Source organism: Caenorhabditis remanei, chromosome X (assembly GCF_010183535.1).
Source record: "Caenorhabditis remanei strain PX506 chromosome X, whole genome shotgun sequence".
In the NCBI taxonomy this organism is placed as follows: domain Eukaryota; kingdom Metazoa; phylum Nematoda; class Chromadorea; order Rhabditida; family Rhabditidae; genus Caenorhabditis; species Caenorhabditis remanei.
The window spans coordinates 20172029-20313111 of NC_071333.1; the positions used below are offsets into that span (position 1 = coordinate 20172029).

General features: G+C 37.5%; 29 protein-coding genes across 29 annotated transcripts; 19 read left to right on the top strand and 10 right to left on the bottom strand.

The window, feature by feature from the left end:
• Positions 1 to 5528: 5528 nt before the first annotated feature.
• Positions 5529 to 6130, top strand: GCK72_026037 (uncharacterized protein; the record flags this gene model as incomplete). The annotated part of the gene is made up of 3 exons (XM_053736622.1): positions 5529 to 5700; positions 5753 to 5913; positions 5957 to 6130. 3 exons carry the CDS (start codon positions 5529 to 5531, stop codon positions 6128 to 6130), a joined length of 507 nt encoding a protein of 168 aa, XP_053580188.1.
• A 2593-nt stretch (positions 6131 to 8723) lies between these two features.
• Positions 8724 to 11173, top strand: GCK72_026038 (uncharacterized protein; the record flags this gene model as incomplete). The annotated part of the gene is made up of 7 exons (XM_003101981.2): positions 8724 to 8865; positions 8920 to 9231; positions 9321 to 9506; positions 9561 to 9857; positions 9912 to 10334; positions 10383 to 11022; positions 11071 to 11173. 7 exons carry the CDS (start codon positions 8724 to 8726, stop codon positions 11171 to 11173), a joined length of 2103 nt encoding a protein of 700 aa, XP_003102029.2.
• Positions 11174 to 12024: 851 nt separating this feature from the next.
• On the bottom strand, positions 12025 to 12778 carry GCK72_026039 (uncharacterized protein; the record flags this gene model as incomplete). Its single annotated transcript, XM_053736623.1, has 3 exons — positions 12025 to 12090; positions 12178 to 12695; positions 12742 to 12778. 3 exons carry the CDS (start codon positions 12776 to 12778, stop codon positions 12025 to 12027), a joined length of 621 nt encoding a protein of 206 aa, XP_053580189.1.
• Positions 12779 to 15072: 2294 nt separating this feature from the next.
• Positions 15073 to 17967, top strand: GCK72_026040 (uncharacterized protein; the record flags this gene model as incomplete). Its single annotated transcript, XM_053736624.1, has 7 exons — positions 15073 to 15394; positions 15473 to 15667; positions 15955 to 16248; positions 16334 to 16507; positions 16562 to 16858; positions 16913 to 17816; positions 17865 to 17967. The coding sequence occupies 7 exons, from the start codon at positions 15073 to 15075 to the stop codon at positions 17965 to 17967; spliced, it is 2289 nt and encodes a 762-aa protein (XP_053580190.1).
• Positions 17968 to 19138: 1171 nt separating this feature from the next.
• On the bottom strand, positions 19139 to 21531 carry GCK72_026041 (uncharacterized protein; the record flags this gene model as incomplete). The annotated part of the gene is made up of 3 exons (XM_053736625.1): positions 19139 to 19926; positions 19970 to 20108; positions 21523 to 21531. 3 exons carry the CDS (start codon positions 21529 to 21531, stop codon positions 19139 to 19141), a joined length of 936 nt encoding a protein of 311 aa, XP_053580191.1.
• A 5761-nt stretch (positions 21532 to 27292) lies between these two features.
• Positions 27293 to 27610, top strand: GCK72_026042 (uncharacterized protein; the record flags this gene model as incomplete). Its single annotated transcript, XM_003101947.2, has 2 exons — positions 27293 to 27334; positions 27377 to 27610. The coding sequence occupies 2 exons, from the start codon at positions 27293 to 27295 to the stop codon at positions 27608 to 27610; spliced, it is 276 nt and encodes a 91-aa protein (XP_003101995.2).
• Positions 27611 to 28640: 1030 nt separating this feature from the next.
• On the top strand, positions 28641 to 29688 carry GCK72_026043 (uncharacterized protein; the record flags this gene model as incomplete). The annotated part of the gene is made up of 5 exons (XM_053736626.1): positions 28641 to 28676; positions 28719 to 28809; positions 28855 to 28933; positions 28990 to 29209; positions 29428 to 29688. The coding sequence occupies 5 exons, from the start codon at positions 28641 to 28643 to the stop codon at positions 29686 to 29688; spliced, it is 687 nt and encodes a 228-aa protein (XP_053580192.1).
• A 2569-nt stretch (positions 29689 to 32257) lies between these two features.
• On the top strand, positions 32258 to 32557 carry GCK72_026044 (uncharacterized protein; the record flags this gene model as incomplete). Its single annotated transcript, XM_053736627.1, has 1 exon — positions 32258 to 32557. One exon carries the CDS (start codon positions 32258 to 32260, stop codon positions 32555 to 32557), a length of 300 nt encoding a protein of 99 aa, XP_053580193.1.
• Positions 32419 to 32811, bottom strand: GCK72_026045 (uncharacterized protein; the record flags this gene model as incomplete). The annotated part of the gene is made up of 2 exons (XM_053736628.1): positions 32419 to 32582; positions 32640 to 32811. The coding sequence occupies 2 exons, from the start codon at positions 32809 to 32811 to the stop codon at positions 32419 to 32421; spliced, it is 336 nt and encodes a 111-aa protein (XP_053580194.1).
• A 1284-nt stretch (positions 32812 to 34095) lies between these two features.
• On the top strand, positions 34096 to 34965 carry GCK72_026046 (uncharacterized protein; the record flags this gene model as incomplete). The annotated part of the gene is made up of 3 exons (XM_053736629.1): positions 34096 to 34303; positions 34349 to 34696; positions 34754 to 34965. The coding sequence occupies 3 exons, from the start codon at positions 34096 to 34098 to the stop codon at positions 34963 to 34965; spliced, it is 768 nt and encodes a 255-aa protein (XP_053580195.1).
• A 132-nt stretch (positions 34966 to 35097) lies between these two features.
• GCK72_026047 (uncharacterized protein) lies at positions 35098 to 36602 on the bottom strand (the record flags this gene model as incomplete). The annotated part of the gene is made up of 5 exons (XM_003101954.2): positions 35098 to 35395; positions 35696 to 35894; positions 35943 to 36118; positions 36167 to 36359; positions 36413 to 36602. The coding sequence occupies 5 exons, from the start codon at positions 36600 to 36602 to the stop codon at positions 35098 to 35100; spliced, it is 1056 nt and encodes a 351-aa protein (XP_003102002.2).
• A 723-nt stretch (positions 36603 to 37325) lies between these two features.
• On the bottom strand, positions 37326 to 37604 carry GCK72_026048 (uncharacterized protein; the record flags this gene model as incomplete). Its single annotated transcript, XM_053736630.1, has 1 exon — positions 37326 to 37604. One exon carries the CDS (start codon positions 37602 to 37604, stop codon positions 37326 to 37328), a length of 279 nt encoding a protein of 92 aa, XP_053580196.1.
• A 342-nt stretch (positions 37605 to 37946) lies between these two features.
• GCK72_026049 (uncharacterized protein) lies at positions 37947 to 39234 on the bottom strand (the record flags this gene model as incomplete). Its single annotated transcript, XM_053736631.1, has 4 exons — positions 37947 to 38136; positions 38347 to 38574; positions 38628 to 38767; positions 38950 to 39234. 4 exons carry the CDS (start codon positions 39232 to 39234, stop codon positions 37947 to 37949), a joined length of 843 nt encoding a protein of 280 aa, XP_053580197.1.
• A 34-nt stretch (positions 39235 to 39268) lies between these two features.
• On the bottom strand, positions 39269 to 39696 carry GCK72_026050 (uncharacterized protein; the record flags this gene model as incomplete). Its single annotated transcript, XM_053736632.1, has 3 exons — positions 39269 to 39398; positions 39449 to 39582; positions 39637 to 39696. The coding sequence occupies 3 exons, from the start codon at positions 39694 to 39696 to the stop codon at positions 39269 to 39271; spliced, it is 324 nt and encodes a 107-aa protein (XP_053580198.1).
• Positions 39697 to 43289: 3593 nt separating this feature from the next.
• Positions 43290 to 46048, top strand: GCK72_026051 (uncharacterized protein; the record flags this gene model as incomplete). The annotated part of the gene is made up of 8 exons (XM_003102008.2): positions 43290 to 43436; positions 43482 to 43615; positions 43661 to 43739; positions 43787 to 43884; positions 44896 to 45550; positions 45601 to 45761; positions 45815 to 45899; positions 45947 to 46048. The coding sequence occupies 8 exons, from the start codon at positions 43290 to 43292 to the stop codon at positions 46046 to 46048; spliced, it is 1461 nt and encodes a 486-aa protein (XP_003102056.2).
• A 2137-nt stretch (positions 46049 to 48185) lies between these two features.
• Positions 48186 to 49568, top strand: GCK72_026052 (uncharacterized protein; the record flags this gene model as incomplete). Its single annotated transcript, XM_053736633.1, has 3 exons — positions 48186 to 48295; positions 48823 to 49150; positions 49281 to 49568. The coding sequence occupies 3 exons, from the start codon at positions 48186 to 48188 to the stop codon at positions 49566 to 49568; spliced, it is 726 nt and encodes a 241-aa protein (XP_053580199.1).
• A 9028-nt stretch (positions 49569 to 58596) lies between these two features.
• GCK72_026053 (uncharacterized protein) lies at positions 58597 to 60078 on the top strand (the record flags this gene model as incomplete). Its single annotated transcript, XM_053736634.1, has 4 exons — positions 58597 to 58691; positions 58767 to 59421; positions 59478 to 59758; positions 60015 to 60078. 4 exons carry the CDS (start codon positions 58597 to 58599, stop codon positions 60076 to 60078), a joined length of 1095 nt encoding a protein of 364 aa, XP_053580200.1.
• Positions 60079 to 61110: 1032 nt separating this feature from the next.
• Positions 61111 to 61535, top strand: GCK72_026054 (uncharacterized protein; the record flags this gene model as incomplete). The annotated part of the gene is made up of 2 exons (XM_003102027.2): positions 61111 to 61197; positions 61254 to 61535. 2 exons carry the CDS (start codon positions 61111 to 61113, stop codon positions 61533 to 61535), a joined length of 369 nt encoding a protein of 122 aa, XP_003102075.1.
• A 1183-nt stretch (positions 61536 to 62718) lies between these two features.
• On the top strand, positions 62719 to 63327 carry GCK72_026055 (uncharacterized protein; the record flags this gene model as incomplete). Its single annotated transcript, XM_003102047.2, has 1 exon — positions 62719 to 63327. One exon carries the CDS (start codon positions 62719 to 62721, stop codon positions 63325 to 63327), a length of 609 nt encoding a protein of 202 aa, XP_003102095.2.
• A 527-nt stretch (positions 63328 to 63854) lies between these two features.
• Positions 63855 to 64276, top strand: GCK72_026056 (uncharacterized protein; the record flags this gene model as incomplete). The annotated part of the gene is made up of 2 exons (XM_003101994.2): positions 63855 to 63938; positions 63992 to 64276. 2 exons carry the CDS (start codon positions 63855 to 63857, stop codon positions 64274 to 64276), a joined length of 369 nt encoding a protein of 122 aa, XP_003102042.2.
• A 1360-nt stretch (positions 64277 to 65636) lies between these two features.
• GCK72_026057 (uncharacterized protein) lies at positions 65637 to 66890 on the bottom strand (the record flags this gene model as incomplete). Its single annotated transcript, XM_003101975.2, has 5 exons — positions 65637 to 65789; positions 66069 to 66239; positions 66297 to 66490; positions 66539 to 66620; positions 66771 to 66890. 5 exons carry the CDS (start codon positions 66888 to 66890, stop codon positions 65637 to 65639), a joined length of 720 nt encoding a protein of 239 aa, XP_003102023.2.
• Positions 66891 to 68715: 1825 nt separating this feature from the next.
• GCK72_026058 (uncharacterized protein) lies at positions 68716 to 69510 on the top strand (the record flags this gene model as incomplete). The annotated part of the gene is made up of 2 exons (XM_003101993.2): positions 68716 to 68795; positions 68847 to 69510. 2 exons carry the CDS (start codon positions 68716 to 68718, stop codon positions 69508 to 69510), a joined length of 744 nt encoding a protein of 247 aa, XP_003102041.2.
• Positions 69511 to 70299: 789 nt separating this feature from the next.
• On the bottom strand, positions 70300 to 72311 carry GCK72_026059 (uncharacterized protein; the record flags this gene model as incomplete). The annotated part of the gene is made up of 3 exons (XM_053736635.1): positions 70300 to 70420; positions 70478 to 71509; positions 72250 to 72311. 3 exons carry the CDS (start codon positions 72309 to 72311, stop codon positions 70300 to 70302), a joined length of 1215 nt encoding a protein of 404 aa, XP_053580201.1.
• An 8752-nt stretch (positions 72312 to 81063) lies between these two features.
• Positions 81064 to 89542, top strand: GCK72_026060 (uncharacterized protein; the record flags this gene model as incomplete). The annotated part of the gene is made up of 12 exons (XM_053736636.1): positions 81064 to 81972; positions 82016 to 82333; positions 82376 to 82852; positions 82901 to 83404; positions 83456 to 83650; positions 83702 to 83902; positions 83953 to 84411; positions 84463 to 84975; positions 85250 to 86582; positions 86860 to 87482; positions 87999 to 88763; positions 89339 to 89542. 12 exons carry the CDS (start codon positions 81064 to 81066, stop codon positions 89540 to 89542), a joined length of 6501 nt encoding a protein of 2166 aa, XP_053580202.1.
• Positions 89543 to 91784: 2242 nt separating this feature from the next.
• Positions 91785 to 94131, bottom strand: GCK72_026061 (uncharacterized protein; the record flags this gene model as incomplete). Its single annotated transcript, XM_003102007.2, has 7 exons — positions 91785 to 91986; positions 92040 to 92235; positions 93124 to 93215; positions 93262 to 93458; positions 93511 to 93737; positions 93785 to 93923; positions 93973 to 94131. The coding sequence occupies 7 exons, from the start codon at positions 94129 to 94131 to the stop codon at positions 91785 to 91787; spliced, it is 1212 nt and encodes a 403-aa protein (XP_003102055.2).
• A 10620-nt stretch (positions 94132 to 104751) lies between these two features.
• On the top strand, positions 104752 to 105822 carry GCK72_026062 (uncharacterized protein; the record flags this gene model as incomplete). The annotated part of the gene is made up of 7 exons (XM_003101999.2): positions 104752 to 104815; positions 104863 to 104932; positions 104998 to 105131; positions 105190 to 105296; positions 105344 to 105433; positions 105477 to 105617; positions 105706 to 105822. 7 exons carry the CDS (start codon positions 104752 to 104754, stop codon positions 105820 to 105822), a joined length of 723 nt encoding a protein of 240 aa, XP_003102047.2.
• Positions 105823 to 109569: 3747 nt separating this feature from the next.
• On the top strand, positions 109570 to 112819 carry GCK72_026063 (uncharacterized protein; the record flags this gene model as incomplete). The annotated part of the gene is made up of 15 exons (XM_053736637.1): positions 109570 to 109601; positions 109662 to 109903; positions 109960 to 110087; positions 110141 to 110284; positions 110339 to 110447; positions 110493 to 110636; positions 110740 to 110918; positions 110969 to 111121; positions 111179 to 111261; positions 111597 to 111666; positions 111723 to 111856; positions 111916 to 112016; positions 112403 to 112580; positions 112626 to 112692; positions 112748 to 112819. 15 exons carry the CDS (start codon positions 109570 to 109572, stop codon positions 112817 to 112819), a joined length of 1836 nt encoding a protein of 611 aa, XP_053580203.1.
• Positions 112820 to 126290: 13471 nt separating this feature from the next.
• GCK72_026064 (uncharacterized protein) lies at positions 126291 to 129527 on the top strand (the record flags this gene model as incomplete). Its single annotated transcript, XM_053736638.1, has 10 exons — positions 126291 to 126351; positions 126810 to 126933; positions 127228 to 127360; positions 127409 to 127461; positions 128524 to 128689; positions 128740 to 128892; positions 128947 to 129096; positions 129154 to 129263; positions 129323 to 129400; positions 129446 to 129527. The coding sequence occupies 10 exons, from the start codon at positions 126291 to 126293 to the stop codon at positions 129525 to 129527; spliced, it is 1110 nt and encodes a 369-aa protein (XP_053580204.1).
• A 9985-nt stretch (positions 129528 to 139512) lies between these two features.
• On the top strand, positions 139513 to 140215 carry GCK72_026065 (uncharacterized protein; the record flags this gene model as incomplete). The annotated part of the gene is made up of 4 exons (XM_003101979.2): positions 139513 to 139706; positions 139798 to 139888; positions 139934 to 140046; positions 140095 to 140215. 4 exons carry the CDS (start codon positions 139513 to 139515, stop codon positions 140213 to 140215), a joined length of 519 nt encoding a protein of 172 aa, XP_003102027.2.
• Between the last annotated feature and the right edge of the window lie 868 nt (positions 140216 to 141083).

The window sequence follows — 141083 nt, forward strand, 5'->3', positions numbered from 1 at the left end:
CACTTGCAATGTTATGGACATAAAATGAAAATAGGCAGTTCAGTAGAGAAGAAACAGAATATTTTCAAGATATTATAACTTCAGCGTTATATATTTCAGAACATAACTGAATGTTTATAAATTACCCGATTCTTCTTGAAGCTAGACGTATAGTTTGTAACCAATTGCAATGTTATGGACATAAAATGAAAATAGGCAGTTCAGTAGAGAAGAAACAGAATATTTTCAAGATATTATAACTTCAGCGTTATATATTTCAGAACATAACTGAATGTTTATAAATTACCCGATTCTTCTTGAAGCTAGACGTATAGTTTGTAACCAATTGCAATGTTATGGACATAAAATGAAAATAGGCAGTTCAGTAGAGAAGAAACAGAATATTTTCAAGATATTATAACCTCAGCGTTATATATTTCAGAACATAACTGAATGTTTATAAATTACCCGATTCTTCTTGAAGCTAGACGTATAGTTTGTAACCACTTGCAATGTTATGGACATAAAATGAAAATAGGCAGTTCAGTAGAGAAGAAACAGAATATTTTCAAGATATTATAACCTCAGCGTTATATATTTTAATACATAACTAAATGTTTATGAATTACCCGATTCTTCTTGAAGCTAGACGTATAGTTTGTAACCACTTGCAATGTTATGAATGTAAAATGAAAATAGGCAGTTCAGTAGAGAAGAAACAGAATATTTTTAAGATATTATAACCTCAGCGTTTTATATTTCAATACATAACTGAATGTTTATGAATTACCCGATTCTTCTAGAAGCTAGACGTATAGTTTGTAACCACTTGCAATGTTATGAACATAAAATGAAAATAGGCAGTTCAGTAGAGAAGAAACAGAATATTTTTAAGATATTATAACCTCAGCGTTATATATTTCAATACATAAATAAATGTTTATGAATTACCCGATTCTTCTAGAAGCTAGACGTATAGTTTGTAACCACTTGCATTGTTATGAACATAAAATGAAAATAGGCAGTTCAGTAGAGAAGAAACAGAATATTTTTAAGATATTATAACCTCAGCGTTATATATTTCAATACATAAATAAATGTTTATGAATTACCCGATTCTTCTAGAAGCTAGACGTATAGTTTGTAACCACTTGCATTGTTATGAACATAAAATGAAAATAGGCAGTTCAGTAGAGAAGAAACAGAATATTTTTAAGATATTATAACCTCAGCGTTATATATTTCAATACATAAATAAATGTTTATGAATTACCCGATTCTTCTAGAAGCTAGACGTATAGTTTGTAACCACTTGCATTGTTATGAACATAAAATGAAAATAGGCAGTTCAGTAGAGAAGAAACAGAATATTTTTAAGATATTATAACCTCAGCGTTATATATTTCAATACATAAATAAATGTTTATGAATTACCCGATTCTTCTAGAAGCTAGACGTATAGTTTGTAACCACTTGCATTGTTATGAACATAAAATGAAAATAGGCAGTTCAGTAGAGAAGAAACAGAATATTTTTAAGATATTATAACCTCAGCGTTATATATTTCAATACATAAATAAATGTTTACGAATTACCCGATTCTTCTAGAAGCTAGACGTATAGTTTGTAACCACTTGCATTGTTATGAACATAAAATGAAAATAGGCAGTTCAGTAGAGAAGAAACAGAATATTTTTAAGATATTATAACCTCAGCGTTATATAACGCGTTCTCTGTAAGACTCGAGCAACGTGTGCCCTAGGGACAGATTTTTATACAAGCATGTATTATGGGCCTCTAGTAACCCATATTCACAATATTGGCTCCCGGCTCGCAGGTACGGTAGTACGGTAGGTGCTCAAAGGTGCAAAAATGAAATTTTTGCTGTTATGTCGTAGAAAGCTGAAATTTTTACCATGTTTCATAGGTGTAAAATGAAGTATTTCCACAAAGTTTCGAAACATGGTTCGAAAAATTTCTCGAGTTGTAAGATAAAATCATCAATTTTTAAAGTATTTTTGGATTAAATTGAAAAAAAAGTGCCATTTTTGAAATAACATGTCTGAGGATTTTTTTGTTTTAAATGAACCACTCAAAGTTCTTTTTAAAAAACAAGACATCGCCCTATATCATCGATTCCCAACAGTCGAAAAGTGACAAAGTTGAAAACTAAAAAAATCGAATTTTTGAATTTTTCATTTTTCTCGTCAGAAATAAATAGTCCATGTTTTTTTGAGTATTTTTTGTATTGACACTTTTTATTTTTCTTCACAATATCATACTAAAAAATTACAATTTTTGAAAAAAAATTTTTTTTTGATGATTTTTTATGTGAAAATTTTTTTTTCAAAAAAGTATGAAACTGATAATTTATTGCAAAATTCTTGTTTTAAATACCAGAAACTATTGTTTTAACACCGTTTAGGTGTTTTTATAACAACTACGGATAAGAGCAACTCGAATCACAACAAGACCGAATCAGAACTGCTCTGTGCGATTGAGAGTTCGAATATTAAAAGTGTTTCTTTATTATTTTTCTTATTCACGATGTTTCATTCTTTTCCTTATTTATCTTTGACTTTTGTTCACTTTCTTTTTTGACGGAAGACTCGGTGCACCGATCGGTAGAGATGGAAAAAACTCGTTGACTCGGAAGAGGTCTATGATGAGAACAGCGGAGAAAATAGTGATTTCCAAAACCCTATTAATTAAACTAAACAAGACAACCAACGATATTTTTGAATTTTAAAAGCTGTCTTCAAATTTGGTTCTTTTTTTCAAATAAACGAATCAACAAATTCCAAAATTTTTTGGTGATTCGGTGTCGTTGTGATTCGAGTTGCTCTTATCCGTAGTTGTTATAAAAACACCTAAACGGTGTTAAAACAATAGTTTCTGGTATTTAAAACAAGAATTTTGCAATAAATTATCAGTTTTATACTTTTTTGAAAAAAAAATTTTCACATAAAAAATCATCAAAAAAAATTTTTTTTTTCAAAAATTGTAATTTTTTAGTATGATATTGTGAAGAAAAATAAAAAGTGTCAATACAAAAAATACTCAAAAAACATGGACTATTTATTTCTGACGAGAAAAATGAAAAATTCAAAAATTCGATTTTTTTAGTTTTCAACTTTGTCACTTTTCGACTGTTGGGAATCGATGATATAGGGCGATGTCTTGTTTTTTAAAAAGAACTTTGAGTGGTTCATTTAAAACAAAAAAATCCTCAGACATGTTATTTCAAAAATGGCACTTTTTTTTCAATTTAATCCAAAAATACTTTAAAAATTGATGATTTTATCTTACAACTCGAGAAATTTTTTGAACCATGTTTCGAAACTTTGTGGAAATACTTCATTTTACACCTATGAAACATGGTAAAAATTTCAGCTTTCTACGACATAACAGCAAAAATTTCATTTTTGCACCTTTGAGCACCTACCGTACTACCGTACCTGCGAGCCGGGAGCCAATATTGTGAATATGGGTTACTAGAGGCCCATAATACATGTTTGTATAAAAATGCAAGCCCTAACTTCTTTACAGACTCTAGGCCCCTATGTACTATGGCGATGCTCGAGTCTTACAGAGAACACGTTATATATTTCAATACATAACTGAATGTTTATGAATTACCCGATTCTTCTAGAAGCTAGACGTATAGTTTGTAACCACTTGCATTGTTATGAACATAAAATGAAAATAGGCAGTTCAGTAGAGAAGAAACAGAATATTTTTAAGATATTATAACCTCAGCGTTATATATTTCAATACATAACTGAATGTTTATGAATTACCCGATTCTTCTAGAAGCTAGACGTATAGTTTGTAACCACTTGCAATGTTATGGACATAAAATGAAAATACGCAGTTTAGTAGAGAAGAAACAGAATATTTTCAAGATATTATAACCTCAGCGTTTTATATTTTAATACATAACTGAATGTTTTTGATGGAGACAATTCCAACCTCTGGTCACAGGGCCATGCACTCACATCGAAGTTAACGAAATCGGTACGTTGTCTCAGTTGATATAATTTGAACAGTTCCTGAATATATAAAAGCATATGGTGTCTTCTTATCAGGACCAAACTTTCTGGGAATTTTTTTTTTCATCAATTCATCAGAGATTTTATTGAATTATCAACGTTACCCCAATTTAAAAAACGTTTAATGACGATCATTATATTTATTATATTAACACTCACTTTTTTTCAAGGAGTTTGACGATATCAGGAGTTCACGGAGACCCAAGCGGTGGAACTACGAAAACAACATCAATTAATCGGTTTACATCTTTATCAGGTATTTTAATACAAGTGACTTGATGAACAATTGATATTCAGGTCACTTTGTGGTGCTTGCAAAAGAACAAAATATTGAGCACTAAAAACTGCGGAAATTTGAATGTAAGTTGAATCCTGTGAAAATTACCGGAAATTATTCTTTCAGGGAATGATCAAAACGGAACCACGCTATGAATTTGGAAGTTTCGTCTATGAGTAGCCGCAAAATGGATTTTCGCCAGCTTTGTTGTTTTTATTCTTGGATTATACATAAACTTTTTCCATTTTGTTTTCCTGAGCCTTTTTACATGATGCACAATCTTCAAATAATCATTTTTGTCTGTTTTTATTAATTTCTTTGACATGCGCCTTTATACTAAGCACAAAAGTGAAGTTTCTATCAATATTAAAAGTATGATAGAATAAGATAGATGATGATTCAGCCGGATGGTGAATCATAAAAAAGCAATAAGATGAAAAGGGGCACGAAACTTGGAGAATGTACACTGTACAATCGAGTATACCTTGTGACTCGTCGACCGGAGTTCTTTTCTCGTCCCAGTTATTGCCGAGTCGGATCAAACCGAAGTAGATCGGAAAATTATTTCGGAAGTCAATGAGCAATTCTTCTAACAGTGAAATGAACAGAAGTTTGGTCTGTTCTGGTGATATTTTGATCGCTGAAAAACGGTTGACCAGGGAATGGGTCATCAGGTGTAAACAAAAAAGTGTAAAAAAGAGACCAGTCGTCTCGTTGCTTTCTATTTCAATAGAAAGGAATTTAATATATATAAGAAAAGAGAGAAGACTCTCTGGAGGCAATGTGTAGAGGTAAGAAAGTGCAGAGTTTCCGATTTTTCTCCAGCCCCGCCCATCACAAAAGAAGCAGGCAAGAAAGCATCATTCATTACATGTAACCCCTCTTTGAGCGGCCGATTGCTGTTCTATTCCTGTTATAAAGTTTTCCTTATGAAAACTCATTATTTTTATTGAAATCTAGTATTATATTATGCTCTCTCGCCCATCTAAATGAGAAAGTAATATTTTTTTCATAGTTCTTTGAAAATCTTCTGGAAAAAATCATCAGCTTATTCGTTGTATCAGAATGGCTCCACCAACGCTCACAAAACTCTCGACGTTCCACAATCCGGACACTTCCTGCTAAGAGCGACAGAGAATTTTATTGTAGAAATAGGATCGAGAAGATTTGGTGGCCGCGACAATGACCATGAGATGGTGCAACTACGCGCAAACAAAACAATGGATCATTTAAATCATGCTCAACTTCAACAAGGATGTAGCAGCTTTATAGAAGATGAGTGCGCAGAATCGAATGATGATGACAAAAAAGAAGAAGACGATGATGATGATGATCACGAAAGCGACGAAACGTCTACAAAACGAAAATCAACAAATGTCATGAGAAATAATGGTAAGTGTTTTAATTTTGTGAGAGTTCACTTATTTTTATTTCTCAGTTTCAGAAAATTGCCTGCCTTATGCTCTGAATCAGTGTTTGATGTACAAGCAATACACACTATGTCGAGACTTGAAGAATAGAAAACAGTACAATGATTCTTTAATGAAGAACGACAATGAGAGATTATACAAAACAGTTCATGATGGAGTGAAAAGACTGGAAGAGGTAAAAAGCTCTTTTGTCAACTTTGTAATGTTCATTTTTTCAGCTAGCGGGCATGAAGAAGACTACAAATTTCAACTGTTCGGCAGTACCAAGTTATGGTTTTCATGGAGAGCTCCTACACTGTCGACGAAGTCATCAACGACGTCGATACAGAAGGAGGATGCTTGTACCGATGACACATCATCAATTTTCTTACTTCTTGTTAGTTTTTTGTTAGTTATGTTTATATTGCTTTTCGTATATATGCAAATGTTTATATTAAAATGACATTTATGTTTTTAATTGAGTAGTATAAAAGGGAGCACGCTTTTTCTTATGTTTTCTGATTTTATTCTATTGTTTTACTCCTGATAATAAATCTATTGTGTTGGAACAAATCTTCGATATTTCGACATACACTGGCTTAACATTTAATCATAATTTTTGTGCTGAAACACCATCGCACTTTGATGAGCTCCCACATTTTTTCATTTATCAAAACATATATTGTATCTTTTTAGATTTAATTGAATTATTTTCTCCCCCTCCCACATCGCCCCCGCCGCCGCATCCGGTCGAGCCTCCTTACAGTTTCCTGATTTTCATGTGGGAATTTTATTATCGAAATAAAAAAGTTCCGACATTTTTTACCGACGCGTGTTTGCGGCCTTAGTGCTAAATTTAATAATTTTCCACTAAGTCCGCAAACACGCGTCGGTAAAAAATGTCGGAACTTTTTTATTTCGATAATATGTCTTATTTATGATTTTCTTATTTTATTATATGGTTATCTTATAATTCTTATTATCTTATTCTTTAAATAAATATGTTTAATTACCCAAGTTTGAGGTGTCCTGAATCTAAAGAAGTAAAGAGCAACGTCCTACCACTGACTACTACTGTGCGCAATTTCGTGGTTTTTAAGGGCACTAAAGAGAGCCGTATCTTTTCCACACCAATAAAATCATTTTTTTACAAATAACTCTTAGTTTAGCCATTCATTTCAGCGTTCTCAAAAATACGAAACAGGCCCAAAATCAGCCCTTTGACTTCAAAATTCACTAAAACTTAATCGATTCTTCCCATTTCTTCTAATTTCAAGCTCTCTTTGTCACATCGTCGTTGTTCCTCCAAGCAAAAACCTTGGACGCATCGCTTCCTTCACTTTTCTTTCGTTTTGGGTTCCCTCTTCCGTAGTTTCCCCATTTTCCTTTATATCTCTACCGATAGTGGTATTATGGCGCATCTCACCTTTTTTTACCAACCTTTACACTACTGATCCCGTCGAACAACAACGTACTCCGCAAATTCCAGCGCAAATTGTTTAATTTCAACTAAAAAATCATTTTTTATCGGAAAAACGCTTCGAATAGCTTCCTTTCGCCAAAAACAGTGCGAATTTAACTATTACAAGCAAAAGCGAAATCATTTCAAAAAGAAATACCATCATTCTAACCAAAAGATGACTAAAATAGGATGACCCTGTCATTTTTTATTCATCTGCTCCATTTTTTGGTTTAAATACAAACTTGAATGGCGAAAACGCACCACAGGCGTTTTAGACTTGATTGACTTAGTAAAGGATGAAAAAACTCTGGCTAGATATACTTTTTTACTAAAACTGATTGAAAAATTATTCATCAATTGATTTTAATTAACTTTTTCGAATATTTCTCAAATATAACATCCAGTTGGAACCCTGACACTTGGAAAAAAAGGGAAAAAACAATTTCTGTTCATTAGTGCTTCTTTTCTTTCGCGTGTTCAGTTTTTCTGTATAATTGTAGCATGTTTTTTGTGATTTTATGTGTAAATTATGACTAAGAAAAAATTATTTTCTCAGTAGAAACAAAAGTAGCTACAGATCTGCCGTTAGTTGTGAGAAAATTACATTATCTTAATTGTTTGTCAGTTGGTTTTTTCTCATAATACACTTTCCCTACTGAAAATCATATTCGTTAACTTCTTTGTTGTCGTAAAAAGGCTGGGTGGCCTAATAGACCAACAATGTATGCTGTGTTTGCACTTCTTCTGCAGACACCGCAACGCGCAATTGCGGACTACGCCCACGCACTGCCATTTGCCATCGATGTTCCAGGTCTCATTCATTCCTTTTTTTCTTCTTTTGCCCCCGTTTTCCTTCTTCCGGTCCCCCAAAATATTGCATCACGAATTTTTTGAGCACAATGCGTTGATAACATCTATTTCAATGCGCTATGATTGCGATTTCGTCCCAATCACTGAATAGCCGGCTGTTGAAAAAATCGGCTATTTAGATTTCCAAATTGAATCAATTTTTGAAACGTTGTGGTAGTTTTCTCGTGCGTGTGTTGTGTGGGAACAGTAGTACGTCGCGTGAGGTCCCCAACGAGCAGGTTTGAGTCTTCCGAGTCGCGGTGCGTGCGCCTCGCTGTTTATACTGATTCCGCCTTGAAAATGCACAAAAGATTGTCAAAATTTTGGGCAAATTCAAATTTGGCGCTCAGTCAAATTCAAGTCAAGTGACCAGTGACAAAACAAAGAACTGTGGAAGTGAGTTAATTCAAAATTACAAAAAAGCGGGTTCATTCGCCCCTGTCTCGTCATAATTTGAAACTATTTTGTTTCCCGATCCATTTCTGGGATACTCGTTAAACCCAAACTTCTTGTGTCCGTCTCATCTTTCTCCCAGGTGTCTTTTTATTTTTTGAATTCCGTGCGTTGCTTCACTTTCAATTGATTTTTCGATAGAATTTCCGTCACTGTTCTCTTGTTTATCACGTTCTTTTGATGTATATATCAGTCCTCATTCACTTTTTCGTTTTTCAGGTAGATCAACTTAACATTCTGAGATGTCATCGTCTAAAGACACTCGCCCTAATAGGGATTTCATCCCACTAAAGCATCGTCCGGCGGGACTCGTCTCTCAGGAAAACGATAGTTATCGTTCCCGATCAAACCCAAGATCCGGCAACAAGCCGTTCTATAAGCATGGTGAGTGTAAACTGCCCAATAAGAATTTCACCAAAACTGTATCTGACTTTTCAGAGAATATTCATGCTAATGGAGTTGACAATTCTCCTCTTGGGCAAGTCTCGGATTTCAAGTTGAAGTCTTCGGATAGATGCGTCACATCTATTAATGAGCGGAAAAGTGCATTCAGCTATTGTTCTACCGACAACAGCAATAACCAGAATTTCCCGGCCAACTACTCTATCATCTCCATGGGTTATTATCAGGAGGACAAACGATTGAACGGAAATGGAAGCGGTCACAAAGGACGGGACAACCAGCGCGGGAACCGCAATTCTAGCTCTCGGTCTGCTGTTGGAGTTGGAAACAAGACATTCAATGGCTATGGTGAGTAAAGATTTCAGGCAAAATGACTCATCCAACACATCAAACTCCCTTAAATCTCCAACTATGACGCCTAAAATAATCATTTCCAGACAATCACCATGACAAATCGCTCCTGAATTATCATGATAGTGATGAAGTGTTTGTCGACAACGTCACGTTGGATGCCAGTGTTGTGAAGAACAAATCTTCAGAAGGACCCAATTCCGAGGCACGCACCAAACGTGCCCGTTCCTGCTCTCGTCGTAGTTGCACCAACAAGTCTTTCACAGCGTTGGGTGAGTTTATTTATCCGAATTTTACAAACAATTTCAACATATTCCCATTTTCAGATGGCTGCTACAACAAGGACTACATTCCTGTCACGCATCGTCCAGCCAGAAAGGCTGACGACACCTTTTGCACTCGCCCACCACTGCCACGTGTCAGCGTGAGAGTCGCCTTGAACCAAACATCAACTGGAACTGAAGACGGAAGCTCTCAAGCAAATATCTTCACCAAAAGAGGTACTCGTAATGGGGATTTCATCCCAGTAAAACACCGTCCGGCGGGACTCGTCTCTCAAGAAAACGATAGTTATCGTTCCCGATCGAACCCAAGATTCGGCAACAAGCCGTTCTATAAGCATGGTGAGTGTAAACTGCCGAATAAGAATTCCCCCAACATTAAATCTGACTTTTCAGAGAATAATCATGCTAATGGAGTTGACGATTCACCTCTTGGGCAAGTCTCGGATTTCAAGTTGAAGTCTTCGGACAGATGCGTCACATCTACTAATGAGCTGAAAAGTGCATCCTGTTTCGTTCCAATGCAACTCAACTTGTTTATGAAGAAAGATGCTGTCGGAAGTCAAAAGTCTGGGCACTATAAACAAGAGATATCTGGAGATGGTCTAGTGACGAGTATTGTGAATAGCAAGAAGGTCACGAATGACGGAACGGTCGAATGTGTAAATTCTCGAGTTAAGAAATTGATCACTGAAAGTATCCAAGCACAAAGTCAAGACGACGCCAAAGTAAACAATCCAACTGCTCACAAGCACATTCAAATTTTGCCTGGAACTGAACCTTGGTTTTGGGAACTTTCCGAAACCAAAAAATTCCAACGTAAGTTAATTCAAATAACCGAAAACCTATTATAAATATTTATTTCAGAACCATCAAACAACATTGTTCCATATTCCGACAACGGATCGGGATCGGAGGCTGTGACTGATGGTGTCAAAACAACTGACCGTGACTTTGTTGTGAGAAAGTGCCAGGAAGAATCTTTGCCCAAACTCCAAGGCCAGTGGAATCTTGTGAAGATGCCGGCAAATATTCCAGCGTACCGCGAAACCAACGGCGATCTCAACAAAACGTTCTCTGGTTTTGATGCAACTCGTGTTGAAGATTTGTATTTGGAGAACGAGTTGAATGAGACTATCAGAAACGACGAGGAGGATGATACATTGGAAATTGCTAACGGCAACACTGTCAATATCGTTTGGTCGGACCAATGGACACATTTCATGAAAATGAAAGAGTTTGCATCTGACGTTTTCCCAAGCGGTGGGATTGCCGGCGTTTACACTTGCTGGGCTGGAGGAGTTTTAGAAATGCCATATATCGTAGTCGCAAAAGATTTCATCATGTTTTACGACAAGACTGAGGCGCCACAGAGGATGCCTCCGCACTTTCAGTTTGAGCTCCTCCCATTGGTCAAATCATCCGATGATCGGATTGTGCCCGGAGTGTATCACTACGTTTCTGTTGATCACGAGATTTGGCCATCGTTGATGTCGCTTGGGGACCAGTAAGATATTGTGATTGCTTAATTTTTATTAAATGTTATTTTTTTCAGTTTGAACAATGCTTGTCACTCAGCAGACCTCATCTACTACAAAGATGATAATCTCAACAAGGTGTCGACATCTTCCGTTTTTGACTCCAACAAGAATCAATAAGGATTCTCTCATAATTGCTCTAACAAAAGTGTTTACTTGTATATTGTACTAGATTGTGCATTTAATTTTCTTTTGCTTTTCGAATGTTGCCTTGCTCTCGGTATTGAGCAAATCTCTCTTTTTTTTCTCTCAATTTTTTGATTAACCAACTCTTACATAATTGTGGCAATCCCGAAAATAAACTGTAAATAAGCATTGATTGTTTAAGCAGTTGGTATTGTTATTTTGGTCTTTTAGTTCGTATGAAAAAAACTCAACTAAATATACTGGTTTTCAGAGATTCCGCTATACAGCAAACGGTTTTGACTAACAACCATTGAAAAGATGTCGCCTAAATCCAATAACGTATGATTATGAAGAATTCTGCGAATGACGACCTTATGGCTGTTTCGGAGTGAGAATACTTCCGGTCATTTTTTCCTCTTTTGTTGTTCCGTTATTTCAAAAATTCAGTAGTCATTGATACTTCTTTCAGAAAACCGTAGTCCTAAGCAATAAACAACACAAAGCAAACAATGCCAGCTTTCAAGTCACAACAAAACTCGAGGAATCCAAATGGAAGACAATGGATTCTTGATATGTTTTGTAATTTGAAACTATTCGACTACTTTGACTAATTATTAGATTAAATACATATACGTTTCGGAATTCTCTCGGAAAAACAATATGCAATCACAAAATTTTTGTTTTTTCCTTTTTCTCATGAGAACTGATCAAGGAGTTGGATATTTTGGACAAATTGCTGATTTTTGTTGATTTTTCCCTCGATTATGCATGATTTATTAACATTTCAGAAAAGTTTGACACAAAATTCGCAAGAATTCGATAGATGAAATATGTTTTCTCACTCATCACAGCTCTATCAGGATTCCATCTTCTCGTTTCTTACTCATAGGTCCGCGATCAAGATTTTGCTTCTGTAAAATAGAATTGTTAAGCTTGCAGACTGTTTTTCACGTTCTCTGTCAGATATAGAACATTAAAAACTATTTTAAAAAACTTACTTTTACAATAATTCCCAAATTTTCCAATCCCATAGCGTTAATGATATCAACTGCAGCTTCTGCGAGAATCGGAAGAGCACAACGTGGAATAACTTTGTCGTCAGAGTAGATCACTTTGAAAGGGAGTTCCCTTGTAGATTTTCTCTTCTCCGCTGGCTGTTCTGCTTCCACGTTCTTTTTATAGTTGACAGAAGGAAATGCTGTCAAAATTGGATCCCGATAACGGATAGTTTTTGCGATGGGTGTTGCGTGCTTCATCTTTGCCTTATTCCGAACTTCTTTGCAATGGTTATCAAAAATGGATTTTCTTGCAAACGTAGCGTCACAGCAATCGCAAGTGATAGTACCAGGGAGCTTGTGGACAGTGGTCATGTGGATTTGTAGCGGTTTATGCTCGTTCGGCAAGCGATCATCGCACAAAAAGCAGTAATGCGTTGGTGGATGGTTTCCGTAGACGTGTTCACGAAGATTTCTTTCGTACTTGAAGATTTTATGGCAGTGACGACATGGGAAATGACCTGGAATTGAATATTGAGAATTTAAGTGTTAAAATAAAGAGCTCACCGGCATTTTTGAGCTTGCGAAGGACGTCTCCTGACATCTGATTGGAATCACCACGACTATTTGTGGATAGCCAAGTCAGAATCACTGACAAAATTGTTTCAAAGAATATTCTAGAATAAAAGAAAAAATGAGAAAGAGGGAGAGGCGATCGGTAGTTTTTCTCGATTCGCTCGTTCCTCCTATTTCAAAATAAACAAATGAAAAAGATCGTTCACGGATGATTCATAGTTTGATGGGGTTGGGGTGTGCAAGAATAAGTGTTTATGCAAAATAATGGGATTGATGTGTGACTAAATTGATATATTTCTGTTTCTTTTCTCATGTTTTGTGAAGAAGAAAGGTCATTATTGCATGGGTACGGTATTATAGAAGGTGATAATTCAAAAATGAAATCACTAAATCAGTAAAAAAATTTGGGAAATGGATATTGAAACTGAAATTGGTGGAAATCAAATCGTTCCGCTAAAAAGGCTGGAAACTTTGGCTGCTGTGAATGGAAAATGATGAATCTTTGATAATGTGTCACTGAGTTAATGGCTCTCTTATAATTTCAATTTCTATAGGAATTGTAGATGATTAAACCTAGAGCTCGATTTTTGTAGTTGAGAACTTTTTTGTTCCGAAACTCCCTGAAAAGTTATAAGTGATCAAAGTGGAAAACTCAAAAATTCAAAATCTGTAGCTAAATTGGTTGATTTGAGGAAGAAGTTGCTTTGATCACCTGTAACTTTTCAGTGTGTGCCCCTCCCCTTTAAAAAAATTTTAACTGCAAAATGAAGCTCTCAATTAAGACATAAGGATAACATACAAGACCCAATCATTTTCCATTGACAGTATCCAAAGTTTCCTGTCTTCTGAGCGAGATTTTGCATATCAGGTTTAGCGCAACCATAAGAATCACGCTTTTTTAAAAATATTATTCACCATAACTGACCGACGGTTCATTTTTGTTAGTTTTTATGGAACGTGTGGTTTTTATGCAACACGTTTAGAGCAAAGTACCTGACAATGAATTGAACCTAACATTCCCAGGTTTGCCGACAGTCGTGAGAAAAGCACATTGTCTTAATTGTTTTTCAGTTTATTTTTTCTTATAAACCACTTTCCGTACAGAAAAACATATCCGTTATTAATTTCTTTGTTTTCGTAAGAAGGCTGGGTGGCCTAATAGACCAACAGTGTGTGCTGTGTTTGCACCTGTTCTGCAGACACCGCAACGCGCAATTGCGGACTACGCCCACGCACAGCCATTTGCCCTCAACGGTCCCAACCTCACTCATTCCTCTTTTTCTTCTCTTGCCCTTTTTTTTCTCCTTCCGGTCTGCGAAATGACTGAGCCATACATTTTTAGTGCAAGATGTCTTGATAACCACTATTTCATTGCATTATCATTATGATTCCGTCCCAATCACTAAATGGTCGGCTGCTTAAAAACTCGGCCACGACTCGTTTCATATACACGGAATTTTGCTTTTTTTTCTCGAAAACAAGTTTTTCACATTGAAAATGAAAAACTGGTATACCGTAACAAAAAAAACGCGGCCACATCTCTCATAATACATGTTCAGTATTAGAAATCATATCCGTCAACTTCTTTGTTTTCGTAAGAAGGCTGGGTGGCCTAATAGACCAACAGTGTGTGCTGTGTTTGCACCTGTTCTGCAGACACCGCAACGCGCAATTGCGGACTACGCCCACGCACTGCCATTTGCCCTCAATGGTCCCGACCTCATTCATTCCTCTTTTTCTTCTCTTGCCCTTTTTTCCTTGTTCCGGTCCGCCAAATGACTGAGCCATACATTTTTGCGCACAATGCGTTGATAACCACTACTTCATTGCGCTGTACTTCTACTCTATGTTGTGCACTCCTTGGATTTCGCGACTTTCGCCATCCCAATCCGTTCTTCCCAGCGATTTTTGTTCACATCTTTCACAGTTCTTTTGCAGTTCTTTTGCAGTTTTCTTTTGCTGAGTCTCATGAATTCGGTAACACTGTCAATAAAATCTCATGTTTTTCGGTCTGCTTGGATTCTCTCTCCTCTCTCAACCTCTGCTGTCTTGTGGGTTCATTCGCCGTTGTTGTCATGATTTGAAAATACTTTCTCGATCCATTTTTGGCACATTCATAGAACTCAAACGTTCGTGTACCATCTCATCCAACGCCTAGGGTTTTTTTCTGTTTTTGATTTCCGTGTTGCTTCATTTTCATTTGGTTTTCGATAGCTTTTCAGTCACTGTTCTCTCGTTTATCACGTTCTTTTAATGTCTATATCAGTCCTCCTTCACTTTTTCGTTTTCAGGTAAATTGAAACACATCAAAACTCGCCTACAATGTCTGCCAACAATGACAAGAAGATTCGCCCATTTGGAACAGGCTGGAAGGAACAAGGGAAAAAGCAAGCCGGCGCCTACGGAAACTCTGCCCTCCAACGCAATGAGTCTAACCGTTCTTTGGAATGGGAAAACGTGTTCTATGATGCAACTGGCGGTCGTCGCAACTCTAATCGATCGGTACAGAATTCTTCAACGTCGAATGGAAATAAATCGAGGAGCCAACACGATGCGGCCAACCGCACCTTCGGCCACGAGCAAGAATATTACGATGCTCCGATAAAGTTCAGTCATCCGTCAAACAGATCCTTCTGTGCTAACGGTGAGTATAACTATTAGATATTGACATCGTTTTACCATACTTGTTAGTTTTGTGACATTCAATCATTTTCATTTGCAGAAGCGCCGTATTTCCATCCGACTGGCAATGGTTACAACAAAGTGCAACGTGCGCGTGTCACAAGTAATACAAGCACCAATAGTGGGACGTGTCGTGATGAACTGAGTGGAAGTCTTGGTGGTGGTCGAACAACGAAAAGTTCCAGGATCAACTCTGCAACGTCGAATGGGAACTTGATGTTCCACGGCTATTCAGGTTAGTGATGTTCCACGGTTATTCAGGTTAGTGGGATATATGTATATATTCTGTTTTTGACATATTTTTGCTGTTTTTCATAATAATTTACAAACAACTTTTGAATAGCAAAAATATGTCAAACACTGTGAAATTCTGAGTTGGCGCGAGAAATGATTCTGCGTCTCGCCGATACTTTTTCGTTTGCGGTGGAGCGCAGTTGTAAGAAAGGGTTAGCTGCTAATAAGTGAATCAAATGACTTTGAAAAATTTCAAGTAACTTGTAACAATAAAATATCAAATTTCAGGCGACCAACATGAATACTCGAAGGCCAGCGGAGAGCCAATCCATTCGACATATGTCAATCGAAATGGTGGAAATCGTACGAAAAGTGACTCCAGCAGCTATCCAGCTCCCGATGTCAACTACATTAAGAATTTCGTTTCCCAAAACGCAGTCAAATCCATCGGTTCCTATCAAAAACAGAAAGCAGTGAATGAAAGTGCGGGCGAGCACCGAGGACGTGACAACCAGCGCAGAAGCCGCAACGCCAGCGCTCGGTCTGCTGTTGGAGCTGGTAACAAGACTTTTAATGGATATGGTGAGTGAAGGTTTCAGACAAAATAGTTCATCTAACAGACCTTCATTAAATCTCCGACTACGACTCTTAAAATTTCAATTTCCAGAGCTCCAGCTCGACAAATCCTTCTTGGAGACGGATTCTATGATGTGTGATGAGGTGTTTGACGACAACACCACGTTGGACACCACTGGAAGACAAGATCGTCTGAATTACTGCACTCGTTCAAGTCATGACCGCTCCAGTTCTTGCCGCACCAACAAGTCTTTCCTATCGTTGGGTGAGTTTATTTATCCGAATTTTACAAAGAACTTCAATACATTCCCATTTTCAGACGGCTCACACAAGAAGGACTACATTCTTCTCACGCATCGCCCAGCCAGAAAATCGGATGATTTGCACTGCGCCCGTCCACCACTCCCACGCGGTGACGAGAAAGTCGATTCGAATAAAACATTCTCTGCAATTCGATATGGAAGCTCTCAAGCCAATGTCACCATCAAAGGAGGTACCCGTAAAGAGGACATCATCCCATTAAAATTCCGTCCGGGTGGAGTTATCCCTCAGAAGAACGAAGGTCGTCAGTCCCAACTGAAACCAAGATTTGGACACAAGTCGTTTGATAAGCATAGTGAGTGTAAACTGAAGAATAAGTATTTCAGTGACATTAAAACTGACTTTTCAGAGAACTATCATGTCAACGGACTCGACACGGCTCGTTGCGCACAAGTTTTGGTTTCCAAGTTCAATATTTCTGGCGGGTGCTCCACTTCAAATGATGAACTGAAAAGTACATCCGTCACAAAGCAAATCAACTCCGTTGCTATGCAAACAGCAGACGGAAATCAGATAAGTGGACACCAACAAGAAGGATCTGGAGATCCAGGGGATGTGATCGGTTATGAGAATACTGCAAATGCCACTGGTGACGGAAAGGTCAAGCGTACCGCTTCTCGAGTCGAACAAGTGATTAGTGGATACATTCAAACTCAAGACGACAGTCAAGACAACGCCAGTCGCCTCTACAATCCAACTGCTCTCAAGCTGAACCAAACATTTGGTGGTTTTGACTCCTCGTTTTCGGTTTTTACAAAAACGAAAGAGCAAGATCTTGATATTAGCCACGACAAAGAAAATTCTCTGACTGAAGTCAAAGGAGATTATGATTTGGAAAAAGATCTGCAGAGGACTGTCAACGCCGAGTTGACCGGTGGATGTGTTATGGAAGCTCCGACGAATCGCACCCTAGAAATTGGCAATAAGAACACTGCCATTGTCGTTTCGTCAAATCCATGGACGCATTTCCGAAAAATGAAAGTTTTTGCTTGTGACGTTTTCCCAATTGATGGAACTGCTGGAATTTATATTTGCACTGGTGGATCAGTTCTGGAAATGCCCCCTTATGTGGTCGTGGCGGAAAACTATATTATGTTTTACGGAAAGGATGAGGAGCAACAGAAGATGCCTCCAAAGTTCGAGTTCGAACTCGTTCCTCTTGTCGAACCTCACGATAATCGGATTGTAGCGGGTGTATACAATTTCCTTCCTGCAGATCACTACGTCTATCCATCAGTGATGGAACTCATTGAGTAAGATATTGTAATCGTGAAATTTTTATTAATTTATCTTTTTTTCAGGCTGGGAAGCTCTTACAGCTCGAGAGATCTTATGGACTACGAAGCTGATCGTCTCAACAAGGCCTCAACTTCTACGGCTTCTGATCCAACCAATAATGAATAGATGTATGATTGTCCTTTTGCTCTGATTATTGTGCTTATTTTTGAATGTATTGTGTTTTTTCCAACTATTTATTGTGTTTCATCTAACGCAATGTGTTTATCTCGTTCATTTGCAAACACTTCTTTATTTTTGAGAACGTTTTAAATAAACTGTGAATGTGTACTGTAGTTGGAATTGTTATTCAGGTCTTTCTGGTCGGATGAAAAAAAAGCTCGATCTACTAAAAAAAAGGTCTTTAAAAAATCAGACTTTGTTCTTTATTATATTTTTCTTTTTTTATAATTCCACTGAACACACTGATAGTCACCTCCTAGCTGATGTTTGCGCTTCAGGCCGTTTAATTACACTATTCACTTTAGCAAGTCATCAACTCTCTTATCATTAGAAAAAAAAACAATTGGCTCATTTGTTTCATTGATCAAAAACAAGAATCTTTTACTGGCACGACCTTACACCAGTTCTCCGTTCTGCACACCCTTATCTCACTTTTCATGGCCTGGCCTCGATGCGATGGGACACCAACTGACTTCTAGAGCGAGAGAATTGAGGAGAGATTGATTCCATTTTTCTTTCGAAAAAAGTGAACGAGAGTGCTCGAGAACTGGCAAGGGAAACTTTGCCTTACTTTTTCCTAATCAGTTTTTTCGCAATGATTCTAAAGCGCTATCTTCATCAGGCCGGACATTCAGGCCTTCGAATACGTCCAGCATGTGTGTTCTATTTTCAGCTGGCACATTTTTCATTCAAATCATTTTCATAAATATAAGTAGACAGTATGAGGTGTAGGAAAAAAAGGTGAGATACATTTAAGCAGGAATGTTGGAAGATGAGTTAGGAAGAGATAGAAGTTGTCAAAGGAGACTTTTTTTAGAAAACAGTTGGAAATGGGGTATAATGAGAGTAAAGTAAATACTAACAAGGGAAGTACAAGATTGACCGAGTTGAACTTTTTAAATAAATATGGGCAGAGGTAGTTTTTACCCTGAAGATTCCAAATCTGCAAAAAAAATTGCAAAACTCTCACGCGGGCAAAAATATAAGCTATCAAACTATCTATTGTTAAGCTATTACTGCGGGACATGCGGTCAAACAGACGAAGAAAAGTTTGACGCCTCATAACTCGGTCCGTGTGCTTCCCTTGTGAGAAAATAATATGGTAAACGATGAAACATCAAAACAAAGCATCAATTTGTTTGTTGATGTCTTCTTTTTCTTTTTCAGTCAAACTTTCAGATTCCAATCTTTGTTCCAACTTGAATTTCTGCACAGCTGGTTCCCAGGCAGGTTGTCCGGATAGAACATGACTGTTATCCGACATCTTTTGTGTCCAATCAACTGGTGGTGGTGGTCCGTTTGCAATTTCGATCCGTTTATGTGGCCGTATATACCCTTCTGGTATTTCAACAACTCTTTCTGTCCAGAATGGATCCTCACAGTATTCCACCATTTGATACGAGAAGCTGGGAGGGTAGAAAATTGCTTTTGGATGTTTTTTTGCAGGTCCACCAGGTAGTTTACTAACTTTTTCGAGTATTTCTTGCAAGATGGGCGGATCATACTTCACATTTCGTTCGACACACCGACGGAACACCGTGTTATCGACTGCAGTATTGCTTGCTTCCACTCTTGTCAGATAAAAGTTTCTGTTGAAATCTTCGACAGGATTGTTCCCGGTTTTGATTCCAATTTCCGGCAAAAGTGAAACCGCAAAGTTCATATAGCTTCGAACATCTTCATCCATTCCGTTTTGTACCTCACAGATCTCAAATACAGGATCTAGTTTGTAGTCTGCTGTCACTCCTTTTTTGTAGAATAATTGGTATCTATAGCACTTTTTAGTTGGTTTTTGATCGGAACTTTCCGTTGTTTCTTTCTTCTTTGCTGGGTCAACGTTTGTTTGGGTATTCAAGCTCGAAAGCTTCTCAATTCCATATTTTAATTCTTGGTTGGTTTTGCATCCTGAATGAAAACTTTATTTATGAATTCTAGTCCCTGAACCTACCTTTTTCATGTTGACGATTTTCTGATAACACAATTCGGTTGAGAGAATTACACAAATCTTTGTCTGGGACCACGTCATTAGGTGATGAATTGAGTTCTGGTTTAATAGGTTCCGCAGGTATGTCACGGATATTTGTTTTCTGGAAAATAAGTAATAAAATCCACAATATTGCGACCAGGTTGAAGATTGATTACACATATCAGTAAACTTCCAAAATGTTTCATTTAGACCTTCCTTATAGTTAGCTACAAATCTCCAATTGTTATGATTAGACTGTTAATTGAAAGAGGGCTTTTGTAAAAAACTTCGCTCTGGCTTACTGTTGCTTTGCCAAAAAAAGAAAAACGAGTTGAGGATGCAACAGTAACTCAGGGAAGTCGTTCAAAAAACATTGCTGATTACCAGATCAGCCTATCTTGGGACTGTCTACACATGTTTTGAGGAATAGGATCAGCTTTGGGATTGCTGTGTCTATATAACCTGAAAGCTCTGACTCTCAAGGCTTAGGAAGCTGGCCACTTGGACATCCTAAAAAAAAGTTGTCAACTACAAAAATGAAGAATAATGCATGAAGGCTGCTCACAAAAAGTTTCTGAGCCTTCAGATCAATTTTGATGATAATGTGACCAGAGTTGTTGGGAAGTAAACTCGGAAGTTAGACGGAAGTGAGTTTTATTTCGACAATATGAAACGAACTTCAAAATATGAAGTTAATATGTTGTATTGATGGTATTCCTACCTTTCGAGCAAAAAAAAATCCGAAATTTCTCTTATCCCCTACCAGTAGACCTGAAAAAGCAGCCGAATTTGAAACCCGGAAGTCGGAAGTCGGAAGTGAAAACTTTTTCAGGTCTACTGGTAGGGGATAAGAAACATTTCGGATGTTTTATGCTCGAAAGGTAGTAATACCATCAATACAACATATTAACTTCATATTTTGAAGTTCGTTTCATATTGTCGAAATAAAACTCACTTCCGTCTAACTTCCGAGTTTACTTCCGTACAACTCTGAATGTGACGTTCGAACAAAAAACTCTGATTTTGAGGTTCCTCACGGCCTTGGTGATAAAAAAGTTTTCCGAAAAGACATCCCACCACAGAAAAGTTGTCAATTACAAAAATATAGCTTAATGTTGAACTAGCTACTGTTGCAGTTCACTCACTACAAGCCGGCTCCCTTGGATACTGTAGCACCCCGAGCTGAAATATCTCATAATCTGCCTTCCAGAAGCTTTGACATGCAACAGTAACCCTAAAAGTAAAATTTCAAAAAAGGCGTTAATAGTTATGGTTGTAATTTCTGCTTTTCATTCTATATAAAAACAGGTTTTGTTTGATTAAAAAAAAATCAATTCTTTCCCAAGCAGGAGAAGTGAGCACGTGAAAAATTGCTTATTCACGTGCGCGAGAGAGAGAGGGAGAGAGACGACATGGAAATTAATCAAAAAACTGAACGATAAAGAGCACTTGGAAAATTTTTACCTTTTTTTAAACACATTTTCAGTATAAACCCCAAAACGTTTGGTTCGTTAGCTCGAATTCGATTCACTTACCTCATTCATTCTGCTTGAGCGGTTACAACTAACTTCTGACAACGTATTTTCCGTTATGAAAGCTCTGAAAATGTTACGATTGTAATTAATTTGATGAGGTATAGAAAAAACTAAAGAAATGACAACAAATGCTTTTAAAAGATATTCTACAAGAACAAGTGTAAACAATGATCTCTCACAAGCAGACAGCTTTCTCACAAGCAGACAAAATTTATTCAAACTAAGGCAAGGCCGGCACACTGCCCAGTCATAAGATTTTGTTAAAGGTAGATGCAGACATAAACTTTTTTTGAAGGTTGAATGATCATTGATTTGTTATGCTAAGAGTTGTGTACTTCTATGATCTCTAATAGTGAACAAAAAGTAGAAAAACGGAAAAAAAGTAATTTGTACGTTGTGCTAAAAGATGGGATAAAAGTAGAAAAAGCGCTAAATTTTAAAAAAGGAAAATGCTTGAAAATGGTTAGGAAATGGAAGTTCAGAATGATGAAAAACGCCGTAGAAATTGGACCATGACAAGAAAATGTGAATACATAAAAGTAATAGGATTCTGTTAAATTCTGTGGAAAAATGTAACCGTTGAGTTTGAAATAAAGTAATTTTTTTAATAAAAAACTTCAGAAACTACCGAGTGCGATAGCTGTGTTGAATAAAAAAATTTAAATATCAACTCTCAAAAAAAAAAGTTTTCAGAAGTTTGACTAGATTCAGTACCGCTCAAAAGGTTATCAACTTTGACTGTTTTCAGTGAAAAATGATCAAGGTTGATAACGTATGTCATCTGATTCTCCGACGAATTTTATTTTGTATGAATTGGACACAGCGAAAATAGCACATAATTTTTGAAGTCAATAACTTTAGTTTTTGTTAGTACAAACACTTTTTAACAAGTTACATGTAATCAAAGGCATTTCTCTCTGAACTCGTCTGAATATAGGGCATATTAGCGGAATTTTGGAGATTTTCACTTTGACCACATCTAACTTTCAAGATAGTGTCCCTACAAAAAAATAGTCAACTACAAAAATGATGTGCTATTTTTGTGCTGCCCAACCTATACACAATTGAGTTTATCAGACAATCGGGTGACACCAAAATACACTCTCAAAAATGGTCATTTTCCACTGAAAACAGACAATGTTGAAAACCTTTCGAGCGGTGGTGTAGATGTCTTCTCTTGTATTTAAAAAAGTGTCAAAGATCAACTCTCGAAAAAAAAATTATCGTAAGTATGACTAGACAAGTTATACCGCTACAGTATTCTATATATCATTTTACACAAATGGCGTAGAGCACTCACCACTTTCAGTATCGATGACTCACTAAATTTCAAGAAACTCTCTCCAAAAACTCCTTGAGGCTCTTGGAGGACGACTGGCGCCGCGACCGCCCAACGAGCACTCCTCCTCTCCCTCGCCTCCTGTGACCGCTTTAATTCTCTCTCGTCTTCTCCCCCTCTTGCAGTTTCTAGTTCTTTTTGCCACCCGGTTCTTTTCTATCACCAGCACTCTCTGCAAACGATGCAGTGTACGCGAAGAATTCGGGACCTCACACGAAGGCTCTCCTCTCTTCAGAATGATGAAGAGAGACGTGTGTCGCCACGCCACAACGTGTGTTGCAATGCGCTGCTCGGCAGGGAAAAGGAATAACATATGTAGGGGAAATCAAAATGAGAAAGGGGAAATGAAGATTGTGAAATGGAAAAAAGGAAACTGGAAACTTCCGGTGCCAATGTTTGGGGACAGTAGAACTTTTAAACGTTGAAAACGAGGCACATGAAATGACGTCATCAAAATAATCCTGTGTTAAAATGAATAGCATTGAAATCGAAACTTTTTCATCTGAAATTATTTGTTTCCCGATGGCTATGATTTTGACATTTAATACCTGCAGATTTACTTCAGACACAATAGTAGAGTCAACATGTGCAATTTCAATCTTTTACTAATTAATCAAAATGACATACGCGCGGTCTAAACTGTGTTTGTTCTAATCCTTTTTATCGATGTCTACAGAGTTGTTAAACACAATTATTATGGCAATTTACTGCCTTCAATTTATTATCATGGTGTTTATCCACTTTTTGAATGAGAATGCACAAATACGGGTTGATTTCTTTCACCTTCTTTATTGTAAATACTAAAAATGAGCATTTTGGAACGTATGAAATTTTTCTCTGAACTATAACAACCCAAATTTTGGTGCGCAGTTTTTATTCTTAGTTCCGTTTCAAACTATTGTTTATTTTTGCTATTTTTTCTCCTCAAGAAGTAGTTTTTCACCGAAAAACGTCGAATGTGCTGGAAAAATTACATTTAGCCCGAAATTGACGCTTATCTGATTTCTCTGTTATGAAATCCTTATTACTTTTTGTATTTATTCAAAACTGCCGTATTTTCTTTTCCAAATCATATAAAATCGATTTTACTCTCATTTCTCTCGGCTTTGTCTCCCAATGCATGACTAGGACGTCTTATAACACAAAGCGACCGCACTTTGATCTGGCTTGAATGCAGGAGTAGTTTTTTGTGTTTTTTCTAATCGAAATTTATCTGAAAACTCACTACTGTGTCAAATATTCATTAAAGCTTCAGACTTTTCTTATAAATGTGTGTCATTCAACCGGAATCAGCTTTTTTATTGTAGACAATTGTCGAAAATATCAGTTTCTCTTTGTTTGAGATTGTCACCACATCAAACTGCTGATAATCCTCTGACATCTGATATTTTAATTAAAATTTTCCGATTTTTCTTTTTACTCGAATTTTTCGACAAGAAACAGCTAAATGTTGTAAACAATCAAAGAAAATAATCGTTTTTTATTTATTTCATAATTCATAACGATCTGAAATTTGTTTTTTCTAGTTGTAACCCGGAACTAATTGTATTGAATCAATTTTCCATTTCGAAATGTATCGAATCATTTCTATTCTAAGTCAGCAGCTGTAGTACTTTTTATGTTCAAGTGAGGTGCAATTTTCAACGTATATTTGATGTTCTTCTTATTTTTGTGCACTTCTGGCAATTTACGAGGTTATTTTTTCCATATTCGTGTGTTTCGAGTGTCACCCAGCAGGAAACACTCAGTTTTTTCTCTGTGGGGAATCCAAGATGTCCAAAACACAGGCAAATCTGGAGAAAGAAAAATATTCTGCAACCAAATAATGTTCGTAAATCGTACCTAATCGCTCGTAAATCGACATTACCAGCTAAACAGCACGCGCGCTCACGGAGTGTCGTTTGTGTCGTAATGACGTATACACAAATGCGTGTATAACATTGGAGGCGTTCGAAGGAGGCCACGGGTCAGCTGCTCTCCTCTAACGCACTCATGGTTCCCGAGGTGCGATCGATAGTGTGTGTGTGTGGTCTGTTCAATGCTGGCAAGGTGTTTCTCTAGCTACACTCGCTTGGCCTCACTGTTTTTCTTCGTATTTTTCGCAATCCGCTTACATTTAGTTATTGATAATCGTTTTCCAATTTCAGCGCTCAAACGTCCACCACGTAAATAAGGAATGGGTTCCAGCTCAAAAATTGTCCAGTTGTTGCGTTCAAACCGGGTCAATGTTCTGATAGGTAAGATATATATTGTTATCGGTCCGCGAACACTTTGTTTGAAATGGTCTTGAAGCGAAAAAGATGGTTTTTGGTTCTATTCAGACCTGCAAAGCTCAAAAAGACGACATTTTGCTTCGAAACTCCAGGCACGAGTTCGAAAATCGATAATATTAAATAATAACAGTCACACACATAAAAAAATGCAATTATTATTTTCAGTACTCAAAAGATGGCGAGAAGAACATATAGCTTGCTTGGTAGAGAGTGCCAGATTATCAAACAAGACGAGAATAAACGATGGAATTCTGCAGACGCTTCCTTTTTAGTGGAACATCAAGACTGGAATCATTGGCAGTTCCTGAGAAACAATAATAAACAAAAAGAATGGACATATGAGCTTGGGAGGATTACCGGCTTGATTCGATGAACATTATAAAGTAAGATTTTGACTTGCGTCTCACTTTTTTGAAACATTTCACATACTTTTTTATATAGATATTCATCATCACGTTTTTCAGTGTCTATCATCGGCTTTATTCGGAAAGAAAAGAAGAATTACAACAGTATCCAGATCGTCAACAGTTACCAATAGATTATGAGACGAACATCGCTCAAATCATCGTTCCCAGTTAGCTGCCCTGTTGATACCACATTTCCGTCACCAACAATTTTGAAGTTTTGATCTAAACAAATACGGAGCCTATTCGACACACATTGAAAGAAACAAATCGGTCTTGTCTGCGGTCTAAAAATTTTGGTTCGTGTCTTGCTTCATTAGAGCATTTCACGTATTGCAAAAACTAGTAGTAAAATTTTCAGGTATTAATCATTGGCGTGCTTGATAGAGGAAGGGAGACAACCACCACATCTGTTGTCGCATTGACAGGAGCAAAGTTACGGTGGAAATGTGAACGAATCAATACGAGTCAGGAGACGTCGACCAAGACAAGTTTGTCAAGGGCAAGTCATCCGAACCTTCTGTTCCTGACACTCCAAAGAAGAATCGAGGAATGATTCAATCGGATAACGTTGTTAATGTGATTTCTGGAGATACAGCTCTACCAAATGACTGATATTAAAGAAAAGAGTCAAATCAGCAGTTGGATTCAAATATTGGTCTTGGATTTGAAGTAACTAACAATCCGTGCGGAAGGAGTAAGCAGCCGACACCGAAATTGTGAATTAATGGGTCTGATTGAAGGTTTAGACTGACTCATAGAAAATAAGATCACCTACTCATAACTCAGAATTAGATGTAGAGTAGATCAGAAAAGAAAGCTAAAGTTTAGCGGCTTTTGGATTTCGTCACGAACGACTACAGTAACCTGAAATACTTTACTAGCATAGAACTTTGGCATTTTTAGAATTATTTAGGCATCATTTTACTTGTTGATAACGTCTCATTGTACTGACTAGTGTATCTTAAAATGTTGTCATCATTAGCTCCATTGCTGAATCAAAAAAATATAGTAGTTTTAGTAAAGAAGAAGTTGTTGAATTTTGAAAAACTGTAATTTCTTACTTGACGACCCATTTTTTGGGATTTTGTGTTCAAAGTAAGCGAAGTTTCAAATAGTTTCCATTGTGAATCGCAAACCTGTTGATCTGCCAAAACAACTCATTTTTCAGATTTTGTTCCGTTCTTCTCAAGGAGCCGACGAGCTCAAAAAGCCAGTTGTAGAGCATTTGGATGAAAACGTTATGGTGCTTGGCGTCCAGATGATTCAGATGACGACTGTGATACTGGAGATGTCAAGAGTTTGAGTATTGCAGATTTGGTTGATTTTAAAGAAAATTGAAAGACGACAGTGAGTACGGAACTGAAAGAATTAATGGATAAGTTAATTCGAACGGAGAGAAAACAAGCGGGAGATATTCCAGCTGATTGAGTTAAACGGTCATGGTGCCACTAACTGGAAATACCAATTGTGTAATGAATCCATCGGATGTTTTGGATTAAAAACAATGAAAAAAAATGAAAAAGAGTGCACCTGTAAAGACAATACAAGCAAAATGAGTGAAGAGGATTGCGAGATTATCAAAAAACAGTGTTTCGATCCAATTGAAGAACCTGGGAAACCGCGAAAGCTTATTAGAAAAAAATGGAAGATGTGGAGCATCTCAGAGGAAGATTGTGGAGATCAGTTAGGAAGAATATGAATTATTTGTGAAGGAATGTTATGAGGAACCAAAGAGTATTGTGATGAAAAAGATGTTGATTGTCAATGATCGACCGGAATTCAGCAAAGTGGAGGTGAGCTTTAACTAACTTCTAATATCTTTCTATTAATTTTAGGTATTGATCATTGCCGTGATTGGGCGAGGTTGGGATAGAACCAGCACAACATCTTCATTTCGCCAACGCTTTCGTAACGACATCCTCTCACATCACCGTTCGCAGTGGGCAATCCTGCCGATGGAGCATCCGAGTGAAACGTTTGACCGCCAACGCGATATTTGGCCGAAATTTATGAGAGATTTTCTTGAAAAGTATTTGGATAGAGCTGATATGCTGGCAACACCATTCTGACAAGCAGTACTGAAACGTCGTGGAACTTGTTTGGAACATCCACATGAAATACAGCGAATTCAATACCTCACTGGTGTTTCTTGTCTTTTCCAACAGTTTCCAAACACTCGTCAGTTACATCACCAGCCTCTGGCTGAACTGTTCTCCTTATGCACTTATTGCTTCACTTTTTCTATTCTTTATACTACTATTCCAATACTCACTATTATGAGTTGGAGATCTCCAAAACTCTGATTACGCCGGTAAGTTACTCCTGAGGACTGTTAGCTAGGTGGTCTGTCAAATCGTGGTGTACAGTAGTTACACCGATTGACAGATCTCTCAGTTTGAAGTCTGCAGAATTTTCATGGTTTTCTGATCCATTTTGCAGATTTCTTTAAATTTCTTTATTCAACATTATCACACAAATACGAGATTAATAACGAAACTGCTGATTTTTTTCAAAAAACCTATCAGATCTGAAACTGTCACCCACGTATTTCCTCCTTTTCCTACGTGCGAGATCACATAATCGTTCAATTTTGAACTTTTCAATTTACCGTGTTGCCAGATTTCAATATCGTCTTTTCTCTTTTTTTTTAAATTTAAAGCAACTGTTTTACTTCACTGGGGGAACCGTAGCTTCTCATTCTGTTCCGCCTCCTCAAATCACGTTTTTTCTCATTATCAATTTTCGTTCTGATTGGGAGAAGAATTATATTGTTTTCTTCATATCACTTGTGTTTTCTACAGAATGGTGTTTATAAAACTTCTAATTTCCGGTTCATCTGAAAGTTATTAGCTCCTCCTAGTCTGTTTCGTATAGTTTCATTACAAAATCATTGGCATTTTCGAACGAATACAACTCTGTGTTATGATGTCTTCTTCTGAAAACTATCTTTTCTGGATAACCGTCACTCATTTTGTCCCGGAAATCGGATTTGTCTCTTCCATTTTCTTCGGACTAATTCTGTTAATTTTAAATTACCTCGGAGCTCAAAAAATGTTTGGTTCATACAGGTTTTTAATTAGTGCATTTACAACGCTGGGAATGATATTCGCTACCGTCGAAATCATTGTCTATCCGGTACTACACAGGTTAGAAACTCAAAACTTCAAATTTTTTCAGAATGTTCACAACTACAAAGCCGGCGTCCTTTTCTTTAGTTTTACCGAATCATTTGGATTGAGCGGTTCAAAAACTAAAAATATTCCTATTGGTAGGTAACCGCTAATTTTTGAAATCGAATAAATCATCTTTTTAGCTAGTTACACGTTCTTTCATTCTGCAACAATGTCATTATTATCAGTCCAATTTATTTATAGATACTGGGCAGTTTTTAAGTGAGTTCTGAGGGGAAATTGAATGAATAATTTGCTGTCTTGAAAATAAATTGTAGTGTTGATAAGCTACGATGCTTTAAAGGACGACAAGCCGTCGTCTGGTTTATTTACTGTTCATTTTTTGGTTTTCAATATGCCATTGGAACCTTCGTATTCTGGGCGCTCGATGAAGTGTCATCTGATTACTTTCGAGAAGAAGTACTACTTCGTTATAATGCGAATATCTCTAGCTTCCCTGCAATGTCTATTGTTGCATACGATCCAGTTGATGGATCAGTTCGTTGGTGGAATGTTATGGGGATTTTGAACATATTTTCAATTGTGAACATTCAATATGGGGTAATGATCTATTGTGGATGGTCCATGCATACAAAAATGGCAGATAAAATTAAAAACTTCTCACCGACTCTGAGAAAACATCATGAACAACTTTTCCGGACCTTGATTCTTCAGGTAAATATGTGAAGAAGCACAATTTATTTCAGATATTCCAGATCACTGCCCCCACATTGATTCTGTTTATTCCAATCACTTTTATAATAGTACTTCCAATGTTCAACTTGGACATTAGCCTTCCATCTGGAGTATTGTTGTGTTCCTTCACCCTGTACCCAGCTATGGATTCTATAATTGTGATGTGTGTTGTGTCGGAATACAGAATAACTGCAAAGAAGATCTTTAAAGTCATTCGAAAAATTATTATTGAGATCCATAAATCGAGAAATGAGCCAACAGCAACATCGAGTGCTCCATGATTAGCTCATTTCTTTTCTGAAATACTTTCTGATTTTCATAAGTGTTGCAAATATTTCGAAATGTTTTTGTCATGCTGTCGCAAAAATAAAGTAAATATTTTTATAGTATGAAATAGTATGAATGTATTTTCCGAAAATCACTCACATGGAATGTACTCCGAGTGACCCCCCACAACTTGCGAGTTTATTGGCTTATTTGATAGATTCTACAGAAAAAATGACAAATCTAATAGATTTTCCGGTGACTGGACCTAATTTTCGAGATTTTTAGATTTTTAGAAAATCATTTTTTTTCAATTTTTTTTCAAAATTTTTTTTTCATCATTTTTTTTCTCAATGTTCTTCCATTTGGCAAAAAAAGCGGAAACATGTAAAAAGTAGAAAATTTCATAGGCTTTTCGATAGGCTATGAAAATTTTTTTGGTCATGTTCCTACTTTTGCCAGAACCCCGAAAACTGAAGGTCAACAAAAAAATTTTTTCTGTGAAGTCGTTGGGCTGTTTTAAAATGCTTTAAAAAATAGAAAAACTCATGCAAACAAATTTTTCAAAAAAAAATTTGGGGGTACCCGCGATGAAAAACGAAATAATTTTTTTTGAAAATTTCAGTTTTTCAAGATTTTGATGGGTATAGAAAATATGTTATTTTTTCTGTTTAAACTACGAAGGCATTGATTAAACAGAACAAATTGACAACCGCAAACTTTTAGAACCTGTTTTAAAAAGTTTGAATGTTTCCTGATCAGTTTCCAATTCGCAGCATAGGTTCATAAAATACATTATTTTGAAGTGGTGAAAATTTCAAAAGCTTGCCATGTGCTTCAAACTTTAAATGAACAATTTTCCTTTTGAAAACGAACTTAAAACAGATGAATTAACAAGTTTGATCACTTTAAACCAAAATTTAAATTTTTCATTTTTTTGAAAATTTCAGAAGGGGGGGGGCCACATGAAATTTCCGTGAAAAAATAAAATTTTTAATTTTTGTTTTAAGTGATCAAACTTGTTAATTTATCTGTTTTAAACTTGTATTCAGAAGGAAAATTGTTCATTAGATGTTTGAAGCACATGGCAAGGATTTGAAATTTTCACCACCTCAAAATAATGTATTTTATGAACCTATGCTGCGAATTGGAAACTGATCAGGAAACATTCAAACTTTTTAAAACAGGTTCTAAAAGTTTGCGGTTGTCAATTTGTTCTGTTTAATCAACGCCTTCGTAGTTTAAACAGAAAAAATAACATATTTTCTATACCCATCAAAATCTTGAAAAACTGAAATTTTCAAAAAAAATTATTTCGTTTTTCATCGCGGGTACCCCCAAATTTTTTTTAAAAAAATTTGTTTGCATGAGTTTTTCTATTTTTTTAAGCATTTTAAAACAGCCCAACGACTTCACAGAAAAAAATTTTTTTTTGACCTTCAGTTTTCGGGGTTCTGGCAAAAGTAGGAACATGACCAAAAAAATTTTCATAGCCTATCGAAAAGCCTATGAAATTTTCTACTTTTTACATGTTTCCGCTTTTTTTGCCAAATGGAAGAACATTGAGAAAAAAAATGATGAAAAAAAAATTTTGAAAAAAAATTGAAAAAAAAAGATTTTCTAAAAATCTAAAAATCTCGAAAATTAGGTTCAGTCACCGGAAAATCTATTAGATTTGTCATTTTTTCTGTAGAATCTATCAAATAAGCCAATAAACTCGCAAGTTGTGGGGGGTCACTCGGAGTACATTCCATGTCAAATATAAAAATATATTTCATGTGATCACTAAATTTTGGTCCCTTGAAAGTGGAATTCCTAGATACGGGGATGACCAAAAATCTTCTCTGAATTTATTGCCTATAAATGATTTTTGGCGGAAGTTGCGTGATGTCCGGGTATGGGCCACGCAAAACCCTTTATTTCCAACCGCTAATAACTATCACTTTCCTTTTTCCTTAATGACGTCACTCTTTCTATCTGCTACTATTCCCGCCGACAATTTACTGGATGCTTATGGCGCAGCTTCTCCTGTTCCCGGTGAAACCACCTCCACCTGGAACGCTGTCCCACGGGTTCGTCATCGTCCGACTGTCGGGTCAAGTGGTCTAAATCTGATGAATAGAGAAAAAGAAATAGATAAGGGTTTGTTTCATCGATCAGAATTAGATGGGAGAATGAAGCTCGGAGGAATTGATGGGGTAGAGGACAACCCACAGAGATCGGCAAAGAGAAACGACAAGAAGAAGACGTCCGGTAATGCTATCTGGACCAGACTTGCAACGGGCCGGGTTGGGCTGATTTGAGAATTTTCACAGTACAAATCGAATGTTCCACTGTTTACACACTTTTCATGTTAACTTTTATATTGTACTCATTTTTCTCCTGGTAGGATTAGTTGATGGAAAACTAAAGATTTGGCCCATTTTTTTCATGTTTTAATCGGAAATGATATCACTGCTCCACATCTTTTCAGGAACACGCCAGAAATGTTTTTGTACTTTTTCATTTTTCTGTGAGATTTTTGAGAGAAACATTTTTTAATAAAAAACCATTTTTATTAGTGAACAAATATGTACAATAATTATTATGAATGCTGAAAGAACTTTAACACAAAATGGGGAAAACAAACGAGTGGAGAAATCATTTGACAATCACAATATGAGCGAAAATTTGAAGAAAAAATCACCGGGAAAATTGAAGAAAACAATTGAAGGCGCTGTGAAAAAGACGTCATTTGGAGAAGACGTTCAGAAGGCAAAGAAGTCGAAGAAGCGTCCGAGAAGACTTCTGGAGGTACATCCACTTTTAGAGTATGACATCATTTTGGCATCGAAGTCATCGCACATTGCAGCCAACTTGGTGCCGATTTCCTGGCTTATCTCGTGAATGTAGTGGCGGGTTTCGGAAGAATCTGGAAGAAATCTAGAATTAGGAATGAAGAAAACAAACTAGAAAATGTAGAACTTACCAAAAAATCCAAAATCGTCAGCAAATTCAGAAGACCTTGTGGTATGAACAGAAGATGTCAGGAAGTCGGGGAACATCATGTTCTTGAAGTTTTGGAAGTAGAAGGGTTTCAAGAAGTCACAGTGTGATGAAGGCATCGAAATAAGAAGGTTCGAAGAGGATGATGTAAGCATCTAAAAGACGTTGGACTATATATAGGGGGATTCAGAAGACAGAAGACGTAAGGAAAACAACAAAAACAAAACAGACAAATATTCCTAGGAAGAAAAACAAATTGAAAATAAAACCGTTTTTCTCTCTGTTTCATCCTCGAAATTTTTCGAGAGGAAGGACAGAGACGCAGGGAAATCTGTTTTGTTTCGAAACATGTTCCGGGTGAGTTGAGGATTTTATTTTTTTGGTAGATCATTAACTTACAGTCGTTCATTCATGGTACATGGGGTCTGAGTGTGAGTGCTAAAGTCAAGCGCGCTCCGCTGATATCAGCAAACGTTTTAGCGCAAAATTCAAAGTATAAACCTGCTCGAAAGGTGTTCAATAAAGCTGTGTATCAAAATGCCACGCTTAAAGTCGAATCGAAAATATTTTAAATTTGAATTTGCCGTCAATGTCTAGTGGAGCAGGTTCGATTTCAGTACTCACCCTCAGAAATTGCTGCGAAACCGACGTAAACGGTGCCAAAAAGTCACACATGAGTCAAAGGTTTCAAAATTCCTAGTTTTACTACATATTTAATGATTTTTATGAAAATTTTGAAAAAGTTTCCGAATTTTCCGGAATTTCCGAAAAAAATAATTCGGAAATATCCGAAAATTTTTGTTCTATACATCCCTGCTCCCAACCACCAGAAGTTTTATTTTCAAAAGTTGTTCCTTTTTAGTTTAATATTCCCCTTTATCCCACTATAACTCTATTTTCCGCCAGTTTTGTGTTTGCCTGGTTTTCTTGTCTTTTGCTTTTATTGTTTTTTGAGTTCTCACTTTTTTGAGGTTTCTACTCTGTTTATTGTGTTTCTGCTTTTAGTAAACATACATTAAATTTTCAACCCCCCGTTTGGAGGTCATCGGTAGGTAAACAATACATTTTCTTTCATCACGGGGAAAACAATTTTTTTTATGACGTGGCATCTACATACCTCTAGTGAACAAAAATATGTCATTTTTGACTGAAATGTTGATATTCCATCTTGATTTGATGAAATTTTTACTGTACTCTGGTACTACGTTGCACAAGTTTAGAAAAACACCCATACCGTAACCCCCGGGAAAGCGATCCTGATGTTTGATCGAATGATCTTTTTCAAGATCTTTTATAGCCCATCATAAAAATGGTCATCGTTGAGCATTTTTCTGTTTTTTCTCACCGCCTCCTCCTCCTCCTCAACGACCTAATTCGATTAGCATAACACTATAAATATTCCTCGCTCCTTTTCAGTTTCAAGCAGAGAGTATTTCTCAATGGTTTCCCTATTTTCCGTCTTTCTTTTCTCTATTCTTCTCGTCGGGTTGACCTACGGATCGGCCAGTAAGAACGCAACGGACTTCGCCGTCCAAAAATTCTTGGATCGTATGGAGAAAGCTATCCGGTCTGAAAATAAGGATGATGTCGCTCGCCTATTCTCTCCAAGTTTCATACTTTATGAGTGTGACAAGACCACTGATAAAAGTGAGTTGCTCTGCGGTAAATCCGAACTTTATTTCTTATTTTCAGAAGCCATCGTAGACCGTCTTGCCAATCTCTCTGCTTCAAGTCTCTATAAATTCTACGAAATGTCCTCACTCGACAATGATGATACCATCAGATTCGAAGCTTTTGTTCAAGACCACGGAAAGACAATTATGGATGCTGAACTTGTACTCAATAAAAAAGAGCAACGCCTTGACAGTGGAAGACAATTGCGGTGCCAGAAGCAACAATCGGATTCAGGCGCTTCTTATGAGGCAGCAAAGTATTTTGAAAGATTTATCAAGTTGGTTCAACACAAGGAGCTGGAAAAACTCAATGAAGCTTTCGTCCCTGACTTTGTTCTGACTGGATGTGGCAGGACCTTGAGCAGAGGTGGGCCCCCGTTTCGTGAAAACAAAAAAAAAACACCAAAAATCCCTATCTTTTCAGAAGACATTGTGGAATATTTGCTGAACCTTCCAACTGGTCCCTCCGGTGCCATGTATTTCCCCGTTAGATTTGCTGAGGCTGATGGAAACTTACTGCGAATGAATGTCGCAGTTGAAGTCGGGCCACATCTCATCAATGCCGATTTCATTCTCCTCCGTGACGGCCAAATGTTGGAGAACGGAATCGCTCACGAGTGCAAGCTTCGTTTCTAATTCATTTCATTGAGAAATCATACAAATGAAACGTTTATCATATGAAAAGTTGTATTTTGTTTGCTAGGATAAGGAAATCAAAACCAAAAATGGAAACATGGATGGAATAGCTCAAAAAAGGAAAAAAAAAACTTAAAACTGAAGATTATCTTCGAAATTTCTGTCCACGACCTCACGATATTCTCGAAGTTCCTGTGAAGTGTCGAATGGTGCGGGCAAGCGCCGGACAACTTTGACGTAGTGCTTTCTGAGCTTGTACCTCAACCATTTCCGACGCGCAACCCATGTCGCAAACGCGGCGACAATGAAGAGGCTGAGGACCGCACAGGTTACGGTGAGCAGAAGTTGTCCGTTGATTGAGGATGTCCGCTGAAGATCGAATTGGACGATGGCACCGGGATGATGATCCGAAGCGATTGACAAGTCCACACTGAAATTTATACGTTTCAACCAGAGTTGCAAAATCTTGGCCCGGCCCATCCATTTACTATTTTTTCACAACATTTTTCAAAAATTTTGCAATTTTTATCAAAAATAGTCAAAAATCCTATGTACGCTTGCGTTTTATCGATATTTAAGAACATAGTCAAAGATTCGACTTCTAGCAAAAAAAATAAATAAATGTTCGAAAAAATTCAAATTTTCAGATTTTGGTACGGAGAGGCGGGTTTTCCTGTTGCAACTCTGGTTTTTACTGCCATCTTCATTTTTTTTGCTTCGAATAACTTACAGATTTTCATCTGGATTCGATTTGCAGACCATATGATTGAACCGGTGCAGACTTGAAAGACGCTGCTGGTCGAGGACCAAAGTTCCCTCCTTCTCCATATTTATCTTCAATCCAATCAATCCACATTTTCCAAATTGAAGCTCCAGTGGAACTGGGGAGTCCGTGACGATGTGGAGTTTTGGATACGGAGAGTTGAGAGCTGGAAAACAAATAATATAAGTGAAATTACGAAATTTGTGACACCAACCAGCAGTGATAGCTCCTTCGATTCCAAGTTCTTTGTTTTCTGAGCTTCCAGATTCACCCCACCGGACAATGGTGTTGTCGAAACCCATATCGTGTTTGGTAGTGTGGAAAGCCTCAACGATTTCAAAAACCATTGACCCAGTAGCCTCGATGTCAGACATAATGACCATGGTCAGACTGAATATTCCAATGTTAAGGAGTTTGACCTTTTTGACTGCTTCTTACTCATAATTTTGTTCCGGGTGTCGAGTTTTTATAATACTTGCGAAGAAATCGAGCCACGGTCCCTTCAAAATCACATCATCTATCCGTTCAATGGTTTTTCGCTTGATGATTGTCTCTCCAAAGTCTTGCACAGTAAAATTGATCGGCTGATCCGAAATCATGGAGAATTTAACATCCATACTGTGCTCCATAGCTGAAAAATTCGTGATCGGAACTATATGATAAACATAAAAAGCGTTAACTCACCAGTAGATGCTAATTCAGAGATATTGAAGGCAAATGGGATTGTTCCAGTCAGATTGGAGAATTTGATGATACTACGAGAGAACAGCACTTGCGAGGGGATGACTTCTGAGTTGTTGTCATCCGTACTTGCATGGATGGAAATGAGAAGAAGGAGTGAAATAAGTAGAAGTGATATCTTGAAAGATTTCATCACTGATACCTAGGCGAAATCTGAAAATTGAACAGCCGTTCAATCGAAAATCAAAAAATCTACGAAAGATTACATTTTTTGTGATATCTCATACAACTACTGTAGTCGAAGGCTACCTATGACAAAAACCTAATTAATACAGTGTCATTTACCCATTTCAGATACTAATTATAATTTCAAACTGTTAAAAGGCTTCAAAAATGAGAAAAAGCTCTCAGAAATCACTGGAAAACTGACTGTTCCGGACTAGGAGGCCAAATGACTCATATTCATGATTTTTTTGCTTCTTTGTTTTTTTTTTCTATTTTCATCGTTTTCACTATCTATTAGCGGCACCAGATTTCAACATTTTCGTGAAATGTTTGTTATTTAAATGTCAATTCTAGAATGATCTCGGGATTTTTCTACTGAATGATTCAAATTTAAAATTTGTATCGGGCGCTGATGGATCAGATACTCACCTTGTACAAAAATGAGACCAATATCCGGAGTGTTCATCATCCCTTTGATTTGGATCAAGAAGAAGTAACATTTGAAGTAGTCGATTTTTCTGGAATGTATTAACTGATTACGGAGGGTATTTATAAAATAAAAAACGATGATAGAGGAAAAAATGACCTGAAAACGTATCCAGCAAGTTTTGATCAGTCTTAAAATCTTCAAAGGAACGTAATGCAGTAGATCTTTCTGCATTATCTTTCTACGCCGCTTGAAGTACTATTTTTATGGTATAAAAACCGAAAACAGTTGCATTTTGGCTGGCTGCTGGCTCTTCTTGACGTTGTTGTCTATATTCCTATGGTCCAAGGTAGCACAATTGATGAAGACTATTTGTCCTGGATTGGTATTTCCTCCCGATCCTTGGTTTTGGTTGTTGTTGGCTCCTCTACCACTACCTCCGGAAGCATACTGTTCATGGGCATATCCAGAAGATGATACGTTTGATCCCATATAGCCGAAGCTGTTTCCGGCAGCGCTCATGAAAGTCGACTTGTCCGCCATTGTTGTCTTAGGTTTGAGGTTGTTCAGAGAAATTTGCTCCGAATACTGCGGCTAGAGAGCATACACCTGTAAAGTTTAGTTATTAGTAATGGAAAAATAGGTAAACTTACAAAAAGTACTCTTTAGTGTCAATGTCGTCTTCACAAACTTGCATTCATCTTTTTTCCAATAGCAAATAGCAGATCCCAGTTTACCATGAAATTGTTCTAATTCCTTCTGGTGAGCCAATCTTGTGTTAGTAAACATAGTGATACCAGTTAGAATACTGTCGATTCGTTGCAAAATGATCACCAGTTAGTCTCGAAGCTTGGTCCCTTCTTCACATTCCAGACGTTTTCTGTCTTAGGATTGAGCATCAATTCTCATGTTCCTTCCTTTTTGATCTTGACATGTTGACTTATAAATCGTCAAGCCACCGTCGAATATCATCTGGGACGCTGTCGTATTTCTGGCTACTGAATCCTCCAAAATCCACGCTGACTTATATCTAAACGTTCCGTTCGGCACTCGTCTGATCTCCTTTTCAGCATCACTGAAATTATATTATTCAGAATATTTCAAGAATCTAAACTTTTCGTGGCAAAAATTCGCATTTTGAGACTCTTTTCAATTTTTAATTAATTACCTCAACTACTCCTCAGTCGGTCACGCCTGCTCCCCGTTTATCGCATCCGGCACGATCTCCGTCGCCAATCCCTGTCGCTTCTCATCAGCCATCGCCAAGAACTGTGGCTCCTAAAACTTCATCGACGCCTTCAGCGGATCCACCACCAATTCCATATGTGAAATCTGAAAATCGCCGAAACCTGGGAGATGCACGAGGTTATTGGCACTCCACATGAGTCCGCGGAAGTATCCTTGAGCTTTTAGAATGCAAAAGCCTTCTGAATCGACGCCGGCGGTCTTCAAATTCTTCAGAGCGTATACGAATGAAGTGCCTGGACGGCTTTTTTTCGTATCATTCAGTGTTCTCAACAATTGAAGGTTGAGAGCCAGCTGACTTGACTCCAACACTCTTCATACTCGATTTCGACACAGGAAGCAGAGAACATCGGAGCGTCAAGCACCGCGTCGACGTTCTCCTTATCTGGTCCCAGGAAGCGAGGAATCGCGAAATCGATGGTTGACGGATAGTGCGTTTGGAGGATCGTATCCTCACATGTCTTCAATTTTTGAGGAATTCTATTGGGCGGGCACCGACTCCGAAAGAGATTACTGTCTGGAAGATGGAGAATATTTAAAATTATTTCTCACAGTGTTAGGCCTCAAAAATGCAGTTGAAAATCGCATTTGTGAGCTAATTTCCTTGATTTCGCTCTGATGTATCCTCTAACTGCACTTCTACCTCCTCCTGTTGTTGCTCTTCGGTGTTGTTCGTCCAGATGTTCTTTTTCGCATTCTTTGCTCTGTTCCCAGCAGCCAACAGAGCATTATAGTGTCCGGAATGCTCAGCGGTGAAGTGAAGGGAAACAAGTTCAGCCTCAACGAGAGCCTCCCTCATGTTGATTGCTCTGGAGATGTTTCCATCTGGAGACACAAACAGGTAACCAACAAAGTTTCCGTTTTTATCGGTGCTCTCCACCTCCAATTGGACTTTATGCTGGAGCCCAAGTTGCGGGTGAATCCTCATCAGCGAATGGCACGGCGGCTCCAAGGGTGGCACATCATGGTACGACACGAGCTCCCTTTGGGCAATCGATACCTCCGAGGAAAAGGGAGATGAAGACAGTCTCCTTTTGGATGCAGATACGGAGACGGGATCCATCAAAGAGGAACTCCACGACTCCTGCGGCTCTGAAAGATGAATTTTTATTTAATTTTAAACTTGAATTTATCGCTTTTACCTTCCTCCCTTCTGGAAATATGGCAAGAACTGCTCAGCCTTGGCGAGGTCTCCAGTAATCTCCTGGATTCTCAACGTGTTCTTCTTCTCGGCAGTCTTGTCACCGAAAAATCTCTTCTTTCCCTTGTCGACAGCCTAAAAAATGTCGTAGTCGCACGCTCAGTTTTCATCATCAGCACGATGACGGACGACCTTGCTCAAACCGCTGCTCACAAGTCCTTCGGCAATATTGAGACCTTCTATCTTCATAGTGGCGCACGTCTGGGAAGGTGTCGGGCTTTGGTTGAACGTAGTCAAATTGCACTTGAACTTTCTTGGAGGAATTCACAAGTTTGGAAATTGAATGAAATGAGGTAGAGTAGACGGAATTGACGGGCTTCCGGAGGTTGCTTATCGTCTCTGGTTTCTCTTAGAAGTCTGATTGAGGAAATGTAAAGTTTCAACTCGCCTCCGTTTTCCTTTTGCGCTACAACTGCGTGAGAGAGGATAACTGATCGACTGATTGACTGATCGACCCGAAATCCCTGAAAAACCAACATTTCTGTGAGAATTTCAGATTTTGCTCGTGAAATCCAAAATTTTTTCATTAACTAATAAGTTTTCTTGCAAAATAACACTCACATTAAATTCTTCTTCGATTTTTCTGCGTCGACAGCTTTAACTCAGGCATAATCCAGCGGAATTGAAACGGATATCGGTTCTCCAGGGACATTCTTCTTTTTCAACTTTTTAGTGGAGTTTCAACTGAAATATCACGAAAATTGAAAAAAGTTAATTAATTTAATCACTTACATCGAATATTCACCGTAATTACAGCATTATCCAGCGTGGTTGCAGTCGAAATCTGTTTTTTTCCATCGCAATCTATAAAAATCGAGTACACAGTGTAGGGGGTAAAAAGAAGAGAGACCACAAACACCGTGACGACAATCTGCAGACTGAACAAATGAAAGGAACACTATGAGCTGGTTGTTGCAAACGGATATTGGCCTAAAATGAACGTCAGAAGACGAATTTGACGGTCAAAATTCAGATTATTTCAAGAAAAGTTTATGAAAATATAAGACAGTTGGAAAAAATAAAGAAAACAGAAATAAATGTTGGAACACCCTAAAAATGATGGAAATTATCCAAAATGAATAAAAATTGCTTGAAAAAAATGTGGAAAACTTTCTAAAAATTTCAATATTGTTTGAGTTTGTTACGTCCGATATTATATATGGTTGAAAACTCTTTAAAAATAAGAAAAGAGTAAAATAAGAAAGAAACAGATGGACAAATATCAAAATTTCTTTGAAAACTGTGGAAAAATAAGAAATTTTGTGTTTTCTCAACATTGATTGCAGGAAAAGTCTGTGATTTGGATTTGTATGAAAGTTTTCAGGATGATTCAATTAAAGCTGCAAGAAATAGACAGATGACGTCAATAAAACAGTTCCAGATAAGGTAATTAGAATGGAATTCCTTTTTTTTTACTTTAGTTTCTTGAACTGCACCACAAAAAGCGACAAGACATCGGAACAATCAAAATATGCTTTTCCGTGAAGTAAGAAAACATAAATGACGAGACAATAAAAGAATACTAAAACTCCGTAGCCAGGTTTGAAATGTTGAGTGTGGTATTCTAACTTGTTCCAACGTGTTTTAATCCACTATCGAAAAATACTCACTAGGAAAAGCCTCCGAGTGACCGTGGACCTATCAAACTTTGACCTCGCTTTTTTCGAATACCAGAATTCAAGGCAAAAACTGAATATATATATATTTGAAATCGGCGTTTTCTCAGCTTTCCGATGATTCAAGTTACGCCCTATAACTCCACGGTCACTGGGATGCCTTCCCTATTCAGTACGGTCTAATATGTGGCACTAGTGTCTTCTGGTCGGAAACTAGGAACTGTGAGATTGTGCTCTTCTGTTACAGATTATTTGAATGCTGATGAATTTTGCATATGATAGCAAGCGCTTCATTTTTGTAGTTGTTGACCGTTTTTATATTGACACTACCTAGATACTCAGAGCTCTGCAAGACTGTTGCTCCCACATAGCAGCGCCATTCTATGCAAATTAATCAATTAACCGTAAATTTTTATTAGACACCTATTTAGAAATGTTGCCATTTACCAAAGTGATACCTAGTTTCCCACATACTATGCTCATTAATCGTTAATGTTATGGGGCTATCGACGGAATGTATGTAGGTGCACATTCATAGTTCTCCATTAGACCACTATGGTATACTTTCGAAAATTTTTGTCGCTGATTCATATGAAATTGTAATTTTTCGACAATCCTCTTTTTTAAAATATTGAACTCTCGAACACCAAAGTGAGATGCTTGTAAGTAACACATGTCCACTCATTTTGGAGGTCAGTCATGTTTGCCAGGCTCCCCCCATAAGCATTTCCATGTTTCCTTTCTCTGTTCTCTGTTCAATTCCTGCGGAAAACTTTCTAAATCAAACATCTTTTTTTGTACCTCGCTGTTAGATTTTATGTGGTTTCCCACGTTATGTCATTCATAAGCAATGAGACAGACTGTCTACACATATCGCTCATGAATAATACGCCACGAGTATTTTATTGTTATAGCAATCGGTGTAAATAGATTTGAAACTGATAAAGGTGATTGAAGTCTGGTTTCTTTACCGTTTTTGTCCCGTTTTTGTGGTAAAACTACTTTCGAAATAAAACTATGGTAAAACAATGCTCGGAGTATGACTGTATTGCTTTTCGGCGTTGTCCATCATTTTTGGCAGCGATACATTACTTAAACTTGAATCTAGAACTCCATATAGTTTTCCACCCAGTCACTCATGTTATTCATATAATTTGAACAATAGCTCTATGACGTTCGGTAATTTTCGAAACTATTATTTTTGAAACTTGTCTCCCTCCTAACAGTAAACAACCACCGATGTTTTGATTGCCATTTCAATTCCAAAACATTTTTCTTGTCGGCTTTTCTGCATTTCGTTTTTTTTTTCCATCACAAATAGAGTGGCCTTCTCAGGTCGGATTGCACATGAGTCATGATTTCATACTTGTTTTTTGTAAATCGTTAAGTTTCATCATTTCTTTTCGGTTTTCTCTTTTTTGTTCGTACTTTTCTTGTTTTGATGTTCTTCTTGCTTGCTTGATACCATTCATATATAATCTTACGCTCTGAATTCGAAATTAAAAGTTAGTAGTTTAACGTGAAACCTCTAATAGAGGCGCACCTGCTAGCGATAAATTGGAGCATCCTAGTTCGGCTGTCTTTAAAGATATGACAATTGTTTCAACTGGAAAAGCATTTTATGAATATTAAGCTATATTTTAACAGTTAGCAGCTTTTTTATATTACCTTTGTGAACCGAGATATACCGCTGCGAACAGGCACCGCTACTTTTCGCATGATCAATTTTCATTTTCGCCCTGAGCACTCCTTACTCTGATTACAACTGTCTAACTCAGGCTTTTAGAAAAAAGTTCTCAACTACAAAAATAGAGATCCAGCTGTGTATGTCACGTTTTGAAAAATTTCTTTGGATTTTACAAATCATTAGCTTATGAGTCATCTTTAAAGTTATTGATCTCATTGTCAGCCAATAAATATGATTTCTCTTTTTGTCTCCCATCATACCTTGTCTGCTAACCTGAAAAATGTTTTATTTTCAAAAACTTTGCAAAAAAATTGTACTCTCGATAATTGAATTTCTCCTTCATAGAAATTTAGATTGTACGTCCTAGAAATCAAAACCGTTCCTTTTCATTTTTTCAGTCTTATTTTTGAAAAAGTTCATATTTTCTTCACTCATAACCTATTTGCATAGTTGATCAAATCTAACAGTATCTTTTCAGAATGTCGTCATCCTCGGAAGTTGATGAGAGCAAGAAGTGGCCACCTATGTGGCTATCTTTCTTGTCCCTCATTCTAGCATGGGGAAGCACATTTAATTTTGGCTTCACCATGCTCATCACAAACCCGGCCCAGGAGGCATTTGTTAATGTGAGTTTCCACTTGAAATGTGATTTGGTATGCTCTTTTTTTCAGTTTGTGCGGGCATCCAATGAGCAAAATGAAGGATATGGATTTGGTCTGGCTGTAGATACCCAATGGTTCTTCATCCTGGCCATTTTGTTTATTGGGCACATAATTGGAAGTCTGCTCCTCCCGATAATCGCTCGGTATGATTCTGTCTTTATAAAAACTAATAAAATTGCAATTTTCAGCCATGGAAGAAAAAACTCATTCATGTTTGCTGTGGTCATGGAAGTGCTTGCATTGATAGCCACCATCGCAAGCTTTTGGGTATCATAATGATTTTTTTTGTTATGAAAATATATTTTCTATTGCAGCTGGTCAACCACCTTCTGTTCACCATCGCAAGGATTCTGCTGGGCATGGGAACGGCGATGGCTATGGGACTCTCAGGGATCACGGTTTTGGAGTCGAGGTAAGAACAACTCTAGATGTTTTAATGTAAAGCAATTGATTGTGTTTTTTTTTTTTTTTTTTTTTTTTTTTTTTTTTCTAATTACAACTTTTTTCACGCGCATTTTCCGCCGGGTTGTGATCCTTAAAGATAGTAATAGAGTCGGACCAATCAGGAAAAGACTGAAGCATCATATCTCAGCTAACTTCAAAGTTATGAATGAATGTTCAACTGATAAAATATTTTTTTGAGTACGAAGCTAGATATTGTTTATGAGAAAAGTTGGATAACTCAATTGGAAACCAAGATATGCCGCATTCAACTGAACAGCTTTTCAGCCTGATCTCAATTTGTTAGGGAGAGCTCATGAGGAAAAGTTGTCAACTACAAAAATGAAGTTGTTGGTTTTTTTTATTCTATCCGTAATACTGGGAATCCTTGTAAATTGGGAAATACGAAATCTGCAATTTTCATGATGTAGTACCGGTCAAAAGGTTATGGAGTTTGGCCGTTTTAAGTTAAAAATGTTTGATTTTGAGGGTGTGTCATGATAATACTGATTGTCCCATCAAGTAATTTTTTAATGGACGATACAGATCAAGAGCAGAGCTCCATTTTTGTAGTTGTCAACGTTTTTGTACGGTCATTCCCTAGAGAGTTATGGTGATTTCAAAACGACAGCTAAAAAACCGCACTATTCTGCACTGAAATCGGACGATTTGAGGGAAGAATTATTTTGACGATACATACATAAGTTACTAGGAAGCGCCATTATAAAAAAGTTGTCAAACACAAAAACGGAGCTTTTTTTTCGATTTGCATGATTCATTAAAAACTAACTGGGTGTGATAATCAGAATTACCATGACACACTCTCAAAGTTGAACAACTTCAACTGAAAACTACTAAAGTTCATAATCTTTTGATCGGCATTGTAAGGTACTGTAGTTTTTATTTAGATTGTGATCTATTATAATGTTAATACACTGCACTACACATTTTGTGCTTAAAACTACAACTCTTTATTTTCCAGCCCAACCTATTGCCGTGGAGTGGCTTCAATGGTTAATGGGATATTCCTCCAGTTCGCCCTTGTCGTTGGAGCAGTTCTCGCCATGCCAATCGTGCTGGGAAACGATGCCAATTTGGTGTACCTCTTCGTCTTCCAACTCTGTTGCAATCTGATCGTTCTCTGCATCATCCCATTCCTCCACGACTCCCCTCAATTTCTGGCGCATTCGAAGGAAGGAGACCGTGAGAAGACAGAAAGAAAGGTCATCGCCTCCATCATGTTCTATCATGGAATCACGGAGGAGCAAGCAGTGCCTCTGGCCAAGAGTTTGATGGAAACCAAGCAAGGAGCGAAAGCCGGTATCTTCACCGTTTTTAATGATCCATTCAATCGTAGAGGAGTTGGTCTTGGAGTCCTAACCACATGGGGAATGGCTATGTCCGGCATCACGGTCATCAATGCGTTCACCCTCGAAATTCTGATGACCATGGGATTAGACCAAGGTACCGCTGCCATCGCCAACTCTGGAACTTGCCTGTTCTCCTTGGCCGGCATCATCACCTCAACCTTTATCGTGGATCGATGGGACAGAAGATCATTGATTTTGCGCACGTTTAGCGCTCTGATTGTGATCAACATCGCCATCGTCATCCTTCTGAGTTTCGCTGGTTACAAGGTAAGCTTTTTCGATCAGAAAACTGAAAACCGTATATCTCAAATTTTCAGAATATCTACGTATCGGGGTGTTTGATTGTCGCGATTTGTCTCTTCAATTTTGTCTTCTCAATGGGTCCGGGCCCTTTGTCAATGTTCATAGGAGGAGAGATTGTGACGCCAGATAGTCGTTCAGCTGCTGCAGTCTATTCCAACGCCACAATGGCAACTTCGTGAGTGACAATAGTTTTCATCACTTGTTTTTTTCAACTTTCAAATTTTCCAGAAGATTCGTCACCCTTCTCACTTATCATTCGGTCGCAAAATGGTGCTCGCCAGCCGCGTATGGAATCTATTTTATTCCATCAATGGTTGTTCTTGAAAGTTTGTACTTCGCTGGTAATTAAAACATTTTAAGGTGATCACTGTGTACCTCCTTCACAAGCACCTCCCAGAGAGCAGAGGGAGGAATGTAACCGACTTGAAAGCAGAGTTCGAAATGGAAAAGTTAATTGAGTAATTTATTTTTCTTGTAGCTTTCCCAGTTTCTATTCACTTTTTCTCATTCAATATTTTCTCTCTGTTTAATGTCTTTCTCCTCTTTTCGTTTATCCAATCCGACACTGCCCCCCGTCGACACTGGCTGTTCTACTTTTAACGCAACGTTGCGGTCCGTTGGTGACAGATTTTGTCTCTTCATTTTACCTCACTTTTCACTATTATCTTGTTTTTTCCCATTATTTCTCCCTCAAGCCCAGATCCGTTTTTGTCTTTAGACCAGGCGGATTCCTCTGCTCAATAGCGCGCACCTTCTGTTCCCACCCTCCTCCCCCGCCATCCTCATTATGCTACCTAATCTCTTCTCAATACTTCCTTATTTTGTTCTACACGCACTCATAATATCAGCATGCATACAGCCTCCCTTTCATCGTCGTTTTTTTTCTTCTTGTCCTCCTCATTCCCCTCCCTCCTTCCCAAATAAAATCAATTCATTTTCCAAATGTTTTTGATAATTTGATAATAAATCTATATGTTAAAAAACGCAATGTTCAATTGGCAATCTACTAATAACTACTAATATACTACTAATAACAAAAAATTGACTATGTTTGCATCCAGCACTGCGACATACAAACATATCATTGCATTTCTCTTTCTACTGTAAAACCACTGATAGAAATGCCTCCAGCAAAGTTTATTCAACACGGTATATCATTTTTTTTCAGAGGAGATATCAAAAAATTTCTTACAGACAAAATCTAGCCAAATACTTTTAAAATGTATCTTCAATTGGAAAACATTTTATTGTTCTCAAGGCAGTTGAGATACATACCTCAAACTCTTGCCTCTTGCTACCGGGGGCACTTCTATTAGAGTTTTTACGGGAGTCATCTCTGTATATCAGAGTGAAACATTGCGTTTGCTTAGGGTATAATTTGTAATCAACATTTTCAAAATTTCAGTATCTCTATCTCTCTTTTTATTTTTCTTTTATTTTACAGTGCTGAATATTTTTTGCTGGATGCAATCATATTCAATTATTGTTGTTAGTGATATTTTAGGTAGTTAATTGAATATTGCATTCTAACTACATGCATATTTTGTATCTTATCTAATCTATGTACATATGAGTTCGATAGATACAATTTCATCTTGGAAATACACTAATTAGTAAGGTTATTATCGCCGGACCTGTACCTGTCTGCTTGCTCAGGTAGAGATGACCACAATAAGTGGTTTCTGTTCGCAGCTGTCACTTTTCCCTGAACTACGTTTTACCTTGTCATCGGAGTATTTTCACCAATAAATCCTGCCATATCCTATTTGTTGTTGACCAGTATTTGTTTCCATTATTGATTGTTCTTTCGCTTTTTCCCTTTTAAATCTAGAACCTCTCTTTTGTGGTTGGCATTTTATAAGCATGGTTATCTGAGAAATAACCAATTTTGTCCATCTGAGATGACCGTATGAAAAAAGTAGTCACCTACAAGAATTAACCTCGCATTTTGCAAATTTTTATTTTACCAACTGGAACCTGTTACAGAATTGTGCACGGCGCCCATTTATCCACATCGAATTTAGTTTTTTTTCTAAAACATAAAGATTTTAATGTCAATCTTAATTAGTATGTATCCATTCCATAATGTGCATCCATCTGGTTTTCAAGGTTAGAGACTACTAATAACACGACTAATAGAGCATATTTTTATCTTCTCCACCTACTGGATGCAATCATATTCAATTATTGTTGTTAGTGATATTTTAGGTAGTTAATTGAATATTGCATTCTAAATATATGCATATTTTGTATCTTATCTATTCTATGTACATATGAGTTCGATAGATACAATTTCATCTTGGAAATACACTAATTAGTAAGGTTATTATCGCCGGACCTGTACCTGTCTGCTTGCTCAGGTAGAGATGACCACAATAAGTGATTTTTGTTCGCAGCTGTTAGTTTTCCCAAAGCTACTTTTTTCCTCGTCATAGACTATTTCCTCCCATTCTGGCGGAGTACTAATAAGACGTCAAAGAGAGTATCTGTCCATTTTCTCTATCTACCTACTAGTCCATATTTTTTCCTCCCCTTAAGCCATCTTTCTTCTTATTCCTCTCTAATATCAGTAAACATATATATTTTAGTCAAATTCATCATGTCGCAAGACCAATCAACTTTTCCAACGAACCAATATTTCCCATATTGGAAGAAACTGCCGTATTTGGTACAAAGGGAAGTGGGCTTGATGCTTAGTTTTTTCGAACGGTGAGAAATTTATTGAATACTGAGTTTCCAATTCAAGTGTTTCAAAATTCTTTACACTTCTTGATCACTTTTCGGAGCCGCCAGAGTTCTACGGTGCCGGAATCGCCCAACTACCAAAACGCTGGCTGGCAAGATGAAATCAGTACTCATGACCAATAGATAACATATTAGAACTTTCTTCTCATTAATAAAAATTTAATAAAGAACTGATTGAAAACGTGCAGAGACTTTTGAAACATCCTAATATTTTGTTATGGAAAAATTTTTTTCAGCAAAACACTAGCGACCTGCAGCATAGCAACTGGAATATTTGTGTCCGGCTTACCGATTTATCGTTTCCAAAGTCTGAAGTTTTGTTTTAAATATGGCGTGTTCAGTGTTGAATTGAAAGATTCCCGTGGAACTACAGAATGCACTTTCTCTATTTTCTACGAGAATTACAAAAACTCGAGTTGTTTTTTTGAGAAAGTGGAGTTTCCAAAAGGCTGGGAACAAAACCATGTTTTAGTACACCTATTCAGCTATAGGAGAATCCCATTTCGATGTAATACGTTTGTCTGGCACGTTGACGGCCTTGGAACACTTCCGGATATGTTGGATTGGATTGATAAGGAAACTATCAAAACAATATTCCTGCACGATACATTTTGTCCAAGAACCCACACGGAGATCAAGAACAATATGACATGGAAACAGGCGGAACATTTGTATATTGAATTTTCCAACGAAAACCCAGGAACACAGGAAATTGCTCTTCAGAATACAAACATCGACTGGATCGATTTGTCAAGATTCAAAAATTTGGAGCTCAATATCACTGGAATTTCAGCGAAGGACGCTTGGAAGCTTATCAAAGTAAGAATTTGTGAAATTATTTGATAGGGACAGCAAGGGCAATTCTACTTATAAGTAGAACTGTCCCTTTTGTATATGTATACGAAAATTAAAGTTATTTTTTAAAATTTTAAAATTTAATGATTTTCAGGCATACAAAACATGTGAACACCCGAGGGGAAGTTGCATCATCGTTAAGAGCCGCAGTGCAATTCATTCTAAAAGACTTATGGCTCTTTTCGATGTGGAGGTAAATAACCAGCCTATTTCGAATATTCCGGCGGTGCACACTCAACAATTCTCAAAGTCTGATCAACGATTGGTCCTGGTTGTGATGATTCATCCAAAACATTTCGAAGGGATAGTTTGTGGTGTGGACACTATCAAGGAAGATGTTCAATCAGCTACGGGAGGTGTTTTTTCGAAGAAATCGAACTGAAATGTTTCACTGATTCTCAACTTCTCCTCGCTTCACTTGTCCAATCTCTCGCTTCTTTTATTTTTCGTCACGCTCCAATTTGTTTTCATTTCTGCCTAATGATGTCTCAAATTTTTTTTCTATATTTCTAATGTTCACTTATTACTATTTTTTTTGAAATTTAAATATGCCATCCTTACAAATGACATTGTTGTAATTCATCTTTTTCAAGTTTTACTTATTCTGACTTTCACGGTTTTACTTTTTTTGTCAATAAATAAATATATGCAAATTGTGTTGCTGTTTTCTAATAATCCATTTTAAAAGTTGTCCTTTTCGTCCTTTTCAGAATATCTTAAGTAGCTATAATAATTGTTTGTCATTACAACAAGTTTTATTAAAAATTGATGTTGTCAATTTAACGGCCATCGATGCCAATTGCCAACTTTCCGGCTCGATAATTCCGGGACTAATTTGGTTTTCCCCCTCAAAAACCCCCAAAATTGAGAGCTGAACTCTTATACAGTTAATACTCTTTTTTTAGATCTCTTTTTCGGAATTTATTTCATCAAAATCGGTAAGCTCTATGTCCCTTGGTGACAGATTTGGTCTCTTCATTTTACCTCACTTTTCACTCTTATCTTGTTTTTTCCCATTATTTCTCCCTCAAGCACAGGTCCGTTTTTGTCTTCAGACCAGGTGGTGTCCTCTTCTCAATAGCACGCACCTTCTGTTTCCACCCCTTCTCTCCCGCCCTCCTCATTACGTCTCTTTTCAATACTCCCTTATTTTGTTCTACGCGCACACATTCTAACACACACACGGACAATTCCAGGCCCACGTCTCCCCCTTTCTCTTTCTTTCCTCTTCATTCTCCTCCGTCCTTCCCAAGAGCCTGATATTGCATAACACACATTTTTCCTCTCTTCTCTGAACGACATCTCTTTTTGACTGGTATCAGTGAGGTGCGTCGTACCCTACGATTAAAAATCCATCGAAAATTGGAAAGGTTTTCTCTTCGGATTATGAATTTTTGGTGTGCTTTGGTTCCAGTTGTGTTTCATTTACTTTGTGCCAGTCTAAATGTCGATTTTCTTGAAATCTCTTCATTTTTTATTCACAAAAACTTTATTTTTCATATTTTAAGTATGAATTTATCAAACATTAAATAAGAAGCAGCTGTAAATAGGATAATATTCCTATTCTCCTCTTTTGTTTATTGCATGTGCTCATATTGCCCTCTTTTTTCTCCCACTACTTCTTCTCAATTTCACTTACTCTCTCTTCCTTCTCTCCTTCCTCTAATTTGTTTTTCATAAGAAAAAGGGATTACCAGCCTTCTAAGTCTCCCCACTCTATCTCTTTCATAATTCTCATTTGTTTATTTTTCTCAAATGTCCTAATTGCAGACAAACTCAAAGAAATCAAACAATAAAGAGTTTCAAGGATCTGCAGCTACAAGTTCAGTGAATTTCCAAGAAAAACTTGGTACCCGACCATACAGAAGGTAAGAAATTCGCCACATTTAACTGATATAATACAAATTTTGGTTTAAGTAATAGCTAAGGATCATCTCAAAATGTCACAACAAAACGCCGGAGATCAGGAACACGAGCCAATGGAGATGTAAGAGAGTGTTTTCCAGTTGTACTTCTGTTTAATTGTCTGCTCCTAATTCTACTTACTAATATAGGTAACGTATTGTCTGTAAGACTCGAGCATAGTCATAGCAGGAGGGGGTTCAGAGCCCGTGATTTAGATTGAGTTAGGACCGTCAAGTGAGTTTTTTTTTTCGAAAATGACACTTTTTTCAAATACACCTTTAAAATTTTGATAAAAGTGCCGTTTTTCACTTTAACTCGCCAAGTTTTTGTTCTTATTTCTCAAAAGTAAATGAAAAGTTGAATATTCACACCTTCGAGCGCCTACCGTACCACCGTATTTGCAAAGTTGGAACTAATATTGTGCATAGAGGCTGCACAAAACTCACAGTACATGTACATATTAAAATCTAAGCCTAGTGCACACGTTATTCAAGTTCTACAGTGAACGCGTTATATATCAATCTGTGATAATGAGTTCACCAGTCTAATTTCAGAGAAATTTGGTTTTTAGCATTTAGGAAGGGCGAGGATTGATTTTTTAAGACAATAATGTAGAATCCTTCTCGTACGCGCAGGTCATTAACAGTTTGAAAGCCACTCTTGTTTTACCGTGAGTTTGACAAAGGAACTTGTAAAGTCGGAATGTGATAGAATTAAAATCGATGATCGAGATTACCACAATAGAACACTCACAAAATTTTGGAATCTGCCCGACACTCTGCACCGAGTTACAGGCTCTCAAAGTTTGGCTCAGATGTTACAAATTTTCTTATTTCTTAACACTTTGAAAGCCCTTAACTCGGAGCAAAGTGTTGGGTGAATTCCGTAATTTTCTGGGAGCGCTGTTGAAGTGGTCCAGAACATCCCACCAGAGTTTTATCAAATTCCAAGTTTACATGTGTTACAAAGCTATAATTCTAGAACCTTCGAATCAAAATTTCACTAGAACAAAAATGATGTTTTGTTAAAAAATATGGCAGAAAAATCATTGGAATCGTAGTTTTATTTTTATGCTTATCCAATATAAAATTTTTGATATTTTAAATAACAGCGGCTTTGCTCAAGATACCGTGCTTCGTTCTTGTACACTACTAATGTTCATATGACAGTTTTTTCAGAGAATTGGAAGATGCTCGGGAATCTGATGTTGAATTTGATGAATCTGAAGAATCTGATGAAATGGAAGAATCTGATGAATCTGCAGAATCTGAAGAATCTGATGAATCTGATGAAATGGAAGAATCTGATCAATCTGAAGAACCTGATGTATCTGATGTTCCAGATAATAGAAAAATGAATAGCCCGGAACCAGAATATCGAAAGTGGTGAGATAGTTTTTACAGATATTTGCAGCCATTCTATTCGTTACAGGAGCTATTTCAAGTGCAAAGAGGAACTCGTCCAAGCTGCTCGTGACACCGCTGACAAGTTTTCGCAGTGGAAAAAATTGCCGTCTCTCCCACAAAGACATATTATGAAAATGATGAACTTCTTGGAACAGTAAGAATTTTTCAGTTTAAACAAATTCAGCATATCATTTTTTCAGAGAATCTATGGGTCAGTTGAGCCTAAAAACTCGAACTCTGGTGACCGGAAGATACCATTTCAAAAAAATCAAATTCGAAACACTGGATGAGGATTGGAATAAAGTGCCGAATGAAAGCTCTGAACATCTTTCTGACGAGCAACGATATTATTCTTACCCAGATGTAAAAGTCATCACTGAAGACGAAATCGGAAAAACCGAAACATTTGTGTGGGATTTCGTCGATTCGTACAAAAAATCGAATTATACATTTGATAAAATTGAACTAAAAACGATTGGAGAAGACGATGTAGCCTTGGAGGCTTTGATCGACTATTTCAAAGGATACAAACCTTTCAAGGCTGGCGAACTTGTTCTGAAAATGGATGACATGGAGCTTCGTTGTGAGGGATGGTTGAATAAATTGGTGGATGAAGAAGCAGTTCACACGTTAACTATTCCACACCTCTCCCGTGACTTGTACTCCGAATTGCGTCTATACAATTTTTGGGATACTGCAAAACATCTCAAGGTGCGTCGGTGCTTCGGGAACACTGGAGAACCACCACAAATGCATGAGAGTGTGAATCTTCAACAACTCGTAGCATACAATCGAGATATGGACTTCCAGGATTTGTCTCATTTTGCAAATCTAAATTTCAATGTGGAGACTATCACAGCCAATGATGCTTGGGAGTACATTAAAGTAAGTTTTTATGAGTGTATAGTTAGCTGATTAAACCGTTTTCATATATTAAAGTAATTAAGGTATTTGAAGCTGTCTAAGATAGGCTCATGCCAAAATGATAAACTATAATACCCTAAATACTGTATTAAATCGTCATCTGTCATAGAACGGCGCTTGTATTATAGCGGAACCCCATTTATATTCAGATTCATGAATATGATTATTCCGGTGTTTTTTCTAGGTTCTGATCATAAAGAGCGTGATTAGTAATTTCTTGATCAACACATGAAACCTCAAAAAAAAGATTTTTTGTTCGATTTTAATGAGTTTTGTTATAATATACATAGTATTCTCGGTAATTTCATAAATTAATTTTAGGGATACCGAGGCCGGAACCATCCAGAAGGATCCACATTCTTTATTGGCTATCCTGGAAACATCAACTGTGAGCTACTGGGACTATTCGATGTTCCAGTTAGAAATCAGCCAATTCCCAGACTTCCTGCTCCTCACACTCAAATTTTCTTACAATCAGACCCTTCTTTGCATTTCATCGTGATGTTTGGTGATGACTACTTTAGAGGATTTGTTTGGAGATGCAACAGAAGCAACTAGGACTTCAAGCCGGTGGAATTTCAATAATATATAATCCTCGTATACACTTTCATGAAATTTATGAAAAGAGCTCATCCCCTCACCCAAATTTTTTCAATTCCTCCAATCTCACACTTCTTCTGCACATTCGATCTTCCAAACTTCCCAAATCATTTCAATTTGTCCCTGATCATAATCCATGAAATCATCTCTCAGTTCCTCCAATTTGATGTTTTCCACTTTTTCATTCGCTCGATTTGTCATTTTCATCAAGTTACTGACATTCCCTCCTCTCTCCAACTACTGATACAAAAAATTGTTGGTATTCAAAAGTCCCCATCCCTTTTTATTATACACCCGATATCTTTATTCTCAAAAAATATCCTGAGAATTAACTGCGATCTCCTTGAATTGGTTTTCTTCCATTTGACTATCGTTAAATTTGTCAAAACTAAATCTTTATTATTCAATAAACTGTAATTATTTCCAGCAAAAGCAGGACTTCCAAATGAACTGGCTACAATTATTGATAATCACGAGATTCAAAAATCTTTTTGAACGCAATTTGGCAGTGATTCCAATCAGAATTTCATTATAATGAAGACCAAGCAAATTCTCATTGTACTAGAAACGCAATTTGGGAAACTTTCGGCAATGACTAGATTTTTTCTGGATTTGTAATCATGTCATGAACCAAACTTTTCTCTCTTCATTTCTTAGCCTCTTTACCTATGCACCGCCTGCCGTTCAGAATACACCCCCCCCCTGACACTACTTCCAAAAAAAAGCATCAAAGTTTCTAAAAATATTCAAAAAATGTTCCAAAACGGGCCGAGAATATTATTGACGTCGGTCCGGCCCGGCAGGGCCCGTGACAAATCTGAAACTAATGAATTCACAATTTTGTCTCATTTGAACATTAAAAGCCGTATCGCATCCTAAATACACCTTTCTTCCCCTTTTCTCCTAACACCAGCTGCCACAGGATTATATAAATGTGGTCCGTTCGTTTCTGGACACTCGACACTCACCCTTTCTCCATACCCCCTCCCCCTTTTCTTCTTTTTCTTCTTTTTCTCCTTTTTCTCCTTTTTCCCTTTTGGCCGTTATTTATTACCTCTTCTCTCCACACCCCCTTATTTGGAAACTGCAGTTGTGGTTGAAAGGTTCTAGTGCTTTTCCTCGTTTAACTATCAAGTTTTTGTCTAACATTATGTGTTTATACATGTCTTTTTATACATTTCATAGAACGGGACGTGAATGACAAGTTTTTTGTTCGATTATTGGTCAAAAAGTTCATAGCAAATTTCTGATCACGATGTGTTTTTCTTTCCTTCAAAATGTATTCATTTTCACTCAAAAAACTGTTGAACATTGGCTTTGAAAAACTTCTGCTTTCAAAGTTTTGAAGGTTTTGAATGAACGAATTTGTTTTTTCTTCTGCCTGCTCTGTTCTTGCCTCCACAGCTGCCCACTCCTCTCTTCTGAGACTCTTTTCTCGTCGTCAGTCTTCTTCTGCCTTTAACGGAAAGATCTATTTTCGTTTTCACGGTTTCAAACACTTGGTTTTTATAGATTTTATTTTGACCTGTAGATTTTGTTTCTCTTTTATTTTATTTTTTATTTTTCATTCGATCACATGTATTTTTCAGATAGTTTTTTACTCAGCGTCTCCGCAGCTGTCCAGTGCACTCTCTTCTTGAGGCTCTCTTTTGGTTTATTAGTTTTTTCATTACAATGAGCAAATTTTATTGCATTTTCACTTGTTTTTCACAGTTTTTTCATTGAATTTCTGCATTTTTGAAATTGTTTCTTTGTGTCTACTCTTTTATTATATTTTTCATTTTTACTCCGAGATCTTGTCTTTGTCTTCGTCGTCGCACCTATTATCTCACTCTGCGTCTTCATAACTGTCCACTCCCCTCTTTCTGAAGTTCTCTTCTGCTTTATCAGCTGATTCCATCTCAATGAGCAGACGTTATCAAATTTCCACTGGTTTCCATGAGTTTTCTCATCCAAAGTTCGCATTTTTCCGATAATTTCTTCTATTCTATTTCATTTTCAACACATGTTTCATTTTCAGTTGAGACACACGTAGTTTCCCAATACATCTTTAAGATCTTGTCCTCTTTTTCCTTGTGGCACCTTGTATCTCACTCTACGTCTCCGCAGTTGTCCACTCCTCTCTTCCTGCTGTTTTTTCTGAACTATTGGCTGATTCTCTTTTTAATGAGCAGATTTCATCAAATTTTCACTCGTTTTTAATAGATTTCTTACACAAATTTCGATATTATTCTGATAGTTTCTTTTGTTCTATTTCATTTTCAACATATTTCTCCATTTTAGTTGAAACACTCGTAGTTTCCCAATACAACTTCCATATCATATCGTTTCTCTTTTCGTGGCATCTTGTATCTCACTCTGCGTCTCTGCAGTTGTCCACTACTCTCCTTCTGAGATTCTTTTCTGCTAAATCAGCTGATTCCGTTTTAATGAACATATTATATCAAGTTTTCACTCGTTTTCAATAGCTTTCTCACCCTAACTTCGATTTTATTCTAATAGTTTCTTCCCTTCTCTTTAATTTTAATCACAGTTTTCATTTTAAGTTAAAACACACGTTGTTTCCCCCTACAACTTCAAAATCATATGTTCTTTTCTTTCGTTGTATCTAGTATCACACTTTGCGTCTCCGCAGCTACCCACTTCTCTCTTCTTGTCCATTGGGTTGTTTTCCATTAGAATGAGCAAACTTTTTCGGACTTTCACTTGCTTCTAACAGTTTTTTTATTTGAATTTCTATATTTTCTGATAATCTCTCTCTTCTCTTCCCGTTCAATACCTAATCCTAATTCTTAGTCTCTTTCATTTTCATCACATATTTTTCATTTCCGATTGGATCAAGCGTAAATACCCAGAACAACTTTGAGGGGCTTGTCCTTTCTCTCTCTTCGTGGCACCTAGTATCACACTCTGTGTTTCCGCAGCTGTCCACTACTCTCTTTCTCAGGCTCTCTTCTGCTCTATTGACTTATTTCATTTTATTATTGTTATCCAAATTTCGATTTTTCTAGTTGTTTCTTAGTTTCTCTTTCATTTTCATCACAATTTTTATTTCCAGTTAGTTCACACGCTGTTTTTCAGTAAAACTTCAGCATCTTGTTATCGTTTTATTTTTGGCACTTGTGTCAAATTCTGCGTCTCCGCAGTTTTCCGCTACTCTCTTTCGGAGACACTCTTCTGTTCTAGACTCATTTCATTTTCACTCGTTTTCAATATTTTTCTTACCAAAATGTTTAAATTCTTCTGATGGTTTCTTTGTTTCTCCTATATTTCCCATCTGCATTTTCAAAGATGCCCACTCCTTTTTTTCTAAGGCTTTATTTTTGTCTTTAGATTTCTTTCATTTTAATGAACAAATCTTATCGCGTTTTTACCCGTTTAACAGTTTATTACTCGAGTTTCTATGTTTTTAAAGTTACTTTTCTTCTTCAATTATGTTTTCGGTTCTCTGGTGGGTGACCGCTCGCGTAGTTTCCCAGTAAAACTTCGAGCGCTTGTCCTTTTCTTCTTTGTGGCACCTAGTCTCTCATTCTGCGTCTTCGCAAATGTCCGCTACTCTCTTCTCGAGTTTTTCTTCTTGTCCTTCGGCTTTTTTCATTACAATGAGCAAATGTTATTGCATTTTCAATCTTTAAATAGGATTCTTACTTGAATTTCTATACATTTGAAATAGTTTATTCGTGTCTTTTCCATTTTTATCACATTTTTCATTTTCAGGTAGTCATCTTGTCCTCTTACTTTTTGTGGCATTTTATATCTCACTCTGCGTCTCGCGCAGCTGCCCACTACTCTCTTCTTGAGGTTCATTTCTAGTCTATCAGCTGATTCCATTCCGATGAACATATCTTATTAAATTTTCTCTTGTTTTGACAGTTTTCTTTGGCAAATTTCTATATTTTGAATATTTCTTGCTCAGTTCAATTCTATTTGTTCATTCTCAGTTGGAAAAGCATGTTTTTCTATTCCATCTACCTAGTCGCTCACCCTGCGTCTCCGCAGCTGTCCACTACTCTCTTACTGATGTTCTCTTCTTCAGTTCCTTTTTTCCTGTTTTCTCGTCTCTATAATACCCTAATTACTAATGATAATCAATTTCTCCCTCTAATTTTTATTCCATTTACAACTAAAAGAAACGATTTTTACACGAGCTACTTAGAAAAGTTACTCGTCCTTCTTTTATTTTAGGTACCTAAAACAAACGAATAAACTTTCTCACCCTGCAAAACAACAAATAAACTTTTTCACACTGCGTTTCCATGGTTTTTGCCGTTTTTCAGTTACTAAGCGCTGGGCATCTAATGTTTTTATGATTACATAAATCCCGCTTAACTTTTAAATTTGTTCTATAGCTTTAATCAAAGTTTTTTCTCATTTTTATAATTTTTTTTCGTTTTTCTTCATCTCACCTTTATTTTGCTCATATTTTTCTATTTTTCACATAGTATATTATATTAGTGTTCCGCACCATTTTTTTACTTGCTTCCATGTTGTGGGTATCCTGACCCTCCCTGCTGTTTATTTATTTTAGTATTTTGTATGTACGTGTAATATTTCAGAAATCAACTTACATACATAATGGTGCAAACCCGAGCCCAGAAAAAATTCAAATTCACGAAGACGCCTTTCCTTGTGAAAAAAGAAGTCATCAATGTCATGGAGTTCACGACCAAGTGAGATATATTCTTCTTGATGTAGCGCATCAAATGTATTTAAATTTTTTTACAGGAAACAATGACCAAATGTAGCAAGAACAGTCGGAAATTGGTGGGCTATGCTCCACGCCATCACTTCTACTACATGAAGTTTGCAAATTCTTGTCGTAAAACAAAATCGATCAATGTTGTCACGGAGGATCTCACTGGAATAAATGAATGGAGCTTTGATGAATTCTATGAGGCTTACAAAAGCGTAGAATGTAAATTCGATACAATTGAATTCCCACCCCACGATGAAAACGTCAAGAATATTATGAAGTTTTTGGAATTGAAAAAACAATGGTTTTTTCTTAATGCTGAGGAACTCAAGAGAGACATAGAAAAGCATCCGAATGAACCACAATGGAAAAGGGAGCTTTTCAAGCCGTTTGTTTGCAAAGAAGTTCTCCTTAATCTCCATGATGAAACTGAAAAGTACCTCCCATTTTTTCTGAGGCTTATCGATGGGAGTAAAGTGCTGAAACTGACTATGAAAGGAAAGCTCAACTACGGCTCATACCGCTCAATTAGAAAAGAGGCTCTTTGGAAAAATGCCGAGACTTTTTATTGTGAGTTTTGTTTTGGAAACCACGGATACGAGCGGATGATTGCACAACACGTAAATTACCGAGAGTTGGCTCATTTCCAATATTTGGACTATGGTGCGGAGGATATAACGCCATATAAAGTTCGGACATTTATTAACGTGAGTTGTAACAATATCACTAGACAGCAATACTTATTTTTTTCTTTGTTTTTCAGAGTTTCCGCGACCAAAACCATCCGAGAGGAAGCAATTTCTTTATTTATTGTGATGAGAGTATTCCGTACAAATCAATCTTGAAGTTGTACGATGTCAAACCCGAAAATCAACCGATTCCCAATGTGGACGCTTGGCACACACAGGTTTTCACATTGGAGAATACCCAGGAGTTGGTCTTGGTAGTGGTACTTCATCAGGACTATGTGATGGGAAAAATTTGCCATGTCAACACAATCGAGAAGGATTTCAAGAGAAGGATTTCAAGTGACGAACCTCAGCAGTAAGTTTTCCTGACCCTTAACAGTGATGTACCGTCTCAGAACAGCCCTTTTCCGAAATTGTCCTCTATTAGATCTGTTTCTCACTCAGTAGTCAGTAAAACTCATTTACACGTGAGGAAGTGTGCAATTCAGAATCTGTCAGATTCTCTTATGTACATTTAGGGAAGGGACAAGAGTTAGAACATGGAAAGTTCTAGAAAAGCGCCTCATCGCATTTTCTACATTTTCATTTTTCACCGGACCTAATCTTTCAAGTATCCACGTGTACCGTCACTACGATCCTCATCATCATCAATTTTCGTTATACACGAATCACTAAAACTTGTCTTCCCACTCTAGATCTTTACTCTCAAATCTTGTATTTCATTATTTCCTCCGACTTTCTGTCTTGTGAGTTTATTCAAAGATGATAAAACTGTTTTCCATGAGCTTGTTTCACCAACTTCCTAGTTTCGCTATCCATCCTGTTTCCAATATTCCCTCATCAAATAGGGTTTTTTGTAAAATAGATGGCATAACAGCTCGCACTTTAAAAAAACATTCCACGTTTTTTCCATCTAGAAAGTTTCGATAATTCATGCGTCCTGTTACAAAAATCCTCTTTATTGCAAATTAAAATTTTTAACCATTACTTGTTACAAAACCATGCATAATTTCTTGCGTGCTTCTACATTTCTATGTTTACCTCATTCAGAAAGTTCTGTTTTTTTTAAATAAAATTCGTTACCAAAATAAATTCACCATAATGACATTTGTTTATCATCCATTGGTGCCCTCCACTCAACAAAACTATACTCATCCCACTCCTTCCTGTATCTCAACTTTCACATCACGGGGTTTTTTCTTGATATTATCGTTTTTTTGTTTATTTACAATGCATCTAATTTTCTTGTAAGAAACATGATACTAATATCTCTGTGCATGTTGAAAATTAGGTTGATACTACCAAAATCTGGAAGATTTTACAAAATTACATTTGCTTCCTGGTTGCTTTTCTCTTCATGAATGATTGTCCAGGATTCCGAATATCAGGAGTCCTCAAACCCTCATGACTTCACAAAATCTGGATGCAAATCTTCACGATTTAATTGGACGCCCCGTGTTAGGTTCTGGCACCCTATGATTATGAAGATACACATCTCATTGTATTGTGGGTGTGCTCCAATTATGTCGTTGGAAATCGGAACCAAATCAAATGTGAAATCTCATAATCCTGGGCTGCAAGTCTTTGGACACGCCCACTGGATCCTAGGTTTCTGACCACGCCCACTGAGGTTCCTGGACCAATTGAGGGTCTAGAAGCCCTCAGTTTCACAAACCGACTGCATTTCCATTCCCCAGACCCAAGGAAATGAAGCTACTCTTTTTTATCGTTCTTGCTGCGATTCTCGGAATCTCATCGGTCAGTACAATGGACGAAGTAATGGATCCCGTCATGGTAAGTAGTTCACTTCAATTTCAAATAGGTCCGATTACCATGTATTCAAATTCAAGGAGAAGCGATTCTGGTTCCCACCTAGCTGGTACGGAGGCAAATTGCCTCGAACCCGTCATGTGGGATCGGACATCAACCGTGGGGATGAGCTCTTCAGAAGCGAATTGGTTGACACTATCAGAGACGGCACTGTGGGGGGATACGAAGACAAAGCATCCGATGACATCATCATGGGCAAACGACTCTATATCGAACGTGGTGGATTCCGTCCAGAGAAACGTGTGGGTCGATTCCACCCACAGAAAAGCATCTATGCCCAACTCCGCCTCCGTGGAAAATGAGATGCTGCCAAACTTCTTCTTCCTATAAATACCGATTCTTCTGACTATTTTATTCCCTGTTTACATTTTGACCAAAACTGAGAGAACACCTCCATTTTATTTCTGCATACAATTTCTCACTATTCTGATTCTCTCTTTTCTCCTTTCCCAGTAAATGTACTTCCTCTTTATATATTTTTTTGAATAAAATAGTACTTTCAAAAATGCAGTGGTTCGTTAATAAAGCTGACGTCTCTGAAGTCCCTAATTTGAAGCTAAATAAAAACAGAAACCTGGCGCTGTCCAGTGAGCGTGAGGAACCCAGATTCAATGCAAATCGCATTTTGAAACTTCACATTTTCTTTGGGTTTGATTTTCAACGACATAATTGGAGCACTTCCACGATTATGTGTGATTCGTATAATTATAGAGTAGTAGATTTGCAATGGTGGTCCAACACCAATCAAATCGTAAAAATTGAGTTTTAAGAGAATATGAAGTCTCATGTTTGGAGATTTCTGGTTTCTAGATTCCTGATTGCCTACACATCGATGAATTTTGAAAGGGAACCAGGAAACATTAGAAGTTCTTGTACTGTAGGCTCCCAGGGTAAACAAAATGAAAACTATCAGGTTAGCATTTGCAGCGCAACAATAAAACAAAAGTTGTGAAAAGTGACCACATATGTACACTATCGCTCAGACGGCTATCCACTGTGGCTGTTTTTAGTGAAAAATGGCCGATTTTGAAAGAGTTTTTCGGTGTCACTTGAATGTCCGATAAACTCTATTTTGTATGGGCTTAAAAGAGCAAGCATAGCTTATCATTTTTGTAGTTGACCATTTTCCAATAGTGACACTATCATAAAAGTTACAGGTAATCAAAGCCATTTCTCCTTGAAACCGACTAATTTCAGTGCATATCTTGAAGGTTTTCACTTTTCTTCAAACTCCTTGTGCATAATTCTTATTCTAATCCCATAATTTGAGATTACATATCACATCTTCACTCCTCTAGTTGACCAAACGTTTTTAAGCTTTTCTTCAAAATTGCATCTATCACTTCCTCTCCGGATCTTTTCTCTCTTTATTTCCCATTCACATTCTCTCTTTCTCTTCATCTGCTCTAAAATTCTCTTGATTTTTGCTCTTCCCTTGCTCATCAACTAATTTATTTTTATTACAGAACTTGCAATTCACCGTTCATGGCTGTTGAACAAGCCCCAGTTGACGTTGTCGCCGCCGCCGCTGCTCCAAACAATGCTGCTCCAGCCGAGCCGGCCGTCTACTTCACTCTGGAGTCATCTGACAATCAGGAAGTGAAGATCTCCTCGTTGGCCCTTCAGCAATCGAAGACTCTTGCTGATCTGGTCGCCAATCTTCAATACCAGAATGGAACTACGGAGACAATTCCAATGGATAACATCTCCAAGGCCACGCTGGACAAAGTTGTCGAATGGTGCGAGCACCACAAGGGAGAGCCGATTCCAGTGGACAATGAGAGTTCTCCGAAGATCGTCGTCATCCCAGATTGGGATGACAACTTCCTGAAGATGGATAACGACCAGCTGTTCTACTTGATCCTTGCTGTCAACTACCTCGACGTCAAACAACTCATGAACTACGCTTGTCGGAAAGTCGCTCTCATGGCCAAGGGAAGGACCCCAGAGGAGCTCAGTGTGATCTTTGGAATCCCAACTGATGAGGAGGATGAGGCTGCTGAGAGACGTGCTGCTGAGAGAAAGGAAGCTGCACAAGCTGCTGCTGCTGGAAAAGCTGGATCGTCTACTGGAGGAGCCGAAGATTCTGCCTAATACAATTCCAAACTATTTTATTATTTTTTATGTTTGAAATTATTTCTTTCTGTTATTTATTTTTATCAATACACAACTTCAAACATATATCGGTTCAATGTTTTCTTAATTTTTTCATGCAGGTGTTGATGAGATCCAACATAACAAGGAAGAATTTGCTATGTTCCTGGTGATTCCGGATTCATTTTTTGCAATCAATTATTGTGTGGGCGCGCTGGAGCCTACATGATATCCACGAAGCTTCAAAACATATGACTTCCCTTTTTTATAAGACGCGACTTCAACGACTTGATTGGAGTTGGGCCACCTTTGCAAATCCGAACCCCTATAATTATAAATATACGAATCACATATAATTGTGGGTGTGCTCCAATTATGTTGTTGAGATACAAAACCAGATAAGATGTGAAGCCACAAGACCCTGGTTTCCTTGTATCCGGGTACCGAGACACGCCCACTAGTCGCCAGGTTCCTGGTTCAGCATGATCTGCCAAGCCACTGCATTTTCATTTTCTTGTCACAAGAAAATGAAGCTCGTCTTCTCCCTGGTTTTCATTGCTATACTTGGGCTGTCTTCTCTGGAAGCCCAAAGAAACTCGAAACTAAACGTGGTAAGTGAAACTAAACGTGCTGTAACTGTTGAAAACCACGTGATCCATTCCAGGAAAAACGTTTCTGGCTCCCAGCCGACTGGTACAGCGGCAATTTGCCAGGACCAGCATCAGTCAAAACGTTTGATGCGGAATTGGATATCAACCAGGAAGACATGCTTCGCGAAATCGAGGAGCAAGCTGTGAAGGAGGATTCTTCTGAAAACATGAACATCGCAAAACGACTCTACATCGAACGCGGTGGGTTCCATCCAGAGAAACGTGCATCGGTCTACGGCAAAGGAAGAGTCCACCCACACAAGAGCATCTATGCCCAACTTCGTCTTCGTGGAAAGTGATACGCCTCAGACTGATTTCCTCACAAATTTAATTTAATTTGACTGTCTTCACCATAAATTCTATAATTTTTCCTTGCTTTTTTAATCTTCTTTGGAAATCTTTCTCAATCTTCCGTTTCCGCCGAAAAAGTGTGTTGAATAAAGAAGTCTTCTTGTTGGTCAGTCTTTTTTAGTCCAGCTGAGATCAAATTGTTTCTACAAAGAACAAACTGGTAAATTGATCTCTTTGGATAAAAATAAAACATTCCTCATGGAGTCAATGTCTTCTCTGAATGTCCAAAATTACTTTTTTTGGGATATATGGCCAGATCTCTGGTTTCAAACCGGTAGTCATAATATAACCCACTACGACGACATCAGATTTTATCAGTTTCTGAATCAAATACTTCCAGGTGTCTTCCAGAGATTTTTGATCAACTCAGAATTAGTTTTCATCTGCTCGTACTCTCGGATGACTCCTTCTAGTTGAGCCTGCTCAGTTTCGATATCTGAAGTTCTTCTGTCCGGAATATCCTCCATTTTTTTCAATTTCTTTTCAGCTGCCACATTCTCATTTGCTTTCTCTTTGTTTGGCGCTCCATCCTTGGCACAATTTGCTCTGGTGCCTAACATCAAACTAGATTCCCCCCTGATAAAATTTTAAAAAAACTTTCTAACCACCTTATAATCATTCGGAAACTGTTTTTATCAGAGATTAGCAAAAACAAAAAACAAAAAGAACCATCCGCTGCGAGCAGGATTTGAACCTACGCGGGCAATGCCCATTGGATTTCAAGTCCAACTCCTTAACCACTCGGACATCGCAGCACACCTCTCCTCTCCTCTCGTTGTGTAGACAAACAGTACACACCACTTTCGACTGTTCTTCTCTGTGTGTGTATGGGAGGGCGAGAGCAGTGGAAGACACAACAGACGCAGACATATAACCATATGATGAAATCTAAGAACTGCGCTAAAGAGATAAGTAATTAATAGAATTCGTTAGTTTTCTTCCATTTCATCGTTTTCAGGACAAAACGTGGATGGTTTTTTGCCCTCAGCTGCAAAATTCGAGGTTGTTTTCGAATTTTCATGAAACCGCGACGCGACCGCAACGCATGTGACGATGACTCATCTTCAGAAGTTGTTTCCAAAAAAACCCTCATTTGTTTTATTAAAATTACACGGGGGCGAGTAAAAATTAACACTTTTTCGGAATGAGAGCTGTGGAATGAAACGATGGAAAAAAGCACAGGGACTTACATGTGGCGGCAAGACATTTTTACCGGAAAATGAGAAGGATACTGACAAAAAGGAAGGGGGATATGGGAAAACCGGGAATCAGTGAATTTACAGAAAACAGTTAAATGAATGTAGAAGTCTACTGGAAATTCTGCACCAACTTTTGGAATTTGGCCTTCTTGGCCTTTTTCTCTTCCTCCAGCTTCTGCTGCTTTTCCAACTCGGCCAAACGCTCAGCCTCGACATTCGCAGGAATGCCCTTAGTGACTTTCGACCCGGCAGCCTCCTCAGCCTAAAAACCTTTATAATTAGAGTTTGGATGCCTATTTGTTTTTATCATACTTGTCAAGGCCCGGTACGGCTTGGTAAAGCCCGTCTTGAAAAAGTGAACTAATTTTTTTGAATTTTTTACCGAAAATGTGAATATTTCATATGATTTTTCAGAATTTCTACTAACTCTGAATGAAAGTCGAAAATTTGACTTTTTCGCAAAAAAAATTCAAAAAAAGTTTGTAATTCGAACTTTGGCGCCAGGTACCCAGGCCTTGACCAATATGAGTTTTATATTTACCTTTGCCTCGAAGAAACGCGCGGCCGCCTTGACACCGACCTCCTGGACGTTGATGCTGTCGGCCAGCTTTTTGAAAACATAAAGGCAGGACACAGCATCGGTCTTGGTGGCCAGACGGAACAGCATGATGAATTCCTCCAAGTTGAACTTTCCATTCTTGTCCTTCTTCAGCTGAAATTCAGATTTATTAATTTATTTCAATTTTTTTATGTATTTCGGTCGAATTACCTGCTTGAGAAGGTCGATGGTGGCAAGATGGGTTTGCGCCTCTCCCAATGACTCCATGAATCTCTTGATCTCCATGAAGTTGAGGTAGCAGTCCTGATCCTTGTCGAACTTGTAGAAACTATCGACAAACACCTTGATCTGCTCTCTCGAAAATTCCGGGAACTTCTCGAAGAGATATGGTGGCGGAGATGGGTCTGAAGAGAAAGTTTTCAGTTATTTCTAGTAAGACTGGAGGTACTTACACTCCCGACGAATCGATGAGCGAGACGAAGTACTGAAGGAGCGAAGGCTCATGGAAGAAGAGCGAGTGGAGGACTCGGATTTCTGAAATATGTAGGTACAACTGGAATTGATCAACGTACTATTATTCCCAAAAACAGGCGCATACCCAACTGCGCCATATCTCTCACATTAACGGGAGGGAAGGGGTAAGAGGTAACTAAACACGGCGTTTGCAGCTTAGAAAAAAGTTACCTGGAGTCCGCCGAACTTCTCCAGGTTGTCCGTGGTAAGCGCCGTCTTATCGTCCTCCACGCCGAGGCCCTTAAACTCCTCGGTAACGCCGTCGTTGAGCGATTCGGTAGAGTGGTTCATCCTGGCAAAGAAAACATATTTTAGTTGTTTGATACTCAAAGAAAATTGGATTTGATGAGATATTTAGCCGAAGAGGAGAAAATAAAAAGAATTGTATGAAAAAATAACAGAATGAGAACAATGGAACAAGCATGAGTCAGAATATCGGTCTTTGTTTATCTCAAAATCACATGCGTTGCGGTCGCGTCGCGGTTTTCCAGAATATTCGTCAGAATCACCGAAATTCTGAATCAGAATTTCTGGCTAAATCGTGAAAACTCCTTTCTCAGAATGAGATTTGAAATATGTTTCGATAAAAAAGGAATTAAGAAACAAAAAGAGATGGGAAGAGGAGAGAAACAATATTCGACCATGAGTCCCCGCCGGTTTTGACCTCCTCTGAATTTAGGCGTTGCGATTGCGTCGCGGATCATTTGAATTCAGAAAATGAGTTGAAAGCTGAGTGGATCTCGGGTGGAGCAGCTGGAAGGTAATAAAAGGAAGAGAAATAGTATGGGAGAAACATACAGTGCGTGCAAAATGTGAACCGAGCGAAATGAAAAGAAAACAAAAACGCAACCGTCCACTTGTCGACCCCAACACTGAAAGGGGGACAATGATGACAATTTCAAAATTTGATTTTTATCGTTAGAGCGTATTTGCTGGATCTCATGAGATATGTATCTGTCTGTGTGTCGGTTTGAATTGGACACAAGAAGTGGGGATTGGGAGAGAAAAACATACTGTATTGTTTACGTACCGAAAAAAAGTGGAGACGTGCTGCGATGTCGGAATGGTTAGGGAGTTGGACTTGAAATCCAATGGGCATTGCCCGCGTAGGTTCAAATCCTGCTCGCAGCGGATCGTTTTTTTGGTTTCGGTTTTTGTTAATATGTGAATAAATCGGTTTCTGAATGATTTTAAGTTTTTTAAACCGATTTTTAATAATTTCTTTAAGGATATTAGATACATTCAGTGATGAGAAGGAATAAAAATTAAAAATTAGATAAAACAATCTTCATTTTTGTACATAGTTGACAATGTTAGGTCATCTCCTTGGACAGATGCTGAATGATTGATAAAATACGGTTCTATCCTCTCGAGAAGCCTACCACTTCATTTTTGATTATCACTTAAACTCCAGTTAAAACCTTTATATTTTTTATTTTTCTATCGTTTTATGTAGTTTATAAAAATTATTCTTACTCGACAGTTCTGCCGTCTTCAAAACAGTTCAGGTTCTTCTTTTTTTGAAGACACCTTTTTCAAGCGCGGTTGATTGGTCAATTCCTCTTCTTCTTACGCGATGAAGAACGGTAGCAAACTAATACAATATGCCTCAATTATTCGCCCACTACAGAAAACCTGCCCTCCAATGTTTGGCCAACACCGCCCTATGGCGAGTGATCGACGGCGAAAGAAAATTTTATGACGTGGCCGCCGTTAGAGCAAAAATAATACCCTCCTCAGATGTTTATTTGGCGCCGCTCACCCGTGACGAGACTATAAGAAGGTTAGAGTGTGTAGTCGGTTTGAGTTATCCACTGAACAAAATTTGCCCGTTTTGTGGGTCACTTGTGGGTCACTCATCCCAAAGAAAGCAGTTTTCTGATCGAAGTAGATAAAAAATTGGAGAAAAACTCTAAATTGGGCTATTATGTTAATTTTGCTAATTGAAAAATACTTAAGTTGTCAATTTTTCTATCACATCTGGTGCTTGTTGTATGCCAGCTTGTCAATTATCGACTTGTTTCCCAGAACACAACTTATCGTAGGTATTTGTATGTCAATGAATTGCACGTTAGGTTCTTGTCATCCTTATTCAGTTGTCCGTTGCTCTCCAAATATGACTACGCCGTTCCGTCTTTTGTCTTTGCCCTGTGCTCCCTTGAAACGAGTTATTCAATGCTTTGATTTGCGCGAATTGTAAGTTTAAATCGAAAATCAAGTTAGTTCGTCCATGTATAACGTTTTCAGAGTTGCATGTTCCGTCCTCTCAAAAAGAATGAATGTGGCATCTCGGGGTGCAGGTTTTCGTTATGATTTTTTTGTGGAACTCAATGGAAATTTTCTTCGTGTGTACCGTTATATGGACAATACTTTCTTTTTCAACTTGGATGATAGAATCAATTATTTAGTTGTTCAGAATCCAAGACACAGAGAACAAGCTCGATGGTCAAACCTTGGATTGTCAACAGGAGAATGGCTTTCTAGAATCCTTCATGTCACCAACTATCAACAATTCCAACTATATATTGGTGATGCTCCAACAATTGATATGAATTGCCGTTTACTTTTCTCGGCTCTATCAGAAATCAAGAGCGTATCTGTCATAACTCTACAGAATGAAACGAACACATTTGTTCAGAAAGTTATAGATGTCATTTTGCCAAAAACCTCAACTTTTTTTATTCAAACTCATCACATGTCAAAGAAGGAGCTTCAGAAAATGTTAATACAAAATCTGGTTTCTCTTGAAATATATTGTGATGGATTGCGTTTTCAGTTGGACGATCTTCTTATGACTAATGCTACGCAAATCGGAGTCAATCCTGCACATTTGTCCGGTAAAGATCTCAATAGATATTTCAAACACTGGATGGCTCTGAATAGCAATTCTCGAATGGAACATTTCTCATAAATTATGAGTAGAGATTACAACAGAGAAGATATTTTGAAGGGACTGATGGCTTTCGAACTCCCGGAAGATCAAATTGGTGTTTTTGAGCCCTTGATAAATGCTAACTTTAATGCTGGTAGATTTCACGTAGCAGGTAGATTTCAAATCACTCGAATTGATGGCACCAATGGGGCAATTGTGTTTATGGATACTGCCTTGGACGAAAGACTTCGCATTGATTTTTTCGTTTCTTCTTAACTCGGCATCTCAAAAACTTTTTCATTCTGTTCTAATGCTTTTTCCACATTATTTTGTCAACTGAATAAACATTTGTTTGATCCAACACTGTGAAAAATCTTTCTTTTTTGAAATCTCATTGAAATCCGATACCTGCTGTACGAAATCGGGAAAAAAACTGTGGAGTGGCTTATTATGTTAATTTTCCTGATTGAAGAAGATATAAGTTGTCAGTTTTTTCTGTCACATTTGGTCTTTGCTGTAGGTCAGCTAGGCAAATATCGAAACGTTTCCCAGAACACAACCAATCGTAGGTATTCGTAGGCCGATAAATTGCACGATAGGTTCTTCTCACCCTTAGTCAGCGGTCCCTTGTGTTCTCCAAATATGGTTATGCCTTTCCCTCTTTTGTTTCTACTCTTTACACTTTTAACTCCAACTCCAATCCAAAACGTTTATTTGATGTCATACTGGCACATGAATAAAAATAAATATAAAAGTAAAAACTTTGTGAATTTCACAAGCCTTCCAAAGATTGTATATCAAAAACATAAAGAGAATAATTATGTGTAATTACTGGCATTTTAGGTCGATTATGTATTTCATCGTATCACTGACATTCCGACGGTAAACTGATCCGCAGACATCAATTGTTCCATGAAGTGGAAAATCGAAGTTGATTGGATACTGATCTCTGAAAAATAATTATATACTTCTTGTCTGAGTCGATTTTCAAGGAAAAACAACTAACCTTTCGTATCCTTTAAGAATTTCCGTCTCGGGAAGTCTTCTATCAATCTTGCAGTACTCAATCAAATCGTGGACGCAGTTTTTGTTGGCGGTCTCGAATAAATAGTGTTTCAATGTATCTTTTTTCAGAAGTCCAAAGATTAGTTTAAAAGGGATCGACTTGAATTGATAGTCTTTGAAGTGAACATGCGGACATTTCAATTTGAGAATCAATTCCTGGCTGGGGGCTTCCGAAATAATAAACTTTCTTGCAAGATGATCGCCAAGATAAACGTTGCTTTGACGAGGCACTGTTTCCATTGATCGAAGAGGGAAAGTGTGCTCCGACGATAAAACATCTCTCATAGACTGGATATCTCTTGATGTCCAGAATTTCTTTGCCGCTCGCAAATTAACCACTCTCAAAGATTGACCAAATGGCCAAATCTCTGGTTCCGAGCCAGAACTCATAATGTAGTTCACAACAACCACATTAGGCTTTACCAGACGTCGAATCAGGTATTTCCAAGTGTTCTCTAATGATTTCTGATACTTGACGTATTCTACTGAATATAGGCCGTCTCTCGAAGTGACTGTCAGTTTGACAAACTCTTCATATTCCAATTGAGAGTGAATTTTTCTCGTCTCATAGTCGTGAATGAGTTTTTCAAGTTCTTCTCTCTCAGCTTTGGCCTCCACAGTGATTCTCCCCGGATTCTGCTCCATTTCTTTGCACAAATCCTCCAGTTTCTGCTCTGCTTCCATCTTTTCGGCTGTTTCCTCTTCTGTCGGTGCTCGGTCCAGCTCCATTCTTGGCACGATATGTGCTTGCGCCAGTCCTCTGAACTGTCCGACGTCGAATTGAACTCCTCCTTTCTCATTTTCCTCCCGGACCCAATCAGGTGTGTACCCTCCAGGGTAATAACGTACAATTCCTATTTCAAATTTTAAGGAGTCGATTTGCATGAGACCCTGAGGAAGCTGAAGGGTTTCAATTTTAGCAGATCGAGACTTGTCGATTCTCTTGATTCGTGGGTACTGTTGCAAGATGATTCTGAAAATGTTATGAGTTGAGTATGGTAAGGAAGTAATACATCTGGTTTTTTTACAACAGTCACTTTGATGTTGAGCTTCGCTCACTAGGGAATGATCTGAGGTGACAGTAGGCGTCTGGCTAATGTAGTACATTGTTTGACAACTGATATCATATCATATAGACACTTTGTCTTAGGCTCTGAGCACCCGAAAGTAAAGGCGTCACATCTCTCATAGTAGGTCTGATGTAGGGTGGGCCATTGCTAGGCTTCCCCACTAATATGATTTCCAAAAAGTTGTCTTACCTTCCTCTAATAAAATCGCTCGTTCTCTAACTCGTAACTATCTCACTAACTAATTGGTCTGATACAAAACTTCTAAATATCTTCGCCACCTCACTTTCTATCATTATTACTTTTTATCTTATCTTTACTCTCTATCTTATCTTCGTTTACTTTTCTATTTTGCATGTTTTCACAAACTTGTCAGCTTTCTAATTGTGAAGGAGACATGCAAAAACTACTGTCACCTCAGGTTATCCTTTAGTCAGACTTGTGTGGAAGGTTGGGTAAGGTTATTGCGCATTTACAATTTTGTGCAAACTGTGTCAAGTAGCGATTACTGACTTCCTATTAATTAGAGAAGAGACAGTATGGCATAAAGTACTACTGTGTAGAGCTTGCAAAGTCAATGAAAGCTAAGGCAGCATTGGTCTCTATCACTACCAATTTGTTATCTAATGATCCTTTTTGAACTAACCTTTGTCCCGCGTCCATATACGGCAAAATGCATTTGATGGAAAGGTGAGTCATGCCGATCATTGTTGATTAAGGAGAGTGTTTCACTGAAAAATGAGTATTTTGAAAAATAACTAATTTGAGATTTAAAAAAAGACGAGAAAAAAGAAAGAAATCAATACAGGAGAAGAAAACGTATCGAATGAAAGGGAGGTTTTGCTCAGAATGAATGTAGCCGTCCATCCTTCTCAGACCGGACCTCGTACACTCACCGCCCCCACCCCCCCCCCCCCCCCTCTACCCAAATCTCAATTTTTGCTCCGCCCGCGAGCCAAATATTGGTCTGCAGTGTACAGGGAGATAAAAATAAAAGGAAATTGAATTACAGTGAAAATTTAAAGCTGACTAGTGAGTAAATCGATATACTGTAACTGTTCAGTATAAACTTGTATGAAAAAGTTGTCAACTAAAGAAATGAAGGTCTAGGTATGATCTACATATTCTGCGAAAAATAACACTATGGGACAAGAAATAGAACTGTGGCGCGATCTAAAAGTTGCTTATTTTTCACTGAAAACAACTGGAGTCAACAATTTTCTATGAGGAAAACTATGAATTTGAATTTTCTAAATTTTGTAGTATGCCATTTTTTTGAGCTAGTTTATAAAAAGATTTCAATGCATATTTCGGAGTTCCGTTGACGTATACACGGACAACAGTAACCATGTCGCACACCTTTTTTTTACCACCCACCAAGTTTCTGACTCAGTTTCCTTGATTTGAATAGCCACAAGACAGCAAAAGTTTTTAATCTTTTTAGTGTTACTGTATATGTACATATTCCTAATGAAACCCCCTTATTCAAATTGGTTTTTCACCATTACAATACTCTCAAAATGCAATTCACATAACATAATCTATTGTATCGTTTCGGTCGATTCACCTCGAGAACACCTGCACTTGTCGGCAGTATGACGTGGTAATTGCGTTCTTCTAGGTTCATTGCCAAGAGTTCATATTAATTGTTGATTTTCTCAAAAGGAACTGTCCGATTAACAGATGAGTGTTAGACGGTCGAGACGGGAATGAGTGAATGTCGCTGACACTTCAGTATGAGGAGACAATTCACATGGCAGTTTATAAATAACAAATTTCGGCTCTATTCCAGTTTAGATGTCCTTTGAAAACTCAAACGTCCTTTCAAACTGTAATTTTTTTAAACGTCCTTTCAAAAGTTTAGACGTCCCAAAAAACATTTAGACGTCCCAAAAAACATTTAGACGTCCCAAAAAACATTTAGACGTCCCAAAAAACATTTAAACGTCCAAAAAATATTTAGACGTCCCTTAAACATTTTCAGTGGCTTTTAGTGTTGAAGGGACGTCTAAACATTTTTTGGGACGGTTAAACATTTTTTGGGACGTTTAAACGTTTTTAGGGACGTCTAAATGTTTTTGGGACGTCTAAATGTTTTTTGGGACGTCTAATTATTTACAACCAAATTTTCGGATTTCAAGGGACGTCTCAATATTTAATGGGACGTCTAAACATTTTTTGGGACGTCACAGTCTCCCAGACTCCGAGTAAGAACTGCAAGGAAATTTTTGATCTACCATCATGAAACGAAAAATTTGAGAAATTAGCAGGTCTAAAACTTTACTACGTTAATTTTTAGCGTAAAGCTTAAGGTCGGAAGTAAGAAAATTTCAGTTTCAGAATTATTCTGAGAGCATTATCCACCCATTCAATCCAAAAAATCCTGGTTTCAGATATTATTTCAGGCCGAAAAGGCAATTTTTCATTTTGATTTCGGAAAAATCTACGGGATTTGTTCATTTCTCAACATTATCCAATGAATAATAGCTCAAAACGTGCTCCGGAGATTTGTACACATTTCTGTAGGACGGTTTTTCAATTTGCTCATTAGTTTTCGAGAAATCGATCAAATTCTGAATTTTTTTCAATTTTTTGTTATTTTCTCGAAAACTAATGAACAAATTAAAAAACCGTCCTACAGAAATGTGTACAAATCTCCGGGGGCACGTTTTGAGCTATTATTCATTGGATAATGTTGAGAAATGAACAAATCCCGTAGATTTTTCCGAAATCAAAATGAAAAATTGCCTTTTCGACCTGAAATAATATCTGAAACCAGGATTTTTGGGTTTGAATGGGTGGATAATGCTCTCAGAATAATTCTGAAACTGAAATTTTCTTACTTCTGACCTTGAGCTTTACGCTAAAAATTAACGTAATAAAGTTTTAGACCTGCTAATTTCTCAAATTTTTCGTTTCGTGAGGGTAGATCAAAAATTTCCTTGCAGTTCTTACTCGGAGTCTGGGAGACTGTGGACGTTTAAACATTTTTGAACATATTTGGGATCCGAAAGGACGTTTAAATGTTTCAAAGGACGTCTAAGTGTTTCAAGGGACGTCTAAGTGTTTTTTGGGACGTTCAAGTTTTCAAAGGACATCTAAACTGGAATAGAGCCAAAATTTCTATATTAATTATGTGATTTTATAAGAAATTGCGATTTACAGAAAAAAATATTATGGCATACACAACAGGAACTCTTATGAATTACGAAACGGAATGATTTCAATTATGAAAAATATAGCGCAGTGTTTCTGCTCAAAACATGGTACTTTGGTTATCAGAACAGATTTTTGAAAGTCAAAAAATTGTCACCCGACAAAATATTAATTCGTATTTACTGCACCGGCAACACTATATCATATTGTGCCTTTTACAGTTGCAAATATCCAACTTGGAGAGTGCGTCCTGGTGAAACTAACTGTCGTTTAAAATGATTGTTTATGGGTCGAACAGACCAAGATTAGAACTCCATTTTTGTAGTTAGCAACTGTTTTGTACGGACGCTTCCTAGCAAGTGACATATCGAAAAAGTAATTTCTCCCTCAAATCTACCCATTTCAGATCAAAATAGTGCGATTTTTGAGCTGTTTATTTGAAATTATTATAACTCTCTAGGGAGTGTCAGTACAAAAAACATGTCTACTACAAAATATCGCTACGTTTGTTCTGTATGGTTTATACATTATTTACTTTGTGGGAAACTTTTTTTACTATGACATACTTTCAAAGTTGGACATTTGCAACAACGAAAAACGCAAAATATGATCTATTTTTGGCTGGTACTGTATCTTACATTTCAAAAAGTCTCATAACTTCGAGACCAATAAAGACATTATGCTCCACGTTTTCCTCGCTTAAGGTCGATTGACGATTAACGAAAAATGAGCAAATTTGAGAGCGTGCCACTAATCCGTTTCAAGTGTCGAAGTGTTAGTTCCTGCAGGAAAAGTAGATCATACCTAGCGCTCCATTTTTGTAGTTGACAAATCTTTTATGAGTGCTCTTTCAGAAGAGTTACAGTCCATCAACTTACACAACTTCATTATTAATTTTTTGCCAATTTTAGTAAGTCTCGCTGCCGCTCTAAGCATTTTCAACGCTACTACTTCTCAATGCAACACAATTTTTCTGAATAAAGCAAAATATCTCTATCAGGAGTCTATTTTATGATATTTTTCTATTTTTCCTTGATTTAACCAAACATGTGACGGCCTGGGTCGAGGCAAAATCGGAATTCTTCTTGGCTCGGCCCGGAGCCTTGTTTTGAACTAAATTTTTTGAATTTTTGACAGAATTCAAATCAGAAACTAGTTATAGATCAAGAAATTGAATTATTTAATATGAAAGTTCAAACAAAAAATTTGGTCAAAAATAGATATCTTTTCATGAAGCCAAAATTTGACATGTTTGGACTTAACTTTTGCAAAATTATGAACTTTTTTTGGAAAGGAAAATATTCCATTGGTGTGTCCGAGTGTTTCTAACTTTGCGCTATGAGAATCAATAAATTGTCCTTTCCTTCTTTTTGTCCGTTTTTTGTGGTACGTGCAGGAATCAACTAACAACTACAGGACTAGAAGGTCTTTTCCAGTATATTTTTTGGAAAATTTGTCTTATGATAGCAACAGACCGGCTAAATAAGAAATGAAGCCTAGTGAACAGTTAGATTTTTCTTTGAAAAAGTGATTTTAGGGATCAACCAGGCGTTTTCGCGCATTATTCCTAGTTCTTTCGAAGAAATGTTGTTTTTTTTGGTCTAATCTGAATCCAACCACACTATTTTATTAAAATTCCAGTTAAAAGGAACTGAAATTAGTTTTGAATGAGAAATGGAGCGTTGAGAACCACCATTTATCGCGTAAACAATGGCTCAAGAGGAGGTCGACCGCTTCTCCAGTCCTCTTTTTGTTTTCGAAAACATTTTGATTTTTTGTGTCAATTGTATTCAGTCGCACCATTTTATAGACATCGTAGTTGAAATCGAACTGAAATAATGAAAGAACGTGAAGAACTGTCTGAATTTTGTGCTGATAACGTCAAATGTGATGTATTTTTTTGAACGGCAAATAAAACTCAAATTCAACAAAAATTATAAAGAAATCAGTGTGTCTTATTTTACTGGAATCCAACTCATAGGTATCAGGGAAGAGATGGACATGGAGATGCGTCAAAAACCGGATCTTCAGTGAAAATGCGGTTCAAATCTGACATAAAAATGGGACACATGCACTGATTGCGACGCTAGAAATACCTTTTTATCTTTATATTCTTCAATTCCCTCTGTCCCTCAAATCATTTTATCGACTTTTTAGAAACCACAACAGTTGTGTTTATGCTAATCGGCGACTTGCCTCTACGTGGCCATATGGTGCAGATGCAAATGCATTGGCCACCATGAGCATCTGGCCATTAATTCAAGCCACCTTCTGGTAAACTCTCTTTGTTTTTGATTTCACCACCTTTGAGTTTATGTTTCATACAAAACAATGTGGGGTCTTCGCTAGTCTTAAAGAAGTTTTGATGTCACGGAACTATCCGCCGTTGGGGCTGATTTTTTGATAATCTTCGCATCAAGGACACACTGAGCACCAGAATTGTCGTCTGATTCGAAATTTATGATGTACTTTTACCCGTTTTTAATCGTACGCCGACACCATGAGAAAGTGATAAATTTTATTTGATCAGTTCTTTGATGCAAGCCGAAACCATCACCCTCTCCTTTCAGTTATGTGTTCTACGTCCTATTGAAAATAAGGACGTTCCCGTGGCCTTCATATTCTGTGATTTAACTTCAGCAAGCCCCGGGGCAAGCCTTCAAAATCTTTCCCTTCATATTATAATTTTACATACAGTATCGGCCAAATATATCTTTTAATTCTCCTTTTTCAGTTGGAAATGTAGAACTTTGAAAGTGTGTCATGGTGAAACTAACTCTCCCACAATATAACTTTTTATGGGTTGAACAGACCAAGAGCAGAACTCCGTTTTTGTAGCTGACAACTCTTTGTACGAACGTTTATGAAAGTAAAAAAATCTGTCTATTTTGCATTGAAATTGGTCGATTTAAGAGGGAAATTACCTGGATGTGACTTACTAGGGAACGACCGTACAAAAAAGTTGTCAACTACAAAAATGGAGTTCTACCCTTGATCTTTTCTACCCATAAAAAGTTATTTTGTGGGAGAGTTAGTTTCACCATGACACACTCTCAAAGTTTAGCATTTTCATCTAGAAAGGCAAAATATGATATCATTTTGGCCGGTACTGTATCTGAAATAGGGTTGTCTTACTCGGAAACAGTAACTGATAGAAAATCTGTGCAAACAACTAATAATCAGAAAATACGTGGTGGGAACAATTCACCCCTCAACATACTTTCCATTCTCATTTTGCATGCTACATGGACAACATGCTATGTGTATAATTCTCTCTTATCGCATTTAACCTTTGATTAACTTAGAAAGGTCATTTGCGACTGTCGCAACGCATTCGAAATTTCATCTTTTGTGACCGGCATGTGCTTAAATTAGAGAAGACCGGTTGGAGAATCGGCTTTATTTTCAATGAAACTGTTCTAGTCTAAGATGAATATTGCAATATAATTTTTTGACTTTTTAAACTTTGCTCTGTAAAACAACCATATGGCCTTGTCTTTTGTTAATTTGTAAAGTACCGCTCATAAAAATTATACATATTCGAAAAACAATATATCAAAAATAAACTCTATATTTTAGTTAGAGTTTAAGCCAGTCATTGCCAGTCAAATCCTGGCTACAAAATTTGCGATTTTGATTGTATGAATAACTGATTTCTGAGTTGGTCACCTACAAATATGTGATATGGCGTTTAGATCACACCTTGAGCTTTACTTTATTGGTTGACAATCTTTTTGTAGGAGCCATCTTTAGCACGTTACAGTCAATTAAAGAACGCCGGCCAAAAATCGCACCACTTTGCACTGAAGTATGTTAATTTGAGGAAGAATTTTGTTCACCGGTATGTAAGTCCCTAGAAAGTGCTTGTACAAAACAATGATCGACTAAAAAAAAAGAGTTCACACTTTTAGCTTTACTTTAGTAGTTGACAACTTATTTGTAGGACCCCTTTCCAGCAAGTTATGGGTTGCCAAAATGATAAGTGCTGTTTTTCTGCTTTTATTTTCTTTCAATATCAGTGTTCTTTTTTCAATACAGTCTCATTTCTTGGCGGCCAATATTTTTCCCTCTGTGTTTTGTATACCCCTGCACGGGGGAAGTATTACCTCGTGTTTGTCGCATTTAAATTTCTATTAGCACTTAATTTGTTTGTACTAGGCCAAAGACTATTTTTTTGGGTTCTAGAATATTCAGTGTTAATGAGGGTTGTATGAAAAAGCTTCGACCAATTTGAATTTCAAAAAATCGAAAATTTTGTTTCAAAATTTTCAGTTTTTGATTCAAAAGTTCACGTTTTCTCTCAAAATCGAACTGAAATCACATGCTGCATTCTTCAAAAAACCCCTACATCAAACGCAAACTGGTTTTCTTATCGTACTGTTCTTCATCCCATCTTTCCCTCACTATTTGCCACGTCTCCTCATGTTCACGATACTGGGCATCGATCAATATCAAGCGTCTCTCTCTCTCCCTCTTCCGTGCTGTTCTTGTGGCGGTCGTCAGCTGCCCCGTGCGCGCACTCCTCTTCCCCTCAAAAAGACTGTGCACATGTAAGAGACGCAGACGGTTAGCCCGTCGCCTCCCGCGCTGACGCGCTGGTTTTGCTTACCTCCTGGCCTTTTCTATTCATTTCCCCTCGTTTGAGTGCACCCTCTTTTCCGTTTTTTTTGTGTTGAACGAACGGACCTTAATGTGTTACATGCTCAGAATATTTTTCATTTTCTACCTTGTTTTAAGAACAGCTAAATAAGACCACGTGGCAAATCTTTTTTTTTTCCCTTCCCGCCAAGAAAACCTATCCTGATTCCTAAGAAACTAAGTTTTTCTACCGTATGAAAGTATTCGGTGTGGCTATGGCACGCCAATGCCTTTTTGTCCTTGTTTTCTCGTTGATATTGATGATGTGGGGGGCTTAGAGTCGTGATACCGTAATGCAGTTCTTTTTCAATAGATTTTGTAGTTTTTTCAAAAAGAAATTTTTTTTTTCAAATTTAGGGTAAAAAAACGCTACGAAGTTATATTTATTCAACTTTACATTCATTTTTTCGATTTTGATGAGTACATTAAACTTAATTCTTACGACCCTTCACTTTTTCAAGCTAGCAGAGATCTTTCCTGAGGCTTGGGCCCAAAACCCATGCCATCAACACCATATAGAGTCCATTCCTTTTACAGAATCTCCTGTTAAACAGGGTTTAGAAATACTAACGGACGCCAAGCTACTTTTCGGTTTTTTGTCAGATTGACTGAATCCCTCAGCCGGTTAAATAGTTTACCTTCCCCAAATTTGTCAAAAATCGGGCCGGCACGACTATGACCGTCCGCACGGTCGTCAAAAATTGTCAAAAAATTCAAAATTTGGTTCGAAAAATGTTTTTTCTTGTCTTAAAACAGGCTGGACCAAGAATTATTTTGGTTTTGGCCAGCCTCAGCCCGTTACAAGTCTTCCTTTTTCAACAAACCTCTACAATTCTATGAATATGCGATGCCCTCCTATTTCTACGTATTACCCCTCTATCCTCATTCCGCACTGCTCGAATAGTTCTCTTATTCGTTTCTATTTCTATTGTTCTATTTTCCGAGCTCTCATCAATCTTCTTTCCTCCTAAGTATTTCCCTTCGTCTGTTTTACCCTGTTTTCATTCATATTTCTCTTTAATTCCTCCTCTTAATCTTCTCTTTTTATGTTCTCATACTAAAATACTTGTTTTGCAGATGCTCTCCCACTGATACAGCTCAATCTTCAGTAGTGGCGGTATAGATCACCCTAAACCGCATACGGTGAGTTATATACTTTTTCAGTCTTCTTTTTTAGACATAGAGAGGTGACTGCGCTATTCCAGACATATTGAATTAAAAAAAAGATCGTCGCAGAATCCCGGTATAAAAAGAAAATCCGCTAGAAACGCGGTCTAAAAATTAGGTTGAAGAAAGTTATAAGGTATCAAAGTGCCAAAAATCACTCTTTGTGGAGTTGAAATTGTGATAGAAATTTTTCGTGGTACATGTGATAGTGATAATCAATTGAAAATATAACGTCAACTTGTTTGAATAAGTTCAATTAAAATTTCAACGTAAAAATGCACCAAGAGGGCGATTTCTGCCTGTTTGACCGCTTATAACTTCCTTCAAACAATTTTTCAAAGCTGACTCTAAAAGGAACTTTTTTTTCCCCGGGAGACTGCTTCGTCTCAAATAAAAACAATTGGAAATAGCGCAGTCCCCGTTTGAATTACTCATTTTCCATTCACTAACTACTTCCATTTTCAGAAAATCATAACAAACGACAACAATATTCACAACAATGTCCTCAAGACGCCGATCTTCCCGAGGTCGGAGCGTCGTGCTTCAAGCAGAAGAAATAAAGGAGGAGGAGCCGGATGACTATGAACCTGAGCCACAGCCCCGTTCTGTCGGGAGACCCCGTAAGATCCAGGGAGAAGCCGCCAGGATTGGAGAGCAAAGAGAGGAACCAGTACAACCTCGGTCGACTCGTTCTCAAAACTCTTCTGGTCAAATGCACACGCCTCTGATCGGAAATCATGAAATAAAGGTTGAGCCGGATCATTCTGAAGCGCGACGCGGTAGAGGTCGACCCCGAAAGATTATCATTGGAAACGCTGCAAGAAGCCAAAGCCAATGTGAGGAGCCGAGTAACGTTGAACCTCGACGCCGTGGTCGACCCCGCAAAAGAAACCACGAAGATTCTACACGGAGTCCAAGTGCAAGTGATCAGCGAAGTCACCAACGTGTAACGCGTTCTCAAACTCCATCGCTGGGAAATCGTCCCCGAAAAAGTAATCTTGGAAAATCGGTGACAATCCGACTTCCAAGTGAGGAGGCGAGTCAGGAAGACTCCGCAGGAAGTGCAAGTGAGGAGCCGTTCGGATTGCGAGTCACACGTACACTAACTCGAAATGGTCAAAGCTCATGCCAGCTCATGTCAGGAGAGGAGTGGAGACGGCCCAAAAGAACTGCCCCGTGGATGGTCGAGAGGCACCGAATGAACAGAGAACAGTCTGTTTCAAAACTGGAAACCATTGGTAGAAATAATCAAGAGAGCAGAAGAGCAATTAGTTGCTCTCGACAATCTCTTCCTGGAAACAGTGGAGCGATTCAATTGGGAACAGATGGCTCGAATCTAGCTGAAATGCGACGCTCTCGAAGTCAAATTCGACAAAACACCACGGAAGAACCAGTAAGAAATCCAATGGTAAGAGAAAAATTGGTGTCCATAAAGATTGTCCTGTTTTCAGAGTTCATCCCGTGTACCGAATGGAGAAGAACGTGCGACCAATCAACTGCAAGGTGAACCGTCGGTGCCAAGAAAAACTCCGCGTCTGCAGAGTCCGTCTGGTCAATCAAGTTCAGGAGAAGTCGTGAGAGTTCAAATCCGAAAAGAAGATCCGGCTCCAATTCGGTCAACTCGATCTCAGAGTCGTGTTCGAGAATCTCTTCCTGGAAACATTGGAATAAATCAACTGGGAACCGATGACTCGAATCTGGCTGAAATTTCACGCTCCCGAAGTCAAATTCGACAGGAAACTCGGAAAGAACCAGTAAAACATCAAATGGTAACAGAAAAGTCGGTAACAAAAAGATCGTCCGGTTTTCAGAGTTCATCTTGTGTACCAAATGGAGAAGAACGTGCGACCGATCAACTGCAAGGTGAACCGTCGGTGCCAAGAAAAACTCCGCGTCTGCAGAGCCCGCCTGGCCAATCAAGTTCAGGAGAAGTCGTGAGAGTTCAAATCCAAAAAGAAGATCCGGCTCCAATTCGGTCAACTCGATCTCTGAGTCGTGTTCGACAATCGCTCCCTGCAGTTAATAGAGCAAATCAAGCAGACGTAGAGGAGTCGATTTCAATGGAGTCCCCACGTCCTCAACGACAACCAAAAACTGTCACGGGAGCTTCCGCAACAGAACAATCCACCCAAAGAGAATCGCTACGTCTACCTAGTGTAGCGAATCCAAAAGGATCAGTAAAGAGTGGTCGAATTGAGAGAGAAGAGCGATCGGTTCAACTTCTGTCATTAAGTTCGCAGAGTGAAGTTAAACAGGAAACACCAGAAGCATCCCAAATGGATCAAACGGTAAGAGTTTAAAAAAAGTTAATACAACAAGAATCGCCATGTTTTCAGAGTTCATCCCGTGGACCGAATGAAGAAGAATTTGTGATCAATCAACTCCACAGTGAACAGTCGAAGCCTAGAGATACTCCACGTCTACAGAGCTCATGCGGCCAGACTAATCCAGGAGAAATCGGGCGGAATCAGATCCAAAAGCAGAAGGAGCCGGTTCAAACACGGTCAACTCGATCTCAGAGTCGTGTTCGACAATCTCTACCTGCTGTTATTGGACCAAATCAAGCAGAAACAGAGCAGATTCAAATTGAGCCGCCGCAATTGCATCAAGAAGCCCATCAAACTATTTCGGGAGAATCTGAGTTGGCTCAAATGCAAGTTGAGCAGCCGGTTCCAAAGGAGTCGCCACGTCTGCAAACTCAATCCGAAGTAGCCAATTCAGAAGAATCAGTGAAGAGTGGTCAAACTGAGAAAGAGAAGCAACCGGTTCAAGTTCTGTCAACACGTGCTCAGAGTGAAGTTCCACAAGAAACACCAAATGAATCGGAGATAGACCGAAAGGTAAGAATTTTGAAAAAAAAATTGATACCTAGAGAATAGCCCTATTTTCAGACTCAATCACAGGTAGCGAGCCAAGAAACCGCTGAATCGGTTCAAATAGAGTCGCCATGTTCTCCCTGCCAAAGTACCTCGGATGAATCCATGGAGAGTCAAATTGAGAAAGAAGATCCGGTTCAACTTCCGTCAACACATGCTCAGAGTCAAGTTACACGGGAAACACCAAATGAATCGGAGATAGACCGAAAGGTAAGAATTTTGAAAAAAAAGTTGATACCAAGAGATTCGCCCTATTTTCAGACTCAATCACAGGTAGCGAGCCAAGAAACAGCTGAATCGATTCAAATAAAGTCACCATGTTCTCCCTGCCACCAAACTACCTCGGATGAATCCATGGAGAGTCAAATTGAGAAAGAGGAGCAACCGGTTCAACTTCCGTCAACACATGCTCAGAGTCAAGTTACACGGGAAACTCCAAAAGAATCCGTGATGGACCAAAAGGTAAGAATTTTGAAAAAACGTTGATACCAAGAGAATCACCCTGTTTTCAGACTCAATCCCAGGCAGCAAGCCAAGACACAGCTGAGAAAAAAGAGGAGGACCCGGTTCAAATTCGATCAACTTCATCTCAAAGCGCCTCTCGTCAATCTACTCCTGGAGTTGTTGTAAAAAATCAGATGGCCACAGATGAACCTATCCCAGAAGAATCAGAGCAAGTTGAGCAGCCGGTGGTTACGGAGGAATCCCGTAATTCGTTCCTGAATTGTCTCGATGAGAAACTGGAAGAATTGAAGAAAGCGCTTAAAAAGGAACAGCGTTCACTGAGTCAGTCAAGGGAAACTACCCCGAAAGAAGCTATGAGAAGACGGACACAAAAATTGATGCCAACGCGTTCTAGCAGTCAACCCCGACAACTTCTTTCCGGAATGAATCAGCCAACGCCATCAGCTAAATGGCCAAGATCTCAAAATGAAATTCGGCAGAAAACACCAACAGAATCCGTGATGAAGGTAAGAGTAAAAGGAAAAGTGTTGCCAAGAAAATCGCATAATCGTTTTCAGGGTCAATCCGGTGTAAGGACCGACGAAACATCTGTAAACGTGCAAAAACCGGAATCTTCTGCTCAATTGTGGTCACTTCTTCCTGAGAGTCAAACAAACCAAGGAGGCGTTGTGAAAAGTCAAGAAAAAAAGAAACTGCGGCCAAGCTGGGCTCAAACCCTTTCACCACAACAACAGCATCGTCAAACAAATACAGAGGAATCTCTTAAAAGTCGACAAATGCAAAAAACAGAGCCGGTTCAAATCCGATCAACTGAAACTCAGAGTCTTCCTCGTCAATCTGTTCCAAAAGAATTGCCACGTTCTCCACCTTGCCAAACAAACCCAGGAGAATCCGTGTGCAACCAATTGCGAGATGAAGAACCCGTTCAATTGCTCCCAACGAGCTCTGAGAGCCAGCTCAGTCAACCTCTACCTGCAGGACATCGAGTGAAATCTGATGACTCAATTCCAACTGGATCGCTATGTGCTCAGAATCAAAAAACATCCGAAGAACCAGTGATACATCTAATGGTAAGAAAAAAAGTCGGTATAAAACAAAGTTGCAACGGAACCACGCTACCAAAATTTGAATTTTTTCGCCTTTTTTGCAAACAAGTGGAAATGTTGACTATGTTTTCACATACCTATAAAACTCAAGCGTATCTAAGATTTTTGACTATTTTTGATAGAAATTTTAAAAAATTTTGAAAAATTTTGTGAAAAAATCGGCCCTGGAAGACCTGTCAACCCGGGCCCGGCTGCTATTTTGCAAGTCTGGTATAAAACAAAATCGTCCTGTTTTCAGACTCAATCCCATGCAACAAACCAAGAAGGATCCGTCGTGAGTCAACAAGATGCAGATCCGGTTCAAATACAACCAGCTGGATCTCAGAATCATGGTTCTCAATCTCTCCCTGAAGTTGTCGGAGAGGATCAATTCGACGCAGATGATTCGATCCAAATGAAGTCTATCCCGCGAGAATCCCTGTTGAAGAAGCTGATAAAAGAAAAATCGGTGCCGAGAGTCTATCTGCAGACTGAATCCCTAGTATTGAATCCAGGAGAATCCTTGAAGAATCAAATCGAAAAGGAGGATTCCGTTCAATCAATGGAAAGTGTGCAGAATCAATCCGTGGTAGTGAATCCAGAAAAGTCCGTGAAGACTCAAACGTCAGAAGAGAACTCCGCTCAACTTCAGTCATCACAAGCCCAAAGCTCCTCCATTCAACTTCTTCCTGGAATAAGCGAGAATTTTGCTGTTGCTGAATCACCGAGTGAAATTCCACAGAAAGATACTTCAGAAGAATTCTTTGATAGTTTTGATGAAGACCTACGGAAGATGGAGGAATCAATTCGACTGGAAGAACAAAGTTCCCTCACGCAATCCCGAGAAACATTCCAGAAAGCACTCGGAAGATCACAGATGAAGAGAAAGCGGACAAGAGAATCGTCACCTTTTCAAAACCTCGCTCGCCAGTTTCTTCCGGGAGTTTTCGGAGGGAATCAAGTTCAATTAGTGGAGTCGATCTTATCTGAACCTCCAATTACTCAAACACGTCCAACAATGCCACGGATACTCCAAAGAAATCAAAAGAGAAAGGACAACCATTCGGTTCCAAAACGTCTTGAAACATCTCCAACTGACTTTGGACAGACGCAAATGGAAAACGAGCAGTCATCAGTTCGAAAGGAGTCAACACATTCTCAAGGATCATCACGCCAATCTACTCCGGAAGAATCTACAATGACGCGAGATCATTCGACTGAAATGCGATCGACACGTTCCAATAGCCAATCGTCCGAAACTCAAGATTCGAGCGAAATGCCATCCTCTCTGGATTATGACAGCAGTGGCGAGTACATGAAAGTCGAAGAACCGGAGTCGAGGGAGTACAGCCCTCCTCCGGTTCTGGAACGCGAGGCACCGTTTGTAAATTATGAGGAGGAGTCAGTGGAGAATGTTGAGTTGTCGGTGGAGGACGCCACTAAGATTGCCGAGCCAATCAAAAAGAAAAGAAGCAAACGAGCTGCCAAAGAACCAACTCCAGTGGCAGTTGGAGTTCGAAAGAGCAAGAGGCTGAATTGGAATGGTGATGTCAAAAATGCGGAAGACATCGAGGAGGATATACCGCATTTAGGTGAGTTACAGGTCCACCAAATCCCAAAAAACGTTGAAATTTTCGTCGAAGAAAAACATTTCGAAAGAAATAACAATTTTATTCACTTCAAAATGAAAAAATAAGAGATGATGAACGAAAAAATGTGACATTTGTGACTATTTTTTGAATTAAAATTCCTCTTTTTTCCAAAACGGAAAAAACAAAAACAATTTCGAGGACCGAAATAAACAAAACATTTTCGTCAAAAAATCATTAAAATCCGAAAATCCGAAATAAAAATTTGTCTTTTTTTCAGACCGCGGAGTACGTGCTCCAATTGGCCTCGTACGAAAGCCATTCCATATGAACAGATATCTGGAAAAATATAAGTTTTCCATTGAGCGTCGAGTGGAAAAACAGCTGGAGATAACCATGCACACCGGTTCCCTGTCTCCACGACCAAAAAGAATAAGAGGAAACGATGGAACGTGGGTGGAAGTCGAGCAGCCGAAGACCAACGTTTCGAAATGGAAGATGGTGACCGTTGGAGACAACCACCAAGCAGAATTGCCGGCAGAAGAGGAGATCTCTCCAGAGGAGTATTACAAAGATGCCGAAGAACGAGAGGAGATTGTGTGGCAGCCAAATCAACTCGATGATGTTGCCCAATTTGATGATACTCTCATCAATCTGTACTGGAGAGCCATCCACCAGCAATACAAGGGACACATCCCGTTCGAGATGGCTCTCCAGACCCTCATGGAAGAGAACTATGATTTCTGCCGTGCTTTAGAGTCTATTGAAAAATGCCTACTGGTTCTCCCTCAAAGAATGAAACCGATAACGAGAGGACAAGCGAGACTTCTCGCCCATTTGCTCAAGGAGGACGAGAAGAAAAAGCAAAAACAGTTGCACCCGAGAAATATACAAGAAATCGCCGTGAGTTTTTTTCTCTTCTGCAAAAATGAATTTTCTGAGTCACCAAAATAGGCGGCCAATAGTAAAAAGTGGGAAACAAGTTAGGGACCGATCATTCCGGTAGCATTACTCGTTTAGTCTAATTGACGGTCTCTCTAGTTAGTTAGCTAAGCAAATTTAGAAATGGCTGAGATTCAATATTTTTTGAAAATTTTCCGATAGTTTTTGAAAAAATTTCGTCTATTGTTGTAGCACAAAACTTTAAACACACATTTTTTTTAAAACATTGAAAAAATTGAATTTTTGACGGTTCGGAAGAGACTACTGAATTTTTTGAAATATCCGAAAATTTCTGGTTAATAATTTGAGAATTTTCTGGAATATCAAAAAAAGGTCCCAAAAATAAATTATTTGAATACGATCAGACAAACTTTTTTATTTTCTCCTGATCCCAGCCAAATTTTTGCAAGTAATCTTATCAGCCTGCTTCTAGCGTTATAAATTGGTTGTTTATCGATAAACTATTGTTTTTTACAGATGAGGAATTATCATCTTGGAGAAATCGTCCCATTCGTCGTTCAGTTCCGAAGATTCTACAAGGATCACATCAAAGGGCAATCAGAGCGAACAATTCCCTGCAATTGTCTGGAAAAAACGACTGGAGAAGTGGCATTCGAGCCAAAACACGGATGCTCGAACTGCACGCGGAAGCTGCGGAATGTTGAATACGATCCGGAAAAGCTATGTCTTATCTGTCGGACCTACAGTTACTTGTCCCCGGTGGGAGCAAGACGTCCGGCAGAAAACCCGGTCTTCAATGATGAGGAGATTCTTCTTATCAACCACTGGAATACCCTTGAAAAAGAGATGGATTATGTCGATGAAGATATTGTGACAAGACAGAATCTTGAAACAAAAATAAATCGTTGGAAGAAAATGATCTTCACCCAGGAGGAAATGGAAATGTTGGAATGGCCGTTATATGTGAAGGTGTCAGAGAAGAACCCACCGGCAAATTCTGAAGAAGAGCGATTGCTCCGCGGCGAAATGTGTTCCGAACAGTTGGTCCCATTCGAGCTTCCACACTTCACCAGATGTAGCTGTCTACTCTCGGGAGACATTCCAAGATTGTCAACGAACGTCTCAAAGTTCTCCTTCTCGGAAGAAGAGACAATTCTCTACCGCAACGCCATTCTCCGACACAACGGGAATCAAACTTTGGCTGGAGCCGAATTGGGAGTTGAGCCTGAACTCGTGGAAAGATTCGTGGACAAGTTTCCCAGTGGAAATCCACTCTACCAGGTAAGCATATATGTTCAAATCTTGATATTTCCATATCATAGTGCATACGTTTTGGCGAGTTCAATTTTATCAAATTTGTGATGGGACGGCCCGGGTACAGTACGAAAATTATAAAAATTGAATATTTTTGAATAGTTGTCAATTTTTTTTTTGCAAGAAAGTGTAATTTTCGACTATGGTTTTACATACCGTTAAAATTCAAGCGTACCTAGGATTATAGACCGTCTGATTTTTATACTTCAAGAATTGGTTAATCTGGTGAACAATCCGAAGCGGCGGAAAGTTTTTCTAGAAATTTCTTTTCGGTTAAACAGGTGTTTTTTAGTATGCCGCTTATTCTATAGACTACAGAATTTATTGAAGAAATGCAACGAAAATGGTAAAAAATACCGTCAAAATTTCAAAAAACGCTCCAATTTTCCGGCGTTCGCGGGTTGTGACCCGAATTTAACAATTCTTGAAGAATGAAAATGAACTCTCTAAAATGCATACATTATGACACGAAAATATCATAACTGACCACAATACACTTTTAAACTTTTTAAATTTTCGAACAATTATTAATTTCGTTTCAGGGAACGGCTTTCACACTCATGCGTCGCCCAAAACTCCGTCACAAATATCTTCCAAAGCCAATTCCACCTCCGTTCAAGAAGAAACCTGAGGAAGAAGAGAAAGATCCAACCTATGAGCCAGAGGAGCAACCAAAATCGAGTCGCAAACGAGACGGAGCTGCAAAGAAGCCCGGTCCGGTGAAAAAGGCAAGAACAAGTCTCTAATCCTGCTGCATTTTTTCCGAATTCCTTCTCAAATTCACTTCTCGTTTCCACCTAACTCTCACCCTTGTCATCCAGTTTGCTCCTGTTTTTTTTTTCACTTTCCTTTAAAATCATCATAATCACCAAAATCAACTTACCTGTACCCTGATGAATCTTATCAGTATCATAATTTAACAAGTATTCATTTTTTCATTGTTAATTATCTCATTTCACTTTGTTTTCTTACATGTTTTCATAATTCTGTTTTACCATTTCCAATTGTCAAGTATTCCATGTTTTAGCCTAATTCTTTAATTTTTTTTCTTTTATAGTAACTTTTCTTAATTGCTTATCCCCCCATCCTACTTCTAACGAATACCTTTTTTTGAGACACTACGCTTTTTTTTCTCTCTTTAAAATCTTTTCCGGTCTCTTAACATTTTTCTTTTACTTTCGCTTGTCCTCTTGAGTTTTGATTTCGGGTAAAATCCCATATGTCTTGTAATTTATACTGTCATTTTTGTAACCTGGTCCTCATCCCCCTCACTCGATATTTTGTTTATTAGTGGTCATCTATTTTTTTAAATACATTTCACAAAAAAAAAACTTTTGTGAAATTCACACTCCTGTGTAAAATAAAGGAAACCTGAAACAACATATCGAAACTTTCCTCTGTCTTCCAGCGACCACCTTGTATTTCTGCAAAAAAAGAAAGATAACATGACCTCTACCGTACTGCCACGCTGCCGTTTCTTATTCGGACACACGGAGAGGGCGACAAAAAGGGGGAGGAGGGTGAAAAAGGGGATGATAGACTATGAGACCTCTGGAGACGGAGACGCGTCTCATTATCTCTTCTCTATTTCTCCTTTGTTCTTTCATTGAGGGGGGTTTCTCCTCTCGATTTGTTTGCTGGCCCTCCACCAGTTCTTCTGCATGAGGGAAATACTGGGGGTTTGAGGGAAATGCAACGAACGTGTTGTGGCAGAGAACATGGAGGGTCCGAGATTATTGTTGTGCCACCAGAACCACGAATGCACTCTAATCCTAGAAACCAGGTTGCTATGTTATATGCTCATGGATTATGTTATCCAGGTGTGCAGCAAGAAACGCAATAACAAGTTTAAATTGGATTGAGACAGAAATAGATGTAATCCGTTTATTAGATTTTGCGCCGAGACAACCAAATGGATATTTCGGTTCTAATAAGAAAGACGGATTACCTAATACAAAACGAGTGCTCCAATTAAAAATCTTATTCCAAGTCTCCCGAGCGCGATGAAGAAAAACGGGCTTCCAAGACAAAAGGTGAGGGACCAATTTTGTGAATATCATAAAGACTATGCATTTGTAAAACTGAGTGGTCTCTAAAAATTGAAACTGCGATAATCAATATTAATAGAAGAATTTTTCGATAAATACTCGAGCTTCATTTCCGTAGGTCAATGAAATTCTTTTTTTTTCTATTTTTTCCTAATAGTTTGTATTGGCACCTTTTAAGAAATGGGTGGTTTCTGTATAAAACATATTTTAATTAACAAACTTCTGATCTGTTTATCTATAAATCAAAAATTCATATGAACAAGCAGCTTGAAAAGAATACACGTGAAAAGCGAAGGTACTTTTTGCGGGAAATTAGTAGAAAGGGGAATGAATATGACAAAAAAACTCGGACTGAAGCAAAAGTTCTGTGTGGGAAAGTATCACAATAAAGAAATGTGCACAAAAAATGAAGCGGGAATACAAGAAAAATAAGGGAAATAGCGAATAGTCTTGAAATCAAGAATGTGAGGTTTGCTGTGGAATAGTTCATACAACATCCGATCCGGTTTGAATCACAGGTTGAGATATCTGAAAATAAAGAATAAAATTGAAAAGGCAAGGTTTGGTTTGAAAAGCAGTGTAATAGAACCCATATTAAAGCAAAAAAAAACAAACTAATAATTTGGCTTATGGATTAAGGCGCACACCAAAATGAAAATTATATTATAGGAAACAATGAATTATAAAGAAAAATATCAACAAAAACCGAATAAGGCTCACTACAGCACGCTTTACCGATTATGTCCAAGGTTATACATAATTTAATGAATAATGGAACTGGCTGAATGTAGACAGCCATGGAGTAGGAAAAATTAGATTGACCTGTTCTTAGGTAGTATATTTTCAAAAATGTGTTTATTTTTGTCCAAACTTGTTTTAATAATTATGGAAGCAAATAAGAAAAGCAACAACCACGCACCTCATCACGTCGAGCATCTTCTCAAATAAGTACCTCTGGCTGAGAAGCTACTAATAACCGAGACAGTGTCTCTTTACACTTCTTCGACCGAGACGGCTTCTCAGTTATCATGATTGGAGGTCCTGGTCCAGGGCTTTCGGTTTTTGGCTTCCGGCGGCAGAAGTAGGAGAAAAGGGTGTCAGCAAACGGGCGGGAGTATTTGATATAGATGATGATGTTGAAACTGGATAGATGATTGTGATTTGATAATTGTAAGCAGAAAAAGAAAAGTCTCACCTCGAATTGAATACCACCAGAAAGTTGGATAAGTCAACGATATAGTTGATTTTGCTGCCGAGAGTCTCCGAGAGGTAACTCTCAAATATATTGATAATCAAAGCAATCGTATTACAAGAGATGAACAGCAGGACTACCAGAATCAAGGACATCGTGTCATCGGTGTTGGAGGCACTGGATCCGAAAACAGAGAAACCTGGAAATAAGATATTTAGGGTGAGAAGCTGAGTTATACAACTGGTAGTGATTGCGTTCAACATGATTAAGAAATTCAGTAATCCCACTAACAGATTTTGCTACTTTCCACATATATAGCTTCCGGCATTTTCAAAAGCTGTCTCTGTCTCTTTTTTCATAATATTTCTTGACAGATCTTCATTTTTGTAGTTAACCACTTTTTTATCGCTTTCTACTAAAAAGGAGAATCTTTGGGGACACGGCTTTCAAACGATCTATAATTTAAGTAATTTCGACTACGGGGAGTCCATTTCTCCCATCAAAACCGGCTAAATGTCTCTATGAGCCGAGTTATGAGCTCTCAAACTTTTTATATGGTTAAGCTTTTTCGCGTGGAGTTCCAAATTTTTTCTATATTTGCTTTTTTTAAATAGTTGTTTTCTCCATTTCACACCACTCCTTCATTGGAAACATGAGAACACCTTTGCGTACATCATTAGCCGATTTAGAATTCTATGAGAAAAATCTTAATCATATGAAAACTTTGAGAGCTCATAACTCGGCTCACAAAGACATTTAGCTGGTTTTGATGGCAGAAATGGACGTGTCGAAAGTACCAACAATCAAAACTATAGAACGTTTGAAAGCCGCGTCTCTAAAGACTTCCCTTGTGAAAGGTACAGTAATCCAGATTTTGGAATCCAGATAACAGACTTCGGTATTCTCAAAACTTGCGACAATTATAGCTCTAAAAGTCTCGATTTTTATATCATTTCTTGACAGAGCTTCATTTTTGTAGTTGAGTACTTTTTTAAATCTCTCGCTAATAAGATATCCCAAAACTCGCTACCTTACACATTCCGCCGAATATCTGTCAAATTTACTGTTTACCCAGACTCTTACTCACCGATAATGAATGTGTTGAGAACAATCAGCGTTATCAGTGGCCCAACTGCCAAAAATATAGCATACATGTATTTATAGTAGATTGATTGATACCTAAAACCAATAAATAAACGTTTAAAAAATTGAAAATGAAACTTACAATTCATTATATCTCAGAGTGGCTGGACAAACTTCTCTGCTCATTCCACCAAGTTCTTTATGATAACAGTCAATGACAAATCCTTCGAAAAAGTGAGGTACATTGTATAAAACGGAAAATATAACCACACAAACAGCCAGGAAATGAACCGTTTCTTTTCGTGAGAACAACCGACGGATTTTCTCAGGGAGGCAGACCTAGAAATTTGTTTTTGATTTATTTCGATTCCAAACCTTTTTCTTATCATACCTGTACAAAACAATCAACACCAGCGCACATTGTAAAATACACAGAGCACGTTTGAGCAATCATACCCATTGGGTACACAATAGCAGATAGTTGACCTGACATTCTGGCAACAGTGAGAGAGAAGGGACGGAATGTTTCCAGGGAGAATAAGAAAATTCCAGTAAGGGCTACACCGGTATCAGAACAAGCAAGTGAGAATAGGTAAAAGTTGGTGGAGCATTTCATTTCTGAAAAAAAAGGTGAAATTTAGGAGTTAGAGCTCAGAAGAATGTACCTGGTCTACTATAAACAAAAGCGGATATAGCGTTTCCAATTATTCCAAATACTCCAACAATTGGTAGGATGATTCCAATGACTATGATATTGAAACGGATATAATCCCACTCTTTGGAGCCGTGGTAGCATATTCCGCACTAAAAATTTCAGGTTAAAAACGTAATTAATCTTTGAAAAGTGTCTCACCAGTGGCTCACAGTTCTGAAATCCTACTAAACTTGGATCAATAATGTCATGACTGATTAGTTGCTTGATAGACGCGTAAACTGCTCGATTAACATCACAACCATCCGGAATCGACATATTCAACGCCGCCTGCTCATAAATATCCACCGGTTCATCCATTTTTTCAAAGAGTTTTGATAATAGAAACTATTGAAATTCTCAAGTTCTTACCATTTGAGGTTGCTCCTAAAACAGAACCAAAAATAGAATGATGTAGTTGAATAAACAGAGAGAAAGTTGCGAAAAAAGAGAGAGAGATGACGATGAACGATAATAAAAAGTAGAAGACGTCAAAGTTTTTTGACAGACATTTCGTAGAGGAGCACAGTAGAAGAGCACAAGAGATGAGTAGATTTGAATTTCAATGAGTTCGCTCGCAACTTTTTTTCTCAACGCTTTTTTGAAGACGTTTTGAAGACGGCAAAGCAAAATTCTTTTGTGTGTAAAACAGGAAGCATGAAATTTGGGGTTTTGGGTGTTCGAGATGAAAACTGGTTGTCAGCAGAAAAGGAGAGTTAATAATAGAGAGTTGACGCGTTGAGTTGGTAGGTGTGAAGAAAAAACGGAAGGAAAGAACCTAACTTCAAACTTGTCAAATTTCGGGCCGGCCCGTCTTCAAGAAAAAGTACCTAATTTTTTACCAAATTGTTTGATTTTTCGGAAGATTTTGCACAAAAAAACTCAGTTTCTTGATGCATAACTAACTTTTGACTGAATTCTTGAGTATAGTAACATTTTTGAAAAAAAATTCGAATTTAGTACAAATTTTAGCTCAAAAAATTTTTGACCTTTAAACCGACGGGCCAAAATTCCAACTTCGGCCCGGCCAGTGGCAAGTTTGAACTTCGGGACAATTTTTGAAAAAGTTCCGTCTAATCAAAAACGTAGTGAAGTTTAACGAAATGTGAAGCGAAGAAACTCCTCTGTTCTTATATTCTAGCATTCTCAATTACTCATTCTTTTCTTATATATTTTTTCTAATTTTTAGTCGTCCCCTCCGTTCGAGTGAGTAATTTTCAATTCTAGACTACTTGATTTTCACTGGCAACTAATACGATTACCAGAGAAAGGGTACAATTGAGAGAAAAGGAATTCCCGATATTTTGAGTACTTGTTAGTTTTGTATGCACATATTTGAAATTTGGAACCAAGAAATAAGCAACAAAACAAAAAATTCGGAGAACCCAGTGATTTTTTCTTGATTCTCCCCCCTTCCTTCTTCTTGAATGCATTTGTTTCTTTTAAACACTCTTTTTTCTTAGGCTAGTGGAAGAAAGGGGGAATAGGGGTCATGTGAAAACACATGTTTTTAAACTTTGTGCAAAGACTACGAACGTTCGAAAGTTATAGTGAAAAATAACAATTTTTTCGGAAGTAGAATCTCCAAAATCTCCAAAATCTCCAAAACAAAAAAACACAGAGTTTAAAAGGGATATCACAATTTGATCTTATTCCTCCTTTTTCCCATTTCTTCTTTCCCCTTCCTATTCTTTTTTCTTTTTTCACACGGATAGGAAAATGTACGTCATCTCATCTCAAAATGTGTTTCGGTGCCTCAAAATTAGATTTCAGTTCCACGCCTTTTTTATTTAGTCTCCTTTTGTTTCAAATGTTCATTCACACGTTTTATTGGTGGTGACGGTGTGAGATAACTTGCTAATTTGGTTTAGGGTAGACATGGTCAAATAGTTGAGAAGTTTTCGAGGTTAAAACGAAATTTTTTGCAATAGTGTAGTTAAAACGACGGATGCACCTTTAAAAGTCACGCGCTTTTTTTCTCGCCTACCTTTTCCACCAATAGGATATGAATTACAAAGTTTTACCTTCAAAGAACAAACATTTCTCAAATTGGCACATGTCTAGAGGGTCGGTTTACACATTTTACACTTTCTTAGAATTTTTCTTCTTTGTTTTTTCTAGGAAAACAAAAAAATAAAACAACCGAAAAAATGAGAGGCAAAAAATAACAAATCTAATTTTGAAAGTAAAATCAGCAAAATTGTTCGAATTTTAATTTTCCACGGCAAATTCAAATTTCGAGTGCTGACTGATGTGAGTTCCTTCTTTTTTCTTACTCCTACTCTAAAGTTCTTGTTAAATTATAGAAATAGAGGGGAGGATGGGAGAAAGTGAAAGAAACGGAAATCTTGCATCACTTTTTAATTTTTAGGCATTTGCAATTTATTATTTTTATGAATAAAAGGAGTATTCTGAAGTTCTCACTAACATTATATTGGTTTTCTTTTTTGAATTGCTTTTTGAAACTATTTTTTATATTCAAAACTAGATATTCGAAAATCTCAAAACTTTCGAACTTTTTTCTTTTTCCACCCCTGCAAGCTTCACTAATCAAGTTACTCATACTTGAACGTGACGTACTTTCAACAAATTCTTCATTCTAGTCTATTTTTTTTTAGAAAAGTTCAGATCAAAAATCAGAGACCTTTGAAACCTATAAACCCAAAAACTTCCCCCCAAAAAATCAGACAAAAAGATCCGTGACAAATGTGACAAAATGTCCGAAAAAAGGAAGAACTATGGCGGGGCGCTTCTCGTAGCACTTTGTGTCGTCCGGAAGGAAGAAGATGCTGGGTGTGTGGGGTGGGTTTTGGGTTTTCAAGTTTTTTTCTGTTTCTGCCCTGATTTGGTTCGGATTGGGTGGGACAGGACTGGTACACTTCTTAGAAAAATATATGGAAAACGTAAACATTTTGGACTTGATTGGCTAGGAAAGGCATGATAGTAGACTAGTTTCGGGATTCTGAATTTTGAGATTCTGAGAAAGAAACACCTGCGGAAATATAGATCTATGTACAACTACGTATAAGAGCGGTGAATTTCAAACATCCCAATAAATCAAAAATCTTTTTGAAAACGTGATAATGTTCCAGATTTTTCTCTGCATCTTCCAAAAAAGTTATATCAAAAAACTAGATAACGAGAATTCATAGTTATTTCTTATTCCCCCGCAGGGACCCGTTTCAAGGAACATTCAATGAGAACAAAGTTCTTCTTCTGCTTTCTTTTTTCTCCGTGACAAACGATATTGCTTTGGACGGGAAGTGGAATATGAGTTTACTTAAACATGACCTGGGGGTCCGTTTTTTTGGGGAGAATAAGAAAAAAGTGTTTAAAAATGAGATATCTTGCAGGAGTTCGAAAATTAAAATGGAACTAAGTAGCATAACATGGAATAAGCAACAAAAAAGTGAGTGTAGTAAAAATCTACAGTACTCCCTTCCAAAAAATCATAGTCTTATTCTATGGTGGAGTGTCATCGGTCATATTGGAACCGGAAATTCGAATTATCTTTGAGATAAGATTACTAGCTTAAAATACATTTTGATCCCTTCCAGTCCAAATTGATGTAACGGAACAAAGTTATTAGTCATAGAACAGAAATAACTAATCGAGGTTCTAAATTTGTAATGATATTGGTAAAGTTTATAACAAAGAAAAAAGGATAAGCTAGCTCCTCGACCAAAGTTTTCTTTTAACTTTGACCCTACACCTCCCAGAATTCAAATTAACTAAATGCAACGAATCCACAAAATTGCACTCTTCAAAAAAGTCGAGGAATTTTATGAGGATGCGTTGTCACGTATTCAAAGGGACACAGATGGGATTGAAAAGTTTGTGAAATAGAACAAGAGAAGCACTTCATTGAAATTGACTCGGACTAAAGTTTTTAGGGAAGGATAGACGTCATACCGAATCATAGGTGGTGGTGGGGTGGAAAAAATCTACCAAAATAAAGAATCACCGGATTTTGAATTTAAAAAAGGTTATCAAAAAAAGGACCGTTGTTCCAGCCCGTTGGGTTTTCATTTCAAATTATGACACACAAGCTTTCTATTTTTTCGAAGAATTTTCAGTCTTTATCTATGTATTCCATTTCCATTGCTCATTAGTCACAGGATTCTCTGAAAATGACAAACCCCTTCAAAAAACTGGGCGCAGGATTACGTAAACATCAAGATTTTAACGAGATAAAAAACATGACCTAAAAGCGACTGAAAAACGGAACGTCGAATGAAAGAGAAGGAAGATGTGGGTCTGTCTGGGATGAGGAAAGCAAAGGGGTACCAGTTAGATAAAAACGAGGCGGAGCTTACTTGGGACTCGGCTTACTTTGAAAAGTGCAGTTGCTTAATTTGGAATGTTTATTGTGAAAACCGTTTAGAAATTTGAGTTGAAAACAACTGGAATTTCTTGGTTCAGCTGCACGGGTTAAGAAATGCTTATAACAGCGTAACAGTACGCTGAAATTCCTGAAACCACTTAAGACTTGTATAAAAAAGTGGTCAACTACAAAAGTCCCTACCACAGGACTACTTATCTCTAAAAACATCGAAAAAATGAATAACTGGTTTCTGGACAATGACTATATTTCCCGAATCTACCTACTACGTGGGCTCTGTACGAAAATTGGTAAACTACGAAAATGGATATAACAATAAAGTTCTCAAATTCCCATTTTACATTAGAAACATCAAAATAAAAAATAAATTGTTTTGAATAATTTGAAGCACTGAGTGAATCGGAATTCGAAAATCTAAACCATGATTCAGAAAATCCACACCATGATTCTACTAAATTTCTCATAGCCACGCCCCTTTCAATATTTCATAAAACGTTTTTGTGAGTCCCGTCCACTGCCATATGGTCAATCGTTTATAAAACTACCGGATCTCAGTCATCGAAATTGAGGAAATTGAAGAATTTTTGAGAGGATTGAAAGTGCTGCTTTGAAACAGATGTGTGATGTGATGGTTTTGATGAGTCGAGTGTTTATAAAATGGATGGCGAGTAAGAAAACGGGGGATGAATAATGGGATTAGGATTTTGGATGAAACTTGCAAAATTGTTTGGATTTTTGACTTTTCGGAATAAAATGGAATTAATGATTTTTTGATTTTCAGGGACCTTGCAGATCAATTACTAATAGCTATATTTCATCCAAAAAAAAACAAAGGGAGTAAAAACTTTTTCGTCCATCCGAATCCCTGTGAACACTGATGAGGATGTACTCAGTTTCGGATTACGTCGCTCATCTATCCCCTATGTAATTTGACACCCCTCCACAATGTGTTAGGATGTTTAGATGGTGTTTAACATGTTTAACATGTTTCGCAGTGTCGGTTGTGTACTTTTCAGTGGGTGGCTGGGAGTAAGAAGTGAAATTTTGGAAGAGATGAGTTTTCTGTGACGTAGAGAGTGGAAATTCCAAAATTCAAAGTTGTTTCTAAAAACATGATAAAAATTTAGGAAATATATTTTCAAATTGTGCAAATCCTTACAAGACAAAACTTTGTCTTCTGCAAAACTTATCAAGTAAATCATACTCTAAAACGGAACAAAATAAGGCAAAGTGAAGAAAAAAGAAAGAAAAACAAAACAATTGTATTTTGACGTTCTATTTTGTTCTCTGTCTTCCCCTTATTATCGGCATCTTTCTTCTTTTTCGGAATGGATGGCAAGTGACATATTTCGTCGAAAATCCGTTTTAAACTAATAAGGACCGTGGTGTGAATTTTTGCTTTGTCTTCTTCGGGAGGATTCTTGAAAGAAGTTTTTTTAGGAGAGAAAGGAAGAGAAAGTGGATGTGGGTGAGAAAAAGTACCATGTAAAAAAAAGATTAGACTATTTTGGTATTATCCATTTAAGATCACAGATAAAAACAAAAACAAGGATATATTAATTGTTTTCGTTAAGAGATCTACCAAACACTGACAAGTTCGCTGAATAAAATTCCCATCTGACCATACCCAGACCTCCCATGAAGAAAATCCAACAAGAAAGAAATGAATGGAGCAGAGAACAAGAAAAAAAATCAAAAATATGTAGTCATGTGGGATTTCTACTTGTTTGGTTTTTACAAGAACGATTATAAGAACATCACTTCATTAAAATATTTTGTTTCCAGGTTATTGTATCAGTTTTGTAAAAATTCAGACGGTTGCTTTGATAATTTTTAAAAGTATCATTCTCTAACCCAAAAATTAAAAGCAGATGAGAAAAATAGATATAAATTTTAATCAAAATAAAGTCAAAACAGTCATGTATTTTTATTCCTGGTTACCAAAAACAAATTCCTCAACACATTTTGGTTCCAAGCACATCTGTTTCTATTTTCCTTGGATATTTTGTCGGTGTTTGCTATATTTTTTGCAGAACGAGAGAATTAGAAAAAATGAGGTCTAGTAAGAGGAACAGGAAAAAGTGAACCGGAAACATTATTTTTTGAGAAGAAGCGAAAAATTACAAAGAATGATTTATAATTCTAAAATTATACTTCATTTTTTCTAAAAATTTGCAAAGTTCTAAGATTTTTTCGATTGAGAGCGTCTAAGACAGATGAATTCATCCCTACTAACATCAAAAATTAGGAGAAAAGTTAAAAGCTCAAATGAGCACAAAATTAGAGATGGTAAAAAAATAGAAACAGAAAACAAGTTGTCGTTTCGATTCAAATGAGTTAAAGAAGAAGATAGAAATGAGAAAAGGATAGGGAGAATTGGTTTTTGAAGTCAGTTGTTTGACATCATCAGTTCTTTTTGGAGAATTTGGGTAAGAATTTGGTAGTAGTAGTAAGGATATGTCGGATGGGAATGACAGAGAAGTGATGAATTGTTTTTTTTCCAAGAAAAAAAGGTTTCAGAGCAATGATCTCTGAAAATTATTTTTGGTAAGTTCAGAAAATGCGGAGTTGAAAAATTCCAGGACAAACCGGCTGATAAATTTTTCTCAATCAAATTGGAGCTACGAGAGAATTTTGACTATTTTTTATGAAAATTTTGAAATTTTCGAAAAAGATGTGAAACAATTGTCCACATTTTCTGAATCCGGGCCGGGTCGGGCTGACAAAAAGATTTGGCGGTCCGGGGGTTCCCAACCCTGATAATAAGTTTGTGACTCACTCATAACGTTCAAAATGTTTAAAATAAAAACGAAAGAGTTTTTAGAACAACCAATATTTTTCAGTGTGTGAGCCATCGTTAGCTTATACACTTGCACCCCCAAAGTTTTTTTTTTTTGCTGAAAGAAGAAAAAAGGAAGGGGAAGTGGAGGGGGACTCTTATCTGATCTTGAACGTTTTTGGATTTCCCTATATATTTCCAGTTCAAATTTTCAAAGTTGGAATATTATTTAAGGCACGAGCCCCGGGTACATGGCGCCAATTTTCAAAATTCGAATTTTTCGAATTTTTTGAAGTTTTTTGAATTTTTTCGCGAAAAGGTCAAAACTTTGACAACCATTCAGAATTAGAAGAATTGCTGAAAAATCATCAAAAGTGGTCGCATTTTCGATACAAAATTTCAAAAATTTCGAAAAAGGTTCATGTTTTGAAGCCGGGCCTTGACAATTATGGATATTGGAAGGTCAACTACCACCAGATCAAAAATTGTTCTGAAAACTAAAATCAATTCAGACTCGTGCAGCGTTAGAGAACTCAAGGTGCACAATAAATCAAAATTCCGTTATTTCTCAATGTGTCCGATGATAATAAAAGAAGATATGGGGTGAGAGGTACCTGACTTGTGGTGACAGAGTGATGGGAGCAGTTGGTCTGGTCAATTGGTTTTGATGTTTGATGGGGTCAAGTGGTAGGAGGAGATCGAGAAAAAAGGTGCAAAAATTTGATTTCTGTTATGCTTCCCTGTCAGACAAGATCTTCGTTATAAAAGTTCCGTTCAAATTTTTTTTAGAATTGATAGACTGATTAGCCATGCGTTCCTTACCAGAAATCATATTCAAGGGTTTCCTAATCCTGGAATTTTCTTATGAACACATAAAAGGAAGACACGTCATGACTTATGAGAATAAGTGGAAAAAATTGCGTCCTTTAAATGAAATCAGTCAGAAAAAGCAGAAAAAGCTACTGTACTACCAAAAAAAGATAACGAATGAAATGAAATAAAATAAAATCAGAAAATCAGCGTTTCCGAACATTTTTCGAAAATGAAGAGTTTCAATACATTCTCTTCACTTTTTATTTTGCGCCTGCTCCCAGGGGAGCAAAAAGTGATATGCGTAAGACTCCGGCGAGCAGCAAACTTATTCACACAACGAACACTTTTTTTATTTGTAGAGCGAGTGAGGAAAAGTGACAAAGTTCGAAGTGACAAGAACAAATGGTACCACTGGGGAGCGAATGGTGACCAAAGGATTTTGCGCAAATATTTTTCATTTTGCTATCTAAAAAATTTCAGAAATCAGAAATTTTTATCTTCCCTCAGGAGCATATTTTTTAACTCTATTTTTTTTACAGTTTTTCAGAAAGGGTCCAGATACCCCGCTTCCTCTAATAAATCTCAGAAAAGACATACCGTAGTATAAGAGGCCACAAAATAAGCACGAGAATGAGCGAAGCTTTGAAAATTTCGAAAAGAGGGGAGCGGTTTCTCAAAGAATAGATTTGATTAGTGGGAAGAGGTGACAAAATAGATGTATTTGTTCACATGATGACACAAATAAAGAGAATATAGTCTTCTGGGAATAACGAGGTGAAAGGATTTTGGGAAAAAGTAGTAATTAAGTTATTGTAGTAGTGTTAGACAAAAGTAGTGATTCAGTGGAAGGTTTGCACCAGGAGAATTAGTGGACTGAAGTAGTAACGTCTCATAGCATAAATTAATTTGGGAAAAAATGGTTGGTCTATCGTTCCCATTAGCAAATTTATATTCCCTCCATAATTGGTGAATACCAGGTATGTCGTTTTCTTAAACTGAGAGAGCAGAAATTGTGAAATAACGAAGATAAATGGAAAACTCTGTTTTGAGCTGTTAGGTTTTGTGGTGTTCGATTTGACTTTCATTTACTGGAACCGGAAATCGTGTGGAATTTTTTGAAAAACATTTTGTTGGTTGAAGAAATGCAGTAGAGGAGGGCTTTGAATTCATTCAATTTTTAATTTACTTAGCCAGGACTTACTACAAAATGTCAGTTCTATACAGCAATTCAATATTCGAGAATTAACTATACTACAGATTACACAAAATGACAGAGAGCTCAAAACCAAACTCTATTCTAAATCCACAATGTCAACATTTCAGAGTTCACTCCACTACAAAAAATGAAACTTCCTGGGAATCCCCATCTCACATGGTCAATCAAAAAAGACTATTAGATATCAAATTTCCATCCACATTTTCCAAAACATCTTCTTTTCTTTTTCTAGAAATCAAATTTTCAAAGAGAAATGGGAAACTCGAGTTTGCTGCAGTTTTCGAGACCCATTAATTGAGTAGAAGAGGCAAAATGATTAATGCATTTTTTTGGTGAGGCGGCTGTTGTGCAAAGGAAGACTGGAGGAGTGCGGAAAGATGAAGAACAGCAATGCTGCAAGATTGGGAAGGGGAAATGATAAAACAAGTATTATCCATATTTTTTCTCAAAAGTGATATTAGCTAAAACTAAAAAAATTTAGCAAACTTGCAACGGGTCGAAAAAAAATTTTTTGGAAAAAATCTTCTTAAGACTGATTTTTTGTATGCCTAGAATGTTTTTAAAGAATTTATTTTTCAAAAGGCAAAAAAACAAATTTTCCGAAAAATTTGTAGTGACAGTAGTTCAGAAACTCAAATCCGGGTCGACCGGGCCTGGCCGACCCGGAATTTTGGAAGTGTGTTTTTAGCTAACTGGAAGTAGACTTTTGCTAACTGAAAACTATTAAAAATAGAGATGTTGTGTTTACAAAACAAAAAAAGTTAGCTAAATATACGTCCCGTTTGGAATAAACCGAATAAACAGATAAATTCTATGATGCCGAACACATCGTCTGCACTTTCTGCACTCTCTCGGTGCAAAACATTTTATTTTTAGGTTTTTTGCAGTTCATTTAACCGGAAACATTAGTAAGAAAACAACAACGTCACTTTCGAAGTGCTGAGTCAAACAGGAAGAAAAAAATTCCAAAAAAGGTCCTTTTTCAGTTCTATAAAACAAAAAGTGTGAAATATAAAAAAACATACACAAACTATGTCCAAACAAAAAAACTTCCTTTATTCTTTTCATCATTAATTGGCCTTTTTGACCAAAACCAGCCACTCGAGAATGTCTAGTTGCTTCTTTTTTTGGGAGATATTTCTATTCATTTTTAACTAAACCAAACATTAAAAAAGTGTTGGACTAATGGTCTGTGCTATGTCAGAATTTTAAATAGTGGATGGGAAACTTGTGGAATTGATCCGGTGAATATTAGTTATATGTTTTGATCGATTTTCATATTCTGTTTCATTAAAATCAAAACTCCTGCTTACTCAATCTGATGTCCTAATTTGTCTCCGGCCCCTATTTACCACTTCTGTTTTTAGCTACCACACCCATACACTATCATCAATTATTCACTAAGTTTGACTCCACTTGAGAAGCATTGTTTAAAATGTTACCCAGCAACAACCAAACAATGAGAAAAAGGGAGAAAAAACTTTAAACATCATACTTTCCAAATTTTCTTGTGACCTACTCTAAAAATTGAATTCAGGAAACAATGGTTCGAGTTGATCGAGGTAAGGCAACAAAAAACTAGGTAACTCTTTATTCACAATTTGTTCCCCTCCTTATTCATTCAACTGAAATAATGGGAACATCTCAGAAATCATTTTTTGTTGTTTTAAGACTTGGTTTTTGATGGATTAAAAAATAGTTTTTGGCTTTCTGGGAACCGCTTCCACATTTTCAGACCTGAAACGATGTTACTTTTACCGCATCAAAATCGAAGGAGATGTTGTAAAACCTATGGAACAGCGTTCCCCGTCGCCAGAATTCCCGAAGTCAGGAATCCCACGTCAGGATATTATACGTATATCATTTTTGGTAGAGTTCACTGATTTTTTTCACCCGTTTCAGCATACAATCCTCATTTTCGTGAACGAGCATCCAGACACACTTCTCGACCGTCAAGTACCAGGAGAATCAGGTATGAATTTTTAAGGATTTTTAATCATAAGGAATAATATCTGAATTCTGAATTCTGAATTCCAGCTGGAGTCGTGAAGCTGACCGGGTCCGTGAGATTTCTCCAAGAAGTGAGCCGGAGCCAGAACCTGATAAGATTTTCTACCCACCACCAAGAAAGTCGAACAGCTTCTCAGAGGGTTATGTGGACCCTGAAGAAAGTGAGACTCATTAAATTTGCATTTTATTACAATTATATTCACAATTTGTTGTTTTCAGAATACCCACTCACCGAGAAGAAAAAGAAAAAGAAGAAGAAGGTCCCAGTTTTCGAGCCCAAATCAAAGCCAGCTAGGAAGCTAACTCCAGAACCAGTATTTCAACCAGTGAGAATCATATTTTTTGAAAACTATACCCATAACTTGTATTCCAGGTCTATATCCCACCAACAACTGTGAAAAAAGGTATTCCATCCAAACCAAAGCCGAAAAAGAAAAATGATCAGCTTATCAGGCAGCACAGAGTGAGTTTTCTCTTTTTTCATTTTCAGTAGTTTTGTGTTTTAGGACCAACGGTATCGTGCTCAAAAGTTGGAACAGCAGTCCAGAAAATCTCAGATTCCTACTTCAAATCTGAGGAAAGTGAAATCAGAGACCAATTTGAATGTTTTGAGATCAGTGCCAAAAGAGACACTGATGAAAAAGGCGGTGAGTAGTTGACAGGTGTTAGAAGGAAATGGATCCCTGATTAGATACAACGTAGTCTAGTTCAACCATTCGGTTCATTATATTCCAGGAAACCGGAAAAACTAAGCACTTCAACCCTCCACGTTGGCGTCATGTTGGTGATCGGAATCGTCGTCGCCAAGGCGACAAACACTCTCGTTCATTTGCCTCTGATTATTATTTTTGAGAAGTCTGACATAATAAATATTTGTGTACGTGTTGTGAGAAAGGCAAGAATGCGAGATGTGGGAACGTTGATACATACGTAAATACAAGCAACTTGAGCCATGTAGTGTCATTCTTATTCTGTTAAATTGAAATTTTGATATATAAAATGAATCATATAAGGAAGGTGACGCGGCTTTCAAACTATCAATAAATTTTGTTATAGGCATTTTCAATTGCGGGAAGTTGATTTCTGCCATCAAAACCGGCTAAATGTCTCTGCGAACCAAGTTATGAGCTCTCAAACTTTTCAAATGGTTATGTATTTTCACATGGGATTCTAAATCGGCAAATGTGTAGTATACGCAAAGATGTTTTTATTTTTAGCCTTCTTTTAGCGTTTTTAGCGTTTTACAGCACAGGTGAACCGCTGGGAAACACATATAGAACCGCGCGGTGGCGTATTTGCAGCCGATTTGAAATTCAATGTGAAAAGCTTAGCTATAAGCTCATATCTTGGCTCACAGAAACAGTTAGTCTGTTTTGACAGCAAAAATGGACTACGGGAAGTCGAAAGTAACGATAATCAAATTTGCAAAGACTTCCCTTGTTAGATATTTAAAACCGAAATCTTTGAAAACCTTATATCTGATAATCCCTTCTTTTTTTTCTTCTTTTTCTCTCTATTCGAACGCTTTTTTTATATATCTTCTTCTCATTTTCTCCCTCCCTCTTTTTTTTCATCCCCACATCCCCCTTCTCCTCCTTCCTCTTTTTAATTTGTATGTGTATGTGTATGTGTGGTGAGAAAAAGAAAAAGAATGAAGCGAGGAAAGAAAAAGGAAGCCGAGCACACTCTTTTTAGCGAAAAACGAGGCGAGTCGTCATCGCAACATAATACATACGAGCAAAAAGAAAACGAGCGGAAACCAAACACACTAAAAGTGTTTCTGCAAGACGTTGGAAAAGGGAAATAAAGTTCAGTTTTTTTTTTGGTGAGTTCAGGTGCAATTATTATAATGTTTTCCTTGGGTTCGGTTTTTTGGTTGGGAGGTGGAAGGGAGAGTACAACCAACGTCATTGGAAAATGACAGGTGGGAATATTGATGTTTTTATATTTATATACGTGGGTTATATATCAGAAGCTGTCAGATGTATATTCAAAAGTTCGACGTTTTCGAAAAAAAAATCAAAAATTTTCAAAATTTTGTTCAACATACTTTTTCAACTTCATATGCCGGGCCGGACCGGTATAAAAAAGTATGAAAAAAAACAATTTTAAAAAACTCCTTTCGCTCCCTCTCCATATTAAATTTTTTTTCAAAGAAGCTCTTCTACGAAAAAGTACGGAATCCAATTCCCACCAGGTTTCATCACCTGCCAAAATACATCACGCCATCTCAGACGCCAACCCTTCTCTACCTCTCTAAGGGGATCTTCAGTCGGACCGGATATATATTGGCCACTTTACTTCCGGTCACTCGGACCAGCCACTTTTTATTGGTGTGCGGCCAAGGAGAAGAGAAGGGATAGGGGAAAAACGACTTGGCTTGGTGAAGGGTATTCTTATATCTTTTACACTTCTTGCAATGAAAAAAGGTCAAATTTTTTGATTCGAAACATTTCGAGACTATAAAATGTTTGTTGAAAGTATATGTACTTCACTCCAATTTTTTCACTCTTAATGTCATCACATTCTTCTATGCACTTGTTTCGTTTATTCATGTTGCTGGGAGACATAGTCCCAAGTTCTTTTTCTTTTCACTTCTCTCTTTTTCCGTTTGTCTCGTTTTTCCACATTTTTCCAATTACTTTTCTGTCGCTAGTTCAGAGAATTCGTTTTTGATATTTTTGGTGGGTCTTTTCTCTTTCGCAGTGTTACTGCCACCCAGAAACAAAAAAAAAGGGGGAGTATATTATTAGATGTAAATGTAAGGTAGAGATGGTAGCAGACGGGTGTGAGGAGGTGTGAGATGCGGGAAAAAAGGGTTCGTTACAGGTGATAGTGCTTTGATTGAAGAAAACAAATATTATTTCAATAATACGGGATAATATTTTGTCAGTTAACTAGTTTTTGTTATTTCTATCGGGAATCTAGCTAATGGACTTTTCTGTATACCTCAAAAAACTTAACTGTATCACAGATTGCACATGAAGTTGTTCAGCTTTTTATATTACCTTTTTACCTCTCGGCTCGCCTTTTTGTTTTTTAGAATCCTAGAATTTAATTTTCTCACAAATCTTTTTCTCTTACTCTCTTATTCTGTTTTTTTTCACTCAATCTTTATTTCCTCTCTTTCCTCAACATTTCCCCCTTTTCAACACATTTCCACATTCCAGATTCTTCCTATGATACCGGTGATACTATGATAATTAATGGGCTGCAAGATATCTACAGAATTTTGTGCGGACAACCCGGTTGCATCCACAAGTAAGGTGCATCCATCTGATGTGAGTCTGGTTCTTTTTTCTTCGTTTTTTTTGCTTTAAAATTGAGGGGCGTGGTCCCCATAGTAACCTACCCAGATAGATGGTGAACCTTTTCTTCTTTTCCTTTTTGTTCGCATTTCTTCTTTTACCTTGTTTAGGGATCCTGGTTCATTTTTTGTCTGTCCGTTTCAGATATCATACGGAAACATAGACTTTAATATGCATCATGCTCAAAACATTTCCCATGTCATATCTATGAGGCTAAGTACACAATTTTTAGAAAAATTGAGAAAACGTTAGAACAGACTATGAAATCATATGTCTCAAAATGATAAGAAAATCACTGAAAATCATCTAAGGCGCTCATTAGTTGTAGACTAACAAATTGTGAGACATAGAGTCTCAAAAATGTTATATCCCGTTTCCGCTTTGATATTTTCTTTGAAAAATGTTTTCTACTGGGTGGCCTTAATGATAGGTGGTAACCTAATAATTATTTTTTTGAAGAAATTTTGTTTTTCTTATGATATCACATTTGAGCAAATTTTTGGGTACATTACCCATTCTTCTCGCTATTTTCTTTCAGTTTACTCTTCACCTAACACATTTTCTTGTTGTTAGGTATTCTTCACCCAACCAACCTTAATTTCCGCGCTTCATTTTCATCTATCTATGTTTTTTCGTTATCATAGAAGTCAGTCTTCTTTTTTTCAAAATTTTTCACCTGGCTTAGCTTTTCCTTCATATCTCTTCTTGTGTTTGTCGTTCTGCTACTATAAATCACAAAAAATAAGAAATGCGAACATTTTTTCTCTGGCTGCCTCTCCCATTTCTGATCAGTCTTTCTTACTCGTTTTTCTGGAAGTATGATTGTGTGAGAAAAATATTCATAATGATGAAAAATGCGTATATTTAGATATTATATGACGTAGAATAACATTTTCAATCTCTATGTTAAAAAAAAAGAAAATGTACGTGTGTCGTAAATGAAATATCCCGGAAATTGAAAAAATTAAGTTAACTCGTTAAAAGTTAAAACGTTCGAAATTTCCAGCTTGCCACATCTTCCCTTCCTATCAAACCCGTTGAATTCTACGATCCCTCGCAACCAGTGAACAACGATCAAATCTTTCGAAAAGTGTCCCTCACAAAAAAAGAGTCCAAAGAAAAGGAGACACCATCAAATCGGCGCATTTCTTTGCAAGTTGAACCTAAAAAGGTCAGTTCTTTTTCTTTGTTCACATTGTTTTTCATTCAGAAAGGGCGTTGTGGAGGGAAAACTTAGATTTTCCAGAATTTGCCACTTCCTCTCACAAGGTCTTCATCGTTGAGCTCTATCATGGAAAATCGACCGCCAAGTGGAATTTCCAAGTGAGTTTTTTGTCTATACTATTAAAAAAACCTTATCCCAATGCTTTCCACGTTATTCAGTTCCTCTTATACCCGAATCCAACGCTCAAAAAACACGGCGTCGCGACGCTTCACTATCGATACGTCACGCGCCAAATCGAACCAATTCGTCGTCTCATTATGTGCCAAGAAAATAGGTATAATTGAATATCCGGAAGGTCGGCCGGATAAACAACCCAGCGATGTTTACTGGCACAATGTGGTACTTTCGGATATGAATAAAATTGTCACCTCACCGCACTCGAAAGTCAACAAGTTCCCAGGTAATAGAAACTAGAAATTGAAATTAAAACTCAGAAAATAAATGTTTTTGTTTCAGGAATGACAGAACTAGCCAAGAAGATTTCCTTGACCCATGCGATCTCCTCTATGCAAAAATTGTTCCCAGACGAGTACGCATTCTATCCAAAGTCATGGTTCCTACCAGCCCATCTCACTGATTTTCATGTAAGACTCTAAAATTCTCAGCGATATTCGAATACATGACTTCTGTCTTTCAGACGTATTATCGGAAAAGCCAGGCCGCTGGAAAAATGGAAATGTGGTTTATTGTAAAGCCTGATGAAGGTGCACAGGGTACCGGCATCTATTTGATAAGCAATCCAAGTCAGATAAGAGATGTAAACCAACAACAGTTAGTTCAGGTTTGTCTTATTCTTCAGATTATAAATTTTGATTAAACAACAAGAATTTCGCAGGAATACATCGCTGACCCGATGCTTATGGGTGATAAATTGAAATTTGATTTCCGTGTGTATGGAGTTATCAAGAGCATCAATCCTTTGTCGATATACGTGGCTAGAGAAGGTATTCCAATAATACTTTTGTATTTTCCAATCACTTTGTTTTCAGGAATGGCTCGTTTCTGTACAGAAAAGTACGAGAAGCCGGATTCGTCAAACTTCAAAAATCTCTACGCTCATCTCACGAATTATTCATTGAACAAGGCGAATGAGGCGTACGTGCATAGCAACACACTCCAAGACCAGACCAAAGGTGAGAGAGGGACTAGGGGGATTAGTTGAGGAATGGAATGCTGGAAGTGTTTGCAATAAGGGATAAGAATATAGAGATAAAACCACAAAACACATTTTTGCAGGAAGCAAGCGTCTCTTATCTACCGTATTCCATCAGTTGGAATCCAGGGGTATCAAAACAAAGAAATTATGGCATGACATCAAACTCATCCTTGTGAAGACTACATTAGCAATGCTACCGGAAATAATGCTACATTATGAACATCATTTCTATGATTCACCAGGCCCGCAATGTTTTCAGGTGAGTAATTTTGAAAACACTGAAAAAATGACAAAAAATATTTTTTTCAGATCATGGGTTTCGACGTTATGATAAGAGATGATGGAACGCCCATCCTTCTTGAAGTGAATGCTGCTCCATCTCTTACTGCAGATCATATTGTTCCATATCCTGGCAGATCACTAACCGAGGGTGGCCAACGGGTCAGAAGTATTGTTGATGAGGTAGACAACTTCAATAGAGAACAAGAATACTAAAAAAATTGATTTTATTTTATTCAGGTTATAAAAATGCCACTAGTCAGAGATACATTACTTCTGGTGCTGGGATTAATGGAAGAGGAATATCAGACTACTCATAGTTTGTATGTTTTAATTTAACTAGGGGAAGTCACCGAGTCAGTGTCAAGATATATGACGTGTCATTGGAAAAATATCATTGGAAAACATAGAAAAAGCTGATTCCAAATATATCTTTAGTTTTTGCTCTCGAAGCCTGGTGTTTGACAAAAACACGCAAAAAACCTTTTTTCTTTGAGCTTTTTCTCGAACGACAGGTTTCCAGGGTAAAAACTGAATAAATATTTAAAATCAGCGTTTTCTCAGCTTTTCAATGATACAGGTCACGTTCCATATCTCCGAACTGACTCCATGATCTTCCCTACTACCAGAAAGTAATAATTTTTATTTTCTGTTTCAGAAAAGGTGAAACAAAGTCTCTGGATGATTTTCAAACAATAAAACAGAAAAGGAAACCTCATTTGAGTGAAGTATGTTACTTTTTAACCTTTCTGACCTTTAATATCTTTACTTAAAACATTTTTAGATATTTCCAACCCGGTATGGTGCTCACAGTGGCCATCTCCTATTCCTGGATAAGGCCATGTATATCTACATGCAATTTGTGCAACTACGTAACAATGTAAACATCACTGGTGCCGGATTGAAGCAATTTGTCAGGTACAACACCTCATTTTTCATTTTTTGCACATGTTTCTTATTGTTTTTTGATGTTTTAGGAAGTGCAATCTAGCAGATGTAATGCCGATTGCACAAGTGGATGTGAAAGTTGCAGAGATTAACTATTATTTTACCGGGGACCGACAGACTAGTGGGAATGGTAAGTTGTTTTGTTTTAAACTAACTGTGAAAAACCACGGAGTCAGTTTGGAGATATGGCACGCGACTCATATTATTGGGAAGCTAAATGTAAGAAAACGCTGGTTCCAAATATGTATTTAATTCGAGAAAAACAAAGTCACAGTTTGGTAAAATAGAGAATTATTTCCTTCTTAAAACGCGAAAATTAAAAAAAAAATTTCAAGAAGATAATAATTCGAGATTTTTCAGAATATTGACCTTGTTTTTACCTCGAGAGCAAAAATTTAATACATATTTGGAATCAGCTTTTTTTCAGCTTTCCAAAGATATAGGTCACATCCCAAACCTCCAAACTGACTCCATGGCTCTCACTAGTAATATGAAAATTTCATTTTATTTTTTCAGGACTTCCTTTCCATGCGTTCCTTATGTTTTTATTCTTTGTTGCTGAGAAGAAGTTTCATATGGAATCCGACTTGCTGGCAAAAGTTCAAAGACTCTTATCTTTCTGTGATATGAGTCTGAGACACTATGGAGTCCGGTCTGCTAGATTGAGAAGAGCTGAAGTTGACTCCACTATTGGGTAAGCATCTAGAAAATCAGGAATCTAGAAAAAATTGGATTCCAGAAATGTTGAAATCTACATGCTGCCGTCTCGGATGGCTAGAAATCGGTCTGGCCGGTATGGCAGAAAGGTTAGTGGTTTTTATTTGAAATTCTTGTTTAATAAAAAATGTATGTATATTTTAGGAAAATGGAATGGATGCAAACAACAATCCAAACAGTTTCAGCCACTTGCCACGGATTACCGAAAGACTATGAAAATGGAAAAATATTTGTGTAAAAATTATTGTGAACTTTGTGTATATGATTTTGATGATTTTTTCTATTAAGTGCCAAGTATGAATGAAATTGTATTTTGAACTAAAATTTTGAGATAGATCAATATTGAAAACTGATATCTTTTTACCTTTGGTTCATGAAGAGGGGCTGACCGCCTTCTCTTCTTAAGTGGTCTATTGAAAAGTGGCTGGTGACCATTATACTATTGAAACTCCTTATGACTCATCTAAAATCATATGTTTGAGAGTAAACACACACGGATATCCAAAAATTGATTTAGTTGATTTCTCCTTCCTATTTTCTGTTATCTCTCTTACATTTTCAGTGTTTTTTTCTCTCAAGAGGAATGACGGAACGGATAACTGAAGTGAGACTACAAGAAATACACCCTGCTCATCCGCATTTCTATCACATAATGCACACTCAATCCCATCAAAACGAAAGGGGCGAAGAAAAATTGCATACGTCTTTTGACGGCTCTTTTTTTTCGATTTACTCTTATTTTTTCATTTTCCATTCACTTTTTTTGTTTTTGGCAATTGCATTTTTGGATTTGTGTTCAAGAACGCCCTGAAGTGAAAAATGAAAAAAAAAAGTATTTTCAAGATTTCGGATTTCTGTTTTATTCTGTTCTTGGTTTTTTTTGGGCCCCATCAAAATCCAAATCTTCAGACTTCCGTCTTCGAAAAAAGTTCAAAACTTTTTTTTCAAGAAAGTGAAACACACAAAACGCATAAATCATCCCTCGCCACATTGGGTCCATTTTCCTATTCCCTCTTCTTCATTTTTTTGCAGCTTTGGACAGGGACCATAGAATCGTCAAGTGCATTCATTCTCCTCTTTATTTCCTTTTTGTTCATTTTTCTCCCCTTGTCAGTCAAGCTATGTTCCTTTTTTGTTCTTTTCAGGCACTTTTGTTAGGTTCTTCTTTTACTGAGAATGAATTCATTTTTAATGAATGCATTCAACTTTTCAAAGTCATCACTCTCTTCTGACTTGCCTTCTTTAATGAGAAAAGGGTTCCATGCAAAGTAAGAGATAGAGCTCAGTGAGCAGTTTAGGTTTTTTGGTTCTTAGAAATACTAGGTTGGGAGGTTGGATACTTAAAACTATCACTAATTTTAGAATAGTTTTAGGTTTTTTTCAAATCGCAACGTTGGTTTACCGTTTTTCGTAAATAGCGTATGTTTACAGTGCCGTGCTAATGTACACGAACTTTTTCCGTTTTCAGTTGAAATTGCCCAACTTTGAGAGTGTGTTCTGGTTTTTCGGATTGCCACACCAATCCGGTTTTTATTGGATCCTACTGATCAAAAGTAGAACTTCATTTTTGTGATTGACAACTTTTTAGTGCGAGCACTCCCTAGCAAGTTACGTATCGACAAAGTAATTTCTCCTTCAAATCGACCAATTTCAGCGCAAAACAGTGCGATTTTTGAGCTGTCGGCTTAAAATGACCATAACTCTTTAGGCAGTGCTCATACAAAAAAGTCGGTGAGTACAAAAATGGAGGTCTGTTTTCAATCAGTATAATTCATTAAAAATCTAGTTGGTGAGACAATCAGAATTACCATGACACACTCTCAAAGTTGGACAATTTCTACTGAAAACGGCAAAAGTTCGTATACTTGCACTGTAGGTAGGTTACTGTGTCTCAGATATTTCCGAACAATATAAAAAAATTTGATAGAGTTGTTGAGTATTATGACACAGTTAGAATGCCACTTTTGTAGTTGACAATGTTTTTGTAAAAGTACTCTCTGAAAATATTTATCTAAAAATTCTTCATTCCACTAGAGTTAACATTAAGATGGCAACTATAATGAACTGTGACATCTTAGCAAGTTGCTTGTACAAAAAACTGTCTAACCACAGAACTGTTTCTCAGTACTGCAGACTACAGATTCTGAAGAAATTAAACCTATTGGGAAATCAGATAGACCTTCAAACTTCAACGTTCTTAAGAATTAGTCGTTCAGGTCGAAGTTTATCCAATTTGTATAATATAGATTTATTCATATTTAGACTCTCAGCTTTCCCCCAAGAAAAAAACATCCAACTTTCTTCTCTATGATAGCTAGATTGCGTGCCAAACCTTATCGCAACATTTTTTTTCTTTTCACAGAAAATTCCAACTTTTTTTCATTTTTTTTCTGAATACTCTCAATCAAACATCATCATTTTCCATCTCGAAAAAGAATGTTTCATATAAGAAAATCAAATTTTCTCGTTTTTCTCTCATGGGAAAAGAAATCAGTGTGATTCTCTTTTTTTCTTATTTCATAGAAAAAGAGTGTTCAAAAAACATGTCTCCGTTCTGTGAGCACACATCGGGGCTCGAACTTTTTGGATTATCTCCTCAAAGACTATTTTTGAAAATTGTATAATCTTCCAAGAATTTTTTCTCTAATCCTGTGTTGAAGTCATTTTGGTGTTCAAAAAGCGCATTTTTCATGGAAATAAAATATCATTGAAAATATGCTGATTTTGTTTTGTATTTGTGAAATTCCTAGTACGAAATTTTTGCATGTTACTGTTTTTCTTAGATCTCTGTGTAGTCAGTTCACCACACGTTTTTTTTTGCCTCTTTCAATTTGTCTAGCTCAATCTTCCTCACGAGTCTTCCTAATCCGATCCCTCCTAAAAATCTTCCAAGATAATAACTATAATTTTTGTTCCAGTCTAAAATATTGACTCATCTGACTCAATTCTATACCAAAACATCATTCTTCCCTTCTCACTTCTTTGCCCTTCTTCCGATCCAAACACAACGATACTAATTACGTCACTGGAGTCTTGGGGAGTGGGGGAGGCAGGAGGTGAAATCCTTCAATGTGGAGGTCTATGAATGAGATTGGTGGCAATTTGGTAGAACAAGAGCTGACTCGAATTTCTCAAAATTTTGAAACTAATTTTATTTTAACGGAGCGTGTTCCAATGTGGTGTTTGGTCGTATTCTTATGAATGTTCCTTATGTACTCAGTGTTACTATAGTTATGTTTCGAACTACACCGATTATTAAAACTTTTCACCTGCCCCCTACTTGATTGCGCCATTTTTCAATTCGAGTCAAAAGTTATCTGACCTGCAGGTGTACAGGTGTACCCCGAATTATCAAAAATGTCACTTTTTTGATTTTCTAATCATAAATGACTGACATAATTTTATATACTAAAAAGTTTATTTTTTTATGAAAGTGATCTATGGAGTGGGCTGTCATTAGATTTAACATTATGTGATCGGCGAAAAGTTTTTTTTTCAAAGATCAAAACAACAAAATACGACAAAGTTTATTTTAGACACTCAACAAGCCTTAAATGATGTAGGGATAGAATGATCACTTTTTCATAAAGCGAATGTAAGATTGCACTAAGAAAATAGGAGAATAATCTGATAATAGAGTCATAAAATTGTCTAGGGGGCTTATTAACGAAATGATCATACGAAAATTTATATTTCTCGTTTTGAGTTGGTCATGACCATATTGATGGTAACAGTAGGTCGCCAGAATCAGAAAATTTCGTTTTTCTGATCTACCGCCTCTCTCTACAATTTCCAATATCACTTATACTCCTCAACTCTTTTTTTTCTCAGCCTCTCCCCTTGTTTCCCTCTTTTTTTCTTTTTTTTCCTCAAGATACCCACACACCAACCACAAATCTTGAATCCATGGTTACCGACGGTTATTCTCGCACACCGACAGACTGGTCGCTTATCTTCTATTGCTTTTTTTGATTCTTTAACGTTTTTTTGTGTATGCGGTGCCTAGGAATCAAGAAAGATGCCTCGAGAAGGTACGCCATAGAAAATATACGTATTCAATTTTTAAAAATTAGTAAGCTAATGAAATTCTAATCTTGTTATTTATTTTCATTTCCAAGACGTGATTCACAGTTCAAAAATCACATTGAAAAAAAACATGATATAAGTGATCTTTTGGTTGGTATATGTTATTTAGAAGAAATAAACTAAAATAGGAACTTTTTGAAAAAAAATATTTTGGTGACGTCACACTCGAAAAATATTGCAACACTCCTTGTGCTCTGCTCCATGCCATTTTTTTCTTGGCGGCATCTTCTCAAAGGTGGCAGGTGTCATAAATGACGCCTCGTACGCTCCTTTCTTTTGAAGTCCTCATATCTTCCCTCTCCCCCCATCATCAATCTTTATGGGTCTCCATCATGACCACAGAGTTGAAACAGAAACTTTTGGAAACTTTCAATTTCTATAGATTTGCGATATGTACATATACACCCCAAGTTTTTGAATAAGGAGGGGGCGTCCAGTATGTTTTGTGACCCACTTTGTAGGCTCTAATCTGCCGTTTTAAGGCTAGAATTCACTCAGAATTCTAGAACACTCGATAGAATTCCTTTTTGCACGGCTCGTCAACCTGCTTTAGGCACGAGGCTCAGAATTGACAATTTTAAGAAACTGACGACGGGAGGCACAGTAACCTTCACACCAACTTGGTATTAGTAAAAAATCATTTACTAGGAAAGATCGTGGAGTAAGTTTGGAGACATGGTTTCTGGCATGAATAATTTAAAAGCTCAGAAAACGCTGATTACAAATATACATTCAGTGTTTGAACTTGAAGCCTGGTATTTAAAAAAAAGCTAGCCTTAAATGTGAGACTGTTACTTTTCTCTGCTTCAAAATAGCATTTTTTGAATTTCAGTTTTTACGTCTTACAATTGATGCGTGTTTTTTCCAAAACCAGACCCCGAGGGCAAAAACTAATTATATATTTGGTATCAACGTTTTCTGAGCCCTCCATTGATACCGGTCACATTCCCAAATCTCTGAACTGACTCCATGACCTACCCTAGTAAGTTGGGCTAAAGTTCAACTGGATCTCTGCATTATACCCATTTTTTGTTTCAATACTGGTTCCTTCTTCTCATGTGAATGCTAATAGAATATTCTAATGCCCTCCATTCACTCAAAATCTCCCCTATTGTATCAGATATCGTAGGTAGTCTTTAGTACTTTTGATATTTTATTTTTTATTTTTTATTTTTTCTGTAAAGCTATTAGAAAGATATTTCACTAAGATTTTCAAACAGATTTTAATCGAAATATTTTGAATTTTCCTTGCTGTGTTCATGTTTCTTGCTGGAAAAAAACACACTGACTTCTCTCCTTCTCGTCATCCAATTTTCTCCCTTTTTCCCCTCCCTCATTCGTTTTTTGTAAACCAATTGACACCACGCTTTTTCTCATTTTTCAGATCATTAAAAACAGTAAAACACATGAACTTTTATAGGATTCGTACAGTTGAAGCATCCACGTCATTTCACTCTTCTCAAGACTCCGCCCATTTTCTATCTCGTCTATCTTCTAGACTCTGCCGCGTTCTTGGAAAGTTTTCGGTGAGTTTTTTTTTCTCATTTCCTTCTCTTTGAACTATTTCGGACTCTTTTTTTTCTTATCCGCTCACAAAATCTCATATTCTCACAAGTCGGCCTACGCAGGTACTAAAATTAGCGGTTCATGCCCACTATTTTCCCACAGGACCGTGATTCTTTTGTTCGCTCACTAGTTTTTTGTCATACTTATGACGTCCCTATCAAGTTTTATATCTATTCGTGGATGGGAACCCTCTAAGGAGTTGGAGGTGTCTGGAGCAGACAATTTTCAAAGTTTGATTTTTTTCATTCTTTTGAAACTTACACTTTTTCCGCTCCAATGGCCAAGAAAGCTACTTCCTCTTCAAAAATAGTGGTCATTAGTCTACCCAACCAGACCAAAACAGACTTTACTAATTGGTAACAAAATTTCTCAAAAAAAAGTAAATTTTTTTGTTCTAGACGGAGTTTCTTCATAAACTCTCATTACTAAAAACATCAAACACATTTCTTCCACAAGTTCCACACCCGAGGGGTCGCGTTTTTTTTGTTTACACAAATTGTGTTCAACGAGACGGCTCGGCTTATGTCCAGGCATTTATTATTATTATACTTGAGGACTATCGTTTTTTATTATGCAAATACTGCATACGTAGATGTGTATAGGTAGGTTGAAAAAGGGAAAAAGGAAAATGAGAAGATTTGTGTAGTTGAGTACATTGAAATGAGAAAAGCTTTGGATTTTTGTGTACTATGGGTTGAACTGGTTCAAAGTAAAATCTCCGTGTTTTGGGTTAGGTAGAGAAGATTCTAGAGGAAATAATTTTTGTACTTAAAATTATTGTGATAAGAGTCTGTAAATTTGAAACTTGACATAAAATTTCGGAATCTAAGATTTCTACCCAAAAACACGTCAAAATAAAATTCTGATTCTATGACTACCGTAACTTTGTCATTTTTGACTTTAACTGACAGAAATTAGTATTTTCAGATTTAGTTTGTCAATACAGTTCAGGAAAGTATAATAATTCCTAGGTTTGCTAGAAATCGGGTCCCACCACGAACACTACAGTAATCTCGATGTCAAACCCAGCCTATTCATAATGATACTCATTCTAATCGTCTTGACGACTTTCATATGAAAATATAGCTTTAAATTAATATGGAGAAAAACCAACCGAGAAATATCAGTTTCAGGGAATTTAAATTTTTTTCGAAGTTTCGAAAATCAGTAACTTTACTCCCTGGCTTAAATTCCTAACTGACTAAAACTTCTATTTTCTCACCTTCCCAGCTCCCAAAACTACAACTCGTCTATTTTTCTACTTTCCATATTACCTCATATACATTTACCTTCCACACGTAGACCAATACCCATGCATTCCAAAATCGCACGTGGCCACCATATACCTCACGCGGATCCAATGTGTACATAGATACATGCACAAACGACTCACTTTGCATTTGAAGGTTCAAAAACTCTTTTTCTGACTTAATAATGATCATACAACTCATTTTCCTGGGTCGCGGGGAGTAAAGTGTACTTTTGTGGAGCAAAGCACACAGATTGGTTAGTTTTTGAAGACTAAGAAATGATAGAAGTTTTTGCCATCTCGATCATTTCAATTTAATTCTGCGACGCCTTTTTTAACATCATCAGTTTTTCTTTCCCTCCTCTTTCCATCTTCCCCTTTTTTGTGTTCCACACGATTAAGTTTCTCAATAAAATAAGGGTTGCTCTTTCTTCGCGTATGTATGTTTTTTTCCTTCCTCCTCTCCTCTTTCTCACATGGTGCACTCATCTGTTCACGCGCGAACAGATGAACCATGATTTATAATGCTTTTGGTGCAAGTAGGAGGAAGGAAGTATATAGATGTTTGTTGCTTGTTAGAACAAGCTTAGAGCATTGGGATTGAGAGTGTTGGAGTCATAAGATGGATTATTTAAGCTGACCAGATATAATGTTTTGGGACGAAAAGGAAAAATCCTTGAAATTCGAGCAATAAACGTTTCAAAAGTGTTCAACCGGAACGTATTTGACCTGGTTTTTGAATAATTGACTTTTGTATCAATGACCTGTCACAAAGTATCAGTGTCAGGTAATTATGATGTTGTCACTGAAAATTGATGTGGTTACAGTAAGTTGGCTTGAAAGTAAGTCAAACATCATTTTTAATGACAAATTCAAAACAATCCTCTAATTTTAAATTAAAATTCAGGCAAATCCGCTGATAAATGTAAAAGTTACAGATTTTCGAAACTTTTTGAAAATCAACTTTTTATTGAAACTACACGTATTTCAGCGAGTTTTGCAGTGAGACTCACAAAAATTAGATTTTTGTAATCAACGTGTTTTTGCGGTTCAAAAAGTATAATCATTCTATAATTCCGTTTATTTTGAAAACTTTTGGTTTTTGGGTCCTGCCGCGAAATCACTAAAACTATGACCCGCTTTTTGGATAATTAACTTTTGCGTCAATGACCTGTCAAAAAGTATCAGTGTTGTCAAATGAAACAAGTCACTATGTATAAGCCTCTTTTTTTCTACTACCAGCACCACCACCAGCTGATCCATGGTGGCGGATTTAAAGACCCGTAATTTGATATATCCGTCTCGAGACACAAATTTGTTGATATCCGGCTTATTCAATGTCTCCCTATTTTTTCTCTCCAAAAAACACACACAGGACATGTGCAGGATACACGGAAGAAGACACCCACCGAAATTGGAAATGAGATACCACTGAAACAATTCGTTTTTGGTTTTGGGATTTGCACGAATGTTGCTAATTTTTCAATTTTTAGGAATTGGAAACAGTATATTTAATTTATCTTGATACGTGTCCTTGTTAAAATATGGAAATTAACATCTAATTGAATTACAAATGGGTCACAATGTTATATAAGAACCAAAGATTGTATTTAATATCACTATCCTACGTTATATCTGCTCATCCAATTCAAAATTATACATGTGTTGTAATTTTGAATCCCCGTCACTACTACATCACTACGCACCCTTGGAAACCTAACCTATAATCTATTTCTAGCCACGCCTTACATCAAAAAGTACTTACACTTTTGATGAACTATTTATGCGCGGAGTGGTTTAGTCATTCGTACTAAAATCTCTTTTTTCTCTTTTTCACGATATTCAAAAAGCAAAAAAAATGGTTTCGAATGAGGAAGAAAGTAAGGTTAATTAGGTATTCCCAAGCTCCTTGCTAGCCATTTTTTGAAGAGTACAGAGCACGTGGTGGTAAGAATTCTAAGAGGCTGAGAACTTTTTTCCTTCGAGACCCTCATGTTGGCAAATCCTTGAAATTCGAGCAAGGAACACTTGAAAGGCACTCAACCTGAACATGCCGGTTTTTTTTTTGAAAAAAAAACTTGTCAAAACAGATTATCATCTTTCATAACCAGTGAATGGAACTAGAACGCCATTCAAAAAATATGAAATGAAGCGTGAGTAATTTTGACAAGTATCGGTTATTATAAATAGTAATGGTAAAAAAAAAATCAAACTACACTATCCATTTTTCTCATTTTCACGTTCTCTGCAAAATTAATCAAGAGACTCCTTCCACATGCACGAAGTGTGAGGATATTGTTGTCGTTTTTTGTTTCCTGATCGTTCTTTAGGGTATTGGGTACAAACCTGCCCCAGTGTGTTTGTTCCGGCATGTTGGACCTTCTTGGTTTCAAAAAATGTTACTAGTTTGAACTTTCGAATTTATAAAGATTTCCAATCTTTGCGATTCTTATACACAATATCCGCAACCAAACATCTATTCTTGAAAATTGCATTTCCTAGAATTAAGGAAGGATAGTTTTTCAAACATCACAAATATATTCACAAACAAATAAATATAATGTCTGGGGAGACACTAATGTTGCCAAGAAGGACATGGGATATTATTTCTCTGTTTTTTCTTCATCCCCTTTTTCTCCCAGTGTTTTTCTCCATTCTCTTTTTCTTTTCAATGGTACTTCCACATTTTTAAAAGTTCCTGTTGCGTATTTCCGTTTTTCCATTTTTTTGAGAAAATCGTTCTATTATAAATTATAGGCTTTAGATATATTCTGTAGATATATTCGGAAAAGAAAACCATTCAGAAAATTGGTCTAGAAAAAGGAAAATAATTGAGGTCATAAAACTTTTTGGTTTTACTTCACCTTCTTCGAACCGCCCATAATATTCCTACGGTAGTTTTCAACAACTTCTCAAATCGAAGCATTCTATTATAACATCACTAATCTCATAGAAGTAAAAGTGGCCTAACAGGCAAGAGTAGGAAAATTGTGTTGCGGTTGGTTATTCAATTATGTATATTCAAGACCTCCAGCTTTTCCCACCCATACTTTTGTTTTCATCTCATAAACAAGTATGAGCCGTTGTTTTTTTTGGACGAGCACGTGAGCATTTTCATGAAGTTCTGAACCAACTGAAGTGTATGATGACTAACTTATGAAATTCCAGCTTCCCTGCTAATCCAAAAAATTGTAATCCACAAAATCAACATGTTTTCTTTTTTCTCCTCACTCCTCGTTCATGGCTCTTGAATATCGCTCGATTACTTCACATTTATTCCCTATTTTTTTATTTTTCGTGTTCTCCCTTCTCCTCCCATCACCTTGTCAATACCTTATTTTTTGTCGTCGTTCTCGTTTGTCGCATGTCGTCGGCTCTTCAGGATTAGCGAGAGCTGAGCTGCTCAAATCATTGACATGGATTGAAGGAAACGAATGGCAGGAGGGAGAGGCACATGTTCATTTTTTGTGTGTTCTTGTTATAACGATTTTTGAGTTGTGCGTGGGAGGATAGGGTACTGTAGTTATAAGAACTAAACTTCTCAAATTTTGGCCCGGCCCGTATTCAAGAATATGTACCTTTCTTTTCACTAAATTTTAAAAAAGTTCTGAAATTTTACATTAAAAATTCCAACTTCTTGATGCATAACTAGCTTTTGATTGAATTCTGACGTATAGTCAAAAATTAGACATTTTCGGAAAAAATTTTAAACATTTCAGTTTTCGTTCAAAATTAGTTCAAGCTTACATTATATGTTATCTTCTCTTTTGTATTATGCCGCATATTCCATTCCCTAAAAACCACTTGATGACTATGATGAATAATAGAAAAGTGCAAAGACATGAGAGAAAAAAGAAAGAAAAAAGAAGAAAGAAAAGGATTAATCAGATTTCGAATGAATATTAATCTAGAATAGAAAAAAAGAGAGCATAGCGGATTTTCGTCCTTTAAGACTTTACAACTTTCTTTCTTTTTCCTTCTTTTTTTGTTGTTTCGTTATTCTAGTCTGTCTTGAGGAGTGGTTCTTATCAGTAAAAGAGTTTGGAACTGACTTTTGAGTTTTGACGTGTCACTGATAAGTCAGTAAAACTTTGACTTTTGATTTGAACAGGAATTCTAAATATTCCAAATACCTTATTACTTTCTCCGTATTCCGCAAAAGTGTCACCTACTACTTCTGAATCACTTTTCCCAAACTTTCAAAGAGCATGTATTTTTAAATTTTTAATACGACCCATAGATGTTACCTTGCTGGACACCTGAGCACACCCACCTGGTCTCTGGTGTCTCTTAGTTTAGAATCTGAAACCTGAGGACGTCAAAAAGTGACTCGCCTGGTGACTAGGTAGAATTTTTAAAAGTTGCCGCCGTTGGGTTTTGAGTTTTGGTGAATCAGGTTTTTGCATGAGTGCAAAGACGTCGAGGGATTTAAGGATCAGGATTTCTAGTTAGTTAGGAAACCATTCCCTACATTTTCTTCACTCCTTATTTTTCATTTACTCACTAAAAGAAGTAGAAGGAGCAACTCGAAAAAAAGTAGTGAAAGTGAGCAACAAGAAAAAAAGACCATTTGACATCTTCTTGTCAAAGACGTCGTGGAGTGTCCTATCATTCATTTCACTTCTTCCTTTTTCTCTTCTCTAATTAGAAAAAAGAGAGACATAGGACACATTGATGCTCCACAGAGCATCTCCCCCCACTCCGCCTTTCCGCATTTTCCAAAAAAAGGGAGACGTGGTTAGTGTAAACGAGCAAAAGACACACGGAGCATCAAATCGCTTCAACCATATTGTGTTCCCTTATTGTCTAGCATTCCAAACAACTTCTGACTCGGTGGCCAAGCCTAAAAACTTCCTTAGAAAAAATTTACTTACTATTTTTACTCTACTAAGAAAATGATTGACGAGGAGGAGGAGGTCGTCGACGAAGTGTGGGAAAATCGTGGTTTTATGAAATCAAATAGAAAATGTGTGAGTTTGACTTTCTCTTTTTCTTTTCTTTTTCTTTTTGCTTCTTCACTTGATTTCTCCTTTCATCACCCGCCCGCAGGCCACGACTTATGGACCCTGTCCTTTGGAGATGAGGATGAGACATTTTGGGGAGACAGACCGACGTCTTCATCCGAATATTTTATATACTTTTTGCAGTTCTTGCACTTTTTTCTTTCTAAGGCCAAATATTTGCCTCTAATCAGAAATTCGTTAAAAACTGGCATGTAAATAGTAGTGCGGACGGTATGATGGCAATATCATGAATACAGTATAATTTTTATCGATTATAATTGTCATGGCCCGAGCTGGCCTCGTCAGCAAAATTTAAGCCTGGCCCGAACGTCTGGGTACTTGGTGCCAAAATTCAAAATTCAAAATTTTTTCAAACTTTTTGAATTTTTTTGAATTTTTTTTACGAAAATAGTAAAATGCTCGACTATCATTCAGAATTATGAGACATTTTTAACAATCAGTAAAAATGTTCACATTTTCTATGAAAAATTTTCTAAATTGGTTCATTTTTTGATTATCGTAGTCAGATAGAAAAAAATATCTGTAGATCATTTTAAAAAAAATTTAACACTGAACTACTGTTTTTGAATCACAAGTTGGTGTCCTACAAAACCCTTCTCTTGTTAGAAAGTCTCATTTTTGTACAGGATTCTTTATGCTGACAAATCATGACATTCATTCTTGGTTTTTCCACTTCTAAATAATCTTTTTACTTTTCACAAAATAACCTTTTCATCAAGGTTCCACCCCTCAATTTCAGCCTATTCAACATATATTATTACACAAGTCTCCAAAAGATTTTATTTTATAAATCATCATTCTCTTCTTGAATTTTCGATTTTATTCGAAATTTCCTCTCAAAATGTTTAGTTTTACGGGAGACATGTTTTATTGCAGCGATTTGAGCTAGCATGACTTTGACGTCAATTTTTTTCTCATTTTGTTTTCCCCTTCATTGAAGATTTCTATAGAAGTACGAATAATTACTGCTCTTTTGTTTTCACGCCATTCAGAGAAGCAGAAAAAAAGTTCGCTAGATCAATCAGCTCTTTTTTCTCTGCTGAAGCACGTGGAGAGTGCTCCAAGCTCTTTTTCTGGGGCGTGGCCATGGGAAAAAAAAACAGGGAGGGGATAGAATGCACACCATTTTAGTTTTTGGTTGTGACGTGAAGGATGACTGGATAATGAGGTTACACAATATTTTTTTCACAAAAAAGCTATTATCTGCACCTTAAAGTTGCGAGATCTCTAGACATTGCCCAAGTATTCGATTTCTGCACTCAGAATGCTCTTTTCCTCTCTTCCTCCTCCTATTCATCCTAATAACACCGAAAATCCGGTCCGGCGGGACAAAAAAGACGGGGGTATGCCCTTTTTTCTATCTCTTCTTCATCTTATTCTTCTCTTCATCATCATCACCAACGTTTGCTCTAAGCCAGGCTCAATTTTTTTCTTCAATGCTCCTGTTGCTCTTTTCCATGTAGAAGAACGCGTCATAGGACCAAAAAAAAAAGGGGGGGGGGGGGGTTTCTTCAACATTTACCGCAACTAACGACGCCTTCGACCCATATCACATTTCAATTCCTACACCCCACCAATTTTTTCCTCTTCTTCTCGTTTCTCCTTTTTTTCCCTCGTGTGTTTCTTTTATAACCTTTTAGAGAACAGGTTTGTCGGAAACTTTTATATTTTGGATTACGGTATCTGTCATATTTCATAACCTCCCCTTTCCCCCTTCAACTCAATTCTCTTCCAATCCTTCCCATTTTTCCAGACCACGAGTATGTCGCTGGCTGAAGAACTTGAACGATTATCCGGTGAAAATGGAGCAAAAAAGGAGCTCAGTGAGTGTCAGGGGAGAAAAGGGGAAAAGGGTACCACCATTTCTTGTCCGGAAAAGAACAACGAGATGATTGTCTCTGTGAAAAAAAAAATAAACGAGGAGGAGGAGGTAGTCAAGCGTCTGGAAACAAAAAATAAAAAAAATACATGGAGAGGGAAAAAGTTCAAGAGCTTACGCTTGACTAGCTCCGCGAAATAAAAATCTTCAAGGATTCTTCATGGGAGGGTACAAAGGGGTGACACAGACTGTAAAAAAAAGACATGTCAAAAATCGGGACCAAATTTAAAAAATTTAGAGTAAATGCGCTTTAATTATCATAAAAATTCACCTTTTGATTGATATTAAATTTCAGTCGAAAATTATATTTTTGTGAAAAAATCAAATTTTCAATTTTTTCAAAACATGTTCCACAACGCCCGTGACAAGTTTGGAGAAGAAGAAACATATTTCATTTTTCAGACGGTTGGCGACTCTCCAGTTCAGCTCCAGAACTTGGTGTACAACGAGCTCGCTTGGTATCAAAGGACGGAAAGACTCTACTCAACAATATCCAAATTCCGGAACGGTTTCGACAAGCATACAAGTACGGTGATCCTCTTGTCTGTTTTTTCTTCACTTGTCGTGACTTGGAGTGAAACTTATTGTGTGTACACTGTTGTATGTCTAGATTAGGAAATCGGGACAAAAAGTTCCCGGTGAGATCAGCAGTGGGGGGAATTAGAGTTTGTGTGCCTCCTACCGTATCTTGTAAACTTCTACCCCCTTTGTGCCTTCCAATTCACTTTCTGGAACAAACACCACACACACACACTGTTTTCCTTCCCCCCTGAGAAAACGACGGGTGTTCGCACCGTCTGTGTAGATGGAGGTATTGCAGAAACTGGTTTCATCTTATCATCGAATGCAACTGGCGGACCATTTGCATTCTGTTTCTGCTCGGTTTCATTGTGTCGTGGACGATTTTCGCGGTGATCTACTATGTGATTTCTAGATTGAAGACGGTTAAGAAGGTAATATTGAAATTTTGAGAAATTTTTATTTTAATGGGTTATTTTAAGGATGAAGCGTGCATCGCCAACGTCGACAATCTTATCAGTGCCTTCCTGTTCAGGTGAGTTCTTTTTTCCGGTTTTAAACATCCGACGCTCTTTCCTGTCTGTGACTGATAAGGCTGGATTCTAAATGTCAGCCAAAATAAAAGAGTTCAAGTTCCCATATCTAAAATATAAAAATCTTTGAGATGTTGCGAAACTTTTTTCTTTTTCCCAATCCAATTTTGGCGTCCCGAGAAAAGGGTTCGAAACGTCGGGGGGTAACAAAATGAAAGATGTGCGAAAATTAGATTTGTGACGCAATATGTTGAGGCAAAGAAGAAAAGAAGAGGGTAAAGATGGGACTACGTTCTAGACTAGAAATAATGGGGAATTCAGAAATTTTTACAAGAGTTAGAGCCTGGAAAACAAAATAAATATGATTATGAGCGCTGCCTTAATAAATATGGTTAATTAAAATGACAGAGAAAATTACTGATTTACATTCAAGACGACATAAATAATTAAATAATCTGACGTTTTTATCCCAAAAAACCGAAAAAGGACAAAAATCAGTGTTCCATTTTCAATTCTGATGCACAGGACCCATTCCTGTTTGCAATTTCCGAATTGTCTCTTTATTCGTGTGTTTGGTGATGAGACGTCTCATTTGATCAGAGATTTAGTGGTGTTCTAACAACCTGGTTATAGTATAAATTACATATGTTCCAGGTCCAAATTCAAGTTTCAAACTTTAGAGAAACATAAGAGATCAACTTTTTTCATTTCTCTAATCACGCGTTTTTCATATTTTTCAATTTACTCTCTCAAGAACCAAATTTTGTGTCCTATCAACCGAAAATGTTGTGCTCTTTCCGAATAGTACATGCTAATGAGAGTGTTAAAATTCTTTCGAGCATAAATGTGAGTCAGAGGAGGATAATTACATGTTTTGAGTATTGGAAACCAAAAAATTCCAAAACAAGATGAATCTGGATTAGAGGGGAGAATGTGATGGGAATTACAACGGACAAGGGCTATGAGGGAGAAAGATTCAAAAAATCAAATCAAAAATTGAGTTTCACAGAGCTACAGTGTCTGTTAGCTCTTCGGAATTGAAATCTGAACAAAATCATTTTTAGTATGGAATCCCAACACACGATCGGATATGGTCTTCGGTATATGACGGATCTGTGCCCTCCTGCATATCTAACACTTTGTGTCCAATGTGTGGTCGGAGTGTTTCTTCAAACAATACTAGCTGGTATCGTTATCGCCAAAATCTTGCGACCGAAGAAAAGGCGACAGGTGGGTATTATTTATATAGTGATAAACATGAAGAATCATCAAATTTCCAGGAAATGCGTTTCTCTCGTATGGCAGTTATTGGTCCACTCGATGAGCATGACAAACGACCGACTCTTATGATAAGACTCGCTGATATTCAAGAAAAACTGTTTTTGGCCGAGTCCCATGTTCGGCTCTACATGGCTTGCTCCAAAATTAATAGTGTATGTTTAAAAGATCAATTTTTTCGAATAAATCCAACAAAAAAAATTGTTTAGCGAGGAGACCGGGAACTGATCGGAGTGAAGGATATGAATGTTGGTTATGACAGTGGATGGGATCGTGTTCTCCTCTTATGGCCTATTATTGTCCGCCACGTCATCAACGAGGACAGCCCGCTTTATGGAATGTCGCGGGATAATATTGCGGTGAGTGGTTGAAAAATCTTTGAAAAATCTAGAAATTTCATTATTTTTTCTTTTTAGAAAGCCGATTTCGAACTTATTATGACTGTGGAAGGAATCGTGGAGGCTACTGGTATGACTTTCCAAGCAAGGACGTCATTCTTACCAGATGAGATTCTGTGGGGCTATAAGTAAGCTAGTTGCATTCAAGAATGTAATAACAGTAATTATGTTATTAACTATGTTGCAGATTCAAACCAATGGTGTTGATGAATGAGAAGCTATCTAAATATGAAGTTCATTATTCACTTTTTGATCAAACTGAAAGGTACTTTTTAATTTTTTCAAATTAATAATACTTTTTCATTCTCAGAGTCTGCGATTTCGATGCTCAAACCATAGAAACCGAAGAAACTGAAGATGAGCACCACCACAATGCATCTGGTTTCTTATAATCTCGTAGTTCTACAGTCTACTGTAATCCTCATACCTACACTGCTCAATAATTATTATCTTACAACCTTAACTTGTTCATCTTTACTCCTGTTAGTTCAAACCACATGTGATATCTAGTTCCGAATTCTCCATCCCCGTCTCATCTCGTCCCCGTAGTTCTCCCCCTGGTTGTGATCCACTTTTTTTGTCACGTGTCAATCGGTTTTCTGAGTTTCCTTGAACTCTAATACAATAATTCCCCCTAAAACTTTGTCTGTTGACAATCCGGTGTACAAACTTCCCTTATTTTGCCCAGTATGTAATAATTTTCTCATTTTTATTTGTCTAAGACTTCATAAACCCCCCAAGAATTGTCACTTAGGTTGTGGTAGATCGAATTCAAATCGCTGGTAGATTCTATTCTCCGAAAACCCAGATGTTAGTAGTCAATCTGAAATAAAAATACTATTTTGCGGGTGAGAAAACATGAGAGCTCGACTGCATCCATCATTTCGTCATTATTTCTCATTTAATTGTATCTATACTATTTGAAAGGCAAATAAAAGGTTTTTTTTATTTTAAAAGATTTGTTTTCCTATAAAGTTATTCTTATGAAATTATAAATCGTCTTGACTGTAAGAATGAACAAATCGAAATATGACAAAATTTGTGTAGATACTCCTCCGAGTAGACGTGGTTTCCTGAATTAGTCTACACTTTCAGCTGTACAACAAAACAAAAAAAATGTGAACATTCGACAGTCACTACATTGTTTTTAACAGTTCTTGTGATATCGGTGACCTGACAGGAGCTTATCTGATGGTGTTCGAGTCTTTTGCCGAAGGACATCAGAAACTACAAAAGCCGCGATAACGGGTGCGATTGCTCTCACGACTGTGAATGTTTTAGGCAGTTGTTGTTGCTCTTCTTTGTCCCTGCTTGTGTGTTATCCTTTTGAAAAAATTATCCAGCTGACGATCAAGAATAAATAACACAGGAACACGTCACAACACAAAAATGGTTATTTTTATTTAAAAAAAAAATTTAGATCGCTCATCAATGTTTTTTCAAAAATATCAATTTCCAAATAATATCATCACAAAACTATCAATTCTTGAAAATTATTTCATACTTTCAACTCCGAGACAGGATAAATCAAAATTATTGCAATTGTTGTCCGTTCTCTAATGTATATCAAAATAGAACGAAGTGATACAATCCTCGTTCTTGTTACCATTTGACGTTTTTCTCGTATTGCTCTCCGGCTAACATCCATTAGTCAACCAGGTTTACCTAAAAGACCACATTTCTCACGGAGAGTACCAAATAGGTCGACAAATTTACTAACCGCAAAAAATATGAAGCTGAGGGAATAAAATTGCAGTTGGCGACACACTTGTGATTTTAATCCGCATTTTTAACAACTTTCGTTACACAAGCATCGATACCAAACAAGTCATCTTGACATGAATACTCCAACGCGTCATTTCAATGTAGTTGTGGCCCTTCAACAATGTTCCCACAGATCTGAGCAATTCGATAACTCTGATATACTGAAGAATAGCTGGAAGTGGCCGAATCCGGTACAAACAAGTCTGCAAAGGTCAAAATAAGATGAGAAAGATGCAATTGAAATGAACTCACTCCATCAATGCAGCAGTACTGATTTTTTCAACTTCTCCGACCCGTCTCTCAATGTCAATCTCGGTAAAACGGTCCTTTCACAGCATTAGGAGTATGAAACGTGCCATCTAGGGTACTTTCAGTTCATTGACCAGCGTATTCTTGACCAGCTGATGCTTTTGGCACAATTTGTGAGTGACTGTGTTCTTCAATCCGACTTTCCCATCGAAGGCGTTGTAACTTGCCAAGTCGGATACAACAAATCTGCAAACTGTCCAAGTTAGTAGAACAATATACAATCAAAATGAACTCACTCCATCAATGCAGCAGTACTGATTTCTTCCGGCTTCTATTTCTCCAACTAATGATTCTGATTTGAGCTGGAATCAGCTTTTTCCTTGGCAGAATTCTCGTATTGGCTCAATTGTTCACCAATTGCACGTACTCAAATGGACAAAGCCAACACTCCACTATGTAGAATCATTAACAAATGAAATCAACGACTAGTGGACCAGAACTGTAGGCGTCGAAAAGTGCGTTTTCTTGGCATAACCATTGCATTGGCTCGATTTCTAGCAATGTTCACTCGCTCGGATGCTATTCTATTACGTCGGTATACAGAAAAACAGCTGGAAGTTGCCAAGTCCGGTACAAACAAGCCTACAAATAATTTAAGTTCGTAAAGAAAGATGCAATTTAAATGAACTCACTTCATCAACGGTTTTTTCAGCTTCAACCTCTCCGACTGATGTTTCTGGTCTCTACATCGATATTTTAGATTCTGAATTGGTTTATCCCATTTCTGAGCATCTGTTTCAGCTAAGCAAAAAAACTATCAATCGCTGGAGTTGAACAAATCGGTTTCAAACTGAATGGTCATAGCTGAACGCAGGAGCAGCTCAAGCAGATACAGTCCAAGCAGGCTCGAAGAGGAGTAGAAAGCGCCTTTTGAGTACATCCGAGTGCGGCTATCTTTTTTTTGAATCCTGGTTTTCATCACGGTGTGGACACTGAAATTCAATGAATTTGTCCATCAAATTCCGGATATGAAGAATATACGTCTGTAAAAAGGTACTAACCTGCCTGTTTGCAGTGAAGCAATCTCACGTGTTATTTCGAATTAAATTTCCAACCATAGCGCATCTCCTCTGAACAAGATCTCTTCTTCGAACTTGCTCCTAACGACCATTTCTTTCCATGAGCTGTCTTTCGCGTTCATTTTTTTTATTTCTTTGAATTTTTCTTGTGATAGAATGTTGGTCAGCTTACACACACTTTTTCACAACATGTACACGAGTTTCTTTCTTCCGAGGGGTCATATTTGTTGGCTTTTGAGCAACAAATATGTTAAATAGAGTGATGATTCCAGTGCATTGCTGCAAGAGATTATTCCCTTTTATTTTTTCTTGAAAACCTTCACGAAACGCAGCAATTTTTCATTTTGTCTAAATGCACGTGATGAAGATGAGTTAACTGAAATGCAATCTCTCTGATTATTGGAATTGTGATCTAAACCACTTGATATAAATACTAACCTGTTTTTCAGCAATTAGACTGGTTTCTCTCGGTGAAGTACCAGTAAATTTTGCATTTCGTGAAAGCGCAGCCACTCGATGATTTTTTGTGTCGATTATATCTGAAAATAAGCAAATTAGAATACTTATAACAGGTTTAAAGCGGTGAAAAGGGGGGTAAATCCAAGTGTTCTCAAGAAAAGCGCCAATTCACGGAAAACGAGTCAAACTTTTTTTGTGCACTTTGTCGGATAGCGCTTCAATTCCAAAAATTAATTATAAGAAAAACAATGGAGACTATGCGAAATAATTTACTGTTTTAAAAATAAGAAAAAAATAGTTGATCGGAAGTACTGAAAAGTTGTGAAAAAATGGGAAAAGAGTAAAAAAAATTAACAATCGAAATAATACTTACTTTATCTTTGATGGTATCTTTATTCAAAATTCCCTCTTTGTTTTGGGTTGGAAATCCATTAGAGCAGATTTGATGGAATGTTGCCATGCAACAGTTATGATGACGAGAGAGTATTGTCTGTGTCTCCCATCTCTTGTCCAAATGTCCTCGGAGGGGCACTTTTAACACATTAGCCTCTGTTATGTTTCTCTGATGTCTATCACGTCTCCTAACTGTCTCATCGTCTTCTTGGTCTGCGTCTTTGCACTCTTATAAAATCATCTCTGTGTGTCTGCCGAAGAGACTGTGTGCCTCGACTATTTTCTTCATTAATATGTGTTCCGTATTAAATGATTGACGTGTTTACCGTGGGTTGGCGCCTTTCTTGAGAACACTTGGATTTTTACATTTTTTACATTTTAAATTTGCTTAAATAATTCTATTTTGTTTTTTTTTTCAGCTATAATCAACACGAAAATAAATCTAGGCGAACAAAGTCACAAAAATGAGAAATCTATTGCTATCAACAGGCAAACCTGCACAATTCCTTGGAAAGAAGTGAGTGCTTTGTGAATATCGTATATACTCAAATTTTAATAAATGAACCAATTTCTTTTCAGAGCTCACATCATCATTACCAACATTTCGACGATTTCGAAGTTCAGTGAAGTCGGATGACTCTTTTATTGGCGTACCGACATGTGAGACGGTCGTTGGAGTTATGACTCTAAATACGATGAAGCGTTCGACGTCCACTCCATATTAGTAAAGAAAATCACGGCAGAAAGAAAATACGATACATCGTATACAGTAAGTTCATTCTTATTTCTACGTTCTCATAAATCAATAAATCTGATACTTTGCAGTTTGGTCTTGAATTGAATAGCTCCAGCAGCGTCACGTACTCTTCTGCTTCAAAGATAAAACCACCTGGATTCTAAATAACCGGGATATACTGTAATGATACATCTGGATATCGATGAAAAGAAAACATGCGCTGGTCAAGAACTGGAACATAACAAAATACCCAGGGATTACGTCTGTAAAAGCATGGAAATTTCCGATTCAATTCGACCGACAGGACTTCATCAAAACTGGTAAGCACTTTTCACAAAAAAGTGAAATTTCTGATATGCCAAAACCGTATTGTAGACAGAACACTTGGATGTCAGTGTTTACATCATCTGCACCTGGATTTGAGAATTCCGTTCCAATGGCTCAGAACTCTTCGACGTCTACAATTCTGGTTTACTAGTCGTTGATTCCACTAATGGTTCTACATACTGGACTGTTGGCTTTGTACATTCGAGTACACCCAGATTACTAGAAAACTGAGCCAAGGCAGAGATTATGCAAAAGAAAAAAACGTTTAAATAACCCTAATCGAAACGGCTTCAATGGGAAAGTTGGATAGGGGTAAACAATCTCTCACAACTTGAGTCAAAAGAATCTGGATTTGAGGGACATCAGATACATCCGGACATCGATGGCAAGGAAGTCATTCGATTATGAACGTTGGTCAAGTGTTGTCGTAAACTTGAACGTTCGATGATGTGAAGAGGAAAATTCAATAAAGAACGACATTGAGTGACGGAAAGAAGAGCAAGATACGAATTGATGATGTCTGTGAGACCACGGAAATTTCCAATTCAATTCGACCCATCAAAACCGTTAAGAATTTTTTCAATACCGTGAAATTATTTGTTTGAAACATTTTTTTAGGTAAACGCAACAAAAGAATCAGAGCTCCTTACCTCGTCAGCAGTTGTGGCGTTTGACATTCGTTATAATGGCTCAAAACTCTTCGACGTCTACAATTCTGGTCCATTAGTCGTTGATTTCATTAGTTAATGGTTCTACATACTGGATTGTAGGCTTTGTACATTCGAGTTCGTGCAAATTGGTTAAAAATTGAGCCAAAACGGGAATTCTGCCAAGGAAATTGCTGATTCAAGCTCAAATCAGAAACATTAGTTGGAGAAAAGGAAGCCGGAAGAAATCCGTATTGCAGCATTGATGAAGTGAGTTCATTTAATTGCATCTTTTTCTACTAACTAGGATATTTTGCAGACTTGTTGTATCGGACTTGGCAAGTTACAACGCCTTTGATGTGAAAGTCGGGATGAAGAACGCAGTCACTCACAATTTGAGTCTAAAACAACTGCTGGTCAAGAATACGGTAGTCAACGAACTGAAAGTACCCTAGATGGCACGTTTCATCCTCCTAATGCTGTTAGAGGACCGCTCAACCAAGATTGACATTGAGAGACGGGTCGGAGAAGTTGAAAAAAGCAGAACTGCTGCATTGATGGAGTGAGTTCAATCTAGTTTCCCTTTTCTCATCTCATTTGGACTTTTTGCAGACTTGTTAGTACCGGACTTGGCAACTTCCAGCTTTTTTACTGTATACCAGAGTGATAGAATTCCTCAGAACTGTGAGAACATGGTTGAAGTGCCACAACTACTTTGAAATGACGCGTAGGAGTATTCATGTCATGATGACTTGTTTGGGATCGATGCTTGTGTAACGAAACTTGCTAAAAATGCGGATTGGAGTTACAAATGTGTTGTCAATCGGAATTGTATTTCCTCAGCTTCGAATGTTTTGCGGTTAGTGAATTTGTCGAGCTACTTGGTACTCTCCGTGAGAAATGTGGTCTTTCAGGTAAACCTGGTCGATTAATGGCTGTCAGCCGTTACCCATCTCCAAGAAGACATTCAAGTGCTGGTCCCAACCATCAAAAATGCCGGAAAACTACAATAACATGAAGCTGGTCACTCCGTTACATAACAATAGTTATTTGAATGACATCAATTTTCATTTGTCCTGCCTCGAAGTTGATAACATGAAATTCTTTTCAAAAAAGGACAGTTTTATGATGTTATGACTTGGAAATCGATATTTTCCTCATTAAAAAAAAGCAAGACAGACAAGAAATAACAACCTAGCTGTTATCTGGCGCAGTTCTCCACATGACGAAGAGTAGAGTTTGGTATCATTTACAGATTTACAATTTCTCAGTTATTTCCAACAATCTGTTGACATCTCCTCCCACCAAAAGCAAGTCATACTTGTTTCCAAAGATTTAAAAGTTTAATTAGTGTTGTATAACGTATGCTACGGTGCTAGAAGTGCATTAATGAGGCATTCAATGTAATATTTTAAGAAAAACTCAATTCAGAAGATGTTCTCAATATCAATTTCCCGCTTTGCACTTTTTCTTTTCCCTTCGTTTTTCACGAGGAAGAAACGATATCAAAAGAAATGTTATGGTCTTTTTTCTGAAATTTTCCATCCCACCCACCTCGAATATGGCCTGTTTCTCATGCGAGGGAGGAGTAAAGGTGCAAATCGAATTAAAACCTGTATAAAAAGGGGAGCCAACCAGTGGTAGGCATCAGTCTCTATCAGTTTTTGATATTTTTCTAACTGATTCTGTCCTTCTGAGTAATGAAATTGTTCTTGGTGAGTTTACAAGGGATTCAGACTGGGGTTGGCAGAAGAAAACCTTTTTTGGCGCTTGCACTGCTAGCAGGAGGGGTCCACCGCGCTCCCGGCTGTTGTCTTATCGTCACGCTCTTTATTACAGGTCCCGTGTCTCATCCTTTCCATGGTTTTGGTCTTTACAAAACCAACCAAAGCCAACGACCTTCAGGAGAACCAAACAATCTCGACGGAAGTTCAAGGCAATTTCCCAAGGACTCATTGTAGCCCCAGATGCAAACCCCGCTACATGTGTCACGAGGAGAGGTGTGTCCTCCGATCTATGGAAGTGATTCGGAAGTGTGGAGAGAGCCAAGAATGGTGCCCTCCGCGGCGGTGTTTTGAAGGACAATGTGTTTTTAAGGTCTAACTCAATTCTTCTTTATGATGTTGTTGTGATTTTCTTTGAATAAACTGTGAAGTCAAATACAAGTTGTATTATTGATCATGAGAATATGAGCTCACATATTATAACAACCGTTTTTTCTCAGATTGAAACAGGAGAGAGTCGTGTGCGCTTTTTCTTTGGTTAACGTTTGCGTTTTAATGTAACGTGCCTGGCGCGCCAGGTAGAAAACTGAGAATCAAAATCCTGATTGTCGTCTGGCAGATTTTTGACAGACCGTTCACCTTAGACAACTTCGCTTCCAGATCGATTTTTTGGGCCAAGGGTCGCTTTTCATCAAACAGAAAACTTCATCGAAAGTCGATAAAATGTCAAGAATTCAGGTGTCAGAAGCTGGGGAACAGAAAATTCGCATATGATCCTTCTCCCACGTCGCTTTTAAGGGGTCAGAGTAGCTTTAGGAGAGGAAACTTTGGAAAAAGGCGAAAAAATGGGAGCGATTCTGGTGTCAGAAGCGCGGAAATCGAAAATTCGCCTATGATCCTTCTTCCACGTCGCTTTTTAGCGGTCAGAGTAGCTTTTGGAGAGGAAACTTCGGAAAAAGACGAAAAAAGTGAATGAAAATACACTCATGATTCTCCTTCCAGATCGATTTTTCGGGGACCGAGTCACTTTTGGGCAGAAAACTTCATCGAATCTCAGAGAAATGTCATGTATTCAGGTGTCAGAAGCTGGGGAACCGAAAATTCGCCTATGATCCTCCTTCCAGATCGATTTTTCGGGGATCGAGTCACTTTTGGGCAGAAAACTTCATCGAATGTTAGAAAAATGTCAACTATTCAGGTGTCCGAAGCTGGGAACCAAAAATTCGCACATGATCCACCTTCCAGATCGATTTTTATGGGCTTGAGTCACTTTTGGAGAGAAAACTTCGAAAAAAGTAGAGAAAATGTGAACGATTCGGGTGTCAGAAGCACGGAAATCGAACATTCGCTCGTGATCCTTCTTCCACTTCGCTTTTTAGGTCAAGAGTAGCTTTTGGAAAGAAAACTTCGAAAAAAGTCGAAAAAATGTGAACGATCCGGGTGTCAGAAGCACGGAAATCGAACATTCGCTCGTGATCCTTCTTCCACTTCGCTTTTTAGGTCAAGAGTAGCTTTTGGAAAGAAAACTTCGAAAAAAGTCGAAAAAATGTGAACGATCCGGGTGTCAGATGCACGGAAATCGAACATTCGTCCATGATCCACCTTCCAGATCGATTTTTCGGGGATCGAGTCGCTTTTAGACAGAAAACTTCATCGAATGTCAGAGAAATGTCAACTATTCAGGTGTCAGAAGCTGGGAAACCGAAAATTCGCCCATGATCCTTCTCCCACGTCGCTTTTAAGGGGTCAGAGTAGCTTTAGGAGAGGAAACTTTGGAAAAAGGCGAAAAAATGGGAGCGATTCTGGTGTCAGAAGCGCGGAAATCGAAAATTCGCCTATGATCCTTCTTCCACGTCGCTTTTTAGCGGTCAGAGTAGCTTTTGGAGAGGAAACTTCGGAAAAAGACGAAAAAAGTGAATGAAAATACACTCATGATTCTCCTTCCAGATCGATTTTTCGGGGACCGAGTCACTTTTGGGCAGAAAACTTCATCGAATCTCAGAGAAATGTCATGTATTCAGGTGTCAGAAGCTGGGGAACCGAAAATTCGCCTATGATCCTCCTTCCAGATCGATTTTTCGGGGATTGAGTAGCTTTTGGAAAGAAAACTTCGTAAAAGTCGGAAAAATGTGAACGATTCGGGTGTCAGAAGCACGGAAATCGAACATTCGCTCGTGATCCTTCTTCCACTTCGCTTTTTAGGTCAAGAGTAGCTTTTGGAAAGAAAACTTCGAAAAAAGTCGAAAAAATGTGAACGATCCGGGTGTCAGATGCTGGGGAACCGAAAATTCGTCCATGATGCACCTTCCAGATCGATTTTTCGGGGATTGAGTAGCTTTTGGAAAGAAAACTTCGAAAAAAGTCGAAAAAATGTGAACGATCCGGGTGTCAGAAGCACGGAAATCGAACATTCGTCCATGATCCACCTTCCAGATCGATTTTTCGGGGATCGAGTCGCTTTTAGACAGAAAACTTCATCGAATGTCAGAGAAGTGTCAACTATTCAGGTGTCAGAAGCTGGGAAACCGAAAATTCGCCCATGATCCTCCTTCCAGATCGATTTTTCGGGGATTGAGTAGCTTTTGGAAAGAAAACTTCGTAAAAGTCGGAAAAATGTGAACGATTCGGGTGTCAGAAGCACGGAAATCGAACATTCGCTCGTGATTCTCCTTCCGAATTCTCCGAATCTTACAATTTCGCATGAATTTTCTTTGGATTTGGTAGAGCGCGGTTGAAAGACACGTGTCGTGCTAATAGCAACTCTAGACTCAAATTCTATTAATTATTCTTGTTCACTAATTGTAATCTTGATTTCAAAACTTCCTTTGATACGAGGCGTTGCAGAAAGAACACTTCTAGCAGAACTCAAAAGACCAAACATTTTTCCTCCGTTTCAAATTTCCATATTTCTCCTTCCTCATAAAACGTTTTTATCACCTTCCCATTCCAAATCACCATTCTCACATGAGTGGGAGGAGCCTCGCCTCCCGCCTATAAATATGCGACTCGCTCCGTTGATTCTCCTCATTCGACGGCTCGCCATGACTCGTCTCGTAACCATCTTCCTGATCGTCTCCTGCTTTCTTCTGGTTCCAAATGTCTCCTGCTTGACCAAATTCTATTTCAATGGTACCTTCGAGTGCTTCGCGCCGCACTTCCGCCATCATATCACTATCTTCGAGGATGATTGGTTGTAAGTATAGACTATGAGTATATAGTGTGCTGCGGAGTTGCGCGGAATTCCGGCTTCCGATTTCCGCACCTCAGACAGAAAAAATTTTCAGCTTCGATGACGCTATCTCCCACATCGCCGCCAAAAGTTCGCATGCCCCACACTTCTTTGAGGCATATGCTGAGGACACAACTGATTATAGTGTAAGTCCGGAATCTCTAGCTATTCACCAGAACAGAAATTTGCAGGGAAACTTTGAACTGTACATGGATATTGTGCACAGTTGCAATACGAAAGGGGAACAAGTGCTACCATATAAGAAGTTGAGATATTATCTTGGCAACTTCCCAGAAAACATCAAGTGAGTCACAGGCGGAACAAATGTCAAAAATATACGGAAGATTTTCAGAGAATACCATAGAACGCTCCACATCAACCTGACTGACGCTGGCGAGGACACGACCGAAGTGATCGGGACGATGAAGAAATTCGAAGAGAACATCGTCGATGCAAGCAGTGAATTCAACTGATACGTGATACGTTGTAGATTTAATAAAATTGTTGCACCTATTTGGAGAAAACATGCTTGAAATCGGTATGCAATACTGCATCCAACTTCTACATCAGAAAAAGATTTGCATTTGTCTGAAACTGGCTCAGACTGCTAGAGAGTGATTTTTTTTTTCTATTCTCAGTTGAAAAGTGCATAGTCCAAAATCAGATGACTAGTTGTTTTACAGATAGCGGATACGGTTTCTGAGCCGAGTGTGTGTGATTTTTGAGATAGAATGAGCTTTGGACAGAAAACATTTTTAATGTCAAGAAAAAGAACGATTCGGGTGTCAAAAGCTCGGAAATCGAAAATTCGCCCATGATCCTTCTACCGCGTCGCTTTTTAGGAGTCAGAGTAGCTTTTGGAGAGGAAACTTCGGAAAAAGGCGAAAAAATGAGAGATTCGGGTGTCAGAAGAACGGAAATCGAAAATTCGCCAATGATCCTTCTCCCATGTCGTTTTTTATGGGTCAGAGTAGCTTTTGGAGACGAAACTTCGGAAAAAGGCGAAAAAATGTGAACTATTCTCATAAGCTCGCTTTTTAGGGGGCGGATACGTTTTCTGAGCCCATTGTGTGATTTTTGAGATGGAAAGAGATCTCTAGACTGCATCTTTCCGAAGTATATTTCATTTGAGCTGTTATTGAGCGAGTTTTGATAGAAACTCAGATAACTATGTAGTTGTATCACTCCTGACACAAACCGGTCCGTTGGGCCTTGCCGGGCCGGGTCGGGCCTTGACAACTTTTTTTTTTGGTTTATTCGTAGCGATATTGCCATTTCGAAGATTGTTCGTAATCAAATACCAATGTCTCATTATCAAAATCAACATTCACACCAACATCA